Source organism: Bufo bufo, chromosome 3 (assembly GCF_905171765.1).
Source record: "Bufo bufo chromosome 3, aBufBuf1.1, whole genome shotgun sequence".
NCBI classification, from domain to species: domain Eukaryota; kingdom Metazoa; phylum Chordata; class Amphibia; order Anura; family Bufonidae; genus Bufo; species Bufo bufo.
The window spans coordinates 414761806-414905984 of NC_053391.1; the positions used below are offsets into that span (position 1 = coordinate 414761806).

At 43.3% G+C, this 144179-nt stretch overlaps 1 protein-coding gene across 1 annotated transcript; it reads left to right on the forward strand.

Moving 5' to 3' along the window:
* Positions 1–43569: 43569 nt before the first annotated feature.
* LOC120995609 (T-cell receptor-associated transmembrane adapter 1) lies at positions 43570–102721 on the forward strand. Its single transcript, XM_040424916.1, has 7 exons — positions 43570–43583; positions 43659–43689; positions 61413–61511; positions 68150–68186; positions 79367–79428; positions 97475–97548; positions 102246–102721. Exons 2-7 carry the CDS (start codon positions 43674–43676, stop codon positions 102543–102545), a joined length of 588 nt encoding a protein of 195 aa, XP_040280850.1. The 5' UTR covers positions 43570–43583; positions 43659–43673; the 3' UTR covers positions 102546–102721.
* Positions 102722–144179: the final 41458 nt, after the last annotated feature.

Consider the following 144179-nt stretch of genomic DNA (forward strand, 5'->3'; position numbering starts at 1 on the left):
CCCCCCTGTCATTGATCACCCCCCTGTAAAGCTCCATTCAGATGTCCGCATGATTTTTACGGATCCACTGATAGACTGATCGGATCCACAAAACGCATACGGACGTCTGAATGGAGCCTTACAGGGGCGTGATCAATGACTGTGGTGATCACCCCATATAGACTCCCTGATCACCCCCCTGTCATTGATTACCCCCCTGTCATTGATCACCCCCCTATAAAGCTCCATTCAGATGTCCGCATGATTTTTACGGATCCACTGATAGACTGATCGGATCCGCAAAACGGATACGGACGTCTGAATGGAGCCTTACAGTGGCGTGATCAATGACTGTGGTGATCACCCCATATAGACTCCCTGATCACCCCCCTGTCATTGATTACCCCCCTGTAAAGCTCCATTCAGATGTCCGCATGATTTTTACGGATCCACTAATATATGGATCGGATCCGCAAAACGCATACGGACGTCTGAATGGAGCCTTACAGGGGCGTGATCAATGACTGTGGTGATCACCCCATATAGACTCCCTGATCACCCCCCTGTCATTGATCACCCCCCTGTAAAGCTCCATTCAGATGTCCGCATGATTTTTACGGATCCACTGATAGACTGATCGGATCCACAAAACGCATACGGACGTCTGAATGGAGCCTTACAGGGGCGTGATCAATGACTGTGGTGATCACCCCATATAGACTCCCTGATCACCCCCCTGTCATTGATTACCCCCCTGTCATTGATCACCCCCCTATAAAGCTCCATTCAGATGTCCGCATGATTTTTACGGATCCACTGATAGACTGATCGGATCCGCAAAACGGATACGGACGTCTGAATGGAGCCTTACAGTGGCGTGATCAATGACTGTGGTGATCACCCCATATAGACTCCCTGATCACCCCCCTGTCATTGATTACCCCCCTGTAAAGCTCCATTCAGATGTCCGCATGATTTTTACGGATCCACTAATATATGGATCGGATCCGCAAAACGCATACGGACGTCTGAATGGAGCCTTACAGGGGCGTGATCAATGACTGTGGTGATCACCCCATATAGACTCCCTGATCACCCCCCTGTCATTGATCACCCCCCTGTAAAGCTCCATTCAGATGTCCGCATGATTTTTACGGATCCACTGATAGACTGATCGGATCCGCAAAAACGCATACGGACGTCTGAATGGAGCCTTACAGGGGCGTGATCAATGACTGTGGTGGACACCCCATATAGACTCCCTGATCACCCCCCTGTCATTGATCACCCCCCTATAAAGCTCCATTCAGATGTCCGCATGATTTTTACGGATCCACGGATACATGGATCGGATCCGCAAAACACATACGGACATCTGAATGGAGCCTTATAGGGGGGTGATCAATGACTGTGGTGATCACCCCATATAGACTCCCTGATCACCCCCCTGTCATTGATCACCCCCCTGTAAGGCTGCATTCAGACAGTTTTTTGGCCCAAGTTAGCGGAATTTTTTTTTTTTTCTTACAAAGTCTCATATTCCACTAACTTGTGTCAAAAAATAAAATCTCACATGAACTCACCCTACCTCTCACGGAATCCAAATGCGTAAAATTTTTTAGACATTTATATTCCAGACTTCTTCTCACGCTTTAGGGCCCCTAGAAGGCCAGGGCAGTATAAATACCCCACATGTGACCCCATTTTGGAAAGAAGACACCCCAAGGTATTCCGTGAGGGGCATATTGAGTCCATGAAAGATTGAAATTTTTGTCCCAAGTTAGCGGAAAGGGAGACTTTGTGAGAAAAAAATAAATAAAATCAATTTCCGCTAACTTGTGCCAAAAAAAAAATAATTCTATGAACTCGCCATGCCCCTCATTGAATACCTTGGGGTGTCTTCTTTCCAAAATGGGGTCACATGTGGGGTATTTATACTGCCCTGGCATTTTAGGGGCCCTAAAGCGTGAGAAGAAGTCTGGGATCCAAATGTCTAAAAATGCCCTCATAAAAGGAATGTGGGCCCCTTTGCGCATCTAGGCTGCAAAAAAGTGTCACACATCTGGTATCGCCGTATTCAGGAGAAGTTGAGGAATGTGTTTTGGGGTGTCATTTTACATATACCCATGCTGGGTGAGAGAAATATATTGGCAAAAGACAACTTTTCCCATTTTTTTATACAAAGTTGGCATTTGTATAGAAAATAGAATAGGCACTCTTATATCTGGTTCAGTAGGTAGGCAATGCGACTCAAACAATATGATAATGCTGGGTAGATTTATTGATAGCAGTATATGACAATATGCAATTGGTAATGAAAACCTAATACCTCAATTCTCTAAATAAATGGATAAAACACACATAAAATTGATATATAAAATACACATAAAACCATCCACTGGTATAGCTAGTGGAAAGCCAGAGGTCCAGTCCAACTTGGATAGGAGGGACACGATGATAGTCCACTATCTAGAGCAGCGGCTAGCAGCAAGTATACTTCCAGAGAACTATGTGAATAAATATATGTTCAAATAAATGTTCAAATAAATGAAAAATTTCTTTGAAAATATTCAAAAGTGACGTGTTAAAACTGGTGACTAAGTGGCCAATATATAAAGGTGACGAGGTATAGTCAAACATATAGTGCAAACACTAAAAGTGAATTTAAATATATATATAAATGAATATAAATAAATAGGTAGGTATCTCTGGTAAATCAATATGATTGCTGACTCCCGCTTATAATGGTGTTCCACAAGAATATCACTATCAAATAGAAAGCGTGTGGTCTGGATCGCTGTTTGATCCACACAATTGTCCGCAAATAGAATCTATTAGAGCAGGTAGGCTGTATCTATGAACGGCCACGGCAATAGTATGGGTGTATCCAATAGTATGGCAATTCAATAAAGCAATAATGTCAATGTGGCAAACAATGTATCGGAGTGCCTGGACAGCAGTCCGTATGTATCCAGCTATATTGTATCAATCCACATATGTCGGAGCTGCTAGCTTTTACTCACATATATTCCCACCGTGGCGTCCCACGTGGTGTAAGTTCGGGTAAGCTTGCTTCTCTATAGCGCAACTGCGCTTAGACGCTTGTAGTGCTGTCTCTCTCCGGCTGTGAATACAAATGCTGGCTATGTCGCAATATCAGTCCACGTCCGGTTTCCTTAGTTGGAATCAGTGTTCCACCTGTCTAGGTCAATGCTAGTGCCGGAGCATCAGATGCATCAGTCAATTTTAATGGCTCCAAGTAGCTCCGCAGCTCAATTTTCTTTCAGAGCTGCAGTCCTGGCATCCTTAAGAAAGCGCTTTCTCAATATCGTATAAGATTATTGCCGGTGTATTGTCAGGTCCAAATGTCCTTTGCCAGACGCGTTTCAAAGGCTTCCTGCCTTCTTCATCAGTGGCTAATTTGGAACTGACTCGCTGGCCGGCTTTTTATCCTCCATCAGGTTCTTTAGTAAACCTGCAATGGACCCAAATGGATCTGGGTTTCACAGGCGCATTTAATTGGTATTGCGATAATCATGCGGTATATATGCGGTTTCTTGTACAGCCGTGTGTTTTTTTATACAGCATTGCGTTTTTTTGTCTTCTGTGTCCCTATATTCACCTGCATCATTCCACATAACAGATATTTTATTTTTCTAATTATGGTTAGATCTTATATAAGTAAAATCCTATTATATAATACATTCATGTCATTTGACTCACTAAAATACAATATTTATACATCTTTATTATATTAAAACCATATTAAATAATTAAGAGCTTCTGTATTAGGTCTAAAAATGTATATAAAAGAAATAAAAATATAAATAACAATAAAAATAAAATGGTTTCGGCATTATATTCAACAGATGCATATGTAAATCTTCTTTTGCTGTACAGCAGACTATATCTTGTGGGGCTCATCAGCAATGGCTAGGGCAGAGCATATGGGATAGAAAACTTTTCCCATTTTTTTATACAAAGTTGGCATTTGACCAAGATATTTATCTCACCCAGCATGGGTATATGTAAAATGACACCCCAAAACACATTCCCCAACTTCTCCTGAATACGGAGATACCACATGTGTGACACTTTTTTGCAGCCTAGGTGGGCAAAGGGGCCCACATTCCAAAGAGCACCTTTTGGATTTCACTGGCCATTTTTTACAGAATTTGATTTCAAACTCCTTACCACACATTTGGGCCCCTAGAATGCCAGGGCAGTATAACTACCCCACAAGTGACCCCATTTTGGAAAGAAGACACCCCAAGGTATTCCGTGAGGGGCATGGCGAGTTCCTAGAATTTTTTATTTTTTGTCACAAGTTAGTGGAAAATTATGATAATTTTTTTTTTCCTTACAAAGTCTCATATTCCACTAACTTGTGAGAAAAAATAAAAACTTCCATGAACTCACTATGCCCATCAGCGAATACCTTGGGGTGTCTTCTTTCCAAAATGGGGTCACTTGTGGGGTAGTTATATTGCCCTGGCATTCTAGGGGCCCAAATGTGTGGTAAGGAGTTTGAAATCAAATTCTGTAAAAAATGGCTGGTGAAAATCGAAAGGTGCTCTTTGGAATATGGGCCCCTTTGCCCACCTAGGCTGCAAAAAAGTGTTACACATCTGGTATCCCCGTATTCAGGAGAAGTTGGGGAATGTGTTTTGGCGTGTCTTTTTACATATACTCATGCTGGGTGAGAGAAATATCTTGGCAAAAGACAACTTTTCCCATTTTTTTATACAAATTTGGCATTTGACCAAGATATTTATCTCACCCAGCATGGGTATATGTAAAATGACACCCCAAAACACATTCCCCAACTTCTCCTGAATACGGAGATACCACATGTGTGACACTTTTTTGCAGCCTAGGTGGGCAAAGGGGCCCACATTCCAAAGAGCACCTTTTGGATTTCACTGGCCATTTTTTACAGAATTTGATTTCAAACTCCTTACCACACATTTGGGCCCCTAGAATTCCAGGGCAGTATAACTACCCCACAAGTGACCCCATTTTGGAAAGAAGACACCCCAAGGTATTCCGTGAGGGGCATGGCGAGTTCCTAGAATTTTTTATTTTTTGTCACAAGTTAGTGGAAAATTATGTTTTTTTTTTTTTCCTTACAAAGTCTCATATTCCACTAACTTGTGAGAAAAAAATAAAAACTTCCATGAACTCACTATGCCCATCAGCGAATACCTTGGGGTGTCTTCTTTCCAAAATGGGGTCACTTGTGGGGTAGTTATACTGCCCTGGCATTCTAGGGGCCCAAATGTGTGGTAAGGAGTTTGAAATCAAATTCTGTAAAAAATGGCTGGTGAAATCCGAAAGGTGCTCTTTGGAATATGGGCCCCTTTGCCCACCTAGGCTGCAAAAAAGTGTTACACATCTGGTATCCCCGTATTCAGGAGAAGTTGGGGAATGTGTTTTGGGGTGTCATTTTACATATACCCATGCTGGGTGAGAGAAATATCTTGGCAAAAGACAACTTTTCCCATTTTTTTTATACAAAGTTGGCATTTGACCAAGATATTTATCTCACCCAGCATGGGTATATGTAAAATGACACCCCAAAACACATTCCCCAACTTCTCCTGAATACGGAGATACCACATGTGTGACACTTTTTTGCAGCCTAGGTGGGCAAAGGGGCCCACATTCCAAAGAGCACCTTTCGGATTTCACTGGCCATTTTTTACAGAATTTGATTTCAAACTCCTTACCACACATTTGGGCCCCTAGAATGCCAGGGCAGTATAACTACCCCACAAGTGACCCCATTTTGGAAAGAAGACACCCCAAGGTATTCACTGATGGGCATAGTGAGTTCATAGAACTTTTTATTTTTTATCACAAGTTAGTGGAATATGAGACTTTGTAAGAAAAAAAAAAAATCATCATTTTCCGCTAACTTGTGACAAAAAATAAAAAGTTCTATGAACTCACTATGCCCATCAGCGAATACCTTAGGGTGTCTACTTTCCGAAATGGGGTCATTTGTGGGGTGTTTGTACTGTCTGGGCATTGTAGAACCTCAGGAAACATGACAGGTGCTCAGAAAGTCAGAGCTGCTTCAAAAAGCGGAAATTCACATTTTTGTACCATAGTTTGTAAACGCTATAACTTTTACCCAAACCATTTTTTTTTACCCAAACATTTTTTTTTAACAAAGACATGTATAACAATAAATTTAGTGCAAAATTTATATATGGATGTCGTTTTTTTTGCAAAATTTTACAACTGAAAGTGAAAAATGTCATTTTTTTGCAAAAAAATCGTTAAATTTCGATTAATAACAAAAAAAGTAAAAATGTCAGCAGCAATGAAATACCACCAAATGAAAGCTCTATTAGTGAGAAGAAAAGGAGGTAAAATTCATTTTGGGTGGTAAGTTGCATGACCGAGCAATAAACCATAAAAATAGTGTAGGTCAGAAGTGTAAAAAGTGGCCTGGTCTTTCAGGGTGTTTAAGCACTGGGGGCTGAGGTGGTTAAATAACCTTTATTTATCAAGGTCAGATCAATTCTAGACATAGAACTTCCAGATTTACTAACACAGGAAAAAGCTATTTTTGGGACCCCTAGACCGGGAAACACCCATTCCCTTCAGAACAAATCCTATCCACCTCTGGGTTCATCACACAGTTGAAATCCCCATTGACTATCAGCAAACAATCAAGCCACTGATCCACAAAGGCCATCAAACAATTCAGTACCTGCCTAGAAAAAGGAGGAGGGATATAGATAAACGCCAAGATACATAACTTTCCATCAAGCCTACCATGCAGAAAAACATATCTCCCCTGTTTATCCATTGAGGATGCCAAACAAAGAAAATTTATCTGTTTGTGAATTAATACTGTGACTCCTCTGGAATAGGTAGTGTATGTGGAATTGTAAACCTGTGTGGCCCACCTCCCACCAAGTCGGGGTATCCTCTCCTGTGAGAAATGAGTTTCAACCAAACAGACAATAGCTGGCAGATGTCTCCTTATCAAATCTAATACCGCCTGTCTTTTTACATTGTCCCCTAGACCTCGTAAGTATTCTTATAATCATTATTTAATCCTAAAGTGCCCAAATACCACCCTCCTCACGCCTCACTCCGTTCCCCACCTCAACGTTGGACGCATCGCAGCGATCCCTCCCCTCCCACCCTCAAACCCCAAATCTTCCTTGATCCGTAACTAAAGGTAACAGACCTCTTAACTAGGACCATCCCTCCCCCACTCCCTCAACCGGACCTCCCTCAATCAGAAAAAGCAATTTTTAGACATTATTCCTATCTAGCCAGTCAGTGGCCACGTCTGGGTTTTCAAAAAAGAGCACAGATTCATTAAACACAATCCTTAACTTGGCTGGGTACAAAAAAGAATATTTAATATCCTTGCCCTGAAGGCGTTTTTTAACGTCCAGAAAGGTACGCCTCTTATCTTGAACTTCTTTAGAAAAATCAGGGAAGAAAAGGAGTTTACAACCATTATGCAATATTGGAGGAGTATCCCATGCTCGCCTCAAGATCATATCTCTATCACAAGTGGCCAGCATCTTGATAATTACAGTCCTTGGCGGCCTCCCCAGAGTGGATTTACCACTGGGGATTCGATGGGCCCTTTCAATTAGAAACGTTGATGAGAAATGTTCCTTCCCAAAGTTATCAAAAATTATGGATTGTATCGTTCCTGCTAGATCTTTGTCATCTGGGGATTCTATTAAGCCAATAATTCGAACATTGCATCTTCTTGACCGGTCTTCTAAATCCACCATATTTTTTTCAGGTGGTTATAATCTATTTTTAATGTAATATTCTCCTCTTTTAATGTTTTCACTTCTTGATCCAAGTCATTCACTGTGTTTTCTAATTCTTTGATTCTGTCACGGATCTTTACCAATTCGTCTTTTATGATAAGGACGTCTGTCTGTACTGACCCCAATTGAACCGCAATATTTTGTATCGCTTTTCCATTGCTTTTAACAATGGATAAAATCTCCTCTAATGGAGAGGGATTATCCATTGGCATCTCCCCGTCTCCAATATGGGGGTCCCCCTCAGGTGCCTCCTGGGGTCTAAGTTCAGAGGTATTTTTCCTTATATTAATGTCCTGCCTCCCCTTTTGGCCCGACCTGGTAGTCAAATTTGGTGATCTAAAAAATAGAACAATTTTGGAAGACTCTATTTGTTTGTGTCCTGACTTAAACAAAGTCAAATCCGTTGAACGTCTGTTCTGTTTGGGGGCCATCCTTTTACTCTTTCTTATAATTTTTCTTCTTACCTCCCGTTTTTTATCCCCCCCTTTTTTTTTTCTGCCTCTCAGGCTATTAATGATATAGGTTTTATGCTTACTGGTAGAGGGCTTCTACGCTGGTCCCTGTTATCCCAGTGCAGGTTAGTGAGGCTGCCGGAGGCCGGTAAATCCTTCACTTTCAACTCCAAAGGTCCTAAGGTGCATATAGCGATGGTCGTAACCCTTTGGGTCTCTGTTTCTTTAGTGCTTTCTGGATTAATATCCTTTTCTGAAGCTAAACTTCTAGCTGATGTCCACTAACTCTTAGCAGAGTTCTGAGCCAGATGTGGACCATTTAAGCTCAGGGCTAAAGATTCACTACTACTCCCTAAGACTAGGCCTGAGCTGGGCTATATATATGGGATGTGTTGTCTCCCCCTAGTGGTAGGCTCAGTGTAATGGAATATAACAAACCTGTAGGCAGGGATTATGCATAAAGATGCACTGCAGCATAAAACAGGTTATATAAAGCGTACAAAGCATAACACTACGACTTTGCAGTACCCACGTGGCTAGTGGGACACTGCACTATGAATAATCTTTCCCTGAACTGCTCAATCGTTTTTTTTAATAAAGTCTTTCCTAATCACTGTCCCTAGCACCTGTAACATCTCTCCATGCACTAAGTTCACTGCAAAATGGTAGACACCGGGCAGGATGAGGCTTTTTATAGGGTTGTGACATCACAGGGGCTGGCTATCTGCTGATTGGCTGTCTGCATGGAATTATGGGTGATTCCTCATTCCCAGGCTTCTTACTTTCACTTTGAAACATGTGCAGCAGCCATTTTAGAAAAAATGCGATTCGTTAACACGAAGCGCGAGGAAATTCGATTTCGACACAAATCAAATTTTGGTGGCAGATTTTTGTAAGTCTCATTAAGATAAATAGAAAAGTGCCAGAAATTCTTGCAAAAAATCTGTTGTATGTGAATTCACTAAAATAATCAACTGCTACATAGATTGAATTGGCTGCCACTCAAATGTAGTAACATTAGTATCATCACTGGAAGGGGGTACAGTATATGTGTGGCAATTACTCATCACAGCCAATCAGATTAAAACTTTTGTTTTATCACCTGCACTAGAAAACCTTATAATCTAAGGGCATCTTCTGTTTTTCTTCTGTCTGCACTACTTTTTATTCATGAGTCTCATTGTGGTGTGCAGATGAATAATGTTTGCAGTTCAGATGCATTCGAGATATAAAACCTTTATAGATTTCCTGTTTTTGTTCACTCCGGATATCTGAGGTTGAGTCTAAATATAAAAAAACGCTTGTAAAAGGTGATTTGGTTTTTGCCACGGTTTCCTGGTTTAAACTAATTGAAAATGCTGCAAATTGGTGGTCGATTTTTGTGACATTTTCTTTGTGAACATTATTTAAAATCCAGTAATACATTTCTGTATAAATCTTCAGGTAGAAAATTAAGAGATTCTAGGTATTCTAGTAAAATTAACAGTTTGCAAAAGAGAATCTGCTATTAGGATCTATAGAACTAAGGACATCTGATTGGAGTTTCATGGTAAGGCACGTGAACCATCCAAACCAATTAGAAGCTCTGAAAGAATCATGTGATTCAGTCTGAGGCTTCTGTTTCTGAGGAGTCCTGGAATGTCATAGAATCCTTTTCAGAACCGCTAACTAGCTCAGCACAATCTTGTGACCCATGACTTTTAGCTCCCTGTTTGACCTAAGGTTGGTTATCCTGTGGGGATTGTGCTGTGATTTAGAGGTCAATCCTAGGGGCAGGTTTTCATTAAAATTTAAAGAACATATTTTATCTGCAGGATGCTGTAAGAAGTCCCATGGCACATATGCATTCACAAAAGAAGTGGATATTTGAATTGATGTGTGGTATGCTAATTAGGAATATTGGGCCCTCTTGTGCGAATCAGGTTCAATGAGAGGGCTCATGCCTGTATGAGCAAAGTTTTGATTTTCATCGCCATATTCTGATACTTATAACTTTTTTAAAGTTGTGTTTACAAAGCTGTATGGGGGCTCATTTTTTGCAGGATGATGTCCAGTTTTTATTAATACCGTATTGGAGAATGTGTGACTTTTTGATCGCTTTTAATAAAAGAAAATTGATAGGTGAAGTGCTCAAAACTGGCGAATGCATTTTAATTTTTTTCCTGTTATGGCTTTTTCTATACAGAATAAATATTTTTATATTTTAATAGTACAGTCATTTTGGCATGTGGCGTTGCCTATGATGATTACTTTTTAATATTTTATTTTTATTCTTGGGAAAGGGGAATAATTTTATATTTGTAAATCTTTTTTTTTCTACTTTTTTAGGCCCCTAAGAGCCTAACAACATGCAGTCACCAGATTCAGTACATTGTTAAATAGAAGATTCAATTGGATTCCAATATAGTGCTACCACCTGCAGGCCTACATTGGAATATTCCTGTGAAAAGCCTGTTAGTCACCAGCAGCCTCAGGCTTTTCACAGTGAATGACCGGCTCGTCATTCTGTTCATGGGGGAGCCTTCCAGGCCCTGAAGTGCAGCGCCTCCAGGTTTTCGGCTCTCAGATGCCGTGATCCTGTTGGCGGTCTGGCGGTGCACAGCCGTATGTGGCTAGGCCAGATACGGTAGACTACAGAAGGCTGTTCCTCTGCCAGAACAGCCCACCAGATAGCTTTACCACAGCTGTGAATCTAGCCTTAGCAAAATAAATTTAGGTCATTGCTTTTCAGAGCAGGCTGCGGCATGTGAGTGACACATTTAGCTATTGTTGAGATCTAAATATGTCACCAACAATCACTGCTTGTGCTAATAGCACACATAGACACCACTAGCACTTCCACCCTAGGCTGGAGGAAGCAATATAGATGTTGGTTCAACAGTATCTCAGCAGGGGAAGACCTGGCAGTGAACTTCACATAGCCTTGTATCTTATTCTAGGTGTTTTAAGTGCTGACCTATTAATAAACTGTGTCATAAATACATTTTTTAAAACAATTTCTAAATATTTGCATTGTACATTTGCATTTTCAATGTACTGTATTCATTAGGTTGAAGTTTTTCAACGGTTACATTTATTGTTAATTGTAAAACGTGTTTACAGTTAAAGATCTACTCAGTGTAGAAAGATATGCATCTCCGAACCAAATAAGAGTCTTTTTGTAAGTGTGCCACAAAGAGATCCTTAACCGTCATAGCACACACCTGCATATGATAATCACTATATGACATCAACTTTTTCTCACCTGCAGGTTTTTAGATGCAGTTTTTAAAGCCAAAGTAATGAACAGATAAAAAAAAAACCAAGAGAAGATGTAGGAAAGTGTGATGAATACCGCACCTCGCAGCCCCGGCTGACATCAACTACGTCGAGCTCACATGGTGCGGTTTCGTTACTGGTTACCAAGACGGGACATTACGCTCTCCCTGGGAGTACATAAGGTCAGCTTGGCACAGTTTACACAGACTCCTCCTGTCCACACAGGTACAGGGAGACACGAGGAGTGAGAGAGGGTGGTCCACGCTACCTTCGGCGGGACTCCACACTCGATTACATCCCTGACAAGCTGAGAGAGCCTGTTTACTGCCCCAGTGAAACAGCGCCCTGCCAGACTGGTAGACTGCCACCAGTTCCTCGTTAGATATAAGACCGGTCCGCTAGTGGGATTATATCGGGTCAGAAACCAATCCCAGGTAGCTTATAACTATGCTGAAACATGGACGTGGGGATTCGTGATTGAGATGCAAGAACAGCGCAAGATTAAATTATATATTTAATTGCCTTAAGGGTGCACTAGACATAACACTATATACACACAGAATATATACAATGGTCGGGCGTGGAAATACAGATGATGTGGTACAAACAGGGTTAAACAGAGCAAAAGTCAGTTACCAGGTAGATGAGTAATCCTTTGGGTTAGGGCTCATTCAGACGGCCGTATGCTATCCGCAAAAATTCGGATCCGTTTTTTTGTGGATTAGATGCTGACCCATTCACTTCTATGGAGCCCTTTTCTATTCCACGGTTCCGCAAAACAAATGAAACATGTCCTATTCTTGTCTGTGAAAATCAGGACATGGCCCCATTGAAGTCTATGGGTCCGCAAAAATACTGAATGCTATACGTTTTTTTGCGGATCCGCAAAAAAACTGATAGCATTCAGTATTTTTGCAGACAGCATACAGCCGTCTGAATGAGCCCTTATGATGATGAATTCTTGGTTGCTATAGCCCTTAGCTGCAGTCATACCTCTGTAGAACCATCACTCAATTTAGTATGAACATGGTAGCAGGCAGAAGGGTATACACACTTCATTTTAGTGAACAGTTATACACAAAGGTCTCTTATAAACAAAGTTAAATCTCATCTTGTTCTAACCAATACAATAGGAAGAAAACAAAACACTGTATATTAGTGTTCTATGTACATAGAATGGTGGTGTGAACTGTTAAAATAGCCATATTCCCAGAAAGAGTATGAATGCTGATTTTGGGAAGATATCTTAACCACTAATGGGGTTATTTATCAAACTGGTGTAAAGTAGAACTGTAGAACTGGCTTAGTTGCAACCAATCATATTCCACCTTTAATTTTTCACAGCTCCTTTGGAAAATGAAAGGCAGAATCTGATTAGTAGTGAATCAATAGGAGACAAGCAATTGTAGGCAATATTTGTATAGAAGAGGTGAGCCTCACAGTCTGACGGTTTGTGTCCTTTTTGAGCTGCTTGGCAAGAAGTCTCTCGGTATGCCAGACATGGGGCTCCTTCTGGGGCCGTAGAACCTCTGTAATTTAGCCATCATTGTAATATTTTCAATCACAATCATTGTTTCTACTTGCTATTTCTTGTAACCATATTATTCTTGACTTAATAATGTTCTAAGTGACTTAAAGAGCACCTGTCACCATTCCTGACATGCCGGTTTAATAGCTTCATGCATTCCCCATGTAATAACAATTCTGGAGCATCTGTTCTTATGGCTCTATTTTGTGCCATTCCTGTATTATTTCAGCTAGAAGTTAGGAATGAATTGCTAGCAGTCTGCAGTAAGGGTACAGAGGGGTGGTAACCAGTTGGGAGGTGTACCTGCACAGTCTGAAAATGGCAGCACTGATTGAATAGAGTCAGTCTGTGCAGGTACCCCCCCCCCCCCCCAACTGGTTACCTCCCCTCTGTACCCTTACTGCAGACTGCTAGCAATTCTTTCATAACTTCTAGTAAAAATAATAAAGGAATGGCACCACATACAGACATAAGAATAGCTGCTCCATGGGGAATTCATGTAGTTATTAAAACCGGAATGTGAGGAGTGGTGAAAGGTCCTCTTTAAAAGGGTTGTTTCTATGGCAAGATGAGACTAAGCACCGACCCCAGGTGGCTGGGCTCACAGAAACGGCAGAGCGGGCTGGCAGTTTACTGTTCCTTTAACTCCCATTGCAGTGAATTGGAGCTGCACAAACAGGAAGCTATGCTGTTTCTGTAAATCTGGAGTTATGGAAGCAGTATAGCTTGTTTTGCTATGCTGTTTACGTAGCTTCTATTTACTACAATGGAAGATACAATAACAGTGGAGTGCTGGCCCCTTTGGCAGTTTCCAGAAGTCAGGCCACGTGGGGTTAATCTCAGGCAATATAGTACAACCCCTTTAATTCAACTGTATTGCTAAAGAATATACAAATTAAAGGTTTCATTTTGTCTTATCATCTTTCATTATATTAATCTTTGATTCTTAAAAGGGTGTTAATTGTTAGTCTGTGTTTGCTGCATCATCATTTTTAGCATCTTAAAAGAACTTTTAGGTTTCAGGTTAGAATTGGAACTTACTTAAAGAATGGCCCACATTTACTAATGTCGGTGCACCTAGACACTATTGTAAATTGTGCCAAAATTTGACACAAAATGGCAAATTTTGTGCATCTAGATTTTGAGAAATATTCTGCACTTAGTCTGACAAGGTAGTGTGGCTTACCAGAAAATGGTATGTGACCAAATTTATTGTCCCAATTAGACCACAATTCTGGTAAAATTCTCAAGTTGGTACAGCATTAGGCAAAGTATCTATCCCTGCACCACTTGTGATAAATCTGGTGCATGTCTAGAGAGCCTGTGTAAGTTTATGCCATCTACTGGTTTAAAAAATCTGCTCTAATGTTCCATTCTCTATTAGAGATGGCCTTGCGGTTCGCCCAGCGGTCGTTTCGCAGCGAACTTTGCTCGTTCGCTGTTCGCCGAACAGGCGAACATATGGCAATGTCCGCCGGCGCCATATTCTTTGCATTGGCATATTCTTTGCATTTGCATACTTGAAGGGAGGTCGGACCCTCGGACACTCGGGGTACTTAGACACCTGAGCCCATGTTTGGAGATTAACCTATGCAATTGGGACGGGTCTCTCCAGACCCTGGTGATAAGAACTTCAGGGCTAAAAAGAGACTCTGTTTTTTTTGTGGTAAAGAGAGTCATTTTGTTAATGTTTGTCCCTATGTAAAATATCAAGGCGAGAATAAAAATAAAAAGAGTTACCAATAAGTTTTATTCTCTAACTCTTGGCGGAGTAGTTGGGGAATCTGAGAACATGCTTTTGTCTTTTACTGGTAGTACCCATTTTCTCCTGCCTGCCAGGGTGGCGCTAGATTCCCAAAATATTGATGTGGAGGTATTTTTGGACATCAGGGCAGGGGTTAACCTTGTGGATTACCAGTTTGTCCTGATGCATGGTTTTAAATCTGCACTGGACAAAGATATCTCAGTGTTCGCTATTGATTCTGCCCCCCTTTCTCAGAAATCTTTGACTCACATGGTGCAGGATATCCATTTAAGGGTGGGGGATTCTCATGTTGAGGGTATTTCTTGTTTTATAATGAAGGGTCTGCCGGCTCCTCTGGTGCTAGGGTTGCCATGGTTGACCAAACATAACCCTACCATTGATTGGCAAGCGAGACAGATCAAGGGCTGGAGTGATTACTGTATGGACAACTGTCTCGTCACATCTCTTGCTGGGATATCCACTAAGATGTTACCCCCGTTTCTCTCAGATTTTTCTGATGTGTTCACTGAGAGTGTGGATCAGGAGTTTCCCCCTCATAGAGAATATGATTGCCCGGACAATCTAATTCCCGGAGCTAAGTTGCCAAAGTCTCGGTTGTATAACCTCTCTGAACCCGAAAGAGTTGCTATACGAAAGTATATTACTGAGAGTTTGCCAAAGGGACACATTAGACCATCTAAGTCACCTATGGCGGCGGGGTTCTTTTTTGTAAAGAAAAAAGATGGGACATTGAGACAGTGTCTAGATTTCCGAGAGTTGAATCGCATCACTATCCGTGATCCTTATCCCCTTCCCCTGATCCCATATTTGTTCAACCAGATTGTTGGAGCTAAGGTGTTTTCTAAATTAGACCTAAGAGGGGCATATAATCTGGTAAGACTCAGAGAGGGGGATGAATGGAAGACAGCTTTTAATACTCCTGTGGGTCATTTTGAGAAGTTGGTCATGCCTTTTGGTTTGACCAATGCCCCGGCAGTATTTCAACATTTCATCAATTACATTTTTCATCATTTGGTGGGAAGGTTTGTTGTCGTATACCTGGATGAGATATTGATTTAATCGCCCGACATGGAGAGTCATCAGGATCATTTGAGACAAGTCTTGATCCTCCGGGAGAATAAGTTATATGCCAAGTTAGAAAAATGTGTGTTTGCTGTTCAAGAGATTCCTTTTCTGGGTTACCTGCTTTTCGCTTCGGGCTTTCGCATGGATCCCGAAAAAGTCTGTGTGGTCTTGGAATTGGATCTGCCCGAGAATCAGAAAGCGCTTATGAGGTTTTTGGGGTTTACTAATTACTACAGAAAATGTGTCTTGAATTATTCCACTGTTGTAAAACCTCTGACTGACATGACTAAGAAAGAGGTGGATTTCTCTCTCTGGTCTGAAGAGGCGTTACATGCTTTTTCCACTATAAAGAAATGTTTTTCTTCTGCTCCCATTTTGGTGCAGCCTGATGTGTCTCAGCCATTTATTATTGAGGTGGACGCATCAGAAGTGGGAGTTGGTGCAGTTCTGTCGCAGGGTCCTTCTCCTGGCAAATGGCGCCCTTGTGCTTTTTTTCAAAAAAACTCTCTTCTGCCGAGAGAAATTTACATGTTGGCAATAGAGAGTTGCTGGCCATTAAGTTGGCCTTTGAGGAATGGCGTCATTGGTTAGAAGGAACGATTCATCCCATTACTGTATTTACCGATCATAAAAATCTGGCCTACCTGGAGTCGGCTAAACATTTGACCCCAAGGCAGGCCAGATGGTCTTTGTTTTTTACCAGATTTAATTTCATTGTCACTTTTTGCCCTGGGGTCAAGAATGTCAAGGCGGATGCCTTGTCACATAGATTCCCTGGGGGATGTGATTCTGAGGATCCTGGTCTGATTTTGGCTGATTGGGTGATTGTATCCGCCCTCTATCCTGAACTGGAGGCGGAGGTGTTGGAAGTTCAGGGAGAGGCACCTGATTCCTGTCCCTTAGGGAGGTTGTTTGTTCCTTCTGAGCTTTATCACAAGGTGTTTAAGGAACATCATGATACTGTCCTTGCTGGACACGCTTGAAGCAGATCCACTGTTGATCTTATTTCTCAGAGATTCTGGTTGCCGGGTTTTACGTAAGAGTGTTGAGGGCTATGTGACAGCTTGTGAGACCTGTGCTTGTGCCAAGGTGACTTATACTCAGCCCTCAGGATCTCTTCTTCCTCCATCCCATCCCGTCCCTGGACACACTTGTCCATGGACTTTATCACCGATTTGCTCAGTTCTTCGGGGATGATGGTGATTTTGGTGGTGGTCGACCGCTTCAGTAAGATGGCACACTTTATTCCATTTTCTGGTTTACCCAATGCCAAAACTCTGGCTCGGACATTTGTTGATAACATTGTGAAATTACACAGCATTCCCTCTGATGTGGTGTCTGATAGAGGGACTCAATTTGTGTCCAGATTCTGAAAGGCTTTCTGTACTCGCCTGGGGATTCGTTTGTCCTTTTCTTCGGCTTTTCACCCTCAGTCGAACGGACAAACTGAATGCACCAACCAGAATCTGGAGACATATTTGAGGTGTTTTGTTGCTGAGAATCAGGAGGAGTGGTCCTCATTTTTCGGGAGTCCACTGATAAGTCACCATTTTTGTTGTTGACTCTCGTGTCCTTCGGGGTTCCCTTCAATACCTTGTTCATTGTAAGGCCGGAGGAGAGAATGTGGGTCCCGGCGACTGATGTAAAAGCCAGTCGGCTTCTGAGGGCCTTTCACAGAGCTCACCCTGATAAAGTTGGTCCTGGGTACCCAAAGGTCACCCGTAGAAGGGGGGGGGGGGTACTGTCACTGCCGGCCCTGGGAGAGATATTAGAAGTTCAAATAAATGGAAGACTCTGGAGTTTATCTGACAGATCTCTCTTCTTTTCATTGTTGATGACAGGTTTCCACCCCTTCGCAGATGCTGCTCATTATCAGTCAGGTGGCTCTTTATATATTCCGCCTCTCACTTGTTTCTTTGCGGCTGATAGCTCTTCTGTGGAGTTCTCTGCTTGTGTGGTGGTTCTCCTGTTCCAGTTACATCTCATGCTAAGTCCTTTCCCTTTTCTTGTTGTGTCTGTCCTGACTAGGCCTCAGGGAAACACTGGCTCCTTCAGTTTGGAAGGAGCCGGTTGCCTCTTTCCCTGTTCCCTAAGCTGAGGGTTTGGTGCAGTGTTTCAGCAGTCTCAGGTTTCCATGCATGTGCATTTCTACCATTGAGATTTGCACATGTTGTTAGCAGCTTAGCGTAAGTATCAGGGAATGCTAGGAGGTGACCTCTTTACTCCCTAGGTTTGGGGCCTAGTCTGTTATTGTTTAGTTGTGGTTCCCTTTGGTTGTCTTTCCTTCCCCGTACTTCCCGTGACAGTTGTCACCTGCAGCCTGTGCTCTCAAGCATAAGTCACAGTAAGCCCAACACTCACCTAGGGACGAACGCCTTAAGACGGCACATGGCCTCCCATCACCGAGCCCAGTGGGAGAAACGCCTTCAGAACCCACAAAGCCACACTCCTGATGCTCCACGTACTGCCTCTTCTCCTTCTCCTCTCTCCTCCCATTTGTCCTCCACTCAACCTTCAACCGTGCCATCGTCGCGTTCATCTGGCACAAGGCAGGCTTCCGTGGCCAAAATGTTCGAGCGTAAAAAAATTATGACGCCGGATAAACGGCTGACCGCTGGCTTGTCGGAACTGCTAGCCCGCCAACTACTGCCATATAATTTGGTGGACTCGGAGGCCTTTAGAAAATTTGTGGCCATTGGCATACCGCAATTGTGCAGCATACGGGTAGGTTACCCGACACTGCTAGAATGTAATGTGTGTTTCCCTTTAAGCCAGTTAGGCCTGGTGCAGGCAATCTTTATTCCAGCCAGCAGAGGGAGCCCCCCAGTTCAGTATAAATAGGGCTAGCCAGGAAGAGAGTTCAGAAGTTTCTAGAGTCTGAGGAAGCTGAGAGAGAGACAGAGGCAAAGCTCAGAAAAGCAAGAGGTACTCAAGACAACAGAGGAGGTACTTGATAAAGATAAAACCAAGGATATACGCCAGAGCTAGGGTATTGGGCCTTGGAGAAGATTTTCTATGTTCCAGGATCAGTCAGGAATAGAGTGCAAGCTGCCTGTACTGCAAGTCCTGTGTTTAACACTCTGAAGTCACCTTGCTATACATATATTGCCTGCATCAACTGTATTGAAAATCAACTGTCTGCAAAGGAACTGCGTTTCCGTCAATGTCCCTATATGATGACTACTAAAGTTTGAGTTCTGCTTTAACATCACGTGGTTCCTCAGTTATTCCTGCTATCAGCAAACGGCGTGCCACCGTTTAATTGGCACTGGCGTCACGAACATTTCCTATCATCCCCTGCCCTTGCAGAGAGTCAGCCGTCTCAGGTTAGTGTCATGATTGCACTACAACACCCAGGAACACTATTACCCTAACTTGAGTACGCTGCACCTCTCTTTTGGCGTCACGAACAGGATACGCACGCTTTCTAGTGCAAGAAGCGTGAACTTTGTGCCTTATACAGTTGCCCTGTGACCAAAGTGACAAATTGCCTGTTTTTTTAAAGTGGACTTTGTGGACTGAAAAACATACCCAAAGTGTGCCTAAAACCGCTAAAAAGCGCTGTGCAGTGTTGCGCTATCAAGAAGAAGAAAATCGCCACACCGGAGTGTGGTTTTATGGACTTTTCAACAACCCTGCTTGCTGTCAGGGAATGGGGACCAAGATGGCCACCGGCCGCCTGGAGTAAAGTTTCCCGCGCTGCTGAGGACCTTCGTGGGCGGATCCCTGCAAAGACACAGAGAATCCCGCCCCTCGTCATCATCGCACCGCCGCGGCCCTGTTTCTTCTACGTCACCGCGTACTCTGGACGTCCGGAATCTCTCGAGACTTGGCCTGCGCAAGCCCGGCGATACCGGTAAGAACTTGTAACCGGAGGGAAGGGGATTGTTCCGGCCCCTTTAGTCACCAGCGGCCACATCGCAATAAGCTAACATGTCAGAACCGGGAGTTCCCGAGCAGCCGGCCCCGGGAGAGCTTGCGGCTCCTAATCATTCTATAGCCCCCAGCATGATGCCCTTTACCATGCCTTACTATTTCGGGGCCCCATGGTTTCCCCGCTATAAAGGAGAGACCCATACCCTAAGAGACTTTAAAGAAAAGTTGCTGGCATTATTCAAACTGTACCCCATAAATGCCGATCAGCAAATGGAAATCCTGCTAGCGCAACTGGAGGGAGCTGCCCGCAGGGAGGTATTATCCTGGCCTGCTACTGAGCGGAGTACTCTAGAGCAGATATTCACCCGCCTCAGGGCCACTTTTGAAACTAGGACTGCCTCAGAGATAAAGATACACTTCTTTGGCAAGAAACAGAAGTCCGGTGAGTCCCTCCGTGACTATGCCCTATCACTTCAGGAGGCTTTAGGGGCTGTAATTCAGATAGATCCCAAAGAGGCTGATAACCAGGACCAGACCCTGAGGGAACAATTTATCAACGGGGTGTCTAGTGAGCAAATAAGGACCCAATTAAAGATGCTGTCCGCCCAGCACCCTAACAGTGCCTTTCTGGACTTTAAAGAACTGGCTATAAAAATGCTGGGGTCAGCAGTATCTACGGAGTTGAGCACCCCACCTGAGTCATCAGCCTGCAGGCCAAAACCGTTTATCTCTAACCAAGCTCAGGCCGGTCAAGCTGTTCAAGTGTCAGCTACCGATACTATTGCCATGCTGACAGAGCAAGTAAATCACCTCACTAAAAGTCTAGAGAAAGTGTGCAGAAAAATAGAGGAATGGGAAAAGAAGAATTCCTGTCACCTCCTAGGCCGTTCCCACCTCCTTACCAAGAGACTCACCCCAGGGATCCTGGGAGGCGTAATAGAGATCGCAAGCGGCCCGTGTGTACATACTGCAAAAAGCTGGGACACACAGAATCCACGTGCTGGCAGTTAAACGGGCAACCCCTGAGGCTGAGGACCACCCCTCGGGAGGTAGAACACTAGGTCCAGAGGATCCAAATTGGATGCCACGTTATGTAGGATCCCATCCTAAAATCAATATAGAGATCAACGGGGTCCCCTTTGAAGCCCTATTAGATACTGGGTCTCAGGTCACTACTATTCAGCTGCCCGCCTTTGAAAGATTCTGGGACACCAACCAATTGACCCAGCCGCCTGAATCCTGGGTGGAAATTATCGCCAGCAATGGCAAACCAGTAAAGATTCATGGATACTGGGAACCCACCCTGCAGGTGGGAGAAGTAACCTTACCGCAACAGGGGGTGATAGTAGTACAGGCCGACGACAGAGGAGGACATCCTGTCATTCTAGGCACCAATGTCTTCAAAAACTGTTATTCAGAAATACTTGCCGTATTACACCAGACTTTGCCCACTGCTTCCTCTGCATCCAAGAGGGTGATTCAAAAGACTATTACGGTGTTAAGTGCCCAGCAGAGGTTTGCTAATGGGAAAGGAGAAATTTGTACTGCCAGGATTAGTGATATTAAGCCTGTGACTTTGCCTCCTAATTCTCAAACTCTTTTATGGTGTCGTGCTGTCCTGGGAGTCCAAGGCCGAGATTATCCAGCCCTGGTAGAACCAATCCAGATGGAGGATTACCCTTATGTGAGAGCTGCCAAGTGCCTGGTGAACGTCTCCCAAGGTAAAGTACCTGTCCGTCTGATTAACCTGAGTGATCATCCTGTTGCGCTTACTAAGCATTGCCGTGTTGCCCAGCTGTCCCAGGTGTCCTTCCAAGACATCATTCGTCTTCCAGTGACAGAAAAGCCGCCAGCTGCAGGCAGTGGACGCCCGTCAGTGACCCAGCCACAAGTGCCCTGGTGGGAAGAGCTCGATGTAGGGGACGAGACTACCCCCCAACATCAACAAGAAGGGATCCTACAGCTGGTCAAAGAGTACCACCAGGCCTTCAGTAAGCATGCTACTGATTATGGAGAGGTGAGTGCCATACAACACACCATACCTACTGGCTCTCATCCTCCTATCAAGGAGAGATACAGACCCTTACCGCCTACTTCATATCAGACTGTAAAAGAAATGATCCAAGAGATGAAAGACTCTAATGTAATCCGGGACAGCCGTAGTCCGTGGGCTGCACCCCTGGTCCTTGTAAAGAAAAAGGATGGTGGTATCCGTTTCTGTGTGGATTATAGGAAAATTAATCAAATAACCCACAAAGATGCATACCCACTGCCCCGCATTGAGGAGTCACTAACTGCTCTGGGCTCCTCCGCCTATTTCTCCACCTTGGACTTGACCAGTGGCTATTGGCAAGTACCCATGGCCCCTGCAGATAGGGAAAAGACTGCTTTCACTACTCCCATGGGCCTGTTCGAATTCAATTGTATGCCGTTCGGGCTATGTAATGCCCCAGGAACTTTCCAGAGACTAATGGAACGGCGTTTGGGTCACAAAAACTTCGAAACAGTGCTGCTGTATCTAGATGACGTCATTGTGTACTCAAAAACATATGAAGACCATCTGAAACATTTGGCAGAAGTATTTGAAATCCTTATCAAATATGGCTTGAAGGTAAAGCCATCCAAGTGTCACCTGCTCAAACCTGCAGTAAGATACCTGGGGCATGTGGTCAGCGGAGAGGGCGTGCAACCTGACCCTGATAAGCTAGCGGCTGTCCGTAATTGGCCGGTTCCTACTACCGTCAAGGAAGTGAGGGGTTTCCTTGGTTTTGCCGGCTACTATAGACGTTTTATCCCCCATTTTGCTCAAATAGCTGATCCTATCCAGGAGCTCTTGAGGGGGCAACCCAAGAAAAGTCCTAGAACTCCTGTGCCCATTGAGTGGAATGAGGAAAGAGAGATAGCGTTCCAATTGCTAAAAAAGAAACTGACCGAGCCTCCTGTGTTAGGTTATCCAGACTACAGCAAGCCCTTCCATCTGTATACTGATGCTAGCAAGCGAGGCCTGGGAGCTGTGTTAGCCCAGATCCAAGAGGGAAAAGAAAGAGTGATAGCTTATGCAAGCCGCTCCCTGAAAGGAGCTGAGAAAAATGACCAGAATTATAGTTCCTTCAAACTAGAGTTCCTGGCATTAGTGTGGGCAGTGACAGAAAAATTCAAGGATTATCTAGCCGCCACCCCGTTCATTGCATTCACTGACAATAACCCTCTGGCACATCTAAATACAGCTAAATTAGGGGCCTTGGAGCAGAGATGGGCCTCTCGCCTTGCCAACTATGATTTCTCTGTAAAATATCGTGCTGGACGTACTAATGATAATGCTGATGCTTTATCCAGGCTTCCCACAGAGACAGCTCCTGATGATGTGCGAGATGCTTGGGAAGATGTAGAGATGCCGGCCTTCTATAACAAATTTGCTCAACAGGATCAGGCTCGAGCTACCAATGACAGAGCTGCAGTTCCTTCACCCTCCAGTAGGCCTGAACCTAAAGAAGAAAGGTGGGTGAAACTACAGTCTGAAAGTAGAGTGCTGGGTGAGTTGTTGGACTTCATTACTAGTGGCAGAGCCCCTGAGAGGATTCGGCGTAAGAGTGCAGATCCTGAGCTCATCAAACTGTGGAGACAGCGCCATCAACTCTTCATACAAAAGGGCCTATTGCTACGGAAAAGCCTAGACCCAGTGTCCAACGAAAGAGTACACCAGATTCTCATACCCCGACGAGATGCAGGTATGGTGTTGGAGATGTACCACAATCAATCCGGGCACTTTGGGGTCCAAAAGACTGAGGCTACTATCCGCCAGCGGTTTTACTGGGTGGGCATGAGAGAAGACATGGAGAAGTGGTGTTGGGAGTGTGTAGCCTGTGCCTTAAAACGAAGTGAGCACCATGATCAGAGGGCACCACTGAGACCCATTGTAAGTACTCGTCCTCTTGAACTTGTCGCCATCGACCATGTGAAACTGGAGCCTAGTCGCTCAGGGTATGCTTATGCCATGACTATTATTGACCATTTCACTAAGTTTGTTGTAGCGGTGCCTGTGAGAGACCAGACAGCCAAGACTACAGCCGAACTGTTCTGGAAGCACTTCCTCCTGCCCTACGGATGTCCAGAAAAGATCCTCACCGATCAAGGACCTGCTTTTGAGTCCCATCTGTTCCATGAACTGTGCCGCTTACACAACTGTAAGAAGATCCGGACAACGGCCTACCATCCTCAAGGTAATGGATTATGTGAAAAAATGAATCAGACCTTGATAGAGATGCTGAGGGCCGTGCCTCCTGAAACCAGAGGAGATTGGCCTAATCTGTTGCCACAGCTCATGTTCACATACAATCATACCATACATTGTTCCACCGGGTATACCCCTTTTTACTTGATGTTTGGGCGCCAAGGGACATTGCCTGCTGATCATTCATTGGACATACACGTACCTGATTGCATTAACCCATTACCTAACACCGACTGGGTTGCTGAACATCAAAGGCGATTGAATACAGCCAAAGCCATTGTTCAGGAACGTATGGACTATGCTAGGGACCGACAGCAGAGAGACTATGATCAAGCAGCCCATGCAGAACCCTTGACAATAGGGGCCGTGGTATGGTTAAAGAATAACCGCCGTACCAGTAAACTGGACAGTAAATGGGAGCGAAGTCCCTATGTTGTCACTGCAATCCCAAATGTTGGAACTCACACTTATGAGATCACCCGGGAAGGCAAGGGATCCCAAATTGTACACCGAAACCGGTTGAAGCTCTGCCTGACACCAGAACCCAGTGCCGAGAGTTCTGGATCTGAATATCCTGTGTCAGAGTCAGCAATACAGCCCAAGGATCCTATGCAGGCTGTCAGTAATCTAAGGTATGACGCTGATCCCATGCATTGGCTTCTGACACCATGGTTGAACTTGCTGGTGCCTGCTCCGGCACCTACTGTAGCTTCACCTCCCGAAGAGCCGGTTCAAGATGCCCTGGATCCAGTTCCCCCTCTAGTGGATCTAGTTGTTCCTGTTGTTCCAGTTGTTCCTGTTGTTCCAGTTGTTCCTGTTGTTCCTGACCAAGGTCTCACTGATGGAGACCCTCCTGTTTCTCCTCTTTCTTCTACCTCATTGCTAAGGGAAGAGGAGACCCCTGTGTTGAGATGGTCCACCCCGATGACCAGGGGACGTCCGCCAGTCCGTTTAGGAGACTTTGACTATTCTGGTGGTGTCTCCTCCCAAACAGTTGCTACTAGTAATACCTTGCTGGACATTTGTGCGCAAGAATGGACTCCCCCACGTGAGCCCTTGCCTGTGATACATCCACAGGAAACCCCTGGGTAGTTCTGTTATTATACTGCCACCAAAGAAAAATGGACTAACCTGGTTCACCCTAAGTCCGCTGTGCCAGGTCAGCGGCCGTGCCTAAGAAGTAAGAAGACGCCCCTTTCCCTTGTGTCCTTTGTTCATGAAGTTACCAATGTTATGTTTTTTATGTGTGAAATAATTATTTATCATATTATAATGTAATGCCAATGTTATGTATCATGTTATGCCGGTTCAGGAAGGCGAGTGTGAGTACGAGGCCTTACTCACGTTAAAGTCTGGGGGTGTGCAGCATACGGGTAGGTTACCCGACACTGCTAGAATGTAATGTGTGTTTCCCTTTAAGCCAGTTAGGCCTGGTGCAGGCAATCTTTATTCCAGCCAGCAGAGGGAGCCCCCCAGTTCAGTATAAATAGGCTAGGGCCTAGCCAGGAAGAGAGTTCAGAAGTTTCTAGAGTCTGAGGAAGCTGAGAGAGAGACAGAGGCAAAGCTCAGAAAAGCAAGAGGTACTCAAGACAACAGAGGAGGTACTTGATAAAGATAAAACCAAGGATATACGCCAGAGCTAGGGTATTGGGCCTTGGAGAAGATTTTCTATGTTCCAGGATCAGTCAGGAATAGAGTGCAAGCTGCCTGTACTGCAAGTCCTGTGTTTAACACTCTGAAGTCACCTTGCTATACATATATTGCCTGCATCAACTGTATTGAAAATCAACTGTCTGCAAAGGAACTGCGTTTCCGTCAATGTCCCTATATGATGACTACTAAAGTTTGAGTTCTGCTTTAACATCACGTGGTTCCTCAGTTATTCCTGCTATCAGCAAACGGCGTGCCACCGTTTAATTGGCACTGGCGTCACGAACATTTCCTTTCATCCCCTGCCCTTGCAGAGAGTCAGCCGTCTCAGGTTAGTGTCATGATTGCACTACAACACCCAGGAACACTATTACCCTAACTTGAGTACGCTGCAATGGAAGGTCCCCGGAAGAAAATATTTCTCCCAGAAGGGCATCCCTGAACTACTGTATATGGCCACGTTCAGCAGCAAGTTAATATATCTCTGGCACACAGTATCGGTGCCAAGATACATCTGACCACAGACACGTCTAGCAAACATGGGCAGGAAAGGTGCATAACTTTTACTGCCCACTGGGTGAACCTTCTGACGGCCGTCAAGCATGTAACCCGTGGCACCCGTGTGGATTTGGTGTTACCGCCACGGATTGCATGCAGGCCTGCCTCTTCTTCTTCTCCTCCTCCTACTCCAGTCTCCGTCTCCTCCTCGGCTGACTCCTCCTTTTTCACTGCTACCGCTTCTTCCGCTGCACCCCCCAAGCTCCCCAGAACCTATTTGACGTGCCATGTGAGACGTTGCCATGCTGTGCTGCGGCTGTTGTGCCTGGAAGCCAAGGGCCACACCGATCCTGCAATCCTTTCAGCTCTGCGGTCACAGGCCGATCGGTGGCTAACCCAGCTCAATTTGACAGTTGATAAAGTCGTGTGCGACAACGGTGCCAATCTGTTGAGCGCGCTGAAACAGGGCAAAATGACACATGTGCCGTGCATGGCACACTTCCTAAACTTAGTGATGCAGCGATTCGTTGCCAAATACCCGGAGTCCAGGACGTCTTGCGGCAGGCCAGGATAATCTCTGGCTATTTTAGAAGATCTTACGCGGCCATGGCTCGCCTTGCTGACGTTCAGAGGTGACACCACTTGCCCATCAGAAGTCTGATTTGTGACTACCCAACGTGCTGGAACTCCACCTTGTATATGCTTGATAGGCTTCTCTAGCAGAAACATGCCATTAACAGGACTGCGACAGGACAGGTTCTGGGGAGCTTGTTTTTTTTCCACCGCGCCTCTGGCTGCTCATGCGTGATGTATGCAGACTTCTGCAGCCATTTGATGAGATCACCAAACTGGTCAGTCGCAGCTAGGGCGCCATCAGTGACATCATACCTTAGGCCTTCTTTCTGGAGCGTGCATTGCGTCGTGTCATTGATCAAGTCGTCGAGGGTCAGGAGCAGGAAGATGAGGAAGTTGCAATGCTGAATGAATTCCCGGGGGGGCTACTCCATCTGAGACAAGTCAGCAGGATTCTCAAGAGGAGTCAGATGAGGTTGGTGCCTGGGGATAGGAAGAGGAGGAGGAGGAGCAAGAAGAGTAGGCTTTAAACTTTTCTGGGATCCCTGGTGTAGTCCGTGGATGGGGGGAGGGGACTGAGGATGACATTCTCCTGGGCGATGAGCAGGAGCCAGGCCGCTCCACCGCTTCCAATTTAGAGCAAATGGGGGCCTTCATGCTCCAGTGTTTGAAGAGGGACTCCAGTGGCAATGTACTTAGACCCCCGGTACAAATACAAAATGGTGGACATGTTACCAGCATCACAGAGGGCTGTCCAGGCCTTGCTGCGAGAGATGCTTCATTCTGCTGTTGCGGGTGCTGGCAGAGGAATTTACACCCACAGAGAAACAGTTGCGAGTACCAATCCTACAGCGCATGCAAGAAGAGGGTGCTTTGAAGATGTGTTGGTCACTTCGGATATGAGATCATTCTTGCAGCCAACCCATCGACAGCCGCCCTCTGGATCCAGCCTCAGGGAATGCCTAGACCGACAGGTGTCCGACTACATCGTGTTAACGGCCGATGTGGATGCTCTGAGAAGCAAGGAACCCCTTGATTACTGGGTGTGCAGGCTTGACCTGTGGCCAGAGCTAGCACAATTTGCCATGGAACTCTTGGCTTGCCCCCCGTCGAGTGTCCTGTCCGAAAGGACGTTCAGCGCAGCAGGGGGGATCGTGACCGATAAGCGCACTCACCTAGCTCAGGACAGTTTGGACTACCTCACATTTTTAAAAATGAATGAGGCATGGATCTCGGAGGAATTCAACACCTGTGACGACCACGTTTAATTTAATTTCCTCATGATAGCCCACAAATATCCGCCACCACCCAGAACAAATTATGGTCCCTGTCTTAGGTAAATACAGCGGCATAAAAGGCCTTTTCTGTCCGGTGAATGCCTAATGTTTGGGACCTCGGAGGAATTCAACACCTGTGACGACCACATGTTATCGAATTTCAACTATTATCATTTGGGGTTTTTTCAAGGGGGGGGATTTCGTTAGCCATGTTTTTAATCAAATTTTATATTTTTTGTTCTTTTAAACATATGTATTTGACATCTATTTGTACTGGCCTGCAGTAAACTTTATATCCAATAACCGTCTAATATAGCTCCAGCCACATAATTACTTGTTCTTTTCTGTCCGGTGAATGCCTAATGTTTGGGGCCTATACTACACTGGCCTGCAGTAAAATTGATGAATGGCCATCTAATATACCTCCAGCCACATAATCACTTGATCATTTATGTACGGTGAATGCATAATTTTTGTGGCCTGTAATCTAACTAGCCAACAGTAAAATTGTTATACGGTGACCGCCTAATTTACCTCCACCACATTATCAATTGTGCTTTTCTGTACGGTGAATGAATTATTGTTGGGGCCTGTAGTCCACTGACCTGCAGTAAAATTGATATTCAATGACTGTCTAATATACCTCCAGCCACAACATAATTACTTGTTCTTTTCTGTCCGGTGAATGCCTAATGTTTGGGGCCTGTAGTCCACTGGCCTGCAGTAAAATTGATGTCCAATGACCGTCTAATATACCTCCAGCCACATAATTTCTTGTTCTTTTCTGTCCGGTGAATGCCTAATGTTTGGGGCATGTACTCCAGTGACCTACATTAAGTTTTTTATCCATTGACCTCATAATGTACCTCAAGCCACATAATCACAATTTCTTTTATGTCCGGTGAATTCCAAATTTTTAAGGACCGTACTCCCGTGGCCCAAAATAAAAAATTTCTAGGCTGTAAGCAGGGCACATTTCTGAGAATTTTCCTTTAAGACGCATAAAAATGGCCCCTGAATAAAATACATATTTTTGGGGGGAATTTTTGCCATTGATCCTCCTCTGGTATGTCACTTTCCATGTTGTGGGATGATTTGTGCACTTCTTGTAAGTATTTGGTGGCTGCAAATATGACCTGAAGGTTTTTCAGGTTTGCCTGACATTAAAGTGAATGGGGCCCACAGCGAACTTGCGGTTCGCGAATATTTGATCGCTTTCGTAAATCGTCCCGGCCGATGTTCATCCATCACTCTATCTAGTCATCTATCTAATAGAAGTGTTAGAATTTTACATTTTCAACACAATATTGGCATTTAAAAATACCTAAAATACCTATTCCAAAAGTCTTCTGTGCACTAGTCTTTTTTCTGATTATTCATAGAATGGTGGTGGTAGCAATCATATCTTTAATTCTACTCATTCTCTCACTTTCCTTTCTGTGCTGAGAAAAAAAAGACGATTCTTGGAGTTTAGAAGTAAAATCATAGAATTTATTTTAGTTAGATTTCAGTCATCTAATACAGGGAGTGCAGAATTATTAGGCAAATGAGTATTTTGACCACATCATCCTCTTTATGCATGTTGTCTTACTCCAAGCTGTATAGGCTCGAAAGCCTACTACCAATTAAGCATATTAGGTGATGTGCATCTCTGTAATGAGAAGGGGTGTGGTCTAATGACATCAACACCCTATATTAGGTGTGCATAATTATTAGGCAACTTCCTTTCCTTTGGCAAAATGGGTCAAAAGAAGGACTTGACAGGCTCAGAAAAGTCAAAAATAGTGAGATATCTTGCAGAGGGATGCAGCACTCTTAAAATTGCAAAGCTTCTGAAGCGTGATCATCGAACAATCAAGCGTTTCATTCAAAATAGTCAACAGGGTCGCAAGAAGCGTGTGGAAAAACCAAGGCGCAAAATAACTGCCCATGAACTGAGAAAAGTCGAGCGTGCAGCTGCCAAGATGCCACTTGCCACCAGTTTGGCCATATTTCAGAGCTGCAACATCACTGGAGTGCCCAAAAGCACAAGGTGTGCAATACTCAGAGACATGGCCAAGGTAAGAAAGGCTGAAAGACGACCACCACTGAACAAGACACACAAGCTAAAAACGTCAAGACTGGGCCAAGAAATATCTCAAGACTGATTTTTCTAAGGTTTTATGGACTGATGAAATGAGAGTGAGTCTTGATGGGCCAGATGGATGGGCCCGTGGCTGGATTGGTAAAGGGCAGAGAGCTCCAGTCCGACTCGGACGCCAGCAAGGTGGAGGTGGAGTACTGGTTTGGGCTGGTATCATCAAAGATGAGCTTGTGGGGCCTTTTCGGGTTGAGGATGGAGTCAAGCTCAACTCCCAGTCCTACTGCCAGTTTCTGGAAGACACCTTCTTCAAGCAGTGGTACAGGAAGAAGTCTGCATCCTTCAAGAAAAACATGATTTTCATGCAGGACAATGCTCCATCACACGCGTCCAAGTACTCCACAGCGTGGCTGGCAAGAAAGGGTATAAAAGAAGAAAATCTAATGACAGGGCCTCCTTGTTCACCTGATCTGAACCCCATTGAGAACCTGTGGTCCATCATCAAATGTGAGATTTACAAGGAGGGAAAACAGTACACCTCTCTGAACAGTGTCTGGGAGGCTGTGGTTGCTGCTGCACGCAATGTTGATGGTGAACAGATCAAAACACTGACAGAATCCATGGATGGCAGGCTTTTGAGTGTCCTTGCAAAGGAAGGTGGCTATATTGGTCACTTATTTGTTTTTGTTTTGTTTTTGAATGTCAGAAATGTATATTTGTGAATGTTGAGATGTTATATTGGTTTCACTGGTAAAAATAAATAATTGAAATGGGTATATATTTGTTTTTTGTTAAGTTGCCTAATAATTATGCACAGTAATAGTCACCTGCACACACAGATATCCCCCTAAAATAGCTAAAACTAAAAACAAACTAAAAACTACTTCCAAAAATATTCAGCTTTGATATTAATGAGTTTTTTGGGTTCATTGAGAACATGGTTGTTGTTCAATAATAAAATTAATCCTCAAAAATACAACTTGCCTAATAATTCTGCACTCCCTGTACTTTATCATACTAACAAGCTTAGATGGAATTTTGGCCTGCTTTTTTTCAGCTCTTTAATGGATCCATGTTTCCTAAAGGGGTTTTCCAAGAGTTGTTTTTACTGATGACCTATCTGGAAAGGTCATCAGTATCTGATAGGTGGGGGTCCGACACCTGGGACTCTGCCGAACAGCTGTTTGAGATAACAGCAGTATTCCCAGTAGCGCTGTGGCCTTCTCCAGCTTTTAGTAGGCCATGTGACATCATCTTCATCGGTCACACCGCCTGCCATGTACTGACTTCTGCCTGTTTTCTGGATTTGACCCTTTGCTGCCTGACCCCTGGGAGTGATAGCAGGTGGCTGAGTGTGGTTTGAAACAGAGATTCGAGTAATGCCATTGAAAACTTTTTTTTTTTTTTTTTCTCTGCTGTGTACTGCCATTTAAATCAATTTTTTTTCTCTGCTTGATTAAGGGGGGTGGCTTGGGCAGCCAGGTGCTATAAATTGAACCACTGAACTCTCCCAGAGCTTGCTCTTCCTGAGGCTTGCTGTACCAAGTGGCTTCTGATTAAGTGGAGTTAAAGAAAAGGATCAAGAAACTAAGGTTGGATAGAATTTGTTGTTGGCTTGATTCTAGCTAGTCCTTCAACTACAGCAGACAGTGTCTAATTCTAACTCATATTTTCTGTTTTCCTTCTTTACTGTTCATCCCCATTAAACATGTGCTCCATGGACAAAGCCACTGTGTGTGTCCTGTGCAATGTATGCATGAGAAGAGCCGTTCGAGGGTGAATACATTTGCATAGATGCAATCATGTTGCATATTTGGAAGCCCAGATCTTGGATCTTAATAAGCAGCTTGAAAAACTTAGTTGCATTGCAAAACTGGAGAGAGGCTTAGACCTCACTGTGCAGGCACTGGCTGGGGTCAGTGAAATGGAGGTGGGTGGAGGAGGGCAAGATCAGGACTATCAGATCAGCAGTTGGTAGAGGGTAGAGGGAAAAGTACCAGGGAGGCTAGTCCTAAGCTGGAACGCACTAGTAAATATGCCTGTTTGGCTGATATTAGGGATGAAAGCCCAGGGCCAGCAACACTGCAGCAGGGCGTTTCTCCTAGCAACCAGGAGGCTGAATGCTGCAGGAAGGATGGGAAAAGGAGTGCAGCAAAGGTCAGACAGATGCTGGTGGTAGGGGACTCTATTATTAGGAGGACAGACAGGGTCATCTGTCGCCGAGACTGTGAATGCCGAACAGTGTGTTGTCTGCCGGGTGCTCGGGTTCGGCATATTGCGGATCGGATTGACAGATTGCTGGGTGGGGCTGGGGAAGACCCGGCAGTCATGGTACACATTGGCACCAATGACAAAGTCAGTGGGAGATAGAAGGTCCTTAAAAATGATTTTAGGGAGCTAGGTGAGAAGCACAAGTCCAGGACCTCCAAGGTAGTGTTTTCAGAAATACTACCAGTGCCACGAGCGTCACTAGAGAGACAACGGGAGCTTAGGAAGTTAAATAAGTGGATCAGAAGCTGGTGCAGGAAGGAAGGGTTTGGGTTCATGGAGAACTGGGTTGACTTCGTGGTCGGTTACAGGCTCTACAGTAGGGACAGGCTGCACCTTAATGGGGCGGGTGCAACTGCCCTGGGGGGAAAATGGTTAGACGGCTGGAGGAGCTTTTAAACTAGGATCTGGGGGGAGGAGGTGTCATACTAATAAGGGGGTAGATAGTGTAGCTAGAGAATGGGTTATAGAAGGGGACAGTGTGGGATTTAGTGGGGGCTGGGGTTAGCAAGGAAAATAGGGAGAAGACTGGGCATAACTATACATTTATAAAAAATAGAACTGCTGGTAACAAGAACCTGTTACATACAAAATTTGCCCAAGGTAACCAAAAAATCCCGGATAATCACTTTACAGGTAATAGTATTTCAATATGTATTTTCAGAAATGCCAGAAGTCTAGCTAGCAAAATGGGGGAGCTGGAGGCTATGGTACTAAAAGAACACATAGATGTAATTGGTGTGGCTGGGACATGGTTGGACTCTTCGCATGACTGGGCTGTTAATATTGAGGGTTTTACACTATTTAGGAAAGACCGGATCAATAGAAAAGGTGGTGGTGTGTGCCTGTATGTGAGGAGTGATCTGAAGACAAGTGTGAAAGAGGCAATTTTGGGTGAGGATGTGGAAACCTTATGGGTGGAAGTTCAAAGGGATATAAACACTGAAAAAATAATACTTGGTGTAATCTATAGACCTCCAGCATCACAGAAAAGATAGAAAAGCAACTGTATAACCAAATAGAGCGGGCGGCACAGGCTGGTACAGTAGTCATAATGGGAGATTTTAACTTCCCAGACATTGACTGGGGCCATGGTTCTGCCTCAACTGCAAAGGGGAAAAAATTCCTCAACTTGCTGCAGGACCACTTTATAGGTCAGTTTGTAGAAGCTCCCCCTAGGGGCGATGCTCTGTTGGATCTGGTAATTTCTAATGATGCCGAGCTTGTTGGTAATGTTACTGTTCGAGAAACACTAGGTAATAGTGACGACAATATAATTATATTCCCCGTAAACTATAAAAAACAAACTCTGTCAGGCAGAGCAAAGACACTGAATTTCAAAAAGGCTAATTTCCCTGGGTTGAGAGCAGCATTTCAGGGCATAGACTGGGAGCAGCTACTGTCACATATTAATACAGAGGATAAATGGGAGAGCTTCAAATCCACATTGAGTAATTGCACTAGAAAATGCATCCCTTTAGGTAACAAGCATAAACGGTTAAAATTAACCCCCCCCATGGCTTACAGCTACTGTAAAAAGAGCAATAAAAGACAAAAATAGGGCATTTAAAAAATACAAATCTGAGGGGTCAGCTGTAGCGTTTGAAGATTACAAAGGGCTTAACAAAAAAATCTGCAAAAAGGAGATAAAATTAGCAAAGATACAAAACGAACAGCAGGTAGCAAAAGAAAGCAAAACAAATCCCAAAAAGTTTTTTAAATATATAAAATGCCCCAAAAACTTAGGTCTTAGCAGGTAGGTCTCCTAAATAATGGTAAAGGGGGGGTCGTCACTGAAGATAAGGAAAAGGCAGAGTTCCTAAATAGTTATTTTTTAGCTCTGTATATACAAAAGAAGATAAAGGAGCTGATATCTGTGGCGCCGGGGCTGTTAGTACATACAGTGATATACTCAATTGGCTAACTGTAGATATGGTCCAAGAGAAGTTAAATAGGGTAAATGTGAACAAAACTCCGGGTCCAGATGGATTACACCCAAGAGTGCTTAAAGAGCTCAGTTCAGTCATTGCTGTGCCCCTGTTTATAATTTTTAAGGATTCTCTAGGGACTAGTACAGTGCCAAGTGATTGGCGCAAGGCAAACGTGGTGCCATTATTCAAAAAAGGATCAAGGTCCTCCCCAGGTAATTATAGACCAGTTAGTTTAAATTATGTTGTGGGAAAAATGTTTGAAGTAATCTTAAGGGACTATATACAGGAATATGTGACTATAAATAATATTATAAGTGATAACCAGCATGGGTTTACCAAAGACAGAAGTTGTCAGACTAACCTGATTATTTGTTTTTATAAAGAGGTGAGTAGTAGCCTGGACAGAGGAGCGGCTGTGGATGTAGTGTTTCTGGATTTTGCAAAGGCTTTTGATACTGTCTCTCATAGACGCTTAATAAGTAAAGTAAGGTCTATAGGCTTGGAAAGTATAGTTTGTAATTGGATTGAAAACTGGCTGAAGGACCGTGTCCAGAGAGTTGTGGTCAATGATTCCTATTCAGAATGGTCCCAGGTTATAAGTGGTGTACCCCAAGGTTCAGTGCTGGGCTCTTTATTATTATTTTTTTTATTAATGATATTGAGGACGGGATTAATAGCACCATATCTATTTTTGCAGATGACACTAAGCTGTGTAGAAAGGTACGGTCTATGGAAGATGTCCACAAACTACAAGCTGACTTGAACACTCTGAGTGATTGGGCATCAACTTGGCAAATGAGGTTCAATGTGGACAAATGTAAAGTTAAGCATCTTGGTAGTAATAATCTCTGTGCTTCATATGTCCTAGGTGATGTAGCACTGGGAGAGTCACTTATAGACAAGGATTTGATTGTCCTTGTGGATGGTAGATTAAATTACAGCACACAATGTCAATCAGCTGCTTCTAAGGCCACCTGTAATGACCGGCGTCACTCACAGGGAGGGAAAAGGGAAAGCTCTGCCCAAGGGAGAGGGAAAGGTGGTGACCGCTGACTCACCTTGCGGCTGGCACCTGACTGCCCTGACGTCCCTAGACGGGTTCCTCACCCGTGCGGCGATCACATGCCTAAACCCTGGCTTTCCCTAAAATGAGCCCTAGATAGTGAACGGGCCGGTGGGATCGCTAGTCCACACCACTGACACTAAGAGGGAAACACCAGGGAGAGGACAGACAATACAGACAAACACATACACCCAGGTGGGCGACCACAGCAGACCACAAAGGTCCAACAGGGATCCGGAGGGTAGCGTTCTGGACCAACAACCAGAGAACGCAGCAACACAGCTCCAGAGGGTCAGAATAGATGTCCAGGCAGGAAGCTCTATATCTGGCAACCAGAGAAGTGTGAGAGGGGAATATAAGGAGGTTGGGAATGCTGGACAAGGAACAGCTGAGGAGAAGGAGCTATGGATCCCTGAGTGAGCCAAAAGGGTTTGCAAAGCAAACCCAGAAAGCTACCATAAGGAAACAGCCCTATCTTACATAGAGCGCGCAGCCAACCGCTGCGACTTCCTGACCATGGGTATAACGGAGTCAGGCGTGGTTCTTGACACCCTCGTGACACCACCAGGATATTGTCATGCATTAAACGAGGCATGGACTCGCGGCAGGGGCGTAGCTAAAGGCTCACGGGCCCTGGTGCAAGAGTTTAGCTTGGGTCCCCCTTCCCTCAAACCTTCGTGCTGCATGAGGCAAAAATTTAAACTGCACCCCCCCTCCTCCATACCAAATTCTTAACCTAACCCCTTCTGTCCACCCAGGGGTGTAACTTGCATACACTTTCTATAATACCAGTGTCTTCTTATGTGGCACAAGGGTCTTTGGGCCCCTCAGGCTCCTGGGCCCGGTAGTGACTGCTACCTCTGCACCCCCTATAGCTACGCCCCTGACTCGCGGGGCAGGGATGTAATACTACTACTTTATAAAGCACTGGTGCGGCCTCATCTGGAATACGCAGTCCAGTTCTGGGCACCAGTACATAGAAAGGATGCACTGCAGCTGGAAAAAGGGGCATGGAGGGTCTTAGTTAGGAAGAAAGATTAAAATAATTGAATTTATTTAGTCTTGAGAAGAGACTTCTAAGGGGGGACATGATTAACCTATACAAGTATATAAATGGGCCATACAAAAAATACGGCAAAATGTGTAAAATGTGCTCAAAAGACAAGGGGGCACGGACTCTGACTTAAGAAGAAAAAGTTCAGTCTCCAGAAGCGTCAAAGCTTCTTTACTGTAAGAACTGTGAATCTGTGGAATAGACTTCCTCAGGACGTGGTCACAGCAGGAACAGTGGACAGTTTCAAAAAGGGTTTAGATGAATTCTTAAAAGTAAAAAACATAAATGCTTATGAAAACGTGTAGAAATCTGAGTCTTACTTCCTTCTGGGATTTGCGTCCCCACCTATCACTTGGTTGAACTTGATGGACATTTGTCTTTTTTCAACCGTATTAACTATGTAACTATGTAACCTCTGTTCTAACCCTCAGCTGCCTGCCCTGACCTCGTGATATCAGATCGCACAAACTCTGGCTGCCCTGATCTTGGCCTATCCTTGACCTGGGTTTGCCTGATCTCCTGATCCTCGTGGGTCAGATGTCACTTGAACAGAAACTACTCTAAGAGGTAGCAGCCTAGTTTTTCCCCTGCAGCACAGATTCCTGTACAGGGAGTGCAGAATTATTAGGCAAGTTGTATTTTTGAGGATTAATTTTATTATTGAACAACAACCATGTTCTCAATGACCCAAAAAACTCATTAATATCAAAGCTGAATATTTTTGGAAGTAGTTTTTAGTTTGTTTTTAGTTTTAGCTATTTTAGGGGGATATCTGTGTGTGCAGGTGACTATTACTGTGCATAATTATTAGGCAACTTAACAAAAAACAAATATATACCCATTTCAATTATTTATTTTTACCAGTGAAACCAATATAACATCTCAACATTCACAAATATACATTTCTGACATTCAAAAACAAAACAAAAACAAATCAGTGACCAATATAGCCACCTTTCTTTGCAAGGACACTCAAAAGCCTGCCATCCATGGATTCTGTCAGTGTTTTGATCTGTTCACCATCAACATTGCGTGCAGCAGCAACCACAGCCTCCCAGACACTGTTCAGAGAGGTGTACTGTTTTCCCTCCTTGTAAATCTCACATTTGATGATGGACCACAGGTTCTCAATGGGGTTCAGATCAGGTGAACAAGGAGGCCATGTCATTAGATTTTCTTCTTTTATACCCTTTCTTGCCAGCCACGCTGTGAAGTACTTGGACGCGTGTGATGGAGCATTGTCCTGCATGAAAATCATGTTTTTCTTGAAGGATGCAGACTTCTTCCTGTACCACTGCTTGAAGAAGGTGTCTTCCAGAAACTGGCAGTAGGACTGGGAGTTGAGCTTGACTCCATCCTCAACCCGAAAAGGCCCCACAAGCTCATCTTTGATGATACCAGCCCAAACCAGTACTCCACCTCCACCTTGCTGGCGTCTGAGTCGGACTGGAGCTCTCTGCCCTTTACCAATCCAGCCACGGGCCCATCAAGACTCACTCTCATTTCATCAGTCCATAAAACCTTAGAAAAATCAGTCTTGAGATATTTCTTGGCCCAGTCTTGACGTTTCAGCTTGTGTGTCTTGTTCAGTGGTGGTCGTCTTTCAGCCTTTCTTACCTTGGCCATGTCTCTGAGTATTGCACACCTTGTGCTTTTGGGCACTCCAGTGATGTTGCAGCTATGAAATATGGCCAAACTGGTGGCAAGTGGCATCTTGGCAGCTGCACGCTTGACTTTTCTCAGTTCATGGGCAGTTATTTTGCGCCTTGGTTTTTCCACACGCTTCTTGCGACCCTGTTGACTATTTTGAATGAAACGCTTGATTGTTCGATGATCACGCTTCAGAAGCTTTGCAATTTTAAGAGTGCTGCATCCCTCTGCAAGATATCTCACTATTTTTGACTTTTCTGAGCCTGTCAAGTCCTTCTTTTGACCCATTTTGCCAAAGGAAAGGAAGTTGCCTAATAATTATGCACACCTGATATAGGGTGTTGATGTCATTAGACCACACCCCTTCTCATTACAGAGATGCACATCACCTAATATGCTTAATTGGTAGTAGGCTTTCGAGCCTATACAGCTTGGAGTAAGACAACATGCATAAAGAGGATGATGTGGTCAAAATACTCATTTGCCTAATAATTCTGCACGCAGTGTATAGGGCTTAAAGGGTTTCTATCACTTCGTATGCCATAATTAGCTCTCAGACACTAGCGATCCGCTAGTGTCTGCTCTGGCCAACCATCCTAATATAAGAGCTTTTTGGGCAGCCGTTTTGCTAAAAAAATAACTTTTATAAATATGCTAATGAGCCTCTAGGTGCTATGTGGGCGTCATTAGCACCTAGAGGCTCTGTCTACCTTCATACACAGCCACCGCCCAGCGCGTCCCTCCAGCCCGCCCATCTCCTGATGAATGCGATCCTCCGTGTGACGCAACGGACGAATTCACGCGCATGCGCCGTGCGCGGCTGTATTCGGCGCATGCGCAGAGAATGTCTGACCGCTTCCCTGCTCAGACATCTCCACTGCGCCTGCGCCGATGACGTCATAGTGCTCCAAGGAACAGGCGCAGTGGAGATGTCTGAGCAGGGAAGCGGTCAGACATTCTCTGCGCATGCGCCGAATACAGCCGCGCACGGCGCATGCGCGAGAATTCGTCCGTTGCGTCACACGGAGGATCGCATTCATCAGGAGATGGGCGGGCTGGAGGGACGCGCTGGGCGGTGGCTGTGTATGAAGGTAGACGGAGCCTCTAGGTGCTAATGACGCCCACATAGCACCTAGAGGCTCATTAGCATATTTATAAAAGTTATTTTTTTAGCAAAACGGCTGCCCAAAAAGCTCTTATATTAGGATGGTTGGCCAGAGCAGACACTAGCGGATCGCTAGTGTCTGAGAGCTAATTATGGCATACGAAGTGATAGAAACCCTTTAAATTTTGAAAATTAGGGTGCCACTTACATAATGCCCTAGGGAGTAGCCTCAAGTAAATCTATTCAAGTGGCACAGTGGACCCACATCTGCTTTGTAATAAATAGTATATTTGGCTAAACTTGCTAGGCAGGTTGAACACATATCCTTACACCACCTCATGGATGGCATATATAGCAGTAACCAAAAACTGTTCTGCACTTATTTACCGCATTATACTACTCCTCTTACCCATGTCTTTCTCTTTATACTATTGGGAAGAAGGAATGCAAATGAGCTCTTTACAAGATCTGATGCCACCAGATGTAAGGCAGCTATCAATGTTCAAACCTTTAAATAGGCCTTGAGACCATAGGCGTGCGCAGCCTATTGCATTAGGGTGTGCACCCTAAAGCACAAACACAGACGCAGCGCACGCACCTGTGTATGTATGTATGTATATATATATATATATATATATATATATATATATATTATATACACACACATATATATACACAAATACACTCTGTATACATACAGACCTGCACTATCAATATAATGAAGGGAGAAGAAATCATTTTTAAACTTACCGTATTTTTCGCCCTATAAGACGCTCTATTCGCCCTATAAGGTTTTAGAGAGGGACAATAAGAAAAAAAAAAATCATTACACCTCAGGTCAGACCACCAATCAGACCCCCAATGTCAATAAGACCCCAATAAGACCTCAGATCAGACCCCAATGTGAATGACCCCCAATCAGACCTCAGATAAGAGCCCCAGTGCCTCATATCAGCCCCCAGTGCCTCATATCAGCACCCCAAAAAACAAACACTTTCCTGCTCCGGACGCTGCCGCTCCTCAGTGCTCGCGCTCGGTAATCCTCTTGTACAGTCTGTGTGTGGGCACGCACAGTGTGAGGTCACAGCGCGGCCTCACTGTGCGCAGCCTTCACAGTGGAGCGCATGAGGACCAGGAAGAGGTGAATATAGCGCTTCCTGGCCCTCTGGTACTAATAACTTGATTAGTATTCGCCCCATAAGGCGCAGGGGCAATTTCCCCCCACTTTTGGGGGAAAAAATGCATCTTATGGGGTGAAAAAGTGCAGCACGGGGGTGACAGAACCAGTGTTTCCTCTAAGCCTTGGCAGCTGCTGAGCGGGATCGGCTCAGAGCTGGGCACAGCGCCATCAAAGGTGGGCGATAGGAAAACCTAAGATAATTGTCACATCAAAGAGCATACAAACCCCTGCACCATCCCGTACAATATACAGTATAACCCCTGTGCCATCCCGTACAATACAGTATAACCCCTGCACCATCCCGTACAATATACAGTATAACCCCTGCACCATCCCGTACAATATACAGTATAACCCCTGCACCATCCCGTACAATATACAGTATAACCCCTGTGCCATCCCGTACAATACAGTATAACCCCTGCACCATCCCGTACAATATACAGTATTGTCCTCTCTGTTATCACTGGACATTGCTCTCCATATATAAACCATACAGGGGAAAAATCTCATTGATCCAGAGAACTTACATAGAAAAACTAATAACCAAGAGGCTAAACAAAACCCTGTTTCTGACCCTAATGTTAAAACATAACTTTCATTTGATTGCTCTAATACCTAAAGGAAAAAATATTTTTTTTAAAAAGCTGCTGTTTCTCTAGATGACCTTATGTTGATAGTAGTGGTAATAGAGTCTCAAGGGTCTATAAAAGCAGCTACACTATTTTTGCAAACCTTTGAGACTCTATTAACACTACTATCAACATAAGGTCATCTAAAGAAACAGTAGGTTTTTAAAAAAAAAAAATTCCTTTAGGTGTTCAACCATAACTTTCATTAGATTGCTCTAACACCTAAACGGAAAAAAAAAAAAAGAATTAAAAAAACCTGCTTTTTCTCTAGATGACCTTATGTTAATAGTAGTGTTAATAGAGTCTCAAAGGTCTGTAAAAATAGTGTAGCTGCTTTTATAGACCCCTGAGACTCTATTACCACTACTATAAGGTCATCTAGAGAAACAGCAGCTTTTTAAAATGATTTTATTCCATTAGGTATCAGAGCAATCAAATGAAAGTTATGACTGGCCAATCAGCAGCCTCCTCCCTTATAACAGAGCTCTGTAATGTACAGAGCTCTGTTATTGGAGATTTCAGGCATCAGCTGTATTGCTCTGCTGCCTGCAGTGCCGCACATTGTAAACCTCAAGTCGGCTTGATTAGGGTGTGCCTAGGCACACCCGGCACACCCCGTGCGCACGCCTATGCTTGAGACATGACTTGGATAAGCCAGCATCTCATCTGCAGACAGCTGTTTTGGGGTGATTGCTCATCATCAGTGCAGAGAGTACTGGCTTAACTGGGTGAGAGCCCTAAGTCAGGATTTGGAACACATCTGTATGTGAAGCAGCCTGAAAAATTCTAAAGAAAGGTCCTTCACCTGAGGACAAGCCCCACCTCAATGAGGACATAACCTGAAGCAGTAATTATATGCAAGACAATATAGAAGATCTGGGGCACAAAGTAAAAATTTACTTTTATTCTCAATCCATTAAAATTAGATGGTGTATATGCACTCAGCAACAGTTGTTTAGCTCTACTCTTCTTCTTGGTGAGTTCTGCTGATCCTCTACATTGTTGTATGAACTGTGCTGTAAAAATTAAATCTACTGCAAATTCTGTAGTTGTCCTGCTTGGGAAGAAATTAGAGAAGCTGTGAGTGCCAGGGCACTTCCTTTGGAAGTGTTGATTATATGTACAGATATGCATTTAATCACTTTTTTCAGATAGTGCTCCAACTTGTCATTGCTGCTATACCACTTATTCTACCTTTTTTTGTGATTACTACTGTACCATGCCCTGGCATGTTGCGGTAGATTTTCACAATTGTGTTCAATGGGACTTACAGAATCTCAAATACCCTATATAAAAAAAACTGGGTAGATTATTTAACCCCTTCCTGCCCAGTGTTATACATTTACAGCGCAGGGCGGGTCTTTAAAGATGGTGTCCACTTGTGAGCGCAGCTGGCGCCATTGGCGCTGAGTGCCTGCTGTTTTAAACAACAGACATCCAGGGATAATGTATGCGACTTCCACGATAATGTTGATCGCACACATTTAAATTCTCAAGTACCATTAAATGTGGGGATCGGCGGAGCCGAATAGTGTGTGCGGCAGCCTTGGTCCTCCCAAAATATCCAAGGCTGCCGCACATAAGTTCCTATGGAGAAGTCATACACACCCCAAGATGGTATCAATGAAAAGTACATATCATCCCGCAAAAAAATTAGCCCTCACACAGCTCCGGACACATACTGTAACTACAAAAAAATTATAGGGTTCATAATATAGCGACAAAGAGAAAAAATATTTTTTACAAGGCTTTTATTATTTTTTTAAGTATTAAAACTAAAGAAAAACTGCAAAAATGTGGTACTGCCATAATCGTACTGACCTAGAGAATGAAGTTAACAAGTCAGTTTTACGGCATAGGGAAAAATAAAACTGCATTTTTTTCCAATACCACCTCATTTGGATTTTTTTTCCCCACTTCCCACTACATCGTCTGCAATATTAAATTATCCCATTAGTAAGTACAACTTGGCCTGCAAAAAACAAGCCCTTATACGGCTATGTGAACAGAAAAATAAAAAAGTTATGGCCTCGGAAAGGCAGTGAATGAGAAAGAAAATGCAAACACGAAAAACCCTCCCGGGTGAAGGGGTTGACACTTGACAGACTACCTAGTTCTTTTTTATAAATGGTTCAGGTGGTGGTATACTCTTTCCCCAGGGACCTGCCTTATCAAAGTCACTGCAGAGACCCAATAATTAATCATCTTATAGTGTCTTGCTGCTGCCTGTGAGCTGGTAATATTTGTATGTACAGTGGGCCCCTAGACTGAATTTTAGTGGTGGACCCTAAGCACCCCAGCCCGAGACTGCTCTTTGATGTGTAAACTAGTGTGGAACTCTATTGGGCTTTACACAGGATATGTCCTTTTATGACACAGGGCATACTTTCTCATCATGTAGACATATATATACATAAAGTGAAAGCCATGGATTACATTAGGCCCATACTAATAATAAAATGTGCATGTTATTGTACATTTGGTATATAGCAAGAATGATGGCTGCACAAAACAGTTTATAACACATTCCTTTTGTCATGCACCTTCATCATGCCATCACAATGATGAAGTAGACACATTTGCAACATGTTGTATTATATAGTTCACTTACTATCTTTATGCATCTTGCTTCCTGTTTGAGGACGGCACAAAAGGTAGGATGCCCCAAATAAGCATACTTATCAGTGCCAGAACTATACCTCATTGTAGTGTTTCCTTTTACTCAGCAGAAAGCATCTGCAGCAATGCCAGCACTGACAGGTATGTGCTTATTGATAAAGAGATTTACTACATGTATGATTGTTTTACTACATGTGTTTTTTTATTTATTTTTAGTTCTCAATTGTTGTATCGTCCGAATTAAAAAAATATCTACTGTAAAACCCGCACAATGTGATTACGGAGTTTGTTATATATCATTACTAGAAGACAGGTATTACAAAAATCTCTTTGTAGGTTCTACAGTATTCCTGGTTGCCCCTAAAATAGAAAACATTGCAACTGCACTGCAACCCTTCTGTGCTACATAGTTACATAGCAGAGTGCTGGTTATAGGGGGTGCACCGTGCAGAAGTAGCAGTTGCACCTAGGCCCTGGTACCTGAAGGGAGCCTTATGGCCACTCTGCTACATGGCAGGACACCAGTATGGGGCAAGATAGTTGGGGGTCTGATACAGATTTTGCATAGGTGCCTAGGAATTTCTAGTTAAGCCTCTGACTGTAGTCCAACCTGTTATTTCTATGTGGTAGTTACTAGTTACCTTTCCTTTATAGATTTAGGAAACCCAAACCTAATATTCTTTAATTACAAATAAAACTAATATTACAGTATTTTATTTTAACACATGTATTGCTTTGATTTCACCCAATGAACCAAACACACTTTTATGATATTTATAACATTTTACAGCTACTATACAGTATAGTAAGTTTCCTATCTTTCAACATAATTTAAACTAGATTTGGAATCTAATATCTGTAAATGAATACTTCCAGAGATACGAATGTACATACATTTCAAGGCACTGGATCTCCCATAGAAAATTATCTTTATTCAAATCCTCATAAAAATGACAAAAACTGAGACGAGATAAGAATGCTTTCAGACCAAAACTATTTTATCAATGGAACTTGTTTGGCCGACAGCTATTCCTCTTAGGCTACTTTCACTCTCGCGTTTTGTGCAGATCCGTCTTGTATCTGCACAGATGTATCCGCACCAATAATGCAAACACTTGTATCCATTAATAACGGATCCGGTTGCATTATTCATTAAAAAAAAAAGTCTAAGTCAAAACGGATCCGTCTTGACTTACATTGAAAGTCAATGGGGGATGGATCCGTTTTCAATCACACCATATTATGTTAGTGAAAAACGGATCCATCTCCATTGACTTACATTGTAAGTTTAGACTGATCTGTTAGGCTCCGCATAGTCAGACGGACACCAAAACGCTGCAAGCTGCGTTTTAGTGACGTCTAAAAAGCGCAACGGAGACCAAACGCAGCCAAATTGATGCATTCTGAACGGATCCTTATCCATTCAGAATGCACTGGGGCTGAACTGATCCATTTTAGGCCGCTTGTGAGAGCCCTGAAATGGATCTCACAAGTGGACCTAGAAACGCCAGTGTGAAAGTAGCCTGCATGTGTTCTCAATTGGTAGAGGGGAATAAGCCACTGCTGAACAAACTTTGGCCAAACATCTAATATGCACATTAAATGGCCAGCCAAACCTTAGTCTAATGTGTAACTCCTGATTGTAGAAGATAAAAGTAGACGGCACTCGCCACTGTCAGAAGTTTCTTCTTTATTCCTCCATAGAGGTACAAACATACATAGGGCTGGGGCGGACACACATGTCTCAGAACGCTAGACTGTAGCGACGGCCGTTTCGCTCAACTGCGCTTCTTCCAACTACGTCTAATATGTACGGCCTCCAGACAGCTAGTGTGTTATCTGGTAGCTCATGTAAGAAGTACTGTAGGTGGAACGTAGACTGTTGTACATCTCATAATTATTCTATATATTGCATGCTTACTTATAGATGACATTCAGGTTACGACCACATGGAGCGGTCATGTCATAGTTGTGATGTGGCCATGCTGGGTTACAATAAAGTGTGGCCGAAAGGGCTGCAATGGGTTTTAATTAAACTAGTGAAGACTGTTCAGTCTGAATTGTTACTGGAGATGTGTTATTGAAGATGCCATGCTGCCATTAACAACACAGAGCCTCTGAACAGTGCAGTCTTCATTCGTATAATTAGAGCCTGCTGCAGCCCTTTTGGCCTCACTGTACTCGACTGCAGCAGTGACACGATTAGTGTTGAGTGAATCAAAGTCCACGAAGTGCAATTTGATCTGAATTTTAGGGAAAAATTGATTCACCGCAAAGCAAAATTTCTTTGTGCTTTGTTATAACGAATAGATTTTCTCTGAATGGCGGTAAAAATAAATAAATCTTACTTATCTTATCTGTTGGAGTGAGAAGAGCCGGCCACCGCCATCTTGATCGAAGATCCCGCACAAAATCCCGCGTGAGGTGACATATGACGTCATCACGTCAGCTGGCGTGGTGATGTCATATGCCACCGAACACGAGATTTCGCGTGGAACCTTCAATCAAGATGGCAGCGGGCAGCTGTTCGCAATCAAATGGATGACGGTAAGTATGATTTTATTAATTTTGTTTTATTTTACACTGTAATATTGCTGCCAGATGACACTATCGCTAGCAGCCAAGTCAAATTTTTCAATACTTCGCTCATCACTCGACACGACCATACCATGTGGTTGTACCCTTAAGTTTATTGTGTGAAAATCTTACTTGTTCATGCATGACCATACTCTTCAATAGATTTTAAAAAATTACAGCAAACTAAAATATAGAGTACAAACATAATCACCTATTAGCCATATATACTGAGATATTATCCATGTTATTATGTACATAGGACACAGACACTTTCTGGAACCATATAGTAACTTTATCAATTCCATGATCTATCCATGATGTGTAGATATAACATAATGACATAATTTGCAGAGCAAAGGGGGAAAATAGGGACTGCTCAAAAGGCGGACATATGAATAAGATTGTGTTATCCGGCAGCATAATACTATACATATAAATTATGTTAATGTGCCAGTTTTTTTTTATTTTGTTTTAAATCCAACATTATTATGATACATAACAGATTTTATAGAATCCTAGGTCAGAAATATCTGAAGTTCTTCACACACTTGATATAGCTCTCGACTGACAGGTATGCCTTCTGACTCCCCCATAAACATACATGCCTGCAGAGCATGAGATTTTTTTAGTAGTAGAGGGATATAAGCCGCTGTCAGAGCCCTGTAGCAGCAGGTTATCCCCTCCTGTTGGAAAAAAAAGTTGGCATGTTGAAATCCTCATCTATTTCCCCCCCTAACATCTGCCCTCAGGTCAGAGTTGGGAGATCCCCATGCACATTACATTGTGTTGGAGATCCTGGGTGGCAACATCATTGGTTTTGGACAACTGTTATCTAATGTGTATGGGTAGCTTAAGGAAATCTATAAGTTCTATGTGACATATAGGTCATTCAGGACAGTTTTTGAAACTGAAGCTGAGTTTCGTACTGTCAGTATAAGCGGTCACATGGCTATTTATTACATTATGCTGTAACCGATAAATGAGCATAATCTTTACAGACAACTTGTTTGAAGTCAAACTTTTCCTAAACTTATCACTTTACTGGTATTGAGATCTACAGTACATTTAGACTTGTCTTCATTCATTTCTGAAACATATTTTTCACTTCTTAAATTTTTTGTTACGCCCATGTTATATTTTTTTCTACAGCGCCAACCCATAGAAAAAAAACATGATGTAACATCTGTTTTCGGGCATGGTTTTCTTTGATCTATCTGGATCATATGTCATCTGGAACAAGAGAGATTACATGTAACAACAGTGGTTTTTGTAACCTTATTTTATTCTGTTTCCATTGCAGTAGAAAAGGAACAAAGAATTTAGTAGATAGTAAATACCTTAAAACATTTTAAAGAGCATCTATTATCAGGATTTGACGGCATTAGAATAACAATTAGGAAGTGGTAGAAATGGCTGAGGTGATGTAAGGAGATACAAATGTATTCCAGTTATTCAAGATCTGGTGAAAATGATTTATTAATCTGATCTGTCGAGGCCCCTTTACATGGACAGACTTTGCAGGCAATAACCAGGAAAGGACTGTTTGTTCCTGATAATTGCCTTCTTGTCAGAGGAGGTAAAAGCTGCATTTACATACAGCAATCATCTGTTCTGCACTCCTCTCAACTGCGATCACTTGTCCGCATGCAGATGCTTTATATCTGTGCAGCGGATCACTGTTTACACAGGACGATCTGGTGCCAAACAGAGATGATTTTGGTGTCTGCATCAATGATGCTTTCACTTATTGAACAGGCCCATTGGGTGATTAATAACACCTTTAAAAGGGGCCAATTATCAGGAATAAGCGTTTGTATGAACCTTCCAAACAATTAGCATTATAATCAGCCAAAGGGACCTTAGGAAAGAAAGTTCTTCAGTTTGTTTATTTTTTAGGGACCATTAGAGGCATTATACAGGCAGTGAGGGGGAATAAACCAGGCATTGCATAATAGACAGACTATGTGAATGTTACTATTACTCAAATTTTGATCTCTTTGCAAATAACTTCTTATTATATTAACCCTTCCTGATGTGACAATTTTACATTTCCATTTTCCACTCCCTGCATTCCCAGAACCATAACTTTTAATTTTTCCATTCACGTAGCCCTATGAGAGCTCGTTTTCTTTGTGGGACAAGTTGTACTTTCTAATGCACCATTTAATATTGCATAAGATCTAGTGAGAAGCTGGAAAAAAAAATCCAAATGTAGTGCAATTGAAAAAAATGCAATTCAGCCAGTTTTATGGGTTTTTTGAAAAACTGACCTGTTCCCTTCATTCTCTAGGCCAGTACAATTATGGCAATGCCATAGTTATATAGTTTTTCTTGTGTTTTAGTACAGAAATTTTTTTTGGGGGGAATTTTTTTTCTCTTCTTTTCATTGCCATATTCTGACCCCTATATCGTTTTTAATAGTTGTGTCTACAGGGCTTTGTGAGGACTCATTTTTGCGGAACAGTTTTTTTTTTTTATAAACTGTTTTTATTGATTTTATTGATATTATTGTGGGGTGTGTATGACTTTTTATTTTATTTTATTTTTTAAATTAAAAATCAAACAATTAGTTTCCATACAAATCCATATCAAAATCATTATAACTTTTCTCCCTTTTAAACCCACCCCCATAATACCCTCCCTCCCTCCCTTTGCGATGCGACTCCATAAAGAGGAGGAGTTAAGGCCAGGAATAGAAAAATTTCCACACACCCAATATCCTAGTCCATTTTTCCTCTATATTTCTTTGTTTATATAGCACCTTCTCATATCTTTTAGTCTTATTGACCAAGTTTAACCATATAACCAGATTTGGAATATTTTGTAAAAACCAGACCCATGTAGCCAAGAGTCTTGCCAAGAACATTATTTTTATCAGAAGAATCTTTTTATATTTATGGCAATTTATCTTAGAGAGGTCACCCAAAATCCAGTATTCCACCCTAAAAGAAATAGCTACTTTCAATTTTTGGGTAATATAGTTATCAACTGCCCCCCAATATTCTTTTAGTTCTGGACAAAACCAGAACATATGCAAATAATCAGCCCTAGGTGAAGCACACCATGGACAATTAGAAGTATTTATTAACCCACATTTATTGAGCCATACTGGCATGACATAGATTCTATTATGTAGAATGTTAAATTGAACCAAAACGTGATTAAAATAGTGAGAAACTAAACTTAGATTAAACTTAAAATGGTTACTATCTCTTTTTTTGAATCCTGATTCGAGATCACCCTAGCCAACAATTTCCCTGGACAGCCCGATTCAGCAAAATATTTTTGTCCCTTAAAAAAAAGCCTCTGCTGGGCCTTGTCCAATAAGAAAGCGGAATAGTCCTGGCTTGCATTCTGCATGCTTTTCCTATTTTCTTCTTCTTAAATTAGAAATGTTGCTAATAAATAACCCCCTCATAAAGGACTTGAATGCATCCCATACTAATTGAATTTTTGGCAAGTTAAAATTCGAATCCCAAAAATGGACAATCTCCTGTTCCATCATTTTATAATTATCCATTATGGCTATCCAATGGGGATTTAGTCTAAATAGGGGTCTTGCCCTATATTTTTTATCTGTCATAGATACCTCCAGCGAGTATGGTACATCATCCGATGTACATATTTCATCCGCTTTATACAACTAAGATGATTTTTATTTATCAAAGCCAGATTTATCCTAGACATGGAATTTCCAGATTTGCTTACACAAGAAGACGCTCTTTTCCCCTTCCCTAAACACACTTATACATCAGCAAAGGCCATTGATCCATAAATGTTAGCAACCAATTAAGTACATAGAGAGAGAAAGGTGGAGGAATATAAATAAAGGCCAAAATACAAAATCTTCCAACAAGCTTTCAATAAAGGAAAATAATTTCCCCTGATTGTCAATAGACGATGCCTCGCAGACCAAATCAATTCTCTTGTGAATTAAAACTGTCACTCCTCTGGAATAACTGGAAAAAGTGGAATGATAAGTCTGCAGGGCCCATCCTCTACCGAACCGTATAGCTGTCTCCTCAGTGAAATGGGTCTCCACTAGGCAAACAATCGCTGGTAAGTGTCTCTAGACCAAATCAGAAACCACCTGTCTTTTTCAAGTTAAAATTTTAATCGACATCAAATCAACCATTAGATTCCCAAAAAACAACAAATCCCTATCTCCACCCCCCATCCCCTGCTTCTAGGAGACACATCGCAATCCATCCCATTCCCCCCCCAACCTCTTGATCCGCCACATTACTGCACCAGATCTCTCAACTAAGACCACCCCTCCCCCCTCTTTCAACCCCACCACCACCACCACAAGAAAGCATATAAAAAACAACTGCTTAAATATTATTCTGATCCAGCCAATCTGTCACACGGTGTAAAAAAATTTGTTTCTCCATTGAAAATTATCTTTTGCTGGATAAACAAATGAGTACTTAATGTCCCTTTCTTGCAGCCGTTTCCTTTCTTGAATCTCTTTAGAAAAATCAGGAAAAAAGGACAATTTACTCCCATTGAACAAGATAGAGGGGCACTCCCTGGTCCTTCTCCAAATCATATCCCTGTCTCGTGAGACAAGAATCTTCACCAGAAGTACCCATGGCTGCCTTCCATTGGTTTACCCCCTGGAACCTGGTGTTCTCTTTCCACCAAGAACAATGGCAAAAAATGTTCCTTTACAATTTTTTCCAGAATTAAGGTCTGTATCATTTTCGCAGGATTTTTCTTCTTCTTTACCTTCAGGTAAGCCTAGGTAAGCCTAGGATTATCACATTACATCTCCTCCAAATCCACAACTTTTTTTATCATGTTAACATCCATTCTCAGAGTGGAGATTTCAGTTTTAGATATTTTAGCTTCATTTTCCAAGACCCCCACTGATTTTTCTATAGTTGTAACTCTGTCCCGTGTCTTTGATACATTATCCCTTATGAGGATCACATCAGATTGAATTGCCCCAAGCTGCGTTGAGATATCTTGTATTGATTCTCCTTTTTTTTTTTTACCGCAGACGCGATTTCTTTCAATGGGGAGAGTTCAACAGTAGGCAAATCCTCTGCATACTCTCTCTCCGCCCCTTCATCCTGGAAAAAATCAACCACCATTCACTCTAGATCCAGCATTTTCTTTAAGGCCTCTTTCACACGGGCGTTGCGGGAAAATGTGCGGGTGCGTTGCGGGAACACCCGCGATTTTTCCGCGCGAGTGCAAAATATTGTAATGCGTTTTGCACTCGTGTGAGAAAAATCACGCATGTTTGGTACCCAAACCCGAACTTCTTCATAGAAGTTCGGGCTTGGGATCAGTGTTCTGTAGATTGTATTATTGTCCCTTATAACATGGTTATAAGGGAAAATAATAGCATTCTGAATACAGAATGCGTAGTCAAATAGAGCTGGAGGGTTAAAAAAATAAATAAAAAAATTTAACTCACCTTAATCCACTTGACCGCGGAGCCGGCATCTCCTTCTGTCTTCTTTCTTCAGGACCTGGGTAAAGGACCTGTGTTGACGTCACTCCGGTCATCACATGATCCATCACATGATTCATCACCATGGTAAAAGATCATGTGATGGATCATGTCTCCATCCCGATCGTCTCCTAGCAACCGTGCGTGAAAATCGCACCTCATCCGCACTTGCTTGCGGATGCTTGCGATTTTCACGCAACCCCATTCACTTCTATGGGGCCTGCGTTGCGTGAAAAAAGCAGAATATAGAGCATGCTGCGATTTTCACGCAACGCACAAGTGATGCGTGAAAATTACCGCTCATGTGAACAGCCCCATAGAAATGAATGGGTCGGTATTCAGTGCGGGTGCAATGCGTTCAACTCACGCATCGCATCCGCGCGGAATACTCGCCCATGTGAAAGGGGCCTAACACTAGGATCTTGCACCCCTTTTTGACCTGCTCTTGTGATTACATTAGGAGATTTCAAAAACGGATCATTTTTCGACGATTCAAGAGGCTTCTGTCCCATTTTAGAATAGTCTGCTGATCGCCTATTTTGCTTAGGCCCCATTTTTTCTATTTTTTCTTCCTTTCACTCTTTTTATTTTCCCTTTGCCTTTCTATTTTTTATTTCTTTTTTCTTTTCTTCCTTTCTCTCTTCTGTTTTTTTTTCTTTCTTCTCTTTCCCCCTTCCTCTTTTTCCCCCCTTTCTTTCTTCCCTTCTTCTTCTTCTTTTTTTTTTCCATCACTTTTTTCCACTTTAACAAGTCCACAGCGCCAATTTTCCGTCTTAATCAGGGAGAGTTTCTCTTATCTCATTCACTATATCATATTTCTCAGAGAAAAACACGGAAAGAAAGGGGGGAACATGAACACGCAAAAAAAGGAAAAAGCCACAGAAAAAATAAAATAAAATAGGGCCACTATGGGCAGATCTCACCAGTCTTGATTATATTGGTCAATGATACAGCAGAAGTTCATCTAGGGCAGCACCAACACGGGTCCAGTAGCAGAATGAAAAAACACCATAGCAGGGAAGACCATAGAGGAGAGGAGGCAATCAGTAGCTGGTAGCTGGTTATCAACAGAAGGACGGAGGAGGCACATACAGCAAGCGAAGGAGAAGTGGCTTAAACATGGAGACAGGAGTAGGAATGCTTCCAATGCATTCAAACCTTCTTCAAGAGACGGCAGAGAAAGCCAGCGAAAGCCAGAGAGGGACGAGTGCATCGTCCGTCCAGAAGCACCAATCAGGGATCTGTATTTCAGGTCATGACACCCCCGCAGGTACCCATCAAGCTCGGGTGGCGTGCAACTCCTTCAGCAGTTAGGAGCCGCTCCAGCTGGGAAGCAAGACCAAGCGTGGTGTGGCGAGGCAGAGGGAGAGGGTGGAGGACACGACGCAGCCACACCTACGTCATCATGTCAGCCAGGGTGTGTATGACTTTTAGATCACTTTATTGTGGGAGGTGAAATAATTAAAAAACTGCAAATCGGCCATATAGATTTTTTCATCATTACGCAATTTCTTTTTTATATATTTTAATAGTACAGCTGTTTTCAGACATAGCAATTCCTATTATGTTATTTTTTATTATTATTTATAGATTTTTATTTAACTTTTTTGGAGAAGGGGGGGTGACTTAAATTTTTATACTTTTTATATATTTATATGTTTTTAAAAACTTTATAAAACTTTTTTTAGGCCCACAGGTGGACCTCAACATGCAATCATTAGATTGCAATTTGTATAAAGAAATGGAATTTTATCCATTGCAACATCGGTATATACAAAGATCAGTATATTCCCAATTCAGTGCTGCTGCCTGCAGGCCAGTAATAAGCTTAGAAGCCTAGTACAAGTTCCGGCTTATTACTTCAACAGAACGCCTTCCCCGATCTCAGCTCACATTTGACCACGGCATCTGAGGGGTTAAATGTCTATGATCGGCATTACCGCCAATTGAAGACATTAGCCCTGGGTGTCTGCTGTGTGAAACAACAGGCCCCAGCTAGCTATGACACATGTACATGCACAGCGGATGTTGGGAAGGGGTTAATTGAAATAGTTTGTGCTGTCTTGTATTTATATTTTTATTCTTGTTCTGAAGGATTCTGCAGGAAGTGACCTTATTCTACATTTTATTATGTTTTCTTTTAGAATGTTTTCCAACTTGATGAAAATGACCACTAGTTCATATGAAATCACATTTGAGCCTATTTTTGCAATTCTGTTTCACTTTATATGGCAATAACATGCATTTACTTATTCAAGTGATTCTGAGATTTTTTTGTGTGTGACATATCATACTACAAGTTAGTGGTAAATTTGGGTCGATATGTTTTATCTTTATTTATTAAGGAAAATTCTAAATTTGCAGAAATGTGTGCAAAATTTGCAATTTTCTAAAAATGAATTTCTCTGCTTATAGTGGCACTTCACAAAATAGTTATTATTTAACATTTAAAATATGTCTACTTTATGTTGTAATCATTTTTTCAAATGTCATTTTTCGGATGTTAAAAGGCTTAGAATTTTAGAAGCAATATTTAACATTTTCAAGAAAACTTTCAAAATCAACTTTTTTAAAAGACCAGTTCTGAATTCACTTTCAGGGGCTTACATAATAGAAACCAACCATAAATTACCTCATTTCATAAAATGCACCCCTAAAATTATTCAAAACTGATTTCAGAAACTGTGTTTAAAAACCATTTAGGTGTTCCACAGAAATTAAAACAAAATGGAGGTGAAATTATTATATTTTTTTTGCCAAATTTCCATTGTGATCAATTTTCCTGCAACACAGTAAGGGTAAACAGCAAATCAAACCTCAATATTTACTACTCTCATTTTGCAGTTTACAGAAACACCCCATATGTCTGGGGACAGCAGGGCACAGGAAGGAATGGAGCGCCTTATGGTTTTTGAAGGGCACATTTTGCTAGAATGCTTTTTGAGCACCATGTCTCATTTGGCCCTACAATGGAAACCCAAAAGAAGACCCCCATTTTGGAAACTAAAGCCCCCAAGAATTTTATCAAGGGGTGTAGTGAGCACTGTGACCCAACAGGCGTCTTATAGAATTTAAAAACACTAGGCTGTGAAAATTAAAAAAATACAGATTTGTTTTACAATAAAATAGGTTTAGGCCCAAAGTTTTACATTTTTCAAGGGGTAACAGGAGAAAATCACCCCTCAATGTATTACCTATTTTCTGCTGAATATGGAAACACCTCATATATGGTAATAAACTGCTGTTTAGGCACACTGCAGGACTCAAAAGGCAAGGAGCGCCATATGGTTTTTGGAGGGCAGATGTTGCTGGAATGGTTTTTAGTTGCCGTGTTACATTAGAAGGGACCCTGAGGTAACTATACAGTGGAAACTTCTAAGAAACAATCCCATTTTGGAAACTACACTCCTCAAGGAATTTATTGAGGGGTTTAGTGAGTACTTTACCCCGCAGGCTTTTTAAAAATTTTTACAAGCACTTATTTATGAAAATGAAAAAATTCATTTCTTCAAATAAAATGTTGATTTGGAAACAGACTTTTCAGTTTCACAAGTGGCAATAGCAGAAAATGCACCCTAAATTTTGTAACATTTTTCTGCGTACAGCAATAGGACCTATGTGGTCAGTGTTGGGTTCAGAAGGTCTAGTTTGGTGATTTATATAGCACCGGTTGACAACTATAGATGTTCTGCATTGAAGTAAAAAAACAAAAAGGAACCCCAATTAAGTGACCCCAAGTTAAAATGCATACCTGTCACATAATTTGCCAAGATGTGTAGTGAGCAACAATTAATGCACAGCAAATGGTGAAAAGTAAAAATTTAAAATTTTCCACAGATATGCTATTTCTGTGCTTAATATGTTGCGCCCATCATGTGCCAGTGTGAAAAGCAAGCCCTCTTATTATTGTGCTGTGCTTTCTGGTTGTAGAAACATCCGATATGTGTCGCTAATCTTTTGCCTGGACATACAACAGGACTTAGGAGTAAAAGAGCATCATGTGCATTTGAGGCCCAATGTGGTGATTTACGCATCTTGTGCTGACAAATAAATAATAAATAGAACCCCTAAGGCCCCTTTCACACGGGCGAGATTTCTGCACGGGTGCAATGCATGAGGTGAACGCATTGCACCCGCACTGAATCCGGACCCATTCATTTCTATGGGGCTGTGCACATGAGCGGTCATTTTCACACATCCCTTGTGCGTTGCATGAAAATCTCAGCATACTCCTCTTTGTGCGTTTTTCACGTAACGCAGGCCCCATAGAAATGAATGGGGTTGCGTGAAAATCGCAAGCATCCGCAAGCAAGTGCGGATGCAGTGTGATTTTCACGCACGGTTGCTAGGAGACGATCGGGATATTATAAGGGAAAATAATAGCATTCTGAATACAGAATGCATAGTATAATAGGGCTTGAGGGGTTAAAAAAATAAATAAAAATTTAACTCATCTTAATCCACTTGTTCGCGCAGCCGTCATCTCTTCTGTCTTCTTTTGTGAAGAATAGGACCTTTGATGACGTCACTACGTTCATCACATGGTCCGTCACATGATCCATCACCATAGTGATGGATCATGTGACGGACCATGTGATGAGCATAGTGACGTCATTAAAGGTCCTATTCCTCACAGAACAAGACAGAAGAGATGCCGGATGCGTGAACAAGTGGATTAAGGTGAGTTAAATTTATTTTTTTAACCCCTCAAGCCCTATTGTGCTATGCATTCTGTATTCAGAATGTTATTATTTTCCCTTATAACCATGTTATAAGTAGAGATGGCCCGAACTATCCGACGGCGAACAGTTCCCGGCGAACATAGCTTGTTCGCGTTCGCCTCTGCCGGGCGAACACATGCGATGTTCGGTCCGCCCCCTATACATCATCATTGAGCAAACTTTGACCCTGTACCTCACAGTCAGCAGACACATTCCAGCCAATCAGCAGCATACCCTCCCTCCCAGACCCTCCCACCTCCTGCACAGCATCCATTTTAGATTCATTCTGAAGCTGCAGTCTTAGTGAGAGGAGGGAGACTGTAACTGCTGCTGATTTAATTGGGAAATCGATAGCTAGGCTAGTGAATTCAGTGTCCACTCCAGTCCTGAAAGACTCATCTGATCTCTGCTGTAAGGACAGCGTCCTGACAGCACCCCAAAAAGCCCTTTTTAGGGCTGCAACATTAGTCTGCTTTTTTTTTTTCCTTTATATACATATTGCAGTTGCCTGGCCTGCCTGTGTGTGAGGAGCTGCAGGCCCACAGACTGTAGTGTGCCCACTGCCAGTGCTCACCCCTGTCATTCCGTGTGGCACAGGACTTTGCTTAAAAAAAGGCACTTAATTTTTACACTTTAATCTAAGGTTAGTTGCCTGCCAGTGTGTGTCAGGCTGACTTCCACTGACTGTAGTGTGCCCACTGCCAGTGCCCACCACTCATACCGGCTGGCACAGGACTTTGCATAAAAAAGGCATTTAATTTTTACACTTTAGTGTAATTTCAGCTGCTTGCCTGCTGCTAGTGTGTGTCAGGCCGACTTCAACTGACTGTAGTGTGCCCACTGCCAGTGCCAACCACTGATACCGGGTGGCACAGTAGCTTGCCGATAAATAAGGCATTTAATTTTTAGACAGTAGTCTAAATTCAGTTGCTTGCCTGCTGCCAGTGTGTGTCAGGCCCGCTTCCACTGACTGTAGTGTGCCCACTGCCAGTGCCAACCACTGATACCGGGTGGCACAGTAGCTTGCCGATAAATAAGGCATTTAATTTTTAGACAGTAGTCTAAATTCAGTTGCTTGCCTGCTGCCAGTGTGTGTCAGGCCCTCTTCCACTGACTGTAGTGTGCCCACTGCCAGTGCCAACCACTCATACCGGGTGGCACAGTAGCTTGCCGATAAATAAGGCATTTAATTTTTACACTTTAGTGTAATTTCAGTTGCTTGCCTGCTGCCAGTGTGTGTCAGGCCCGCTTCCACTGACTGTAGTGTGCCCACTGCCAGTGCCAACCACTGATACCGGGTGGCACAGTAGCTTGCCGATAAATAAGGCATTTAATTTTTAGACAGTAGTCTAAATTCAGTTGCTTGCCTGCTGCCAGTCAGTGTGTCAGGCCCTCTTCCACTGACTGTAGTGTGCCCACTGCCAGTGCCAACATCATACCTGATCGTATACACACACTGGATGTTTTAAAGCACGTTATTCCAAACAATTTAGGAATGTTAGTTGATTTATGCCCTTTATGGATTAAAACCCGACTCTGCGTCCACTACGTAATTTTCCATGGGAGTTTTGCCATAGATCCCCCTCCGGCATGCCACAGTCCAGGTGTTAGACCCCTTGAAACAACTTTCTCATCACTATTGTGGCCAGAAAGAGTCCCTGTGGGTTTTAAAATTCGCCTGTCTATTGAAGTCTATGGCGGTTCGCCCGGTTCGCCAGTTCGCGAACATTTGCGGAAGCTCGCGTTCGCTGTTCGCGAACTGAAAATTTTATGTTCGCGACATCACTAGTTATAAGGGGAAATAATACAATCTACACTACAACTAACCCAAACCTGAACTTCTGTGAAGAAGTTCGGGTCTGGGTACCACAGTCAGTTTTTTATCACGCGCGTGCAAAACACATTGCACCCGCGCGATTAAAACTGAACATAGGAACGCAATCGCAGTCAAAACTGACTGCAATTCCGTACCTACTCGCACGGGTTTGCCGCAATGCACCGGGACGCATCCGGACCTAATCCGGACATGCTCGTCTGCAAGGAGCCTAAGAAATGACCTCATTTTGTAAACTTCACCCTTCAAGGTATTTATTATGGGGTGTAATGAAGCTTTTGACCCCACAGGTGTTTTGCAAAAATGAATGCACAGCAAATTGTGCAAAGTTAAAATTGCAATTTTTCTACAGATATGACAATTCAGTGCCCAATATTTTGTGCCCATCATGTGCATCAAATGTAAGCCCTCTTATTATTATGCTATATTTCCTACATGTGACCCCAATCTTTTGACTCAACATATGATAGGGCTCAGGAGTAAAAGAGCACCAAGCACATATTGAGGCCCAATGTGGTGATTACTGCAGATTGTGCTGAAAAATTTAGAGGCTCTGGGGTGAAATAATAAATGGAACCTCTGAGAAGTGACTCCATTTTGGAAACTACGGCCTGGAAATTATTTAAGAAGGGTTGTAGCGAGTATTTTGACACCCCAGGTATTTTGTATAAATAAATAAGTAGGGGACGATGCAAAATGAAAATTTAAATTTTTCCACAGATATGGCATTTCAGTTCCCAATATGCTGTGCCCAGCTTGTGGCATTTGCAACACACCACACTGCTTAATTTGTTAGGCTACTTTCACACTCGCGTTTGGTGCGGATTCGTCAACTGTCAGCTTCAGCACGGCCTGTTGCCGTTTCCCCACTGCAGTGCTACACTGCTTCCAGCTACCGACTGATGACTGACTGGTGATGCAAGAGGATAATTGAGAGGTGGAAGTGGAGGCGGAGAAGTGGGGTTTGGAGCCACTAACGTAGGTTCTGGCAGAAATCCTGATCGACGTAGGGTCCACAATCCTTGTGGTCGGTAGCACCTGTGCCATCCCAGGGTACGACTCGCTCCCGGCCTCTACAACATTCACCCAGTGTGCCGTCAGGGAAGTGTAGCATCCCTGGATGAAAGCACATGTTCATGTGTCTGTGGTTAAGTGGACCTTCCCAGTAACTGCGTTGGTCAGGGCACGTGTGAGATGTTACGGGACACATGTTGGTGAGAGGCAGGCACGACACAACTTGAAAAATAGTGGTGGCTGGGGACCGCGTAACGCGGGACGGCAGCCGACATTAGGCTGTGGAAGGCCTCAGTGTCCACAAGCCTAAATGGCAACATTTCCAGGGCCAGTAATTTGGAATGCTGCACATTTAGTGCTATGGCCTGTGGGTGGGTGGCTGGGTATTTTTGCTAGCGTTCAAATGTCTGGGGTAAGGACATTTGGACGCTGCGCTGGGACACGGAAGTGGATGTGGTCGCTGATGGGGCTTGCGATGGTCCAGGTGCAGGGCGAACCTGTGCCTTCGACAGGGGATTGGCTAGCACATAACTCAGGTAAAGAGAAGGCAGTGGTGTGACCCGCAGACAAAGATTGTGGACCCAGGCATTCGTCCCACTTATTACGGTGCTTGGATGCTATGTGGCTGATCATGCTGGTGGTGGTGAGGTTGCTAGTGTTCACGCCCCGGCTCATTTTCGCATGGCACAGGTTGCAAACTACTATTCTTTTGTCATCCGTACTTTCCTCAAAAAAGTTCCATACTACGCGGAACATCTACCCCTTGGCAAGGGAGATTTCCGCAAGGGGGTGCTCCGTAGAACAGTTGCGGACCTGTTTGGTGTGGCCGCCTTCTCCCTTTTGGCACCCCACTGCCTCTTCCAGCTTGTTGCGGTGCTGCAGATCCCTCCCCCTTTGTACTGCTGTCCTCGCTCAGCTTTCAAGAGAATGCCAAGAGTGTGCAAAGCAGTAATCAAAGCAAAAGGTGGCTACTTTGAAGAACCTAGATTATGACATATTTTCAGTTGTTTCACACTTGTTTGTGATGTATATAATTCCACATGTGTTAATTCATAGTTTTGATGCCTTCAGTGTAAATCTACAATTTTCATAGTCATGAAAATAAAGAAAACTCTTTTAATGAGAAGGTGTGTCCAAACTTTTGGTCTGTACTGTATGTCACACGTACAGTAGCGTAAGATTTGGAAGTGTATGCAAAATTTTTTTGCAAAGGTATTTGTGATGAGGAAACGTTATACAGGACAGGTACCACAGGAAATGTCACTGTTCACAGTGTCTACAGAAAAAGTACACTGGAAGTACTAATATTTTAGGGATGCGCACACTTTAAACAGGAGATATGGCGCGAATAATTTAACTGTCTGCAGCGGACATAGTCTACGGAAAAAGTGCACTGGATGTCACTGATATTTTAGGGATGCGCACATTTTACACAGGAGATGTGGCACGAATAATTTAACTGTCCACAGCAGCCTATTACATGGTATTCAGCGCAGGATGCGCTAAAAATATATATTGCTGCTGTCACACACAATAGTCCTTAAAGAGGACTTTTGGGTCTCTGAAAAGTTTTTTGCGTAAAAAACTTCCCATCCCATAAAACATGCCATAATTTCTGTTGGAGAGGCCTCATGGATCTCTATAGAAACAGCTCTCTATAAAATGGAGCCATAATACAAATGTTTGCATGAGCCTATTGTTATAAGTTTATTCATATATAGTCATACTATTGCATCTGCATGCTTTCTTATAGAAATATGGAAGTACAGTAGAGCCCCACAGCGGTATATGGGTGTCCTATTACAGCTCAGAGTATGGTTACCAAATAACTTTGGCTGCAGTTTGTGCAACTTTGGAGTGAAACAACTCAGTAATGAGACTGAGAACTGATAAACATGTCATATATACAGAGTCGGACTGGGATTCCTTGGGACCACCAGAGGAAATTATTCACGGGGCCCAACCCCCATATAATCAATGAAATGTAATAGGTTTAATTTGATAGAAATAGATCATAGTGGTAAGTTATTGGCTTCAAAGGCTCAAATTTTTTTTTTCTCCAGACCTTTGGGGCCCACTATGGTATCAGAGCCTTGGCCACCTGAGGATCCTCTAGTACTCTGGTGGGCCAGTATGATGCTGCATATATACAAGTGTCCATGTAGCCCTGGATAGAGATTAGATTAATAGACTCACTTAGGACAAATAACAACAATGTAAACATAACCAAGTACCATTTTATTTGTATCTTTAGCATGTGTGGAGCTGCTGGTGCCACTGGTGATAATTTCATTGGCTTTCATATTATCGTTAATGATTAATATTGCACAGTGTGCAAAAAAACACAGAAAAGGTAAGTCTTTATTTGACATTTACTTTAGACAATGTATTACACTGTACTTTCTCACAATTTTCCAGATTTTTATTTGCTGTCAGTGCATCTGAAAATATTTATAAACATCCAGAGGCTGAAGAGATGTACAGACCTAATACTTTGTATACAATTGTATCCAGTCTAGATTACTTCTTTAAGATATGTGTAGACTAGATACAAATTATCAGCCATGAGAGTTATTATGTTGATGGGTAGGATCCAGCTGGTTCTCCCTGGTTCTGCCAAACAGGTTGCTAAAATTACAGCTTGTTTGCAGAACTGGGGAGAAGCAGTGCTCCCGATATGGTCCGGCAGTTTTTATTTTATCTGCAGTGCCACAGCTGATTACAGCTGCTCCCAAGTTGCTCCTGCACTTACAATATAACTAGTGCTGTAACGCCTCCTGCTGAAGGTCTGTTCTGAATGAGGAGACAGCTCACAGTTCATCCATGCTGCTTCCTCCTTTTCCCACCTCCTCCTATAGCTGTTCTTGTGAGGAGATCCGCAGTACTGGCACAGCATTTGCCATTACTGCCTCTTGTTCTGTATTTGCGGGCTGTTTACAGTCACATACAGTGGTTCATGAACATTTGTGAGCCCTTTAGAAATTTCTAAATTTTTGCATAAATCTGACCCAAAACAACATCAGTTTTTCAAAGTCCTAAAAGTTGATCAAGATAACCAAATCAAACAAATAAGTCAAAATATTAGACATGATCATTAATTTATTGAGAAGAATTATCCAATATCATACTTCTGTGAGTGGCAAAAGTATGTGAATATTTGCTTTCAGTATCCGTTGTGACCCCTTGCGTGGCAATAACTGCAACAAAACATTTCCGGTAATTGTTGATTAGTCCTGCATATTGGCTTGGAGGAACTTTAGCTCATTCATCCTTAAATACAGTTGCAAGAAAAAGTATGTGAACCCTTTGGAATTATATGAATTTCTGCACAAATTGGTCATAAAATGTGATCTGATCTTAATCTAAGTCACAGCAATAGACAATCACAGTCTGCTTAAACTAATAACACACAAAGAATTAAATGTTACCATGTTTTTATTAAGCACACCATGTAAAAATTCACAGTGCAGGTGGAAAAGGTATGTGAACCCTTGGATTTAATAACTGGTTAAACCTCCTTTGGCAGCAATAACTTTAACCAAACGTTTCCTGTAGTTGCAGATCAGATGTGCACAATGGTCAGGAGTAATTCTTGACTATTCCTCTTTACAGAACTGTTTCAGTTCAGCAATATTCTTGGGATGTCTGGTGCGAATTGCTTTCTTGAGGTCATGCCACAGCATCTCAATCATATTGAGGTCAGGACTCTGACTTGGCTACTCCAGAAGGCGTATTTTCTTCTGTTTAAGCCATTCTGTTGTTGATTTAGTTCTATGCTTTGGGTCGTTGTCCTGTTGCAACACCCATCTTCTGTTGAGCTTCAGCTGGTGAATAGATGGCCTTAAGTTCTCATGCAAAATGTCTTGATAAACTTGGGAATTAATTTTTCCTTTGATGATAGCAATCCGTCCAGGCCCTGATGCAGCAAAGCAGCCCCTAACCATGATGCCCCCACCACCATACTTCACAGTTGGGATGAGGTTTTGATGTTGGTGTGCTGTGCCTCTTTTTCTCCACACATAGTGTTGTGTGTTTCTTCCAAATAACTCAACTTTGGTTTCAACTGTCCACAGAATATTTTGCCAGTACTGCTGTGGAACATCCAGGTGCTCTTGTGCAAACTGTAAACGTGCAGCAATTTTTTTTGGACAGCAGTGGGTTCCTCTGTGGTATCCTCCCATTAAATCCATTCTTGTTGAGTGTTTTATGTATCGTAGAATTACTAACAGGGATGTTAGCATATGCCAGAGACTTTTGTTAGTCTTTAGCTGACACTCTAGGATTCTTCTTCACCTCATTGAGCAGTCTGCGCTGTGCTCTTGCAGTCATCTTTACAGGAGGGCCACTCCTAGGGAGAGTAGCAGCAGTGCTGAACTTTCTTCATTTATAGACAATTTGTCTTAACGTGGACTGATGAGCAGCAAGGCTTTTGGAGATACTTTTATAACCCTTTCCAGCTTTTTGCAAGTCAACAATTCTTAATCGTAGGTCTTCTGAGAGCTCTTTTGTGCGAGGCATCATTCACATCAGGGAATGCTTCTTGGGAAAAGCAAACCCAGAACTGGTGTGTGTTTTTTTTATAGGGCAGGGCAGCTGTAACCAACACCTCCAATCTCATCTCATTGATTGGACTACAGTTGGCTGACACCTCACTCCAATTAGCTCTTGGAGATGTCATTAGTCTAGGGGTTCACATACTTTTTCCACCTGCACTGTGAATGTTTACATGGTGTGTTCAATAAAAACATGGTAACATTTAATTCTTTGTGTGTTATTAGTTTAAGCAGACTGTGATTGTCTATTGTTGTGACTTAGACGAAGATCAGATCACATTTTATGACCAATTTGTGCAGAAATCCATATCATTCCAAAGGGTTCACATACTTTTTCTTGCAACTGTAGTTTCAATTCTGTTAGGGTTTCCTCCCATGAACTGCTCGCTTCACGTCCTTCCACAACATTTCTATTGGATTACAGGTGTATTCAGCTTGTTAAAAGTTATCCCCTATCCAGAAGATAGGCGGTAATAACAATTGCTGGGGCTCCCTCAATGAATAGAGCACCAGGTCAGGCATCCGAACTTCCGCTCCATTTATTTCTATGGGAGTTCCTCAAATAGCTGAGCACCATACTCAGTTGTCTTAAGAACTCCAGTAGAGTTGAATGCAGCGGCAGTTTGCCTGCTCGATCTGATGCTGTGTTTATTTTGGAGGGTACGGAGTACCCGTTTTTGTGATTGGTGAGGGTCCCAGCGGTATAACCCCCACTGATCTAATACTGGATAGGTAATTACTTTTAACAACTGTAATATCCCTTTAAGGTCAAGAGGAATTAAAAGAGTTGGCAACTTTGTTACATGCAGAGCTTACTTACATACTGTATATTCTGGGGCAGCTTCTGTTAGAGTCCATTCACACATCCGTATGTGTTTTGCGGATCCACAGATCCACAGATCTGCAAAACACGGACACCGGCAATGTGCATTCCGCATTTTGTGGTCCGCACATCGCCGGCACTATAATAGAAAATGGCTAATATTAACATGTTCTATTTTTTTCGGGAGCCGCGGACTGGAAGATCGGCGGCGTGCTATGGAAATGCGTATGCGGGCAGCACATAGTGTGCTCTCTGCATCCATTCCGTCCCCATAGAGAATGAATGGGTCCGCACCCGTATGCGGAATGGATGCGGACCCATTATTACGGATGTGTGAATGGAACCTTATCCTGTGGTTTGCATCCCTGTCTTTTTTTGGCCTCTTTTCGGCTGGGGCTACAGCGCTGACCCCTCTTATAGATGTCATTCAAAATGGTTCCTGTCCCAAACCCCCATCTTCACGTCTGTGCGTGCTCCCCCTATCTGCTCTAATGCGCTGCTCCTATCTGCTCTAGTGCTCGCTCCTATTCAGCACCTGTGGGTCTATCCTCTTCTTTATGATGCTGGCCAATGCGGTTGTACTGTGCAGGCAACGATTTCCGGCATCTCCTTTTCCCTGCGCAGTACAATCACATTTGCAAGCAATATAAAGAAGAGGATAATGATCCACAGGTGCTGAATAGGAAAGAGCACTGGAGTACCGAATGCCAGTGCGCACGCTCCAGTCTGAAGCCGGGCGAGATAGATAGTAGGGGGACATCTGCGGCATAAAAAACTTCAACAGTGCAGGCGCAGCACTCTGGACATGGAGTCTGCACATTAGAGCAGATAGGAGGAGCACGCACAGCCGTGAAGATGGGGGTTTGGGAGAGGAACCATTTTGAATGACGTCTATAAGAGGGGCCAGCGCTGCCAACACAATGCACGTACACTTCATACAGGAGCAGCCAAAGGCCCAAAAAAAAAAAGAGACATGGATTCAAACACCACAAGATTACAGAAGCTGGCCATAATATATGTTAATAAGCATAACATGTAACAAAGTCGCCACTGGCCAACCCCGTTAAAGTGGACTTACTGTGGTGTGGTGCCCAAACCACATATCTTCTCTCTTTTGACACAATCTAACTGAATGGTCTATGTCTGCCTATGAATGTACACATATAAATCTATAAGTAGAACTTGTATTTCTTTTATAAATTCTCTTCTTTTATAATCCACTCCTGATTTTGGCTTAAAACAACTGCATCATAAAGCTTGCAAATGTGGCATCACCCTGGATGGTCACATACAATGATACATGTTACTTAATCTTCTTGCACACGACCGTATGCCCTCCGAGACATACGGTCCGTGAGCGGGCCATATGTCCCGGAGCGGCATTGATTGTGCGCACAGGAGTACACAGCATCATAGATTACAATGATGCTGTGCACGTTGGGCCGCCCGCTGGGCTATTGTCCCGCACTCATATGATCTTATGAGTGCGGGACAATAGTCCCACGGGCGGCCCAACGTGCACAGCATCATTGTAATCTATGATGTTGTGTACTCCTGTGCGCACGATCAATGCCGCTCTGAGACATATAGCCCGCTCACGGACCGTATGTCTCGGAGGGCATACGGTCGTGTGCAAGAGGCCTTACAGTGTAGCCAAGAGCAATTGTTAAGCGAACTTTGCTACTTTTGTTCAGATAAGAGTAAAAAGAAATCTTCTATGGAAACACAATCTGCCCAAAAATCTGCAGGGGAAATCTGCATACACTACACTGCTATGTGCATGTATGGCTCCTTCCTATTTAAGTGTATAGGAGCGAGCTGTCCCATAGACGTGAATGGGGCGGCTTGTAATTATGACGGTGAGCAGGTTAAAGGGGTTTTCCGGGTTAAGAGCTGAACTCGGACATATGTCCATTTTCACCCAGGCAGCCCCCCTGACTTGAGCATCAGAGCAGTTCATGCTCCGATGCTTTGCTTTGCCCTGCGCTGAATCGTGCAGGGCAAAGGCATTTTCTGTAAATTCCGGTGACAAACCGGGCTCTCCTTAGGGCTGCCAGCGCAGGGCAAGGGAGCGCATCAGAGCATGAACTGCTCCGATGCTAACATCAGTGGGGCTGATTGGGTGAAATTATGGGTATGTCCAGGTCCAGCTCTGAACCCAGACAACCCCTTTAACGGTGAAGGGAAGGCTGCACTGGCACGGTGCGCAGTCTTCTCTTCAACCAGCTGATTGGCCGGAGCTCCGGGTGTGGGACCCCCGCCAATCTAATATTGATGACCCATTCTGAGGATAGATCATCAATATTAAATTCCCGGAAAACCCCTTTAAGGCTCTATTCATACTGAGTTTGGTGCTTGGAGATTAGTTTTTTTTTCTTTTTCATTCCTCTTAGGCCTCATGCACACGACCGTTGTTCTGGTTTGCATCCGAGACGCAATTTTTGCGGCTCGGGGGCAGACCCATTCACTTCAATGGGGCCGCAAAAGATGCGGACAGCACTCCATGTGCTGTCCGCATCCGTTGCTCCATTCTGTAGCCCCGCAAAAAAAATATAACATGTCCTATTCTTGTCCATTTTGCGCTCAAGAATAGGCATTGCTACAATGGGCCGCCTGTTCCGTTCCGCAAATTTCGGAAGACACACGGGCGGCTTCCGTGTTTTGCGGATCCGCAATTTGCGGACTGCAAAAAACGGAACGGTCGTGTGCATGAGGCCTAAATAGTATGGTCAGCTGTGGGTGAAAAATGTATGGGTAGAATTGTGTGGTAGATCAAGATTTTTAATCTTGTCAAGAAACACGTCCAGATATTAACCTATGAAAGTGGTTGTCCAGGGGAGGAGTGCATGTAAGTGTGTGGATACATTTTTGTTTTAAAAAGACCAAAATTGGTTGAAAATAAAAATATAATATAAAATATAAGTATATAAATATTTGCAACTCACCGATCCCCTACCTCTGTCGTTCTGGGGCTGCTCTGGTTTCCAGGCCCACATCTGCCAGTGACTGCCTGAGTGGGCATTTCCAGCCGGGACTAAAAAGTAGAGCGCAGTAGGGACTAGAGCAGCATTGAAACAGCAGCGGTTGGGGATTGATGAGGTGAGTAATGATTACTTTTTTTTAAACCAATTGGGCCTTTTAAAAAATATCTCCTTGGGCAACCCCTTTAAACTTATGCCAAAAGATACATCTTTTCACATATGTTTTGGCCATGGAAATATCTCAGAATATAAAGTTATCATTTTTTCTATCCAAATCCAACCTACAGACCTAGGCCTTAAATATGGTATGAATAGATGAAGCTTGTGTGCTGACCACTTGCTGTCCTGCTGGAAGCCTCAGCTGATCTGTGGGGTAACTCATCAGCATGTATTCAATTTTTTGCGTAGTGCCATTGAAAAAAATTTATGATGTATTGCAATGCTTGGATCTACCGTATTAGGTTTTCCAGTGCCACACAGGATTTATGTACCTTGTTATTAGAAATGCTGAAAGAGGGCTATTTCTGTATTAACAAAAAATTATCTGACCAATAATTAAAAAATAGCTTAAAAAACAAACAGACAATCCTTTAATATCCACATTTCCCCATTTTTCTATTTTATTTGAAAACAGTAAAAGCTATGAAATATTGCAGCCGGGTCACCTTGAGGTATGTATTGTAATTATGGAATTTCATTGTTTTATTTCATTTTGTTATTTAACAGTCGGGCTTGTGAGGAAGATTTTTTTCTGAATATCTCAGTAAACATTTGCCTCGACACCACAATGTATGGTCTCACTATTCGAATGCTGCACAAGAAGCAATTCTCTAATAAAGTTAATATTAGAATCCCATGCATGTCCAGATTAGGGGCATTCTGATAAAATAAATGTATTAATAAAGTGTAGGTTCAATAATGGTGAAGAAAAATCTTTTTGAATGAGGAAAATACTTTTTATGGATGCATACACCACATGCTCAGTTTTCATAACAGCAGAGCAGAACCGATGAAAGCTGAAGGGGCACAGTCAGTGGCATACCTTCAATGGAGTCTTAAACAGGATACAGCCACACTAGTCCATGGCTACATTCAATGGTGGAAGACCACACAACTTATATAGGGCCCTGGACGGGGGGTGGCATTGTGCAATTTTTTCTCTACTCAACATGAAAACACTACATTTTCGTGCAGCTGGCACTAGGGGAGCTCAATGCAAAGAGATTATTATAGTTTCTATGGTGACTGTATAAATTCTTATGCACTGAGCTCCCCCTAGTGCTGGCTTTTATTGCTCCTAAATTGTGTTCTGGGCTGTATTCACATGGCCATTAGTGATGATCGAGCATGCTCGGCCGAACACCAATTTGGCTCGAGCATCTCGATGCTCGGCACATGGCGGTGTTCGTCTGAATACTGCATGTGCTCGAGCGCGATGCTCGAGTCTCCGCCCCGCACGTTTCTTGGCAGTTATGCAGCCAATAAACGTGCAGATAAGTAATGCCCTCTCTGTAAAGCCGTAGCCATGTTGACTGCTGGCATTACATTGATTGGATGGCCGGAACGCATCATCGGGTGCTATATAGCACCCGATGACGCATGTTTGGCTCATTCTTAGTCAGGGAGAACTGTGCTGAGGAAGGGACAGACAGTGTAGGGAGTGATTTAAGAATATTTTTACCACCAAAACTTTTCAGAGACCTAAAAGTCCTTTTAAGGACTATTGTGTGTGGCAGCAGCAATCTATATTTTTAGCACACCCTGCGCTAAATTGCTCAAACTTTACATACCCAAAAGTCCTTCTAAGGATTATTGTGTGTGGCATCAATATCTATTTTTACCGCATCCTGCTCAAAATAGCATACAATTGTTAGGCTGCAGCAGACAGCGACATTAGCTGCGCCACATCTCCAGTGTAAAGTATGCGCATCCCAAAAAAATCTGTGACATCCAGTGTCCTTTTTCCGTAGACGGCGTCCGCTGCGGAAAGTGACATTAGCTGCGCCACATCTCCAGTGTAAAGTGTGCGCATCCAAAAAATATCTGTGACATACAGTGTAGTTTTTACGTATATGGTGTCCGCTGCGGACAGTGACATTAGCTGGGCCACATCTCCAGCGTAAAGTATGCGCATCCCAAAAATATCTGTGACATACAGTGTCGTTTTTACGTAGATGGTGTCCGCTGCGGACAGTGAGATTAGCCGTGCCACATCTCCAGCGTAAAGTGTGCGCACTCAAAAGATATCTGTGACATTACGTTTTTCAGTAGACGTTGTCTGCTGCGGACAGTGACATTAGCTGTTCCACATCTCCTGTGTAAAGTGTGCGCATCCAAAAAATATCTGTGACATACAGTGTCCTTTTTGACATAACCAGTGCCACATCTGCAGTGTGACGTGTGCACTGAAAAAATTTATCAGTAACATACAGTGTCCTTTTTCCGTAGACGGTGTCCACTGCGGACATTGACATTGGCTGCGCCACATCTCCTGTGTAAAGTGTGCGCATCCCAAAAATATCTGTGACATACAGTGTACTTTGTCAATAGACGGTGTCTGCTTCTGACAGTGACATTACGTGTACGTGTGCGCTTAAAATTTTTATCTGTGACATACAGTGTACTTTTTTGCGTAGACCCTGCGGACAGTGACATTACCAGTGGTACCTCTCCTGTATAATGTTTCCTCATCCCAAATACCTGTGACATTCCCTGTAATTTTTCATTAGCTGCTGGTGATAGCATTGACATTACCTGCGGGATATCTCCTGTGTGATGTTTCCACATCCCAAATACCTTTTTAAATTTGTTTGCAGATACACTTCTAAATCCTACGCTACTGTACGTGTGAAAGACATATAACATTTAATATGAAGAATGCGAGCAGTAAGGAACGTGGCAGTGGCCGTGATGCTAATGGTGCATGCAGAGGCCGTGGCCCTGGGAGCGGTGAAACTGTGCCTGCTGCCAGAGCACAAGAAAAACAATCATCCACAATACCTAGCTTCATGTCCCAGTTTGCAGGGCGGCGCAGGACACCACTCTTGAAGTCAGACCAGTGCGACCAGGTGGTCGGTTGGATTGCAGCAGATAATGCTTCCAGTCAGTTAAGCACCACCCTGTCTTCCACCAAGTCCAGTCTCAGTAGCCAAGAGTCTGCTCAATCCTCACCCTGATCCTCCTTCCTCCCACCATGGATAGTCTGGGAAAACAAGTGATCCCACACTCGGATATTCCGAGAAGCTCTTTTCTGCGCCATTACTTGAATTGGCCCTCTCGCCAAGCACGCTTGAAGAGGGACAGATCTTGTGCCCTGATTCCCAAACTCTTGAGCATCCACAATCACAAGAAGATGACGGTGGGGAACGGCAATTACTGTTTAATGAGGTGGATGATGATGAGACACAGTTGCCAATAACTCAACAGCAATTACTGTTTCAAGAGGTTGATGAAGAGGATGAGACACAGTTGTCAATCACTGAGGTAGTGGTTAGGTCAACAAGTCAGGATGATGATCAGAGTTAGGAAGTGGAAGAGGAGGTGGTGGACGATGAAGTCAATGACCCAACCTGGGAAGGTGGAAAGCCAAGTGAGGACAGCAGTACAGAGGGGGAGGGATCTGCAGCACCGCAACAGGCTGGAAGAGGCAGTGGGGTGTCAAAAGGGAGAAGGCGAGCCACACCAAACAGGCCCACAACTGTTCCACGGAGCACCCCCTTGCGGAAATCTCCCTTGCCAAGGGGTATGTGTTGCTCAGTATGGCGCTTTGTTGAGGAAAGTGCGGACGACAAAAGAATAGTAGTTTGCAACCTGTGCCGTACCAAAATGAGCCGGGGCATGAACACTAGCAACCACACCACCACCAGCATGATCCACCACATGGCATCCAAGCACCGTAATAAGTGGGATGAACGCCTTGGTCCGCAATCTGTTTCTGCAGGTCACGCCACTGCCTTCTCTTCCCCTGTGTTACGTGCTGACCAATGCCCTGTCAAAGGCGCAGGCCCGGATGCCTCCCGCCTTGCACCTGGACCTTCGCAAGCACCATCAGCGACCACATCCACTTCCGTGTCCCAGCGCAGCGTCCAAATGTCCTTACCCCAGGCATTTGAATGCCAAGAAAATACTCAGCCACCCACCCACAGGCCATAGCACTAAAAGCGCAGCTTTCCAAATTACTGGCCCTGGAAATGTTGCCATTTAGGCTTGTGGACACTGAGGCCTTCCACAGGCTGATGTCGGCGGCCGTCCTGCGTTACACAGTCCCCAGCCACCACTATTTTTCAAGGTGTGCTGTGCCTGCCTTACACCAACATGTGTCCCGTAACATCACACGTTCACTGACCAATGCAGTTACTGGGAAGGTCCACTTAACCACGGACACATGGACAAGTGCATTTGGCAAGGGATGCTACATTTCCCTGACGGCACACTGGGTGAATGTTGAGGCCAGGAGTGAGTCGTACCCTGGGATGGCACAGGTGCCAAGGATTGCGGGCCCTAATTCCATCAGGGTTTCCGCCACCACCTACATTAGTGGCTCCAACACCCACCTCTCTTCCTCCGCCTTCTCCTCCACTTCCACCTCTGAATTATTTGCGTGCAGCACCAGTCAGTCATCAGTCGGTAGCTGGAACAGTGTAGCACTGCTGTGGGGAAGCGGCAACAGGCCGTGCTGAAGCTGATATGCTTAGGGGACAAACAGCACACCGCCGCAGAGCTCTGGCAGGGGATAAGAGACCAGACTGAGCTGTGGCTCTCGCTACTCAACCTAGAACCAGGCATGGTTGTGTCTGATAATGGCCATAACTTGGTGGCGGCTTTGGAGCTTGGCAAGCTCACACACATCCCATGCCAAGCCCACGTCTTAAACTTAGTGGCTCAGCTTTTTCTCAAAACCTACCCCAATATGCCTGAGCTACTGGTGAAGGTGCGCCGCGTGTGTGCCCATTTCCGAAAGTAATCTACAGCTGCCACCGGTCTGTCAACGCTGCAGCAGTGCTTGAAATTGCCAGCTCACCGGCTGTTGTGCGACGTGAGCACGTGCTGGAACTCGACGTTTCACATGTTGGCCAGGCTTTGTGAGCAGCAGAGGGCAGTAGTGGAATACCAGCTGCAACATGGTCGTGGCCTTTCCAGTCAGCTTCCGCTCTTCACAAGCGACGAGTGGGCATGGATGTCTGACCTCTGTGAGGTTTTACACAACTTTGAGGAATCAACACAGATGGTGAGCAGCGATGCCACTATTTTCAGCGTAACCATCCCACCTCTGTGTCTACTGAAACGCTCGCTTCTCACAATGAAGGAGGACACTCCGCATGTGGAAGAGGTGGAAACGGGGGAAGACAGTACACAGGGTGATAGCCAGACCACCCTCCGTTCGTATTCTCAGCGCGAATTGGATGATGATGAGGAGGAGGATTAGGAGGAGGAGCAGGAGACGGTTGCCTCCGCTACAGAGGGTAGTACCCACAGTAGGTGTATTCCATCTGTTCAGAATGGATGGGCTGAAGAGAAGTAAGAGGATTAGGAGATTGAGAGTGATCCTTGTGATGAGAACAGCGAAGTCTTGTCTGTTGGGACTCTGGCACACATGGCTGACTTTATGTTATGCTGCCTTTCCCGTGACACTTGAGTTATACGCATTTTGGCCAACACTGATTACTGGTTGTTCACCCTTCTCGACCCCCACTACAAAGAGAACTTATCATCTCTCATTCCTCTGGTGGAGAGGATGAGCAAAACGGTGCAATACCAGAAGATTCTTGTTGAAAAGTTGCTCCAAAAATTTCCATCTGATAACGCTGGCGGCAGAGTCTGTAGTTCTTTGGGCAACCAAGGAGGGGAGACAAGGGAAACACACAGCAGTTCCAACAGAGGCAGGGCAACACTCTCCAAAGCCTGGGACAGTTTCATGACACTCCGCCAGCACCCTCAACCTGATGTGCGGCCTAGTGTCACAAGGAGGGAAACATTTTGGAAGATGGTGAAGGAGTACATAGCAGACCGTGTCAGCGTCCTCAATGATCCCTCAGTGCCTTACAACTACTGGGTGTCCAAGCTGGGCACGAGTCACGAACTGGCGCTCTACACCTTAGAGGGTATTTAGTACTGCCGGTGGCATTATAACAGATAAGCGTATCTGCCTGTCAACTGAAAATGCAGACAGGTTGACTCTTGTGTTGTTTATAATGTACTGAATACACTGTATTCCCATGCACCCCTTCCAACACAAACAACGGTATATGGTTGAATCTTCCTTTTCTCATCCTCCTCCTCCTCTTCCATCATATCAACATGCTTATTCGTTGCATATAATGCCCTCACATATATGCACTTTGCATATAATGTTTTACAGGGTCAGCTCAGCTGCAGGCCCTCGTACATAATGTTTTACAGGGTCAGCTCACCAGCAGGCCCTCGCATAAAAATTTTTAGAGGGTCAGCTCACCAGCAGGCCCTCGCCTACAATGTTTTACAGAGTCAGCTCACCTGAAGGCCCAGGGTCAGCTCACCTGAAGGCCCAGGGTCAGCTCACCTGAAGGAACTAATGTACTGAATACATTGTATTTACATGAACCCCTTCCACCACAAACAACGGTATATGGTTGAATCCTCCTTGCTTATTCGTCGCATATAATGCCCTCGCATATATGCCCTTCACATATAATGTTTTACAGGGTCAGCTCACCAGCAGGACCTCACCTACAATCTTTTACAGGGTCAGCTCACCTGCAGGCCCGCACCTAAAATCTTTTACAGGGTCAGCTCACCTGCAGGCCCTCACCTAATTATGCCTAATAAGTAATTTGCGCGCATGCTGCCATGCTTGGATGTGGTAGACGTAGCTGTTTCTCAGGCTCCCTCTCCGGAATCGAACACTGATTCACCGTTACCCATGGTCACCATGGTTTGAGCTGAAAATAACATTGAAAGTTGATAGGGCAGACAGCCGAATGGATCGTCGACGTCACGGGGACGTGCGATCGGCCCCAGGTTATCTAGAGTCACCAAAGCGGCAGCAGGCCCTCGCCCATAATGTTTTAGATGGTCAGATCAGCAGGCCCTTGCTCCAAATGTTTTTGAGGGTCACCAGCAGGCCATCAATCATAGTTTTTCAAGGCTGCATATGATGCTCTCCTTTATGTGTAACAAAGGGTGTATTGGAGTGCCGGTTCCTTGTATTTTTTGGCAGCCCTTTCACTTAGTGCATAGGCTTTATGAGTGTAGGAGTCCCACTACATGAACAATTCTACCACAATGTGAATGAGGCCCTCCTTTATGTGATATACAGGTTGTATCGGAGTGCCTCTTCCTTGTAATTTTTGGCAGCACTTGCACTGTATATACAAGTAAATATACAGGAAAGAATGTTTCCTAACAATTTTTCCTCTAAAATCGATTTTATTCTTGGTTTTGTGCGTATTATTGTCAGTCAGTAAAAGAGACATACTACTCGGACAACATCGTTCCTAGCAACCTGGGAGTCCAAGATGCGTCCAGACATCCTCCCTATGCTGTTCCCGAACCATTTCAGTGGTGTTTAAATCAATTTCTGACATTTTCCTATGAACCAGGCACCCTCCCCTCTTCAGAGCAGGGGGTCCCTGGTTTAATGCTTGGGTTGTCCCATTGACTTCCATTATACTCGGGTGCTCGGTGGAGCACCCGAGCATCCTGATGTGTTCGGCCAGAGCACCCGAGCACCCGAGCACTTTGGTGCTCGATCAACACTAATGGCCATGTCTATGTAGCTCTTTCTTATTTCTTGTGATGTCAAGTCCATGGGCATGTCAAAGCAGCAACAGGGGCAGTAATAGGGGAGTGTCTACGGTATGTAACTAGCTTGATAGAAGGAGCTATAAACTAGCTGGGCATTTTTAGGGCGGTACTGAAGCTGTGGAAGAGGAAGGAGAAGTGCATCATGGGTTTGAATGGATACAGCATACAGGATGGAAACAAACCTGAGTGACTTGTTTACATAGTAGAGTCCAAATTGAAAAAAAACACGGGGAAGATGTAGGAGATAAGTAACTACATGAGCATAACTGTTAATTACCATAGCAATCCTGGAAGACCCTTTAAATGGGTTCTCCGGGAATGATTTAGGCTACTTTCACACTAGCGTTCGGAGCGGATCCGTCTGATGTTTCATCAGACGGATCCCCTCCGATAATGCAGACGTTCGCATCCGTTCAGAACGGATGCGTCTGCATTAAAACTTAGAAAATTTTCTAAGTGTGAAAGTTGTCTGAGCGGATCCGTTCAGACTTTACATTGAAAGTCAAGGGGGAACGGATCCGCTTGAAGATTGAGCCATATTGTGTCATCTTCAAGCGGATCCGTCCCCATTGACTTACATTGTAAGTCTGGACGGATCCGCTTGCCTCCGCACGGCCAGGCGGACACCCGAACGCTGCAAGCAGCGTTCAGGTGTCCGCTCACTGAGCGGAGCGGAGGCTGAGCGCTGGCAGACGGATACATTCTCAGCGGATCCGCCTCCACTGAGAATGCATTGGGGCCAGACGGATGCGTTCGGGACCGCTCGTGAGCCCCTTCAAACGGAGCGCACGAGCTGACACCCGAACGCTAGTGTGAAAGTGGCCTTAACATTACGGCCAGCAACCTGCCCTAGAATTTGAGAAGGACTTGACTCCACTTGCAGAGCTGACTAGAGGGGTGAGGGGCTGGGGCCTCATTACACACTACACACTGGCACTTGCATATACCACACATTGGTGAGTTTTCTTGTCAGGCTGCATAGCCATGATGACATATCATAGGCAGGTAGCATCATTACTATCTATCGTACAGCAGTGTATTATCCAGTGAGGCCCTGCAAACTTACACCCCTTAGGCAAATCTGCAAGTGGTGGCAACCAGTCTACTGTAGGTCACAGTCTAAGGGTACTTTCACACTAGCGTTTTTCTTTTCCGGTATTGAGTTCCGTCCTAGGGGCTCAATACCGGAAAAAAACTGATCAGTTTTATCCTAATGCATTCTGAATGGAGAGCAATCTGTTCAGTATGCATCAGTTCAGTCCCTCTTACGTTTTTTGGACGGAGAAAATACCGCAGCATACTGCAGTTTTCTCTTCCGAGAAAAATCCTGAACACTTGCCGGAATGCTGGATCCGGCATTAATTTACATTGAAGTGTATTAGTGCCGGATCTGGCATTAAGTGTTCTGGCAAAAGACCAGACCTTTAAAAATGCAAAAAAAGTTAATACCGGATCCGTTTTTCCAGATGACACCGGAGAGAAGGATCCGGTATTTCAATGCATTTGTCAGACGGATCCGCATCCTGATCCATGTATGGTAAGGTCAGGCAGCACTGCGCGTTAGTCGGTGGGTGCTCGGTCTTGCGGATGTAATCCCAAAATCTGCACAACGAAGAAAAACCGTCAATCCAATTTTCTTTGCTCAAAAGGATTTATTGGTCACTCATGTGACGCGCGTTTCGACACTCACAGGTGTCTTTTGCGTCACATGAGTGACCAATAAATCCTTTTGAGCAAAGAAAATTGGAGTGCCGGTTTTTCTTCGTTCCGCACCCTGATTCGTCTGACAAATGCCATCTGTTTGCGTCCGGATTTCTGCAAGTGTGAAAGTACCCTAAGACAGGGTGCTGGCGGCAATTTTAAATCATTCTCAGAGAACACCTTGTAAGGTCTCATACACACAAACATATTTTTTCCATTTCGTTTTTTTTGTGGACTGTATGTGGAACCATTCATTTCAATGGGTCTGCAAAAAAAAAGAAAGTTACTCCATGTACATTCCGTTTCCATATGTCCTTTCCGCAAAAAAAGTAGAACATTTCCTATTATTGTCCGCTTTCTGGACAAGGAGAGGACTGTTCTATTAGGGGCCATCTGTTTCGTTCCGCAAAATACGAAATGCACACGGACATCATCCGTATTTTGCGGACCGCAAAATACATATGGTCATGTACATGAGCCCTAAGTCCCAAATCCTGGAAAACATGGCCTTTTTTCCTCTATTTTAGAGTCACCAGAAAAGCCACATTTGAAAAAACACATTACCAGCTGAAGCATTTTCAACAGCTGAAACTACTATCACCACCTCCTTAGAGCCACCTGACAGAAATGCTCCTATTTGATCTATTTCACACTTGTCAGTTTTTTGTTGTTGTCTTTCATCCAAATTTGTAAGCTGAGACCACGAGGGGCTTTTGCAAACATGAGGTATAATGAAAAATGTTGAGTTTTGGCGTACAAATACTGACCAAAACACTGACCATGAGAACGTGTCCTTTCTAATGTTGCTGTTTCCTAACACTGGACAATTTTTCGTTTCCTTGTATCTGTTCCCTAGAGCTATGTTTTTAGGGGTTAGCACTTGGGGAACTAAATACCAGACATGAGTAAAAGCTCTTTGTACACATGAATCATGTATTCCTTAGGCCTCATGCACACAACCGTTTTTTTGGAGGATCCACGGACATGAAAAAAATGTCGTTTTGGTGTCCGCCTGGCCGTTTGACGTTGACACAATATGGTGCAATTGCAAACGGATCCTTCCCCCATTGACTTTCAATGTAAAGTCAGGAGTCCCTATTATACCATCGGATCGGAGTTTTCTCCAATCCGATGGTATATTTTAACTTGAAGTGTCCCCATCACCATGGGAACGCCTCTATGTTAGAATATACCATCGGATTTGAGTTAGATCGTGAAACTCAGATCCGACAGTATATTCTAACACAGAGGTGTTCCCATGGTGATGGGGACGCTTCATGTTAGAATATACTAAAATAACTGTGTACATGACTGCCCCCTGCTGCCTGGCAGGTGCTGCCAGGCAGCAGGGGGCAGACCCCCCTTCCCCCCCCCCCTGTATTTAACTCATTGGTGGCCAGTGCGGCCGGCCCCCCCTCCCTCCCTTGTATTTAACACATTGGTGGCCAGTGCAGTCCTGGCTGCCATAGTTACTTAGCAATTTTAGATGCATTATACTTACCTGCGATGTCTGTGACCGGCCGGGCGCTCCTCCTACTGGTAAGTGAAAGGTCTGTGCTATAAGCAATGCGCCGCACAGACCTTTCACTTACCAGTAGGAGGAGCGCCTGGCCGGTCACAGACATCGCAGGTAAGTATAATGCTTCTAAAATTGCTAAGTAACCATGGCAGCCAGGACTGCAGTTGCGTCTTGGCTGCCATGGTAACCGATCGGAGCCCCAGCGATTAAACTGGGACTCCGATCGGAACTCTCCGCTGCCACCAATGATGGGGGGTCGGTCATTTTAATTAGGGGGGGAGGGGGGGCGACTGCACTGGCCACCAATGTGTTAAATATAAGGGAGGGAGGGAGGGGGGCCGGCCGCACTGGCCACCAATGTGTTAAATACAAGGGAGGGAGGGGGGGCCGGCCGCACTGGCCACCAATATGTTAAATACAGGGGAGGGTGGGGGGCCGCACTGGCCACCAATGAGTTAAATACAGGGGGGAAGGGAGGGGTCTGCCCCCTGCTGCCTGGCAGCACCTGCCAGGCAGCAGGGGGCAATCTTGTGTGCATCCGTGTTTCCGTGTTTTTTCACGGACCCATTGACTTGAATGGGTCCGTGAACCGTTGTCCGTCCAAAAAATAGGACAGGTCATATTTTTTTGACGGACAGGAAACACGGATCACGGATGCGGCTGCAAAACGGTGCATTTTCCGATTTTTCCACGGACCCATTAAAAGTCAATGGGTCAGCGAAAAAAAACTGAACAGCGGATGCACACAACGGTCGTGTGCATGAGGCCTTATTGGAATGTAACTATCAAATAACTCTCAATGTATTTAACTTTGCAAAGGAAAATTATATGAATCTTCTCTTTCTGCAGTTATGACCAGCAGTATATTGAAAATAACCCAATTTATGGCAATCTCAGTTATCCAATTCTTGGTAAGTGGACATCAATTTTATAAAATTTGTGACTTAATGGATAAATAAAATAGTAACCAGTCACGTAACTGTAAGGGTCTCAGTGGTCGCATTTGTGACCAGGCCCCAAAGCCAGGGGAGCCCATAGGCACACCGTGACCTGGAGACAAGTAGGGGCGGAGGCAGTGCCATGGGAAATAAATGCTTCCTCAGGATGAGATAATGTTGAATGCTATGGCTGGGCATGGGAACGATGCCTCCCTTCCTCGCTGTTACCTCTTATAGGCTTCAGGCCTAGTGACTATAGCCTATCAGAGGCCGGCACAGGCAGCGCAATGATGTAATCATCATTGCGCCGTCTGAGCCGGGCATTGTACAGCTCATGGAACAGGCTGGAAGAGGTCTGCACCACATTGCTGACAGCTACATGGAGGTAAGTATTTGAGTTTATTATATTTTATTTGGCACCATGCTGTTGGGCCACTATGGTGGGGGGGGGGGGGGGGAGTGTGCAGAGAGGACCATTATGGGTGCATTGTTTCCACTTGCGGCACTAAATAGGGGCATTTTTGGGGTCATTTATTAAGACCAGTGTTTTAGACGCAAGTCTTAATACCCCTTGCACTGGCGATCCACCATCAGCCTAAATCTATGCCAGATCCCTTGCTGGAGTAGATTTAGATAATTTTCTATGCCTAAAAAAGGCGTAGAAAATGATAATTGGGATGAGTCGGAACACCCCCTTTTTTAGACTTGGCGTGAGCAGGGAAAAGTTGCAAATTCAACTGCAAATCCTCTTTGCAACCGAGTCTGCGATAGATATACACCAAAAATTGGACTATATCTAATAATGAATGACCCCCTTTGTACTGACACACATAAAGGGGCATATTTTTTTACTGGCATACATTATGGGGAGTACTGTGGGGACAGAGGTTCTACTGAGGCACAAAGAGGGGGAATTTTTTGAACTAAAACACAGAAGGCATTTTTTGCACTGGTGTACATTATAAAGGGATATTTTTTGTACTGGTGCACATTGTAAGGGGGTATTTTTTGTACTGTCAGAAGGTGGGAGGAAGATGAAAAAGTAGAATGTCTTTGTTTCTTCTGGCGGCACTAAATAGTGCTTTTTGAGCTACGTTTTGTAGAGGCGCCTACCTAAATCTACTTGCTGTCGTAGATTTAGATAATTTTCTATGTCTAAGGCTACTTTCACACTAGCGGCAGCCTTCTACAGCCGAGAGGCGGCCGGAATAAAACTACATGTCATAGTTTTATTTCGGCCGCCTCTCGGCATGTTTGCCGTGCTGCCGCCAGAACTCCACCCCGCCCCCATTGTAGTCAATAAGGCCAGAGCGGACCTCCGGCGGCACGCGTGCACTAGCGGCAGCAGGGATCCGGCAGGCAGTTTACCCGCTGGAACAGCCTGCCGGAGAAGGCTGCCGCTAGTGTGAAAGTAGCCTAAAATAGATGCCTGAAGGAAATCGTCATGGCATTCTGGTCTGAATGGAGAAGATGAGGAAACAGAACATCTACATCTACATCAGAGCAGACATCACTGGATGTAAGAGGTATGTGGTGATGCATTACCCTGTATGTTTTGTTGCACTGATGTAATGTTTTCCAACTATGTCTTTAACAGTAAGGCTAGAGGGAAGGAGTTAGGTTGAGAATTTGGCATGGGGGGGGGGGGGCACCATTAAAATTTTCACCTCGGGCAGCAGAAGGCTAGGTGCACCCCTGGCCCTTGCCATAAAGTACTGATGGACTTACTGAAACCAAACTAGTGAACTATTGCTTCTGGCCAGCGTCATCGCTACACTACACATGCAGCGTACGACACAGATTGCCAAGAATGGATGGGGCATGTGACTGTCTTCGTAGCCCAGACGTGGTGAGGAAGACAGCCCAGGCTGAGTGAAAGAGCGACGCCTGCCAGCAGAGTGGCGCGGGGGTGGCATGCAGTGGCACGGGGGTGGCCTGCAGTGGAGCTACAAAGTGTGTTGAGTTATGAAGTTGAGGTTGAAGTTGAGGTGTGAAGTGGAGGTATGAAGAGGTATTGAGGGTAGGGGGGTTCAAGCTGAACTCATGCACCAGGGCCAATGAGCCTTTAGCTACACCTCTGGTAATAACTATTAAAATGAAAAACTAGAATTAGCAACTGGAAGGTATTTGCCTGTCACAATGTGTTACACCTAGTATCTTTAGTTTCAATACATCAGTGCTTCTTAAAGGGGTTCACTGGGAGCTGTTTAAAATGGCAGCCAGCAACCTGTCCTAGAATGTAAGAGCTGTCTAAGGGGGGCGAGAGGGTAGGACCTCACTACACTGCTCTACAATAAATGGTAATCATGGGATCCTGGCTACGATATGTCAACATGGCTGAGTAGCCTGAGTAGGAATGCTCACCAATCTGTAGTATATGGAAGTGTCAGAGCATAGTGTATAATGAAGTCACACCCCCTCATCCCGCTAGCTACCTCTGCAAGTGGAGGAGTCATTTTGCAATGACTATGGGCTTCACTATACAATGGAACAGTACAGGCTAACATGTAAATGAAATAACTGTACCCTGGACACTTAGATGAATACGTCTGAAGTAACTGGATATTATTTAGAATCAGTTATGTCGTTTGCAGCTTGGACTTGTCACTGAAGATTATGCCTATGTAAATCTAATACAATTATGAAATCCAAAATGGGGTAAATCCTAATTGTGCGATACTGGAATGCTAAACAGTTTGGTTAGAAACAAGAACCAGTGGTACCTCTGAAAGAGACGGCCAAAATAGGTGCTATGGAGACTGTATGTTATTAAATGTCCCTTGGCTACAACCACATCTGCTATTACCTTTAACAGGTCGTTTTTTTTTGTGGCAAAATCAAATTTTTTGCTGTGTTGTTCCATAAACTGTGAAAGGAGATTGTGAAGATGAAAAAAAAAAAAATTACCTCATTGAAAATTTGCAACATGATGGGGTTTTGAAAATTCACACGTTGCGGAAAAACCATATGACATTTCTGATTTTCAGCATATGCTACTGTGTTGAAGAAAGATTTTAAATTACATCCTTGCATTTGCAAACTGTAAAAGTGTAAAACGTTTGCTGTCATCTAGGATTTTCTAGTTATGTTCCTGTCAATCCTAAAATGTAGACATAAAGAAAGTCGTAGAGGTGATTGGGCCATCATGACTGTTGTTTCTGATATAATAATATATTAATTTGAGGCACATTAGCACACTATAGGAAAATGAGCCCCAAACTTTAGTGGTCCCACTGGGTGGTGCCAGCTGTACTGCCTTTGTGGTGGCCTTTATGCAAGTACTTATTAGAGAGGAGTACTTTAGGAGATTAGTGTGCAATTTTAACAACCTGCTCTATAAAAATATCACATGATATACCACTTCAGGTAGCCAATGTTTGTCATCTTACATCACAAAAAATGTAATACCAAGCGATCAAAAAGACATACGTACCCCAAAATAGAACCAATCAAACCGTTACCTCTTCCAACAAAAAATGAGCCCCCACTAGTGTTGATCGAGCACCAAAATGCTCGGGTGCTCGAGTAGAACACCTCGGGATGCTCGCGTGCTCTACCGAGCACCCGAGCACAATTGAAGTCAATGGGAGAACCCAAGCATTAAACCAGGCACCCCCTGCTTTAAAGAGGGGAGGGTGTCTGGTTTACATGAAAATGTCAGAAATGTATTGAAACACCACTGAAATGGTTCAGGAACAGCATGGGGAGGATGTCTGGATGCATCTTGGACTCCCAGGTCGCTGCTGGGAAGGATGTTGTCCAAGTAGTACGCCAATTTTACAGACTGACAATAATATGCACAAACCCGAAGATAAAATTGATTTTAGAGGAAAAATTATTAGGAAACATTCTTTCCTGTATATTTACTTTTATATAAAGTGCAAGTGGTGCCAAAAATTACAAGGAAGAGGCACTCCGATACAACCTGTATATCACACAAAGGAGGGCCTCATTCACATTGTGGTACAATTGTTCAGGTAGTGGGACTCCTACACTCATAAAGCCTATGCACTAAGGGAAAGGGCTGCCAAACATTACAAGGAACTGGCACTCCAATACACCCTTTATTACACATAAAGGAGGGCATCATACACACCCTTGAAAAATTATGATTGCTGGCCTGCTGGTGACCCTCAACAAAATTTGGAGCAAGGGCCTGCTGGTGACCCTCTAAAACATTAGGGACGAGAGTCTGCTGCTGATCTTCCCATCTAAAACATTAGGAGTGAGGGTCTGCTGCTGAGCTGACTCTCTGAAACATTAGGGGCGAGTGCCTGCTGCTGAGCTGACCATCGGAAAAATTATGGTTGAGTGCCTGCTGCTGAGCTGACTATTGAAAAAATTATGGTTGAGGGCCTGCTGCTGAGCTGACTCTCTAAAACATTAGGTGCAAGGGCATGCTGCTGATCTGACCATAGAAAAAAACTATGGTTGAGTGCCTGCTGCTGAGCTGACCATCAAAAAAATTATGGTTGAGGGCCTGCTGCTGAGCTGACCATTGAAAAAATTATGATTGAGGGCCTGCTGCTGAGCTGACCCTCTAAAATACTAGGAGCCAGGGCAGCCTAAAAAGCATGTTGATATGATGGAGGAGGAGGAGGTGGACGAGAAAAGGAATATTGAACCATATACCCTTTTTTGTAGTGGAAGGGGTGCATGGGAATACAGTGTATTCAATACACCATAAAAGCCACATTTAAAGTGCCTTGTAGAGAAGTCAGGGGCAATCCAGGCCTTGTTTATCAAGAGTCAACCTGTCAGCATTTTCAGTTGACAGTCGGATGCGCTTATCAGTTATAATGCCCCTAGCAGCACTAAATACTCTGATCAAACGCTGGCGGCAGGGCAGACCAGCACCTCCAAGGTGTAGAGCGCCAGTTCGTGCCACGTGTCCATCTTGGATACCCAATAGTTGTAAGGCACAGAGGGATCATTGAGGACGCTAACACGGTCTTCTACGTACTCCTTCACCATCTTCTAAAACTTTTCTCTCCTTGTGACACTAGGCCGCGCCTCAGGGTGAGGTTGCTGCCGGGGTTTCATGAAACTGTCCAAGGCCTTGAAGAATGTTGCCTTGCCTGTGTTGGAACTGCTGTGTGTTCCCCTCATCTTCCCTCCTCGGTTGCCCAAGGAACTACGTACTCTGCTGCCAGCGTTGTCAGCTGGAAATTTTTGCAGCAATTTTTCCACAAGGACCTTCTGTTATTGATTGCACCATTTTGCTAGTCCTCTCCACCACAGGAATGAGAGATGAGAAGTTCTCTTTGTAGTGGGGGTCAAGAAGGGTGAACAACCAGTAATCGGTGTTGGCCAAAATGCGTATAAAGTGAGGGTCACGGGAAAGGCAGCATAACATGTGTGCCAGAGGCCCAACAGACAAGACTTCGCTGTTCTCATCAGGAGGATGACTCTCAATCTCCTGATCCTCTTCCTCCTCTTCGGCCCATCCATGCGGAACAGATGGAATAAACTTGCTGTGGGTACTACCCTCTGTAGCTGATGCAACCGCCTCCTGCTCCTCCTCATCATCATCATCCAATTCGCGCTGAGAAGACGAACGGAGGGTGGTTTGGCTATCACCCTATGTACTGTCTTCCCCCATTTCCACCTCTTCCACATGCAAAACGTCCTCCTTCATTGTGAGCAGCGAGCGTTTCAGTAGACACAGAAGTGGGATGGTTACGCTGATAATAGCGGCATCGCCGCTCACCATCTGTGTTGATTCATCAAAGTTGCGTAAAACCTCACAGAGGTCAGACATCCATGCCCACTCGTCGCTTGTGAAGAGCGGAAGCTGACTGGAAAGGCGACGACCATGTTGCAGCTGGCAGAGGTGGCTCTTCCATTAGGCCACTTAGGCCTCCGCCTAAGGCCTCGTGCTGGTGGGGGCCTTGCTCTGGCTCCCACCCGACACCGCCGCAAGTACAATTATTGGGTCCAGCGGCTGGCGGGTGGCCTAAGCGGACTAATAGAGGAGCTGCAGCGGAGCCTGCGTCCGCTCTGAGCCCCTCTCTGCCTCTTTAAGAGAGCAGTGGCTGCTAAGGCTCGGAGCGTGCCGCCGCACAGGCACGTCTTCTGAACATTGCCAGCCCCGCCCCCAGAAGGCTGCGCAGCCACACTCGGGAGAAGAAGTAGCCAGGGCCCATTCACCTCAGTCCGTGTCTGGCTGTTGCCCACAGACAGACAGTGGTGCCCGACCAGTGAATATAAGCCCAAGGTGTTTGTGTGTGTCTCACTGCTCCTGCCCTGCCCAGTGCTCACTCCTGGTTGGGCCACAGCAGCAGTCAAAAACAGCGCAGCAGGCAGGCAGCCTGTTGCTTGCTGGCTGCTGTGCCCCCCCCCACACCCATTGCCTGCTGGCTACTTGCTGGCTACTGTAAACCTTAGGGCCTGCAGCTGCCAGCGACAGGCTGTTAGCAGTAAGTAACTCAGAGTCATGATGATAATAACTTACTGGTGCCAGGCAGTGCTTACCGTGGTGCCTGGAGCTACCCTGGGCTATCCCATGCCATACAAGATCACTCTGTACTATGTGTTGCAAGCATGCAGCTGCTTAACCCTGACTGTGACATCACTGTGTATACCCTGTACTGTGATGTCACTCACTGTGCATGTTAACCCTGTACCACAGTACAGGGTTAGTATGCACTGTGCAGTCACATACAGTACAGCCAGGGTCAATATGCAATGTGACATAACAATACAGGGTTAATATGCACTGTGACATCTCAGCATAGCCAGGGTTAATGCAAAGTGTTAATATGCACTGTGAATATAAGCCCTGTACTGTGTTGTCACTGTCCATATTAACCCTTTACTGTGATGTCACTGCATATTAAAGGGGTACTCCGGGATAGGAAAATAAATCCCCTATCCAAAGGATAGGAGATAAGTGTCTGATCGGGGGGTCCGGCCGATGGGATCCCCCACGATCTCCTGTACGGTACTCCAGATCTCCTTGTGCCCGGAGCGGTGGTCAACACTCCCCCTCAATGTATCTATGGGAGAGCCGCAGATACAGCACTTGTGTTTCTCCGACTCTTCCATAGAGATACATGGAGGGAGAGTGTTCACCACACCATTGCTCTGTGTGGTGGCTGACACAGCTTATTTCTTGAGGACTAAGCCGGGGTGCTGTACGGGAGATCACAGGCATCCCAGCAATCACACACTTGTCCCCTATCAGTTCCTATCCTATTCACAATATTTTGGAGTTTTTCACAAAAAATGCAGCATGTGTCAACAAAAATGCACCACTTATATGAAGTACCATATGTCACGAAAAAACAATCTCAGAATCGCTCCGCTCAGAAAAAGTGTTCTAAAGTTAATACCATTAAAAGAGACCCAGTCAAATTTATCATTATAGGATAGAAGAAAAATATGCATAAAAGTGGGAGAGAGCATGACAGGGAATGAAAATTTTAATCAGGTCACAAAAAAAGAAAAAAAGAATATTGCTTTTGAGGAATGCAAAGAAGAATTACATGGCTCTATGCATAAATTGTTTAAGACAGGGAAGATAACTGCAGTTGAAGAGGTACCTGAACATGAACAGGTGGAATCCGGTTTGGCTGAGAAAGATGATTCACAGCCAAGCACTTCTGGTCAGACTGAACATCAAAACATTTTGTGTAGCACTGAGGAAGGAGTTGCAGAAAATCCCCAGGATTCTGGTTCTGACCATTCAGAGTCTAGTCATCAGCCTTTTTGTTATGATCCTGGGGTATGGAATTTCCCAGTGGACGATAAAGACAGAAAATGTTATATCCAGAAAAGACCAATCAGGGAAGAAAATGTAACTTTCCCATTAGAGAGTACAAAAAGACATTTTTCCAACTTTCATTACTTACGTATTCTTAGCAACAAGGAAACCCAAGACAGGCGCTGGCCGGTTTACTCTAAACAGAAGGACTGTGTTTTCTGTTTTCTCTGTCGACTATTCTCAGTATCACGGAAAGCTTTTGTGTCTGATGGCTGCAGTGACTGGAAGAACCTCAGCAGTCGACTGAGTCTTCATGAAAATAGTTCTGACCATTTAGAGAACATTCTTAAATGGATGGAAGGTGGAAAAAGATTTAGATGTGGGAAAACTATTGATGTATCAATACAGAAGCAAATACTGCTTGAAAAACAGCGTTGGCGGAAAATTCTAGAAAGGCTTCTAGCCACAGTGCAGTTTTTGGCATCTCATAACTTATCATTTAGAGATGACAGGGATAATTTAGAAGAAGAGAAAAGTGGAAATTTTATAGATCTAATTAAACATTGTGCAAGATTTGATCCTGTTCTTCGTGAGCACTTACAGAGGATAGACGATAAACCTGTACACAAGCAGTACTTGGGCTAAAACATCCAAAATGAATTAATTGCACTAATGGCCAAACTTGTCAAGCAAACTGTTATTGAAAAGATTCTCCAGGCAAAATATTACTCAATCATTCTTAATTGCACTAGAGACATCAGTCACATTGAACAGATGACGGTGATATTGCACCATGTTAATGCAAAGTCAGGAGACATTGAAGAACATTTCATTGGATTTATACCAGAGGAAAAACTACAGCTGAAGAGTTGACAAAAACCATACTCCTGGAAATTGAACAATCTGGTTTAGACATCAAAAACTGTAGAGGGCAGGGATATGATAATGGTGGTAACATGCGGGGAGAGAAGAGTGGTGTCCAAACCAGGATCATTTAGCCTTTTTTACACCCTGTGGATGTCACAGTTGGAATTTGGTACTTGGAGATGCAGCAGCATCTCGTTCAAAAGCAAAACTATTTTTGGGGGTTTTGCAACGACTGTACATATTATTTTCTGGCTCATCCAATAGGTGGGCTGCTTTGAAAGAGAAAGTTATTATTACCCTCAAGCCATTATCTGACACTAGATGGGAATGCAGAGTTGAGAGTGTAAAGGCTGTTCGTTACCAACTAAAAGAAATCGCTGAGTGTCTGGAAGTGATGGCACAGAAAAACAATGATCCTGCATTCTGCATGTAATTCATACGAGTTTGTACCATCATTAGTTGTGTGGTATGAGATTTTGGTGAAAATTAACATGATCAGCAAGGTATGGCAAAAGTCTAATATGCAGTTAGATACATCATTGAAGCATTTGGAAGAATTCCTTCGCTGGTTGGAAGATTATAGACAAATTGACTTTACTTCTGCAATTCTTGCTGCCAGCGAAATAGCTGAAGAATTGGACATTCCAAAAGAATTTTGACAGAGTCGGATACGCAGGGCCAAAAGAATGTTTGACTATGAGGGCCCAGATGAACCAGTTGTTAAACCCGCAGACAAATTCAGAGCAGAATACTTCAACATTATTGTTGACAAGATTCGCACTAGTGCTGCGCCCCGGTTTGAAGGTTTAAAAGGCTATTTTAACAATTTTGGCTTCTTATATGACATCTCATCTTTATGAATGAAATCTGATGAAGACCTTTTACAAAACTGCAAAGAACTGGAAACACGACTTATTTTACCCAATTCTTCTGATTCTGAAATACTGGGTCTAAAATTGTACGAAGAGCTACAAATGTGTACTCTTACTATACCTCAAAAATTGGATATGTGCGGGTCTTTGAAATACCTCATTGATAATAACTTATCCAAACATTTATGTAGCATTAGGAGTCATCTTAACAATTCCAATTACTGTTCAAAACAAGGAGCCTTTCAAAACAAAAATTAATAAAAACCTACCTCAGATCAACTATGAGCCAAGAAAGATTATCTGCCCTGGCAATTTTGTCCATTGAACATGATCTGGCTTCAAAATTGAATTATTCAGATGTGACAAATGAATTTACATCAGCAAAATGTAGGAGAATGTTTTAAAATTCAGCTTGTGCTGACTCAAAGATGTGGTCCTTTTAAAGTTTACAACTGTTGAGGAGGCTTGTCTATGAGCCCCAACTGTGATTTAGCATATATTTTGTGATAATTTCTTAAAACTCAGTGATTTTCCCCCCTTTTACGTTTTATGTTATTTATTGTTGTATATTGTTATTTAAGTTTGTTACGCTGCTGGAAAATTTGAAACCCAGGGTTTTTTGATGCTTGGTATTTTAAATTATTGATATTCTTTCTTGTTAAAGGAAACCGTGGTACTTTAATTGTTATCCCCTATCCACAGGATAGGATATAAGTGTATGATAGCAGGGGGTCCGACCGCTGGGACCCCCCGCGATCTCCTGCCTGGTGCCCAGGTAATCCTCTGCCGGATTACTGTTGACTACAGCCTGAAGCTGTGGTCAACAAGCCCCCTCCATGTATCTCTTTGGGAGAGTCGGAGAAACACGAACGCTGTATCTGTCTCTCCCATAGAGATGAATGGAGGGGGCGTGCCACTCTGAACCGTGGCAGAGCCGGCGTTCTGGGCGCTGGACAGCACATATGTTGTAAGAGTATTTAATTTCCCTTAAAACAATGCTGACAAATGTGTTGCACATTTAATAGACAGACTAAGGATACTATACCAAGTGTTTTGTTTGTAGTTGATCTTTATTATCGATTGCATATCTTGTGTTCGTGGGGGCCTCATGTTCGAGTTTCGCTTAAGGCCTCACAAAGTCTAGAGCCGCCTCTGGCATCTGGTATTCCACTACTGCCCTCTGCTGCTCACAAAGCCTTGCAAACATGTGGAACATGGAGTTCCAGAGCGTGCTCACGTCGCACAACAGTTGGTGAGCTGTCAATCGCAAGCGCTGCTGCAGCGTTGCCAGACCGGTGTCAGCTGTAGATTACTTTCGGAAATGGGCACACACACGGCGCACCTTCACCAGTAGCTTAGGCAAATTGGGGTAGGTTTTGAGAAACCGCTGAACCACTAAGTTGAACACGTGGGCTAGGCATGGTATGTGTGTGAGCTTGCCGAGCTCCAAAGCCGCCACCAAGTTACGGCCATTATCAGACACAACTATGCCTGGTTCTAGGTGGAGTGGCGAGAGCCACAACTCAGTCTCGTCCCTTATACCTTGCCATAGCTCTGCGGTGGTGTGCTGTTTGTCACCTAAGCAGACCAGCTTCAGCACGGCCTGTTGACGCTTCCCCACTGCAGTGCTACACTGCTTACAGCTACCGACTGATGGCTGACTGGTGCTGCAAGAGGATAATTCTGAGGTGGAAGTGGAGGAGGAGGTGGAGGAGGAGAAGTGGGGGTTGGAGCCACTAACGTAGGTGGTGTCAGTAGCACTTGTGCCATCCCAGGGTACGACTCGCTCCCGGCCTCCACAATGTTCACCTAGCCTGGCCGAATGCACTTGTCCCTGTGTCCGTGGTTAAGTGAACCTTCCCAGTAACTGCGTTGGTCAGGGCACATGTGATGTTACGGGACACATGTTGGTATAAGGTGGGCATGGCACACCTTGAAAAATAATGGCTGCTGGGGACTGGGTAACGCGGGACAGCCGCCGACATCAGGCTGCGGAAGTGTCCACAAGCCTAAATGGCAACATTTCCGGGGCCAGTAATTTGGAAAGTTGCACATTTAGTGTTATGGCCTGTGGATGGGTGGCTGGGTAGTTGCACTTGCGTTCAAATGCCTGGGGTAAGGAAATTTGTACGCTGCACTGGGACATGGAAGTGGATGTGGTCGCTGATGGTGCTTGCAAAGGTCCAGGTGCAGGGCGGGAGGCATCCGGGCCTGCGCCTTCGACAGGGGATTGGCCAGCACGTAACACAGGGAAGTGGAGGCAGTGGTGTAACTCGCAGACACAGACTGTGAACCCAGGCGTTTGGCCCACTTATTACAGTGGCCTGTTGCCACTTCCCCACTGCTTCCAGCTACTGACTGATGGCTGACTGCTACTGCAAGATGCTAATTCAGAGGTGGAAGTGGAAGAGGAGGAGGTAGAGGAGGAGAAGGGGAGGTTCCAGCCACTAATGTAGGTGGTGGCGGAAATCCTGATGGAAGTAGGGCCCGCAATCCTTGGCATCAGTAGCACTTGTGCCATCCTAGGGAATGACTCTCTCCCGGCCTCCACAATGTTCACCCAGTGTGCCGTCAGGGAAATGTAGCGTCCCTGGCCACAAGCACTTGTCCATGTGTCAGTCGTTAAGTGGACCTTCCCAATAACTGCGTTGGTCAGGGCACGGGTAATGTTACGGGACACATGCTGGTGTAAGGTGGGGACGGCACACAGGGAAAAATTGTGGCGGCTGGGGACTGTTTAATGAGGGACCGCTGCCACCATCAGGCTGCGGAAAACCTCAGTGTCCACTGGCCAGCACGTAACATAGGGGAAGAGGAGGCAGTGGTGTGACCCGCAGACACTGATTGTGGACCCATGCGTTCGGCCCACCTATTAGGGTGCTTAGATGCCATGTGGCGGATCATGATGGTGGTGGTGAGGTTGCTAGTGTTCACGCCCCTGCTCATTTTGGTACGGCAAAGATTGCAAATGACAATTCTTTTATCGTCCGCACTTTCCTCAAAAAAGCCCCAGACTGCGGAACACCTACCCCTTGGCAAGGGATATTGCTGCAAGTGGGTGCTCCGGGGAACAGTTGCGGGCCTGTTTGCCGTGGCTCGCCTCTCCATTTTGCCACCCCACTGCCTCTTCCAGCCTGTTGTGGTGCTGCGGATCCCTCCCCCTCTGTACTGCTGTCCTCGCTCGGCTTGCCACCTACCCAGGTTGGGTCAGTGATTTCATCGTCCACCACCTCCTCTTCCACTTCCTCACTCTGGTCATCCTCCTGACTTGTTGACCTAACAACCTCACTTATTGACAACTGTGTCTCATCCTCATCATCAACCTCTTGAGACACTAATTGCCTTTGACTTATTGGCAACTGTGTCTCATCATCATCATCCACCTCGTGAAACACTCATTGCCATTCCCCACCGTCATCTTCTTGTGACTGTGGATGCTCCAGAGTTTAGGCATCGGTGCCCATGATCTCCTCAAGTCCCTCTTCAGGCGGGCTTGGCGAGAGGCCCAAATCAAGTAATGGTGATGAATAGAGCTCCTTGGAAAATCCAAGTGTGGGATCACTTGTTTGGCAAGACTCTCCATGGTGGGAGGAAGGAGGATCAGGGTGAGGATTCTGTTGACTAGACTCTTGGCTACTGAGACTGGACTTTGTGGAAGACAGGGTGGTGCTTAACCGACTGGAAGCATTATCTTCTGCAATCCAACCGACCACCTGGTCGCACTGGTCTGACTTCGAGAGTGGTGTCCTGCGCAGCCCTGCAAACTAGGACATGAAGCTAGGTATCGTGGATGAGTGTGTTTCTTGTGCTCTGGCAGCAGGCACAGTTTCAGCAGCACGGCCACTTCCCCGTCCCTTACTGCTCGCCTTCTGCATATTAAATGGTATATATGCTTGCAAGTTTGTCACACGTACACTAGCGCAGGTTTTGTAAGTGTATGCGCAAATAAATGAAACTGAATGTCACTGATATTTATGATGCGCAAACGCAGGTAATGTAACTGTCCGCAGCGGACACCGTCTACCGAAAAAGTACATTGGATGTCACAGATATTTTTAGTATGCGCACACGTTAAACAGGAGATGTAGCGCAGATAATGTCGCTGTCCGCAGCGTCTACGGAAAAAGTACACTGGATGTCACAGATATTTTTAGTATGTGCACACGTTAAACAGGAGATATAGCGCAGATAATGTTGCTGTGTGCAGCGTCCTCGGAAAAAATATCTTCTGCATATTAAATGGTATATATGCTTGCAAGTTTGTCACACGTACACTAGCGCAGGTTTTGTAAGTGTATGCGCAAATAAATGAAACTGAATGTCACTGATATTTATGATGCGCAAACGCAGGTAATGTAACTGTCCTCAGCGGACACCGTCTACCGAAAAAGTACATTGGATGTCACAGATATTTTTAGTATGCGCACACGTTAAACAGGAGATGTAGCGCAGATAATGTCGCTTTCCGCAGCGTCTACTTAAAAAGTACACTGGATGTCACAGATATTTTTAGTATGTGCACACGTTAAACAGGAGATATAGCGCAGATAATGTTGCTGTGTGCAGCGTCCTCGGAAAAAGTACACTGGATGTCACAGATATTTTTAGGATGCGCAAACGTTATACAGGAGATGTAGCGCAGGTAATGTCACTGTCCGCAGCGGACACCGTCTACCGAAAAAGTACATTGGATGTCACAGATATTTTTAGTATGCGCACACGTTAAACAGGAGATGTAGCGCAGATAATGTCGCTGTCCGCAGCGTCTACGGAAAAAGTACACTGGATGTCACAGATATTTTTAGTATGTGCACACGTTAAACAGGAGATATAGCGCAGATAATGTTGCTGTGTGCAGCGTCCTCGGAAAAAATATCTTCTGCATATTAAATGGTATATATGCTTGCAAGTTTGTCACACGTACACTAGCGCAGGTTTTGTAAGTGTATGCGCAAATAAATGAAACTGAATGTCACTGATATTTATGATGCGCAAACGCAGGTAATGTAACTGTCCTCAGCGGACACCGTCTACCGAAAAAGTACATTGGATGTCACAGATATTTTTAGTATGCGCACACGTTAAACAGGAGATGTAGCGCAGATAATGTCGCTTTCCGCAGCGTCTACTTAAAAAGTACACTGGATGTCACAGATATTTTTAGTATGTGCACACGTTAAACAGGAGATATAGCGCAGATAATGTTGCTGTGTGCAGCGTCCTCGGAAAAAGTACACTGGATGTCACAGATATTTTTAGGATGCGCAAACGTTATACAGGAGATGTAGCGCAGGTAATGTCACTGTCCGCAGCGGACACCGTCTACGGAAAAAGTACACTGGATGTCAGTTATTTTTTGGCTGCGCACACGTTACAAAGGAGATGTAGCACAGATAATGTCGCTGTCTGCAGCAGCCAAACAATTGCAAGCTATTTAGTGCAGGTTGACCTAAAAATATATATTGCTGCCAGATACAACAATAGTCCTTAAAAGGACTTTTGGGTCTCTAACAATTGCATGCAATTTAGCGCAGGTTGCGCTAATAATATATATTGCTGCCAGATACAACAATAGTCCTTAAAATTACTTTTGGTTCTCTAACACCAACCCTCCCTAACAAAAAAATTAAATTCAATTCCCTACACTATCTACTGTTCTACAGCACAGCTCTCCCTGAGTAAGACGTCTTGCACACGACTGTATGTATTTTGCGGTACGCCCAAAAAAAAAAAAAATACGGATGACATCCGTGTACATTCCGTATTTTGCTGAACAGAACAGCTGGCCCTTCATAGAACAGTACTATCCTTGTCCGTAATGCAGACAGTAATAGGACATGTTCTATTTTTTTACGGAAACAGAATGCACACGGAGTACCTTCCATTTTTATTGCAGACCCATTGAAGTGAATGGTTCCGCATACGGTCCGCAAAAAATGGAACAAACACGGAAAGAAAATACGTTCGTGTGCAAGAACCCTGAAAAGATTATCAAAATTAGGGTTATTCACTTTAGAAAAAAGACGACTGAGGGGAGATCTAATTACTATGTCTAAATATATCAGGGGTCAGTACATAGATCTATCCCATCATCTATTTATCCCCAGGACTGTAACTGTGATGAGGGGACATCCTCTGCGTCTGGAGGAAAGAAGGTTTGTACACAAACATAGAAAAGGATTCTTTACGGTAAGAGCAGTGAGACTATGGAACTTTCTGCCTGAGGAGGTGGTGATGGTGAGTACAATAAAGGAATTCAAGAGGGGCCTGGATGTATTTCTGGAGTGTAATAATATTACAGGCTATAGCTACTAGAGAGCGGTTGTTGATCCAGGGAGTTATTCTGATTGCCTGATTGGAGTCGGGAAGGAATTTTTTATTCCCCTAAAGTGGTGAAAATTGGCTTCTACCTCACAGTTTTTTTTTTTTTTTTTGCCTTCCTCTGGATCAACTTGCAGGATGACAGGCCGAACTGGATGGACAAATGTCTTTTTTCGGCCTTATGTACTATGTTACTATGTTAAGAAGCCTAAGATTGGCCGAACCATGTGTCACGGGTTCCGGCCAGCCAATCACTGTAATGCCAGTATCCAACATGGCTACGGCATTACAGTGAGGGGCAGTACTTACCTTCACGTTTATTGACTGCGTAGCAACCAACAAACGTGTGGGGAGGAGACTTGAGCATCGCGCTCGAGCACACGCGGTATTCGGCCGAACACCACGATGTGCCGAGCATCGCGATGCTCGAGCCAAACTGGTGTTCGGCCAAGCATGCTCGATCAACACTAGCCCCTACATGACAATCGTCCAAAAAATAAAAAAAATATGGCTTTCAGAAAATGGAAACACGATTTTTTGTGTCAAAATGCTTTTATTGTGTAAAACTGAAATAAATGTAAAAAAAACATATTAGGTATCGCCGCATCCGTAACAAACTGCTCTATAAAAATATCACTTGATCTACCTCTAGGGTGAATGCTGTAAAATAGTAAAATAAAAACTGTGCCAAAACAACAATTTATTTGATCACTTTGCCCCATAAATTGTAATATTGAGTGATCAAAAAATCATATGGACCCAAAAATGGTACCAAGACGATCAGCAGAGAAAAAATATAGTTTTATAAATGGAGACACAGAAAACATGATTTTTTATTACAAAAATGCTTTTATTATATAAAACTGAAAAAAAAAGACATTAGTATTTCTACATCCGCAATGACCTGCTCTATAAAAATATCGAATGATCTACACCCTCAGGTGAATGCTGTTAAAAAATAAATAAATGCTTTATAATGTAAAACTGAAACAAAAACAAAATACATACGTCCGTATCAACCCGATCTATAAAAACAACACATGATCTATCCTGCCAGGAGAACTCCGTAAAAACTGAAAATAAAAACGATGCCACAACAGCTATTTTGTGGTAACCTTGCCTCACAAAAAGCTAATATTGAGCTATCAAAAATCATGGGGTCTAGGGGACTTTTTACTCTAGGGGTGCATTAGGGGGTCTTTAAAAGCTACATGGCAACTTAAATTTATCCCAGTGAAATCTGCCCTCCAAACACCATATGGCGCTTCTTTCCTTCTGAGCCCTGCCTTGTGCCCATACAGCAGTTTAGGACCATATAAGTGGTGTTTTTGTAAACTGCAGAATCAAGGTAATACATATTGAGTTTTGTTTGGCTGTTAACCTTTTCTGTGTTACAGGAAAAATGGATACAACTGGAAAATATGCAAAAAAAGTTAAATTTTTAAATTTCACCTCTATTTTCCTTTAATTCTTATGGGACATCTAAAGGGTTCAAAAAGGTTTTAATCAGCTTTGAATAATTTGAGAGGAGTAGGTTCTAAAATGGAGGAACTTATGGGTGATTTCTACTATGTAAGCCCTGCAAAATGAGTTCATAACTGAATTAGTACTTAAATTACTCAAATTTACCACTAATTGGAAGTACAATGTGTCACCAGAAAACAATCTCAGAATCGCTTAGATAGGTAAAAGCATTCCAGAGTTATTACCACATAAAGTGAAACATGTCAGATTTGCAAAATGTGGCATGGTCCTTTTGGTGAAAACTGTCTTGGTCTTCAAGGGGTTAAAATAAACTGCACTGCAGGATTTATGTTTTTTTTTTTTTAGGTGGTAGACCTTTTGGATTGAAAGACATTTGCTTTTTTTTGGCAAAGGCCTGCTAGTGTGAATTTACATACCGCCTGGGGTAATGTGATGCTCCTTCTTCATCTTACCTGCCTTCTGATCTGAGAAATGGTGATGCCATTTTGAAAAATTTCCTAAATTGAATTGCGAGAGATTAGAATTTGACCCAAATATTTGGAAAATTCAGGTTAAAATTCAATTAGTTTAGGATAGATTTACTCATCTCTCTTCACGAACACTAAATCCAACCAAATCAGTTGTAGATTATACAACATAACACTATCATTAAAAATTTCATCAAATGGAAGTGATAACATTAGGAAGCATTGTACAGAATTTAAAGAAATTTTGGAAATACTATGGAATGATACTTTATTATTTTCTGACATTTTTCTCAAAAACATAGATCACAATAATGATGAATGCTGTTATGAACCAATGTCCACTCCTCATGAACGAAACACGGAAGGCGATCATCAGGTATTCTTCATCTATTTATTTATCTATCTATCTATCTATCTATCTATCTATCTATCTATCTATCCATTGCTCTGTAAGGATTTCACCTCTGTACAAACCTACTCAGCTCTCAGTGAAAAATAGGTGTGCCAATATAATAGGGCCCTAATGGATATATTCTGTCTATGAGCTTTCCTGTACGCTGAATGTATTCAAATGTGAATTACATTAAAAAACTGCTATTTCCTGGCTGCTGAGAGCCTTTATAGTGATGTAGAACACTGTGCCTTGTAGTAACATGCATAGGGAGTCTGCTTTGGTAGTGAAATAATACTGTGAGTCCATATGACATGCAGATGACAGGCATCGCTCTTAGAATCATTGCACACTTCAATTATTTGGGCAGTTACAGGGCCAAAACGGACCAAATAACTCAAGTATCAATTCAGCCTTACAGGTCAATGTTAGCGTCAAGAAGAAGCGCAGTCCTTTTACACCCTCGTCAGCTGTTTACACATAGATGTCTACAGAACCTGTTCTATTAAACGCTTATACAAGTAGAGCCCCCCTACAGAGTGGACAGGGTGTCTGCAGTAAGTTTGCGTTGACGTCACTGATTAATTTTCCCCATTCTCTGATCCATCAGAACAATAACCCAGAAAAAACGGATCCTGTCTGTGGAGAATACGCCTTTACTCGGTCAGCATTTGCTCAATAATCCATCAGTATTGCTAAAGGCAAAAAAAACTGAGTGGATCTAAAACAGAGATGACACGTGAATGGAATATTTGCATGTCTTCTGTGTTTTGTACCCACTCCTGCTTTTGGCTTCCAAATCATAAGCCAATTCTGATTGGACCATACAGGCCTTAAAGCTGCTACACAGGCAGGATACGTTGTGTGTCTCGTTTTTCCTTCCTTCTGACCGATCAGAAGTGTCAAATAAATGATGATGTCAGCCAAGCCAAAAGCCAAAATAGTGAACCAGTCATGAAGTGGGGAGGGTAGGAACAGCATGAGAAGTCCACAGAGTGGACCTATGACATAGTGGTGAGGTGAAAGCAGCATGAGAAGACCACAGAGTAGCCCAATGACAGGGTCTGGAGGTGGCAACAGCATGAGGAGACCACAGAGCGGCACAATGACAGAGTCTGGAGGTGGCGGCAGCAGCAGCATCAGGAGGAGGCCAAAGAGCGGCACAATGACAGTCTGGAGGTGGCGGCAGCATCAGGAGGCCAAAGAGTGGCAAGGTGACATACTGTGGAGGTGGGTTGCAATACCAGTACCCGCTGAGATGGTGGATGAAAGAAGGAGCACTTGGCATCAGATGTGTGGCATCAGGCGGGTAACAGCATCAGAATAGTAGCTGAGGCAGGTAGCCAGAAGAAACTGGGCCCTTCGTCAATTTGTTGGCGTGGCACCATGGATGATCTAGTCTAATGCATCAGGCGTTGGCGTGTGGAAATCCTGGCTGATCCACGCCTGATTCATCTTGATGCAGTGTTCCACTATGTGCTATATGTGGCCACTTTAAACTCTTGCTAAATGTCATATCAAATATATTGTGGTATCATGCTGTAATTCCCTTTAACAGGCTGGCAGTGTCATTTACCTTTATTCGCCCCTAGGTGGTGCTTGCACCACTTATATATACAGCTGGGGGGGGGGGGTGTAAAGTTAGTGTGTCCGATTCTAATGGAGAGATGAGGAAGTTAATGGAGGAGGTGGAAATTTGTATAATATTTGTATAATAATTCAAAAAAGATTTTACCGCATATAAGTGCAGCGCTTAATGCTGAATACAAGATTTGTTGTCCACCAAAATAATTCTAAATTTTTTTTACCACATAAAAGTGCAGCGCTTAATGCTGAATACAAGATTTTTTGTCCACCCAAATAATTAAAAAAAGATTTTACCGCATATAAGTGCAGTGCTTAATGCTGAATACAAGATTTGTTTTCCACCAAAATAATTCAATTTTTTTTTACCGCATATAAGTGCAGCGCTTAATGCTGAATACAAGATTTTTTGTCCACCGAAATAATTCAAAAAGGATTTTACCTCATATAAGTGCAGCGCTTAAAGCTGAATACAAGATTTTTTGTCCACCGAAATAATTTTAAAAAGATTTTACCACATATAACTGCAGTGCTGAACGCTGAATGAAATTTGCTTTTCCACCTAAATAATTCACAAAAGATTTTAACGCATATAAGTGCAGCGCTGAACGCTGAATAAAATGTATTTTTCCACCAAAATACTTTAATAAAGTTTTTACCACATATAACGGAGCACGGAGATGGAAAGGGTCTTCGGATTCCCCCCCCTGCACTATACGGACGTCTCAGAAATGAACCGCTGTTCCCGACAGCAGCTCCTGGGAAGGTCATGGAGCATCCCGGTCATCCGGCATTTATTCGCTCTGCTAAAGGCCCCCATGCTGCAGATTTATCATGGAGACATCATGGAGATTTAACTGCATATAACCGCAGCGCTGACCGCTGAATAAATTTTGTTTTTCGACCTAAATATTTCAATAAAGATTTTACCACATATAACCGCCGCATTGACTGACTGCTACCGCCACTACTTTCATGAACCCCTGCTACTTCCCGGGTAGGTAGGCTGCTGTGAAGCAGGTGCTCTACCCTGGGCACATTTGGCTCCCAACCTCCCAATGCTGCCACCCTGCTAAATCCCAGCCATGTTTTCAACACATCTAATCGCCAATGTGAACTGAGAATGTATTTTTCTGTTTGTACTGAAATAGGCCACTAAATGCTTTCAGCACATATAACGGCCACCGACGTGAACTGAGAATGCATTTTTCTGTTTGTACTGAAATAGGCCACTAAATGCTTTCACCAGAAAGTGCATATATATTTTTCTTATTTTACTGAAATACACCCCTATAAGCTATTACCATAATTAACTGCAGAAATGCACTGAGAATATATTTTTCTTTTTTTTACTGTAATACGCCCCTATATGCTTTCACCAGAAATAACTGCAGAAGTTAAATGTGTATATAATTTTCTTGTAGTACTGAATAAGATACTAAGATCTAAAGGCGACTAAAGGCTTTCCAACATAACACTTGCAGCCCAATAACAAAAAGCTGGCATGACAGAGCTGTCTAATGACTATTTGGATCCCCAAATAATTGTTTCCTACACTTGTAAATCACTTTCCTATCAATGTCCCTAGTGCCTTCTGATGTCTCTCCCTACACTAAGATGCTGTGAAATGATTCTTCCATATCCTTTCCCTGCACTTATAAATCCTTTTTTCATAGAGGTTTTTCCAATAGCTGTCCCTAGCGCCTTCACACGTCTGTCCCTGCACTCTGAACGCTGGAAAATGGCAGAATCTAAAATGGCTGCCGTATTTATAGGGCTGTGACATCACAGGGCTGGCTGACTGCCGATTGGCTGCATGCAGGCATGTCAATCTGTGTGATCCTGCCTTCCCAGAGTTCCTTGCTCCATGTCCTCAGTCCTCACACGTGTAGCAGCCATTTTTGGAAAATTGCGATTCGTTACCATGAAGCGCGAGGAAATTCGCATTCGTTGTGAATCAAAGTTTCGATTCGCTCATCTCTAATAATAATTCACTGCACTTAAAATATAATCCTACCTGTGCCAATGTAACATAAATATTATATTGCTATAAATGTCCCCAAATGATTAACACTATACTGTGCCAATAAAATAATTATACACCTTGCCAAAATAATAATGGGACCCAGCTTACTGTGCAGGTGTGTTCTGTGTGGCCCCATCCTCACTGTGTAGTAGGGACAAATAAACACAGCCATAAGTCAGACGGGCAAGAACATGCTACAGGTGCATTTTTCCATCCGTACCATGGGCACACATCTTGTGTGTCACTGATACATGCTGTTAGTTTAGGTTATGAGATGTGTGCCCATATTACACTCTTGTTACCGTACTGACCATGAGCACTGATTTGAAGAGCAACTATCAGTCAAAAATGCTGACTGGTCCTTCTTATTTAAAAAGGTTGAGTTCACTCCTAGTGATTTGACCATGCATTCAAGAAAGCTGTGATATGAGCAGAAGGCAGACACAACGCTACTTGCAGAAGCACAGTCTCTGGCTGCACTCCTGTAGGTCACAGATAACCGATCCCTACGATGGTGCACAGGTTACAAATTGTCAACTAAGGACGGCATGATTGCATCTATATGCTCTTGTGGAGAAATGTTCTTGTTGCTCTTATTGAATTCATAAGGGCTAATAATACTTCTAGTCCAGGTTGTCAAAGATTGGATTTGCACGAGACTCTGCTTGTCCCCACTCAGTGATTTACAGATCTGTAGACGTTCTCTTTCCTTTTTTCTCAGTCCTGCACAGATCACTATGATGATGTCTCCTGACCACAACTTCTTGCATAATTTGACACACAGAACACAACTATTTAGTAATAAGGCCTCCTTTTTTGCCCCCAATCATTAAGCATCCCATCTAGGCCTCAGTTCCACTCTGTAGTGCCCTCTGTACATGCCCCAGTAGTTCCTTCTGTACATATAATGCCCCCAATAGTGTCTTCTGCACATATAATGCCCGCCAATAATGCCCTCTTTTACACTACAACACTTCTAGTCCAGGCTGCCCAAGATCAGAATAGCAAGAGACTTTGCTTGCCCATATAATAATCTCTATGAGATTTATTGTTTTACATATTATTTTAACAGATGGATCCAGAGGAACAGATGTGCTATGCTGATCTTGATCTAACACCAAAGAGACCTGATAAAAATCGAAAGAAAAAAGCAAAAATGAAAAGTAAACGACGTTTTGAGGAGATGGACAGGACAAATGTTAATATCTTATCTAGATCTAGTATTTACTTGAACAGTGAGCAGCTTACAGCCGAATGTAGAGCTGAAGAAGAGCTGATTCATGATGACCCAGTGAAGATTTACCAATTAATGAAGAAGACAAGAAATAATCTGGATAATGAAGAAGAAAATCAATCTCATTGGTCAAATTAGGAGATATTGAGTGGTTTGAGTGGTTTGCACACCCATGCTGATATGCACAATGGAAAAGGAGTGAAATGAGGAGTTCAGCTATATGGGTGGGCTATATGTTGAAAATTTCAATATTATATGAATAAAAGCAATGTGTACATGCATTATTTATACAGGACACTTTAACTGAAGGAACCAACGGCTGTTAACTGCAGATAATGTTGTATATTGTCGAAGAACCTAAGGCCTCTTTCACACTGGCGTGTGCGGCCCGTTGCCGTATTGCGGCCCGCAAAATGCGGGCCACAATACACGGGTGCCGTTCCGTGGGCATTCCGCATCACGGATGCGGACCTATTCACTTGAATGGGTCCGCAAATCCGGAGATGCGGAATGGATGCACGGAACGGAACCTTACAGAAGCACTACGGAGTGCTTCCGTGGGGTTTCATCCCGTACTTCCATTCCGCAAAAAGATAGAACATGTCCTATCTTTTTGCGGAACAGGCGGATCGCAGACTCATTAAAGTGAATGGGTCCGCGATCTGCTGCGGCTGCCCCACGGACTGTGCTCGTGCATTGCGGCCTGCATTTCGCGGGCCGCAGCACGACCACGGGCCGCACACGCCAGTGTGAAAGAAGCCTTAAGGGCATATTACACCAGTCTAATATTGCTGCCGATTGCCCGATGAACCAGCAAACGTTCGTTCATCAGGCAACCCAAATCTTTTGACAGGTTAAAAAGTCATTGTTTGCAGGCGGCAGATCGTGGTGTTTAATCACGATCTGCTGCTGGCAGCCTGCCAGTGGCAGGTAGTGATTCAGTATAGGGAAGAGCAATGGTATAATGATCACTCCTCCCTATACTGAGGAGAAGATCGCTGCATGTAATAGCAGCAGTCTCCTCTGATAGGGAGCGGAAGATTGCTGGGAAGGAATGCTTCCTTCCGGACAATCGCCTGTTAAATCAGGCTGTCTAATACACCCTTAAAGGTCCTTCTCCTGGCCATGTTTAAAGAGGACTTTTCACTAGTTTAAAAACTAAAAACTAACTATATCAGTGAGCAGAGCGGCGCCCAGGGGTCCCCCTGCATTTACTAGTATATCTGGGCGCCGCTCCGTTCGCCCGGTATAGGCTCCAGTGTCTGCAGCTCCCTCTGTTGTACTGGGCAGAGTTTTTGTATTAGGGTTGTCCCTTGCTGCAGCGCTGGCCAATCGTAGCGCACAGCTCATAGCCTGGGAGCCCCAGTACAACAGAGGGAGCTGCGGACACCGGAGCCTATACCGGGCGAACGGAGCGGCGCCCAGACATACTAGTAAGTGCAGGGGGTCCCCTGGGCACCGCTCTGCCCACTGATATAGTTAGTTTTTAGTTTTTAAACTAGTGAAAGGTCCTTTTTAAGTATTCAATTTCAAACCAGTGTACACTTCAATTTACACAGCAATAAGTTTATCTGGGCACAACTGTTGACCACATGTTATGTTTGTTGAATACATAGAGGCAAGCAACTAGAGATGAGCGAATTTCATATTTTGAAATTCGTTCACGCTTCGTTTACTGGTAAAAGGTGAATTGCGTTATGAATTCCGTTACCACGGACCATAATGCAATTCTATGACGGAATGCATAACGGAATGGCTTTAGAGGCATTCCGTTATTCATTCCATCATAATAGAAGTCTATGGGCTGCAAAACGCATCCGTTCCATTTCTGTTATGCAGTTAATAACCAGTTAATAACTGGTTATTAGAAACATAATATGAGATAGATCTTATATGTAGCGCAGGGACAGAGAAGGAGTGAGTTTGTAGTGAAGCACGGACACGGCTCACAATATCCCTGCAGTTGCTACATCACACTGTGAAGGCGACAGTGTTACAAATATCTCTTACTGATTAAGGGAGAGACTCCCGAAACGCGTTTAAGGAGCAGAGGATTGTAAGAATACCAATTACAGAGCAAGAGAATCATCCAGAACAGGCCGGGAACATTCAGAACGAGCTGGGAGAGGATCGCAATCACGTGACAACATACGTCACACCCCAGACGCGCGAACCACGCCCCCCCCCGGCGTCCTTGGCAACGTGAGACACGCCGCCGACTCCGGACCTGGATTCAAGAAAGCCGCCCAGGGAGAGCTGATCACCGCGAGAAGACTGAACACAGCAGTGCCGGGTGAAGGGTAAGTGACCTCTGTAGCCAAAGACAGTGCGGGACGCCGCACCTAGGCACAGAGCATCCCTTCTTCCCACAGCCCAGTACAAAACTATATTGCTATATATACTGTATAATCACAAATGTATGTGGCTCTAAGGAAATCAACTGAGAGCGGGATATAACAATAAGGCACTTCGTTTTTTTCTTCTTATAGTGGTGACTATACAATAAGGCGCATTTTCCATTTTTTTATTCATTTACCTCCTTCCTAGAGGACATTACCTCACTAAAAGACTACCTTATACATAGGGGGATAAGGATAAAAGACGCATTACCTTATTTTATCCACCAGATCACTCCACCTTGAGACTACTATTTCTATGACAACTCTATGAGAAGACTGTTCTATACAAAACTACAAGAATAAGAACAATCACCTTCTCCTCCTCTATTAGCGCATCATCTTGCATTTTTATATATTTTTAATTAGCGCATCACTTTTATTGGTATCTATATACCTCATCAGCTGACAACCCTTCAGTGATGATCAACCTACCTTCACATTCAAATACTACTATCTATTAAAGGACATTTAGCAGAATATACTATATGCTACAGTTTTTTTCCTCATTTTTACTGTAACATTATTTTAATATATTTTACACTCCATATTTACCCTAGAAATAAATGATTAGACTGACCCAAATCAGAGTGTGCCTGCTTACTTATATACCAGTGTTACAAATATATTCAAACATAAATAACCAAGTGACACAGCTGATATTTTTAGATACTTTTATTTAGTCAGTAGATGTTTTAAGACAAATCTATGTTTTAGAATGTAGAAAATAGCACATGTAATTGAAAGGCCTCTTTGGTCTGAATGACCATTTGAAAATAATATGAGCAGAGAATGCTGGCTTAACTGGGTGAGAGGCCTAAGAATCCCTTTCTTCCCCGTTTACAGGCTAGGGCAGCGCTAAAGCCCGCCCATTAGTGCTGGTGACATCACCGGGCTCACTGTTAGGTGGAAGCCTCCGCTTAGCTTTATCCATGAAGACCCCGGTATGTCACCGGATCTCCAACAAAAACCTTTTCCCTGTAGGCCACTGATTTCCCACGCCACATTTCTATGCATATTTTTTGAACCCCTGGTATCAAGTCCAACACAGGAAGCAACAGATAGTATTTTGGACTGGTGAACACTTGGGCTCAATAGGGCCAGCACTGCAGGCATTTTATTTTCAGGATGGATACTCTGGTAAGGGAGACTATAGATTTCCAATAGGGCAGGTGACACACAATTCCTATGCTATTTATTAAAGCTACTGTGGACTAAACCATATAATTCTTTGATTATATTTGCCTATTGATTTTACCACTGATAGATTTGTCGCATGAACAGACACAGATCTGGTTGTGAGTGACCATCTGATGTGATAGGGTGGCATGCTATGTTCGTATGTACAGTCTTGTGAAAAAATTAGGACACCCTTTGAAAGCATGTGGTTTTTTGTAACATTTTTAATAAATGGTTATTTCATCTCCGTTTCAACAATACAGAGAGATTAAAGTAATCCGACTAAACAAAGAAAACTGAAGAAAAGTCTTTTCAAGATCTTCTGTAAATGTCATTCTACAAAAATGCCTATTCTAACTGAGGAAAAAGATAGGACACCCTTGCCCCTAATAGCGAGTGTTACCTCCTTTGGCTGAAATAACTGCAGTGAGACGGTTCTTGGTTTTTGGATACCTCTTTTAGCATCTTGCGGTCTGCTCTTGGGGTGAACTTGCTGGGGCGACCAGTCCTGGGCATGTTGGCAGTTGTTTTGAAAGCCCTCCACTTGTAGACTATCTTCCGGACAGTGGAATGGCTGATTTCAAAATCTTTTGAGATCTTTTTAAATCCCTTCCCAGACTCATAGGCTGCTACAATCTTTTTTCTGAAGTCCTCTGACAGCTCTTTTGCTCTCACCATGGTGCTCACTCTCACTTCAACAGTCAGGAGCACACCAAACTAAATGTCTGAGGTTTAAATAGGGCAAGCCTCATTCAACATGCAGAGTAACGATCTACTAATTATGTGCACCTGGTGTGATATACCTGTGTGAGATCTGAGCCAATTTAAGAGGGAATACATGTGAGGGTGTCCTATCTTTTTCCTCAGTTAGAATAGGCATTTTTGTAGAATGACATTTACAGAAGATCTTGAAAAGACTTTTCTTCAGTTTTCTTTGTTTAGTTGGATTACTTTAATCTCTCTGTATTGTTGAAACGGAGATGAAATAACCATTTATTAAAAATGTTACAAAAAACCACATGCTTTCAAAGGGTGTCCTAATTTTTTCACATGACTGTATGTGTGTGCAATCACATCTGTGTCCTTATTCTCTACTGACTGCTGACCTTCCTTGGCTACATGTCGTCGTGTGTACACTACTAGTAACGCTCATTAGCAATAATCTGTACAATTGTCGTCTCTTTAGGCTTTCTCCTACCCGCAGTCAGTCACTAGAGCCAGTGGACATGTCCCTCTGTAACTGACTGGGGGGTGAGAGAAGCACTCAGGGCCGCGCACATCTCACCTTAAGTTTTTTCCGTCTTCTTTTTTATTTATTTTTTGCTGGGCACAGGCTACTGGGAGAGGAACGTGGCTTAGTGGGTTTGAGGCATGGCCTAAAATGTCCACCTTTTTGGTGTGAAGAAAGTGGCCACTATATATGCCACAATTTTTGTGCATGCACAGTATATCTGTTTCATCTGAACAGATGCTTACTGCGCATGTGCTGAAATTGTAGCACATGGTTCAGATGCACTATTATAGGGACCAGTTGAGCGGAAGCTGATGCCTGGCCTGGGAAAGGGAGGGGGGGGCGTGGAAAGCAGAGGTGATGAGGTGCTAGTGTCCGCTTCTCGGTGCACTGAAGTACAGTACTGTGCAAAAGTTTTATGAAAAAATGTGGAAAAAATGCTGCAAAGTAAGAATACTTTCAAAAATAGAAGTGTTCATGCCAGTATTTTATTATAGTTTATTTTTATCCACTAACAAAATGCAAAGTGGATGAACAAAAGAGAAATCGAATCAATAGTTGGCATGACCACCCTTTGCCTTCAAAACAGCATTGAACTTACAATGGCAGGTTCGCTGTGTCTACTCTTCCTGTTATTATAAACTTCTCCAGATTGCTAGAATAGATTAGTCGCTTTTGACAAGGGCATCTAATGGGTTAAATGGCTGTCAATCACTACCATGCTCCTGCAGTGATCACAAGTGCAAAGCTTTTGAGTCCATGTGATAGTCATGTACATCAACTGCATGGTGCCTCAAGTTAAGGCAGGGGTTAAATATACAAAAATATATTTCCATTTAGCCATCTGGCTATTAAATGCTACTTTTCCCATTTACCAAAATTTTATTTTAAAACTCAACTTTTATTTCAGTATTCAAAAATAAAAATAAAGGGAATGAGTATAAAAGTATCTGAGCACTTAGCGCTAGACTGTTACTGATCATATAACCTACCTAGCTTCAATGAGGTGAAGAGGTGTGCACTCCCACTTTCAACTATTACTTCGCTATTTGATTACAAATTTTTAAAGATTTTTCTTGCGCTATTACTCACTTAACAACATGCACACAATCACTTTCTGCCCCCCTGACATGTTTTGCTAACTCTCTGGAGTCTTAGGGATATGGGCAGTAAATGCTAACTAGCAATTGATTTTGTTTATATAACCTTCTCTGTGACTTGTTATTATTTCACTACCTATCTTGTGATACTATGTACTTACAATGTCCTCCTTACCATATTCTATTGGTGATTCGGGTGTTGAGATCTTCCTAGGTCTGCCTTTCTAATCTTAATATTCCATAAGAGGAACTCAATCGCATGTTGCGGGCCTCAATACTTAGCTGAGCATTTCGTGGGACTTTGTTCCTCGTAGTTCAGATACCACACTGCGCATGTCACAGGACTTTATTTCTGAGAGCTCATAGAAGCACTTCTGCGCATGTATTCAAATGAGTTGTCTGGCCGAATCCCAACATATTTGCCGGTTAGCAGCCAAATCTCATTATAGTAAATGGGGCTGGTTGACATTTTGGTAATATCTGGCGATGCTGGATCCATTGTGTATTTTTCTTCAGTACATGACATCAGAAGTGTGTTTCTCTCCAGTCAGGTGCGATGAAATCACAAGTGTCTTTCTATCCAGTAAAGTGATATGTCATCACATGTGTTTCACTGAGGTAAAGTGCTAGGACATCACAAGTGTGTTTCTCTCAGGTAAAGTTCTATGACATCACAAGTGTGCTTCTCTCCAGTAAAGATCTATGACATCACTAGTGTATTTCTCTCCAGTCAAGTGTTAAGACATCACAAGTGTATTTCTCTCTAGCAAACTGCTATGCCATCACGTGTGTTTCTCTAAGGTAAAGCTCTATGACATCACAAGTGTGTTTCTCTCCAGTAAAGTTCTATGACATCACAAGTGTGTTTGTCTCCAGTAAAGTGGTCTGACATCGCAAGTATATTTCTCTCCAGTAAAGTGCTATGTCATCACAAGAGTATTTCTAGCCAGTAAAGTTCTATGACATCACAATTGTGTTTCTCTCCTGTAAAGTATTATAACATCACAAGTGTGTTTCTCTTCATTAAAGTGCTATGACATCACAAGTGTGTCTCTCTCCAGTAAAGTCCTATGACATCACAAGTATGTTTCTCTCTAGTAAAGTGCTATGACATCCTAAAGTCATATGACATCACAAGTGTATTTCTCTCCAGTAAAGTTCTATGACATCACAAGTGTGTTTCTCTCCAGTAAAATTCTATTACATCACAAGTGTGTTTCTCTCCAGCAAAGTGCTATGACATGACCAGTATACTTCTCTCGAGTAAAGTGCTATGACATCACCAATGTGTTTCTCTCCAGTAAAGTTCTATGACATCACAAGTAAATTTCTCTCCAATCAAGTGCTATGACATCATAAGTGTATTTCTCTCTAGCAAAGTGCTATGCCATCACATGTGTTTCTTTCAGGTAAAGTTCTATGACATCACACGTGCCTTTCTCTCCAGAAAAGTTCTATGATATCACAAGTGTGTTTATCTCCAGTAAAATGCTATGAGATCGTAAAGTCCTATGACATCACAAGTGTATTTCTCTCCAGTAAAGTTCTATGACATCACAAGTGCATTTCTCTCTAGCAAAGTGGTATGCCATCATGTGTGTATCTTTCAGGTAAAGTTCTATGACATCACATCTGTGTTTCTTTCCAATAAAGTTCTATGACAGCACAAGTATATTTCTCTCCAATAAAGTGCTATGACATCCCAAGTGTATTTCTCTCAGGTAAAGTTATATGACATAGCAAGTGTGTTTCTCTCAAGGAAAGTTCTATGACATCACAAGTGTATTTCTCTAAGGTAAAGTTATATGACATCCTAAGTGTGTTTCTCTCCAGTAAAGTGCTATGACATCACAAGTGTGTTTCTCGCCAGTTAAATTCTATGACATCACAAGTGTATTTCTCTCCATTAAAGTTCTATGACATCACAAGTGTGTTTATCTCCAGTAAAGTGCTATGACATCACAAGTGTATTTCTCTCCAGTAAAGTTCTATGACATCACAAGTGCATTTCTCTCTAGCAAAGTGCTATGCCATCATGTGTGTATCTTTTAGGTAAAGTTCTATGACATCACATCTGTGTTTCTTTCCAATAAAGTTCTATGACAGCACAAGTATATTTCCCTCCAATAAAGTGCTATGACATCCCAAGTGTATTTCTCTCAGGTAAAGTTATATGACATAACAAGTGTGTTTCTCTCCAGTAAAGTTCTATGACATCACAAGTGTGTTTCTCGCCAGTTAAATTCTATGACATCACAAGTGTATTTCTCTCCATTAAAGTTCTATGACATCACAAGTGTGTTTATCTCCAGTAAAGTGCTATGACATAATAAGTGTATTTCTCTTCAGTAAAGTTCTATGACATCACAAGTGTGTTTCTCTCCAGTAAAGTGCTATGACATCACAAGTGAGCTTCTCTACAGTTAAATTCTATGACATCACAAGTGAATTTCTCTCCAATAAAGTGCTATGACATCACAAGTGTATTTCTCTCTAGTAAAGTGCTAAGACGTGTGTGTCTCTTAGGTAAATTTCTATGAGATTACAAGTTTGTTTCTCTCCAGTAAAGTTCTATAACATCACAAGTGTATTTTTCTCCAGTAAAGTTTTATGACACCACAAGGGTGTTTCTCTCTAGTAAAGTTCTATGAGATTACAAGTTTGTTTCTCTCCAGTAAAGTTCTATGACTTCACAAGTGTATGTCTCGCCAGCAAAGTTCTATAACATCACAAGTGTATTTTTCTCCAGTAAAGTTTTATGACACCACAAGGGTGTTTCTCTCTATTAAAGTTCTATGAGATTACAAGTTTGTTTCTCTCCAGTTAAGTGTTATGACTTCACAAGTGTATGTCTCTCCAGCAAAGTAATATAACATCACAAGTGTATTTTTCTCCAGTAAAATTTTATGACAACACAAGTGTGTTTCTCTCTAGTAAAGTTCTATGACATCACAAGGGCATTTCTCTCAGTTAAAGTTCTATGACATCACAAGGGCGTTTCTCTCAGTTAAAGTTCTATGACATCACAAGTGTGTTCTCTCAGGTAAAGTTCTATGACACCACAAGAGTTTCTCTAGAGTAAAGTGCTATAACATCACAAGGGTGTTTCTCTCCCGTTAAAGTGCTATGACATCACAAGTGTATTTCTCTCCAGTAAAGTTTTATGACATCACGAGTGTGTTTCTCCCCAGTAAAGTTCTATGACATCACAAAGGTGTTTCTCTCCAGTAAAATTCTATGACATCACAAGTGTATTTCTTTCCAGTAAAGTTCTGTGACATCATAAGTGTGTTTGCCTACAGTAAAGTTCTATGACATCACAATTGTGTATTGTGTATTTTTTCCCCAGTAAAGTGCTATGACATTACAAGTGCATTTCTCTCAGGTAAAGTTCTATGACATCACAAGTGTGTTTCTCTTCAGTAAATTTCTAGGACATCTGAAGTGTGTTTCTCTCCAGTAAAGTTATATGACATCCCAAGTAGTGATGAACGAACATTGGCCAGGACGATTCGCAAACGCAAATGCGTGTTCGCGATAAAATGTTCATGAACCGCATTAGGCCCCAATTGACTTTAATGTCAGGCGAACCTGAAAAACCTTCAGATCATATTTTCAGCCACCAAAAACTTACTAGAAGTGCACAAATAGTTCCACAACATGGACAGTGACATACCAGAGGGAGATCATTGGCAAAAATTCCCTAAAAAAATATGTATTTTAATCAGGGGCCATTTTTATGCGTCTTAAAGGGAAACTCTCAAAAATGTGCCCTGCTGCAGCCTAGAAAAAAATTATTTTAGGCCACCAGAGTACAGGCCCCAAAAAAAGAACTTGTTATTATGTGGCTGGAGGTACATTAGGGGGTCACCAGATAAAATTTTTACTGTAGGCCAGTATAGGCCCCAAAAATTAGGCATTAACCTGACAGAAAAGAACTTGTGATTATGTGGCTGGAGGTAACGTACATTAGGCGGTCACTGGATAAAAATTTTACTATAGGCCAGTACAGGCCCCAAAAATTCGGCATCCACCTGACAGAAAAGTTCTTGTGATTATGTGGCTGGAGGTACATTAGATGGTCACCGGATAAAAATTTTACTGTAGGCCAGTACAGGCCCCAAAAATTAGACATTCACCTGACAGAAAAAACTTGTGATTATGTGGCTGGAGGTACATTAGGCGGTCACTGGATAAAATTTTTACTGTAGGCCAATAGAGTAAAGGCCCCAAAAATTAGGCATTCACCTGAAAGAAAAGGCCTTTTATGCCGCTGTATATACATAAGACAAGGACCTTTCTTTGTTCTGGGTGGTGGCGGATATGTGTGGGCTGGCATGAGGAAATTCAATTACACGTGGTCGTCACAGGTGTTGAATTCCTCAGAGATCCATGCCTCATTCATTTTTAGAAATGTGAGGTAGTCCACACTGTTAGTCCACACTGAGCTAGGCGAGTGCACTTATCGGTCACGATCCTCCCTGCTGCGCTGAACGTCCTTTCAGACAGGAAACTCGACGAGGGGCAAGCCAAGAGTTCCATTGCAAATTCTACCAGCTCTAGCCACAGGTCAAGCCTGCACACCCAGTAGTCCAGGGGTTCCTCGCTTCTTACAGCGTCCACATCATCCGTTAACCCAATGTAGTCAGACACCTGTCGGTCTAGGCGTTTCCTGGTACTGGATCTGAAGGGCGGCTGTCAATGTGGTATAGGTGTGCTATCGATACTTGTGACTTACTGAGGGGTGTGATATACTTATAATATACTTTCTAACATAGAAAGTATATTATAGTGCATTTGTATTGTGCAGCCTTTGTGTGCGTTTCTGCTGCGATACTGTAGCTATACAGAGGGGAAAACGCTCTTGGAACAAATAATTTCAACTGGTGTGATATACCAGTTGCCCGCCAAAAAAACTGATTGAGGAAGTGGTGTGATATACCAATAATATACTTTTTATATAGTGCATTTGTATTGTGCAGCAGTTGTGTGCGGTTCTGCTGAGATACCACAGCTATAGAGAGGGACAAACGCTATTGGAACAACTAATTGCAACTGGTGTGATATACCAGTTGCCCCCCAAAAAAACTGATTGAGGCAGAGGTGTAATATACCTATAATATACTTTCTATATAGTGCATTTGTATTGTGCAGCAGTTGTGTGCGGTTTTGCTGTGATACCGCAGATATACAGAGGGACAAACGCTATTGGAACAACTAATTGCAACTGGTGTGAAATACCTGTTGCCCCCAAAAAAACAGATTAAGGGATTTGATATACCTGCTTCCAGCAAATAATCATTAAGGGGTTCTTTATACCTGCTTCCACAAATACTGCTCTTCTATAGTGACTTTATCATAGAGTCATTTTGAAAATGACAAACAGAGGAAGGCCATTCTGCAGGGGTGGTAGGGGTCGGGCAGGTGCACCAGGTTGGAGCCTAAGTGGGAAATTGGAGAAGGTGGTTGCGATTACGTCAACGGAAGCACAACAGTTGGTTGAGTGGCTTACTCAGCCATCCGCTTCTGCACCCTCCTCATCCTCTGTATCTGCACCCTCCTAACTCTCTGCTATGTGCACCCCCAAAGACACCACCACCACCATAGCCCCTCCACTCGAGTCAGAGGAATTATTTTCTCATCCATTCCCAGACCTTACCGATGCGCATCCATTCTTGACATTGGATGAGGAAGAGGAGGTAGCAACGGCCGCCACCCAGCGGTCTGACGACAGTACCTAGATCAGCCCAAGGAGTGAGGTCCCCGCTGTTGTTGCCTACTCCGAGATCTCAAATGTCAGTGGTCGTGAAGGTGACTATGATGTCGTTTCGATGGACGCCATGTGGGTGCCCACAAGAGAGGATGAGGAAGGGAGTTCAAAGGGAGAGACGAGAAGGAGGAGAAGCAGGCAGAGCTCGCAGGGCACAGGAGGCAGAAGGCAGACTGCAAATGTATCTGGAGCGAGCCATCCACCATGTACGGTCACTTCTGGCGTTCCCAGGATGCTGGCACATGGCTCCGCAGTGTGGGATTTTTTTTAACGTGTCAGCTGCTGACAATAGTGTTGCCATCTGCTGCCTGTGCTGTCAATGCATTAGTCGCGGTAAGCCCAACACTCACCTAGGGACGACCGCCTTAAGAAGGCACCTGGCCTCCCATCACCGAGCCCAGTGGGAGCAACACCATCAGAACCCACAAAGCCACACTCCCGGCGCTCCCCATCCTGCCTCTTTTCCTTCTCTCTCCTCCCATTTGTCCTCCACTCCACCGTGCCGTTGCCACGTTCATATGGCAGAAGGCAGGCTTCCGTGGCCCAAATGTTCGAGTATAAAAAGTTGATGATGCCGGATAACCCTCTTACCCAACGGATGACCGCTAGCTTGTCGGAACTGCTAGCGCACCAACTACTGCCATATAAATTGGTGGACTCGGAGGCCTTTAGAAAATGTGTGGCCATTGGCACACCGCAATGGAAGGTCCCCAGAAGGAAATAGTTCTCCCAGAAGGGCATCCCAGAGCTATATGACCATGTTCAGCGGCAAGTGAATATATCTCTGGCACACAGTGTCGGTGCCAAGATACATCTGACCACAGACACGAGGTCTAGCAAACACGGTCAGGGAAGCTACATAACTTACTGCCCACTGGGTGAACCTTCTGATGGCCGTCAAGCATGTAACCCGTGGCTTCCGTGTGGATTTGGTGTTACCGCCAAGGATTGCATGCAGGCCTCCTCCTACTCCATCTTCCGTCTCCTCCTCGGCTGACTTCTCCTTTTCCACTGCTACCGCCTCTTCTGCTGTGCTCGCCAGAAGCTATTCGACGTCCCAAGTGAGACGATGCCATGCTGTGCTGCGGTTGTTGTTTCTGGAAGCCAAGAGCCACACCGGTCCTACACTGCTTTCAGCTCTGCGGTCACAGGCCGATCAGTGGCTAACCCTGCTCAATTTGACAGTTGGTAAAGCGGTGTGTGACAACGGTGCCAATCTGCTAAGCACGCTGAAACAGGGCAAAATGACACATGTACCGTGCATGGAACACGTCCTGAACTTAGTCGTGCAGCGATTCGTTGCCAAGTACCCCGGGGTCCAGGACGTCTTGCGGCAGGCCAGGAAAATCTCTGGCCATTTTAGAAGATCTTACACGGCCACGGCTTGCCTTGCGGACGTTCAGCAGCGACACCACTTGCCCGTCAGACGTCTGATTTGTGACTGCCCGACGTGCTGGAACTCCACCTTTTATATGCTTGATAGGCTGCTTCAGCAGAAACGTGCCGTTAACGCCTACCTGTACGAACTCTGCAACAGGACAGGTTCTGGGGAGCTTGGTTTTTTTTCACCGCGCCAGTGACTGCTCATGCGCGAAGCAATTGTGTTTCTCTCAGAAAAAAGTTATATGACATCACAAGTGTGTTTATTTAGAGTAAAGTGCTATCACATTACTAGAGTGTTTCTCTCATGTAAAGTTCTATGACATCACAAGTGTATTTCTCTCCAGTAAAGTGCTAAGATATCAAGGTTTTATGAGATCACAAGTATGTTTCTCTCCATTAAAGTGCTATAATATCACAAGTATATTTCTCTCCAGTAAAGTGCTATGAGATAACAAGTGTTTCTCTCCAGTAAATCTCTATGACATCACAAATGTGTTTCTCTCCAATATAGTTCTTTGACATCACAAGGGTGTTTCTCTCCAGGAAAATTCTACATCACAAGGGTCTTTCTCTCCAGCAAATCGGTATGACATCACAATTGTGTTTCTCTCAAGTAAAGTACTATAACATCACAAGTGTGTTTCTCTCAGGTAAAGTTCTATGACGTCACAAAAGTGTTTCTCTCCAATTAAGTGCTATCACATCACAAGTGTAATTCTCTAAAGTAAAGTGCTATGACATCACAAGTGTTTTTCTCTCCAGCAAAGTTCTATGACATCACAAGTATTTTTCTCTCCAGCAAAGTTCTATGACATCACAAGTGTGTTTCTCTCCAGTAAAGTTTTATGACATCCTACGAGTATTTCTCTCCAGTCAAATGCTATATCATAAGTGTGTTTCTCTCCAGTAAAGTTCTATGACATCACAAGTGTGTTTCTCTCCTATAAAGTTTTATGACATCACAAGTGTGTTTTTCTTCAGAAAAGTGCTATGACATCATAAGTATATCTCTCTCTAGTAAAATGCTATGAAATAACGGGTGTTTCTCTCAGGTAAAGTTCTATGACATCACAAGTTTGTTTCTCTCCAGTAAAGTACTATGACACCACAAGTGTGTTTATTTCCAGTAAAGTACTGTGACATCAGAAGTGTGTTTCTCTCCATTAAAGTGCTGTGCAATGTGCAAGTGTATTTCTCTTCAGTTACGTGCTATTAGATTATAAGTGAAAAAAAAAAAGAATAGTGGGGAGCTCCTTCAACAGTAAAATAACGGTCTCCAGTATATGAAGCTCCTTTTTGGAGTAAGTTTTGCACCCTAAGCACCAGATATTGCAGAAACACTTCTTGATGGAGAGACCAGGTTGCTGCATCTTCGGAAAAATCAGAAGAGGTAAGTATAAAAAACAGAAGACTCTGGCTGCTGCATTGGTGTCTATTAATAAAATGGTATTTATTAGTTTTTTGTTTTTTTTTACATTTTTACCATTATACATAGTATATACAAATATACTTAATAACAGCTTTTTATACTTACCTCTTATGACATCACATGTGTATTTTTCTCAGGTAAATATGACATCACAAATGTGTTTCTCTCAAGTATCCTGCTATTACATCAGGTATGACATCACAAGTAGGTCTCAATCGGGTAAGCTGCTATAATATCTCAAGTGTATTTTAGAAAGTTAAGTTCTAGGGCACACTTTCTGTATGTACCTGCAAATTAGCAAAATAAATTGGAAATCAAGGAGCCCATATAGTATAATTTATGTAGAGGGACCTCTGGTGTTGACTTTTGCCCAGGTTTTATATGTAGCCCTGAGGCCACAGATGAAGACAACATTACTTATGGCTCTGAACGAGTACCCTGTTGCACTGGACAGCATATTATAGGCTTAGTAGTATATGGTTTGATCACTTCAATTATTTCAAACTTGCACAAACATAGATATATCATAAAATTTTTGCTGAGAAGTAGGCAATAAGAAATTTGTCTAAATTCAAACATTTTGTGCAGGAAACTGCATTTACATTCTCAGGGACACCATAGTAAACTCAGATCTAGGATTGAAACACTAGATGTCAGTACAAGACTATGGAATTAATACACATGGTTTTCCCAATGCAGGCAAAATCAAGCAATGTTTTATGTTTAGTGAGGATGTTTGTGTGTTTCTGTCAGTGAAATACGTAGATTGAAAAGTTTAAATGAAGGCCATCCTTCATATAAGATAAGGGCCGGGGGCTATCCATAGTATTCAGTATATTGGGCAGACTAGATGGGCCAAATGGTTCTTATCTGCCGACACATTCTATGTTTCTATGTTTCTCAAAAAAAAAATATGTTTTTGTTTTAAATATGTTTTAAAGAATTTATTGTGCTGTATTTTCCCATGTCACAATATATGACCACATGTGCCAAGTTATATTGTGTGCTATTAAAATTCCTTAGTTTTGCAGGGGCCTTTAAAATCTTAATGCTGTATTTGCATTGTCAGTGGCAGGCACGATAGGCTGGCAGTAGTCTCTGGTCATGTGTGCAAATACAGGAGTATTCGGGTGGAGATGGAGTATACAGTGAAGTGTTTTGGTGTGTCTCATGATCTTGGGTATTAGTGAGACAATAGTGTGTGTAGAATGTTGCACTGCGCACAGGACTGACAATATATTAAAGAACCAGAGTGGATCTATGAAAAACAGATGAGCACCACTAGTGTATGTCCCTGAAGAGGTTGAGGGTCTGAGAATCCTGCTGAGTGTTTGTGGACCACTTTCAGTACCATGATCCTACCGGACTGTTGCTGTTTTTTGGATTGAAAGGAAGAGACCCATGAAACCAATAAACAGAAGGCTTTGTTTATCATGCAAGTGGTTGTGGATCATTGCTTGTACAGAGTGTTCTTGTACAGAGATGGGTGGTCTGTTGCACCAGCCTAAAAGTGTGTCCAGAGATGTAGGCAGTGCAAGGTGGAGAAAGCTCTACATGTACTTGTTCCATTAGGTGCCAGATTTTTTTTGTAACCACCAAACAGAGTGCCAATTAAAGACCCACCACCTGTGTCATTATTTGTAACTGCCAAGCTATCTGCCAATCCTTGTAACCACCAAGTTGTGTGTCTAAGACTGTGACTGCCATGCTATGTGAAAGTCCATGTAATCGCCTACCTGTGTGCCCAGCTGTGACTGTAAATGGCATGCTCTGTACCACTGTAATAACCATTATTCCTGTTGCCCGAGCTTGATCAATGTTCAATTGATTTGAACTCTGCTGTGCCCAGCTCAAATGCTTTACCATCCTCAAGATAGGTAAAAATTTAGGATCAAGGGCCACGCATCGGAACTGACACTCATACACTTATGTGTTAGGTAAGAAATTGGAGGCCACAATATTCATGGTTTCACACACAGCATTTTTTGGGAAAAATGCCACTGCAGTTTTTGATACAGTTTTTAGATCGAAGTGAGAAGTAGATCCAGCAGAAAGAAGCACAAATCCTTCATTTATTTTTACCATTCCCTTTGAATTCACTTTTGATTTTGGCTCAAAAAGCTGTATCAAAAACTGCCACAAAATCTACTATATTTCTTTTTATGAAAAACATGTAAAACTACCCTGCCACCTCTTCTTGTTCTAGAAGTACATTTTTAAAGAGGATAACATTTTACATTTCCCACAGTTCTCAATTCTTAGAACTTTGTGTTATGCCATTCCTTTGTTATTCCTGGAATGACAAGTGGATGTTACTATTCTGGTGTTTCCTCACACACTCTGACATTGTAATCAGTGCTAACAGGATTAGATTGTATAGGGGCATACCCTGTTTTTCAGGGGAATGATAAACCCAATTGTTTATTTTCAGCAGGAATAGCAGAGGAATGCAGAGTGTATCTCTATTATATGAGTGTCATGTCATAGAGATGTAGTGGTCAGAGGAGGGAGAGACCGCAAAGCAGGATTCAAGTACAGTACAGCGGACAAGGAGACTGAAGCAAAAGCCGGCTTTATTAAGGAGCAAAATGAAACTATACAGTACCACCGCACCAGAGGCACAATGGGACAAAGACAGGAATGGTATTAACAGGTGAACATAAATCAACAACAATAGCAATGGAGTTTTGCATATACACAGAATGAGCTAAACAGTAAGCAGTCAGCTTGCAAGCTACTCTCACTACCAATTTCCTATCTAGCCCTGCTACCCAGGGGACGCTTCTACAGCGCACTGACTAAGTCCCTGACTCTATAACTTATCACAGGAAAGCACCGGTGCCATTCACAATTCTGCAGATTCTCCTGGGTACAATATTATGCAGTCTGGATCCAGGTCCGGTCGCTTGCTTGGCTGTCTTTCTCTCTCTGGTCACAACAGATGCAGATCTCCACCTAGTTTCAGCTCTGGCAGGAAGGATCAGGCTTGTACTGGTCTCTACACACGGTCCCACTCCTCTGGAACACACAGTGAAGTCCTCTGTATGCAGCTCCACAGCTGTCAGGAATATCTCAGCTAATATAGCCTCCTGCTGCTACAGTCTTTTACTGTTATCTCTCAGCAGTCCATCTCTCCCTGTTATCTCAGCAAGGCCCCCAGAAACTTCTCGAACAGCCTGGGAAAAACTTCTTAACTCTTTCTTAGCCTCTGGCCAGCACAACTCAGGTTCCTGTTTAGTCACAGTGGCCTCTGGTGGGCGGAGGGAAACATGACAGTCTGCATAGATATAAGTGCTGGAAATGCTGCTGGTTGATTCAGGGCTGCTTCTTACAGAGACATGTCAAAAGTTTTGACCACTGCTCAAGTGCTGAGACCCTCACTGATCACTTGGGCTTGGAGAAAGAAATGCTCACACAGAGTGCTGTTTCTCCTTGCTATGAAAATGGGTTCAAGAGAAAGTCTATGAGCCCATCTTCAGTCCATCCCCTGCATCAATAAGAGAGTGCTTCCCCAGTCCGTCCCCTGCAGCGAGAAGAGACAGCACTCATTCTTCTCATTTTAGCAAACGGTGTACTTTCTTAAAATGCAGGAACACATTAAAGAGAACCTGTCGCCTCTCTTGACGTGTCTGTTTTAGTAACTATTTGCATTCCCCATGTAATAACAATTCTGGGGCAATTCATTCATAACTTCTAGTATAAATAACAAAGGAAATGCAGAACATAGAGACATAAGAATAGATGATCCAGAATTGTTATTACATGGGGAATGCATGTAGTTACTACAACAGACATGCCAGGAGAGGTGACCGGTTCTCTTTAAGGACCCTTCAGACAGTGACCAAGATATCGGTTTTACTTGACTCCTGCAAGTATGACAGAAGGGAGCAATTAAATATTGGCTAAAAAAGAATTTTGAGATTTTTTTTGGAATTAGATTTTAACTGACTACAAACAGTGGTCAGCCTGATTCTTTTAGCCATGCTCCCTGTAACGCTCTGCTATGCATGCCCTGGTGTTCATAATCAGGATTCTGGATTCTGTTAGTAATGAATCTCTCTGAAAATAAGACATAAAAATGGGTGAAATTCACAGGCTACCACCCTTAAAACTTAGCTTTTAATGTTATCTAAAATATACACAAAAGACCCTCCAACATAGAACAAAATGATAAACAAACACAAAAAAATGGATACTTGGTTAGAACTTGATGTTAGGGTTAGTACATGGCAGGGGTGGGGCCTAGTAATAGGCTATGGGCTCTCTCCCTATAGATGACCCTCTCGCTATTTATGCCCTGCCTATAAACGGAATAGCAGCCCCGATAGGGGCGATCCCGTATCAGGAACCTCCTGGGTGCCCTTGGATGGCCCTTATTAGGGATGTCCCTGATGGCTAATGTATGCTATCCTATTAATAAACCATTATTATGATACCTAGCGACTATAATTGCAAAAAACAAAAAACAGATATACTATGAAAAAAATATTTATTCTAAAACAGAGATTCAGATATAGGTTATGTGATAATCAATCTATCTTCTAATTGTAATTATAGATGCTCATTGTCAATTGTCAAATAGCACAAAATCCCATCCTCTAATATAGCAGAGTTTTTGGCGTCAACCAAAATTGGTGACATCAATATCCCTTTAATACAAGAACATTAGGATGCCATCTAGATTGATATCCTCCTCGTTCCAACGCATTTCACCCTTATTGTCTTTGGGTTCTTCAGGGGACAAATTACGTACAGAATGATAGGGGTATAAATAGTGCATTTATATTTAGATTATATTTAGATTGGTAGTATATGACATTGATAGAAAATTGGCTACTTGCGTATCAAAGACGTGGGTAGTACACCCAATATCTTCCTACAGTAACAGCCACCTGGTTACGGCTGGCCTCAGATTGTGACATGCAAAGAGACGTGTCTGTAGTGTATGCATCCAATACAGATTATGTTGCCGAGGTCCGGTACTCAGAGAGACTTAATAGTGCTTCACATGCATCTCAGCCGACTTATAGTTGATACATAAATATATATATATGGGCCCAATAGGTATAAGTAGACTGCCGATATATTATGATGCAATCTGTAGAGTAGTCTTTCCATATGCATGCGGCGTCCGATAGCCTCACGGCGTCTGCAAAAATGGATGAATGCAAATACAATGGATTTTATAAAGAGCCTTCCTACAGGTGACTCAGGGGATGACTTGATCTTTACACAAAATTTACTAAAAAAAGCAAGATCAGCTCCATGTAAAGCCTCCTCCCTCGCATTATGTAACATATTCCCTACACAGTGCATCAAATCTATTCAACGTTTTACCTCTATATCTTCTCACACCTTCCTATAATCTTAGGAGAGTTTATTTCTGCAAAAGAACACCATCTGCTTGCGAGAATTGTTAAACTTTAACAATCCTCCTGCAGTTTTTAATCATTTTACATTATGCAAGAAGTCCCAGCTAAACTCCGTTGTGTACTCAGCTTTTAAAATATGAGGTTCCATCCTGTCTTTCTGCTATATATTATATTTCCCATTATGTTTATTGGCCAAAAGAACAAATGTGTCAAGAGGATTTGGAAATTTTAGATGCTGCTTTTTGAACCAAAGTTAGGAATAGATTAAAAAGCAATATGAAATATAAAGGAAAGACTTGGCTCAAAAACATACATAAAAACGACATATGTGTTTTAAGCCAAAAGTAGATAAATAATGTATGTATAGGAAATCTTCATTAATAACCAAATAGACAATAAAGGACAATATTCCTTGTCATGGGTAAGCGTCACTATAACTCAATTGCACAAAATAGTGATAATTAGTTGTATTAAAACATAATTTTTACTAATGTAATTAAAAGATAGGCCCTAAATGTAAGAATCATACACAATGGTAAGATCAAAGAGCGGCGGTAGTGCAAACCAATGTGCACGGCGGCACCCAAACAATTAATTGTACAGTAAAGGTGCACCTGTGATTGATAACCATACTCCTACCGCTCTGTTGTCAACGTCTTCATTCTCCACTTATTTGAAGTATCTAGTATACAGCTATCTCTCCCAGCTCCCCCACACACATATATGTTTGCTTTCAGCTAAATGTGTATGTACAGTCGTGGCCAAAAGTTTTGAGAATGACACAAATATTAGTTTTCACAAAGTTTGCTGCTAAACTGCTTTTAGATCTTTGTTTCAGTTGTTTCTGTGATGTAGTGAAATATAATTACACGCACTTCATACGTTTCAAAGGCTTTTATCGACAATTACATTACATTTATGCAAAGAGTCAGTATTTGCAGTGTTGGCCCTTCTTTTTCAGGACTTCTGCAATTCGACTGGGCATGCTCTCAATCAACTTCTGGGCCAATTCCTGACTTATAGCAACCCATTCTTTCATAATCACTTCTTGGAGTTTGTTAGAATTAGTGGGTTTTTGTTTGTCCACCCGCCTCTTGAGGATTGACCACAAGTTCTCAATGGGATTAAGATCTGGGGAGTTTCCAGGCCATGGACCCAAAATGTCAACGTTTTGGTACCCGAGCCACTTAGTTATCACTTTTGCCTTATGGCACGGTGCTCCATCGTGCTGGAAAATGCATTGTTCTTCACCAAACTGTTGTTGGATTTTTGGAAGAAGTTGCTGTTGGAGGGTGTTTTGGTACCATTCTTTATTCATGGCTGTGTTTTTGGGCAAAATTGTGAGTGAGCCCACTCCCTTGGATGAGAAGCAACCCCACACATGAATGGTCTCAGGATGCTTTACACAGGACTGATGGTAGCGCTCACTTTTTCTTCTCCGGACAAGCCTTTTTCCAGATGCCCCAAACAATCGGAAAGAGGCTTCATCGGAGAATATGACTTTGCCCCAGTCCTCAGCAGTCCATTCACCAAACTTTCTGCAGAAGATCAATGTGTCTCTGATGTTTTTTTTGGAGAGAAGTGGCTTCTTTGCTGCCCTTCTTGACACCAGGCCATCTTCCAAAAGTCTTCGCCTCACTGTGCGTGCAGATACGCTCACACCTGCCTGCTGCCATTCCTGAGCAAGCTCTGCACTGGTGGCACTCCGATCCCGCAGCTGAATCCTCTTTAGAAGAGGATCCTGGCGCTTGCTGGACTTTCTTGGATGCCCTGAAGCCTTCTTAACAAGAATTGAACCTCTTTCCTTGAAGTTCTTGATGATCCTATAAATTGTTGATTGAGGTGCAATCTTAGTAGCCACAATATCCTTGCCTGTGAAGGCATTTTTATGCAACGCAATGATGGCTATACCCCGCATCCCCTGACGAAGCCACATCCAGTGGCGAAACATGTCGGGAGTGGTGGTATAGAGCGGCATATCTTTTAGCCAGTGAACAGCGTTAGTAGCATGCGGCGGCATTTAGCCGAGCAGACAATGAGAGTGTGACAGCATAGGTATTCGATTACAGTGAATATTGAAGCCTCTATGACACAGCAATAGAGGAAGGAGCGCAGTTTGAAATCAGTGCTAGAAAGGAGTCAAACAGTGGCTAATGAGCCTGGTGACATTGTGTATACCCTGCGGCTGAGAGAAACAGCCACCCAATATAGGGGACTAGCAATCATGCTAGCTGCTCGGTAACCCTGATCTAGGGACCAGACAGCAGTGAACAGTGACAGGAGAGACACACTCACCAGTGCCCCTGCAGTTGACCCACCATCAGTGAATTTAATCAGTAACTGCCAGTAGCAATACTATCCTATACCTCTAGGGGGGAGGAGATATACCCTATCTAGGGATTCCATCCTATATACTGTATATGCTGTCACACCTTGCAAGTGCAATCACACAACCCCGTGTATACGCTGACACACTGATAATTTTAAAGTGTATTGTTTTTTTCCTTATAGTGTGTTTTGTCCATGAAATAATAAAGACAAAAATTTTAACATTTGTTAGTGACCCCTACAGGGATTGTAGGTCTCCAATAGACCATTGCTATAAGTATATAAATATCCCGAGGGTCACTAAAAGGGACTGTGATTGAGCAATGATGGCTGCACGCGTTTCTTTGCAGGTCACCATGGTTAACAATGGGAGAACAATGATTTCAAGCATCACCCTCCTTTTAACATGTCAAGTCTGCCATTTTAACCCAATCAGCCTGACAATGATCTCCAGCCTTGTGCTCGTCAACATTCTCACCTGAGTTAACAAGACGATTACTGAAATGATCTCAGCAGGTCCTTTAATCACAGCAATGAAATGCAGTGGAAAGGTTTTTTGGGATTAAGTTAATTTTCATGGCAAAGGAGGACTATGCAATTCATCTGATCACTCTTCATACCATTCTGGAGTATATGCAAATTGCTATTATAAAAACTTAAGCAGCAACTTTTCCAATTTCCAATATTTATGTAATTCTCAAAACTTTTGGCCACGACTGTATATTCAAAGGGGAGAGAGGAGAAATTCACTGCCAGACACTTCATGCGATAGCTTATCTCATGGCAGAACAAAAAGATCAAGCAAAAATATTCACTGTGCAGATCCTTCTCTCTGGCTTTGGGAGATAGTTGGGAGCCTCCATGCACATTACACTGTCACCTGGACCTGCTATTCTTGATGGGTTTGGCCAACAATACAATAATACATATTGGAGCCTTAACCTGATAGTGCCTGCTAATGTGCCTTTTTACGATTGTCACTAACCAGCCTTAGGCTAGGCCTTTGCCTTTTTATGGCAACCTAGTCTAATTGCTGCACGAGTCTCCTGTGCAGTAGAGAGCGGTGGCTTGTCTCTCACATGAGAGGCGCTGATCTGGACTGTTTAGCCCCTTAGATGCTACAGTCAATAACAACATGGTTTAGATGAAGGGGGCATCTTCTGTCTCCCATCATGAATGAGATTTTAGGGTGCTGATGTGTTTGCATGGCAGCCTAGAACCTAATGAAGGCCCCAGGCCTGCCTGCAGTATGTCTGTATCAGGCTGGCCTCTCTGGTGCAGTACAGCACTGACAGTATAATACACTGTACTGCATAAGCTGTACAGTGAATTATAGAAGTGATGAAAAGATTGCCTGTTAAAGTCCCCCTGTGGGATAAGTAAATGGTTAAAAAGTTAAACTTTTATTAAAAATTAGGGCTGCAGCTAACGATTATTTGAATAATCGATTAGTTGTCGATAATTTAATCGATTAATCGGAAAAAAACACCAAAATGACAATAAAAAGGGGTTTATATGATTTTACTTGAAAAATTTGGTTCAAAGGCCATATTAAAACAATATGTGGGTGGCACTGTTATGGAGGATCTGTGGATGGCACTGTTATGGGGGTATCTGTGGATGGCACTGTTATGGGGGGATCTGTGGATGGTGCTTTTATGGGGGGGATCTGTGGATGGCACTTATGGGGAATCTGTGGATGGCACTGTTATGGAGGGGATCTGTGGATGGCACTGTTATGGGGGATCTTTGGATGACACTGTTATGGGGAGGGGGACCTGTGGATGACCATGCTATGGGGGGGATCTATGGATGACACTATATAGCATCTTATGCTATATGTCTCATCTACAGATCTCCCCCATAGCAGTGTCATCCACAGATCCTCTTACCATCACAGTGTCATCCACAGATCCCCCTCCCATAACAGCCTTGGCCCCGCCACTCACAGCAGTATTCCTTAACCAGCAGTAACTTTTAATTTAAATCACAGCATCTTTATTACCTGGGTGGCGGCGTAACGTCACTTACTCACGTGACGCGCCTGCTCTGCCCACTTTATGAATCAAACAGGCGGAGCATGCGCGTCACGTGAGTAAGTGACGTTACGCCGCCGCCCGCTCTGCCTGTTACTGGAGCTTCATTGTAAGGTAATAAAGATGCAGTGATTTAAAGTTCAAGGACTCGTAGGCATAGTGCCTGACCGCCCGCTCCCGCCCGCATAGCAACGAATCGGCCGATTATTCGATAATGTCGATTAATTGTTGCAGCCCTATTAAAAATACACCATTGTCAATGGAAAAAAAGCAAAAATAAAATCCCCACCACATATTTGGTATCACCGTGTCCACAAGGGCCTGCACTACACAATTATCATGTAATTCATCCCATTAAGTGAACACCATTAAAAGGAAAAAAAAAAATCAATTGCTGTTTTATGCTTGTTTGCCGCAAAAAAACTGAATAAAAAGTCATCAAAACGTTTTTTGTACCCCAAAATGATACTAATGAAAACTACAAATCGTCCCACCAAAATCAAGCCCTCATATAACTCCATAGAATGAAAAATAAAAATGTTATAGATCTTCTAATGCGGCGATGCAAAACATTATTTTTTTTTAGAATGGGTTTTTTAATGTGCAAATTGGTAAAATGTAAAGAAGAATTATATATTTGGTATCGCTGTAATCGTACTGACCTACAGAAAAAAGTTATAATGTTGGGAGTATAAAAAAATATATAAAACCTACCCGCGTTGACAATAAACAAATAAATAAAAAATAGAAATAACCTGATACTTGCCGTGGTATAGAAAGGAAAATAGGGAGCGACAAGCTCGGACTGGCTCACCGGGAGGCGGGGGATTCCTCGGTAGGCCTCCAGTCTCCTACGCCCGGAGATTAGACGGAGGAGTAATTATTTCTCTTGTTTCTTAGGAGAGATAATTATTGTAGCCACTAGGCGGCAGTATCGCACAGTGATGCAGCCTCCTACTGGTGTAAATTTTACAGGAGGCCCCGCAGTATCTTCTAAACTTCCCGGCCTGCTGGCAATGAAGGAGGAGAGAACATGTCTGGCCATTCTCCTGCCCTCCCTGCTGTCAGAAAAGTGTGGACTCCTCTCCGGTGCTGGGCTAATTTCTCAGGTGTGTGACAGTAGTGAGCTGTAGAAGACTGTAAGGGGGAAATAGGGGATTTGTTTATAGTAGACTCAGATCTATGAATGTGTGCTGCTCTCTGCAGAGTTCAGAGTGGCATGGGGGGTGGGGGGCTCTCCCCAATGCCTCTGTGTCATGGTGGGGAGTATAATTAGAGCTGTTACTAAGCCCGAAAACAGGGATAGGGAGCAGGTCACCTCCTACAGCTGCCCTAATCCTGACCCTGATCTCCTGGCCGTATGAGCGCCCCCTAAAGGTGGGAGGGCTCATACACTCAAACCTGGATCCTACTGACCCTAATGGTCCCTTGCATAGAGGTTAGGGATAGGAGACAACCGGTTCCTCAAGGGAACAGACAAACCGGAGTCTCCAGCGGCCTAGTAACAGAAGAGAAAAGATAGAATCAGCAGCAACTGAACGGCAGGTAAGCACCTGGAGAAACAACAGCACACTAGAATATCAAACACTTACCTGCCGCAGCAAAGATGGAAAAACACCAAAACAACCTGGACCCCCATGCAAGATGGCTCCAGGCAAGGCTGCAAATATCTTTTAAGTTCACCCCCCCGGGAAACCAATGGGACCCCCTTTCGGAGGTAACAACTGACAGGGGAAAATATCAATCATCCATGCAGATCACAACACCAAAGCGACATGACATGGAACACCAGACATGACATAAACAACTAAACCCCAACATAAACCACACCAAACAACATAACAGGTGAGGAGGGGAAAGGAGACAAAGGGAGACAAACGATGTCCAACTAGGATGCCCTCACACAGGTAAGATGACACATCCAGAAAGGAGCAGAGCTCCTACACATATACAGGCAAACAACCAACTTACCTTCAGGCTCACAACACTGTATAAGAAGAGCCAGAGGCCACACCCAGCTCCACCAAGCACACATCTTAACCTCGAACACACCAGGATGGGAAGGGACACACAACTTAAAGGGGAAGTGTCAAAACATGCAAAACAATATGTTGCCACCAGCAACAAGCATGCACAGCAAAAGTGTCATGGTCCACTACACCAGACCATGACACAGCCGTGACACTCTGCTTTAGATGCACCCCCATAAATGCCCCAGCTCCAGATGCCCCCACTCTAAATGCACCGCTAATATTGCCTCTTCTCCAGTTACCCCTGCTTCAGGATCCCCACTATTACCCTGCCTCAGGTGACCCTAATGCCTCTGTTTCAGTTATGACCCTCCGTTTGTGCCCTTTGCTCTCTTTGCTCCTCTAGCATCTTTGCTTGGACTTTGTTAAAGGTTATGACCTGCAAAGGGTGTTTGGACTTATGACTGAAAAATTCTGCTCAGTGCGTCACATTCTCCAGTATTGACACATATGGTTTACATGGCGGTAGTAATGATATTCCGTATTTACAGGCATCACTACTGCCATGTAAAGAGATACTGGTGGTGGAGTGGTGGAGGATTTAAAGGGATTGTCTAGGTTTTCAAGTTATCCTTTCCACACCATAGGGCATAACGTTACGATTTGTGGGGTCCGATTCTGCGACCACCACTGATTCCTGTTCCCCCTTTTTGATGGTGTGGCAGGCCACACATACACCCTGCTGATCCATTTATTCTCTTTGGGACCACTGGAAATAGCCAGCGCTGTACTCTGCCATCTCCAGCAACCCCATAGAGAATGGATAGAGAGGCAAGGCATATGCTCGACCTGCCCCTCAATCAAGAAGGGGGATCAGTGGGGGCTCCAGCGTTTAGACCCCCACGGATCACTTAGTTATTCCCGATCCTGTGGATACAGGATAACTAGAAAAGTGGACACAGGTCCTTTAACAGGCAAGCATTTTTTACACCCAAAGAGAACCTTTAAGGATAGGGAATGTGAAAAGGTCCAACAGCTATGACACGACAGGTGATAACTAAGTGTCTGTTTAATGGGGGTCTGCCTGCTGAGACCTCCATGATCAAGGGAACGTGGTCTTAAGACTCTTATGTACATAGATTGGTGGTAATGTAATTGAATGTCTCAGGACCCCTTTTTTCATGATCAGTGGGTGTTCCAGCAATCACATATTTATCACTTATCCTGTAGATAAGTAATAGGTCATTATGGTAGGACAACCCTTTTAATTATAAAGTAGATTATGTACAATATGAGGAGGTTAAGAGTTGGTAAGTTTCAAGCCAGACATTTATGCTTAAAGGGGTTAAAGGGTTTGTCTCACTTCAGTAAATGGCATTTATCATGCAGTTAATACAAGGCACTTACTACAATGTATTGTGATACTCCATATTGCCTCTTTTCCATCACATTACACAGTATCCGTAGTTATTACCACCGTGTAATCCAGCAGTGGTGGCCGTGCTTACACACTATAGGGAAAGGCTAGAAATGCTCATAGGCCAACACCTTTACCTATAGTGTGCAAGAACGGCCACCGCTGCTGGATTGCAGAGTGGTCAAAACCATGGATACGTGCTGTGTATAATGTGATGGAAAAGAGTCAATATGGACAATCGCAATACATTAGTAAGTGCCTTGTATTAACTTTCTCTACATGATAAATGCCAATTGCTGATGTGAGACAACCCCTTTAACCCCTTAAAGTGTGCTACACTTAATTTTGTAAGGCATAAATATCTTGGTGTGTGCATTGCTTGTTTCATATGTGTGATTGGTGTCTACTATACAGTATATGATCTATGTATCAGTGGTGTATGTGCAGCAAGTGACATATGCATTAGTAGCATTTGACCCATGTATAAGTGTCTTGTGTCCCACATCTGTCCAATGAGTGATTGATGTGCGCTGTATGTGTCTTGTTTCTGACTGACTTAAGTGCAGGATATCTATATACAGTTGCAAGAAAAAGTATATGAACCCTTTGGAATGATATGGCTTGCTGCACAAATTGGTCATAAAATGTGATCTGATCTTCATCTAAGTCACAACAATAGACAATCACAGTCTGCTTAACCTAATAACAAACAAAGAATTAAATGTTACCATGTTTTTATTGAACACACCATGTAAAAATTCACAGTGCAGGTGGAAAAAGTATGTGAACCCCTAGACTAATGACATCTCCAAGAGCTAATTGGAGTGAGGTGTCAGCCAACTGGAGTCCAATCAATGAGATGAGATTGGAGGTGTTGGTTACAGCTGCCCTGCCCTATAAAAAACACACACCAGTTCTGGGTTTGCTTTTCACAAGAAGCATTGCCTGATGTGAATGATGCCTCGCACAAAAGAGCTCTCAGAAGACCTACGATTAAGAATTGTTGACTTGCATAAAGCTGGAAAGGGTTATAAAAGTATCTCCAAAAGCCTTGCTGTTCATCAGTCCATGGTAACACCAATAAGACCTGGACGATCCAAAGCATAGAAGTAAATCAACAACAGAATGGCTTAAACAGAAGAAAATACGCCTTCTGGAGTGGCCCAGTCAGAGTTCTAACCTCAACCCGATTGAGATGCTGTGGCATGACCTCAAGAAAGCGATTCACACCAGACATCCCAAGAATATTGCTGAAATGAAACAGTTCTGTAAAGAGGAATGGTCAAGAATTACTCCTGACCGTTGTGCACGTCTGATCTGCAACTACAGGAAATGTTTTGCTGAAGTTATTGCTTCCAAAGGAGGTAACATTTAATTCTTTGTGTGTTATTAGTTTAAGCAGACTGTGATTGTCTTTTGTTGTGACTTAGATGAAGATCAGATCACATTTTATGACCAATTTGTGCAGAAATTCATATCATTCCAAAGGGTTCACATACTTTTTCTTGCAACTGTATGTGTATATTCTGCCACATGTATGTTTGTGCATTTTGCTGTGACTGTCTGCCATCATTCTTCATCTTTAATATTTCTGTTATCACTGTAAGTGCTCATGAACACGACCGTTGGATGTTTTGCAGTCTGCATATTGCAGATCCGCAAAACATGGATACCTGGTGTGTGCATTCCACATTATGTGGAACAGAACAGCCAGCCTCTAAAAGAACGGTCCTGTCCTTGTCTGTATATGCCGACAATAATAGGACATGTTCTATCATTTTGCAGTACGGCCATGTGGACATACAGACACGCAATGCACACGGAGCCATTATTTTTTTGCGGCCTCATTGAAGTGAAGTGAATGGTACACACATGGAAAAAAATAAGTTTGCGTGCAGGAGCCCAAAGATGTTCCCCGAGAATCAGTTGCACTGGTGGGCCCTAAGTTCCCCAGTCCGACACTGGAGAGCGACAATGAGTAGGCTTGTATTAGAGTGATATAAGCTTTTGATTTAAAAAGGCCAGTTACTATGGAGACGGACCCCTTTAAAAATCCCCAATAGAAGGAATCACGTGTATTCTGAAACACGTTAGAAGGAATTGTAAATCCAGGAGACATCCGTAGGAGCGAGTGATGTCACACTGAAGGTCCGTTCCCCTGTGACTATTTGCCGGGCTTCCCCTCGTGTGTGCGAGCTACCGACTGGAGCCGCACGCTGCTGAGGGCGGGAGCTAAAGATCTTGCTGTATCTTATTCTACTCTGCAAACATATTGAAAGTCTTATTTGGAAGTCAGAGTGGGTCTCAAACTATACCACCAATGGCAACTATCAGGTTATTTCTATTTTTTAGTTTATTGTCAGTGTGGGTATTTTTTATATATATTTTTTATACTCCCAGTATCTACAATTAAGGGCAGTGGCAGTAACCCTTGAAAACACAAGCCCAGCAGTGACTAATAGTAATTATATGCGATACTTTATTTACTGAAGCGGCAGCGCTGGTATCAGCTTTTATTTATTTTATTACGTTAAAGTTATAATGTTATTTATACCAAAAATTGAATTCCGCAAAATTTATAGCGTAAAAACTCAGCGTTGATGCTTTTTTCCTATCACCCTCCAAAAAGTTAATCAGTAAGTTATGTGTACCCAAAAATGGTGCCATTAAAAACTACAACTTGTCCCACAAAAAACAAGTCCCTATAAGTTATAACTCTTCTAATGCGACCATGAAAAAAATTACTTGATCATTGACGCTCAAAACAGGATGCTTTCTTTTGCTATGAGCTAGACATATTACAAATCACTGGTAAAGGGTACAAAAATGGTTTTCATAAATCATCTAGCTTTCGCTGAATTTATCACGTACTGGATATATTGAAAGACAAGTCCCCTTGTCACCACTTATTAGAAATAGTTCATTCAATTTCTTTCTGTTATTCTCTTTGTAAACAAGCGGATTTATTCTTTAATAAATCAGTGCGACTATCTTTGTTCACCATTATGCATTCCCTTGGGTAAATTCCAGTTCAAATATCATTATTCATTAAAGTAGTGAAATCTTAAGAGCCTACAGGTTTTGCTTTGAATGTATTCAATAAATATGTCCATGTATTTATTATAATTTATTGCACTTAAACAATAAAATCACAAGTTTGATATAGGAGCTTATTTTTTGATTACCGTAGCACTATTCATCATATCAAATGGAATAGTAAAACCAGGGTAGTACAGCTCTGGATTTGACTGATAGATTATTCATATAAAAGCAAGAAATACGTGATTCTGTGTAGAACATATTACAATGGGAAAAGCTCCAGAGAATGTCAATGATTTTTTCATTGGAATCATATTTTAAGCAAGAATACATTCACAGAGAATATAATTCCCTGCTGCATATTGTTCCGGTGATGCGTTTTTCTATAATAGAGGCTGTATAAAACAGAGGTGATATTTTTTTATCTTAATTTATCGAGATTGACGTATTCATCTACATTCCACCGTGCCCCATTCAGAGGGGTAACTTGTTACAATGAAAAGTCATACAATGGCGGTTCAATAAATTTTCACAGACTGTAATTTTCAGACTAAGCTACACGATGACAGAAAATACATTTTGCTATAGAAAAGAGCACATAATATAACAAAATTGCAGATTAGATGGACCAATTGCTTTTTTTCAATGTGTTTATGTGACTGTAAACGTCCAAACAGCAGGAGCATCCCAAGAGATCACATCCGTGCATTACTGCCTTGTACTTATCACTTGTAAAGCTGTGGTGAGGGTCAGGTTTCCTTGGTTACAATGTATGACATTATCGTGGATAATTGTGCACATTAGTCATTTTTTGTGGAATATTCTCATGATTTAAGTCACATTGGAAGACACAAGTACATGCTCAATAGATGTGAACTGTAGTTTAGGAACTTTTAGGTGTCAGGGATTAAAATCATAGAAAGATAATTAGACAACCCTCTGAAGAGATTGAAAGGAGATAAAGAGAGGCAGCATGCTGCCAGTGAAAGTTAAAGGACTACATCAAAATATCAGAGAAAGTCTAAGGTCTAGAGAGGGCTAACTGCCATGGACGTACCGAGACATACGAACGTTCCCTCGACAGTGAGTGGCAGGAGATCTTTGAGACTGGAAACACGTGGTTTGATTTAACATGTTTATCTTGTGGATCAATAGGCATCTGTGTTGTTTCTGGTACTAGCCACACCCTTAACCTCCAGGTGTTGCTAATGTGGTCATTTAACTTTCCCTATTTATAGTTGTTTCTCCCACAATGCTGTGTGGTTTATAGCTTCAGTTGGACCTGTGGATAGCTGGTGTTTGGATCTCGGCTGAGTTACTGGTGCTGCCATAGCTTCTTGGAAGTTAAGTGTTACCTTTCCCTTTGTATTTTGGCTTTTCTACGTGTTGCATTTATTTGTTGTTTTGTATTACGCCTTAGGGAGACTCTCATTCATCCTTCCTTTTAGAGGAACAGGATGTCTCATTACTGTCATTAGTACCAGGGTCCTTTAGGGTTAGATAGGATTTAAGGTATTCCTGTGTATGAACTCACCTACCTATGGGATCTTTTCATACTGGTAGTCAGTCAGAGTTTTCACTAGGAGGTGTCCATCCTCATTCCCTAGTTTTCAGGCCTTATTTCCTTTCCCCTTTCCCTCCTATGTTTGGTGTGGGGTTTCCCTCCCACACTACAGTGTGGCACTGACAGGGGGGGGGGGGGGGATTCCATTAGTTCACAAATGTTTCCATTTTCCTTATATCTGTAGGAAGGCATTGTCAGCCATACAAAATACAGACATTCCATCTAGAAATCCATGATCCAGTGTCAGATTCTGGCCTCCATCTTCCTCTCCCTGCCAACCATGGCCAGAATTGCAGATAGAATTGCAGATAGCAAGTAGTAAGTGCCATTACTAAAATATCCACAAGAATGTAGACATCTGGAGATGTCACCATCAGGGCACCTACTAGTGACCTAATATATTTAGCAAACCCTATGGAGAATTTAAAGATAGCTGCCATGATATTTGTTGGTGTACATCTTTTATTCCTAACTTTTTAGAATAAAATAAAGGGTTTTTGTATTTCAGTAGCATTTAAAACACTTATGCCATGTTTGATGCAAAAAATTAAAATCAGGGGGGCCGTGGCCTGCACACAATGCCGCCGGCCGCTTGATCTGCTTGCTCTGCTCATAGCACCAACAGCTCGTCACATATTGGCCACCCCAGAACCCCACAGTGAGGAATCCAGTGTCTCATCAGGGCTACACACAATGGGGAAGCTAAGGAAGAGTGCAGCTCCTGCAAAGCTGACGGAATTCTTCAACAAGGCGACTCCGCCAACATCAGGACTAGCAGCAGACCAGACACCCACGCACTCCTTGGTGCACTCATCACCTGCCGCACACTCGGAGCCTAGAGAAGAGCTATATGTGTCGCCCACATCTCAACTGCTCTTGGAATATACTATGCGGCACTTGCTGGACTCCCTGAGAACCTTGATATGAGACGACATGCAAGGTATGATAAGAGAGATTAAGAGAGACTTGCAAAGCACTGGATGACCGCACCACTCACGTTTAGGGAGTTTGCCACCTCACATAATTCCCTTATTAACGCGCATGAAGCTCTGGAAGAAGAATGTGCGAGAATGGCCACTAAAATCTAAGACATGGAAGACCATAATAGACAGAATAATGTCCGTCTCCAGGGAGTCCCGGAGTCGGTGGCCACGGAAGCCCTTGAGGCCCTCTTGAAAGAACTTATAAAAGCTGCTGTTCCCACAGCAACTAAGCTTGACCTTACCGTGGATCGAATCCATAGAATCCCGAAGCCATCTGGCCTTGACCCTGGTACTCCAAGAGATGTGTTGGCCAGAATTCAATTTTATCACATAAAATATGACTTTCTCCTCAAACTCCTTGAGAACGCCACACCCTCTGAATTGTTTGCTGGAATTTTGGTCTATCCCGACTTGTCGGCAAGCACATTGGCTAAACGCAAGGAATTCGCACCCGCTACCAAGGTTCAGAAGAAGAACATCGTTAGGTACAGGTGGGGGTTCCCAGTGAAACTTTTACCATAAAAGCGTACTTCACACATGCAGATCACCACAAGCAGCCCAGTCTATGCTGCACTCCTGGGGCCTCATATCCACTTTACCTCAGTCCCCCACCGATACCTCTACCAGACAGGATAAAGTGGCTCCTAAATGGCAAAAGGTCTAAAATGATCCAAACCCTCTACTCCTTCTGTTTGGATCTCTGGGATATCTCACCAGGTGCCTGAACCCTGTTGGGAAGGTAACCCCATTGGTCCCAGGACTTCATAGTTGGTTTCACCTCCTGGCGACAGATGAAGTTTTCACAGTTTATTACAGATTATCGGTTCTTTTTAAATTTTTTACTTTTATGTTTACCTTTGTCACTCGCTCAACTGTATGCCGCCTCTAGATGAGTCAGCTCTTATCCCCACAATCTTGATAATAGGATTCCTCTGCATGGGACACGCCTGTCTCGGGGAATAGGATTTTGGATATTCCAGCATCCTCTCTTCTCTTATTTATTATGGGTTTGATAATTATTTCTCTTAATGTAAAGGGATTAAACTCCCCCTTCAAGAGATCATTGCTTTGGAGGGAAGTCCAGTCCTCGCATTGTGATGTCTTCATGGCACAGGAGACGCACTTAAATGAGTGACTCCCGCAGATGCTCACATCGCATGTTTCCTCATATGTTCTACTCCCCATCTATTAGGAAGGGGAAAGCGGGGGTAGCTGTGGGGGTCACATCATCTGTGACTTTCTGGCTGCTTGATTGTATTTCTGATATAGCAGGAAGATATATCATTCTTAAATGCTATCTGGACAATGTACTGTACACCATTACAGCCTTGTATACTCCCAATTCCAATCAGATCTCTTATCTCCGTAGATTTTTCAAGAAATTACAGAAGATATCTGTAAGGGTGGTAATTATAGGGGGTGACTTAAACATTCCAGTCAACTCTGATATTGATTGCTCCAGAGTAGCCAGCTCCCCAAGGCCAGACATCTGTCAGTTGCTCAGAGAAACGAGCTACCATGATATCTGGAGATATCAGCATGCTGGGAGAGGGATTTTACATTCATGTCATCAGCACGTCTATCTCAATCACACCTAGATTACTTTTTTGGTTTCTAAAGACCTATTGTTTAGGGTATCTGAGACGGAAATTGGGAGCATTACATTGTCGGATCTTGCACCTGTTAGTTTAACAGTCGACACTGGTCTCCCCAGTCCTCCTCTCCCTGCATGGAGGCTTAATCCATTCTTGCTGCATAGTAAGAAGCGGTTGGATGCGCTTTTACATGATTTGAATTTTTTTTCTTTTTTAATGACACCACCGAAGTCTCTGTATCGACTCTATGGTGCTCTCACAAGGCCTATATGAGAAGCATGCTGTTAAAAGAGGCCTCTAGACTTAAAAAAGGGAGAGAGCAACAACTGACCCAGATCACAAGCAAACTCTCAGTTCTAGAAGGAGATCATAAGGCACACCCGACTGCTTCACTGCAACAGCAGATGTTGCTGCTCCGCACTCAACTATGGACACTACTATTATATAAGCATGAATATGCCATGCGAAAATTGAGAGCTAACCATTATCAATTAAGGGTCAGGGCCGTTGTTCTTCTAGCTAGATGCCTTAAAGGGGTTGTCTGAGTTATGAAAAAAAAAAATATAGCACTGAAAATCTGATGGGCAGCAATATATAACTAAGCTAAGCAACTTTTATGCAAAAATAATATATATATTTCCTCATTTCCCTGGTTCTTTTCTGGCCCTTTGTTTACATGCAATAAAAACAACCTCTGCCCCTCCCCCTGCTCTGCTAAGGGAGTGGCTACAAGAGCTGCCCTGAGTGACATGTCTGCCTGCTGGGAGAATCAGCAGCATGTTGTATGTGTAGGACTACAAGTCCCAGCTGTATAATGACACTGCTAAGGGAGTGGCTACAAGAGCTGCCCTGAGTGACATGTCTGCCTGCTGGGAGAATCAGCAGCATGTTGTATGTGTAGGACTACAAGTCCCAGCTGTATAATGACACTGCTAAGGGAGTGGATACAAGAGCTGCCCTGAGTGACATGTCTGCCTGCTGGGAGACTCTGCAGCTTGTTGTATGTGTAGGACTAGAAGTCCCACCTGTATAATGACACTGCTAATACACACAGGATCTTCCCCCTACCTTCTTGTGCAATGCTCTCTCTAGTCTGTCAACACCTGTGCCCAGAATTGTCACTGCTGCAGCTACCGAGTCTGTGGAGCTGAAGGTATTAAGAATCCTAGGAGAGAGCAGACAGCCAGTGAAGGGGGCGTGGCCAGCACAGTGATGTCTCGTTTACAGGCTTGTAAAACGAACTTTATCAGAGCAGGGAGAGAAGCTGACATCAAAGGTCATGTGACCCTAAGTGAAATCTGAGAAATCAGCCACTGGAGATAAAGTGAGTTAATTGGAAAGCTGTTATATTTGCCCAGTTAGGAACATAGAAAGAACAAAAAAATAACTCGGATAACCCCTTTAACCACAGAATGGCTGCCACTAAGATTGAATCGCTAAATCTGGCCGATAAGTCTACTGTCACTCATCCAAAGCAGATAGCTGACGTCTTTGCGTCCTATTATTCCTTCTTATATAATATAAGGGAAGACTGCAACCCACAGATGCCTCCATTGCAGTCTTCCTACAGGATATCTCCTTACCCTCTCTCTCACCTTCAGAGGTTGAGGCCCTCAATAGGCCTATTTCCCCTGAAGAAGTCCAAAAAGCTATATTGTCATCTAAGGCACACAAGGCCTTAGGCCCTGATGGGTTCACGGCTGATTATTATAAAGCCTTCCACCTGGAACTGATTCGTTATCTGACCCGGCTCTGGCCCTGACCCTCCAGAGATGCTTGAAGCCACAGCGGTCACGTTGCCGAAGCCTGGAAACACCTCAGCAAAAGTGCACAGGAATGCTACTCCCAGGATAAAATAGGAGTGCATTCACACTTGAAGGTGCCACTCCCTCAAGCAAATACTACAAAATAAACAAAAATCACAGAAAAGAGATAAAAAAACAAAGATAAATACATCCTGCATGATATGATAAATAAATATGCGGATGTCCCTGGCTACATTTATGAGAAAAAAAAACACAGAAAAAAATAATAATGCACTGTGCACATTTGCCCTTCCTTGAGTTGCTGTACGCACATAGAGGTGACTAGGGGCAGCACACTATATATGCAGAATCTGCGCTCCTGAACATAGATGCCCAATGGCATAGGTAGGTTTAGCGTAGGACCTGCCTGACGTGAGACCACCTTGGCGGGGGTAGGTGGGCACAGATGTGTTTTGATCAAAATATATTGGCTAAGAGTCTCAGATTTTATTTCATCAGAATGCTTGCATCTATTTTGTTAGTGCATTATTATTTCTGTGATTTTTTTCATAAATGTAGCCAGGGACATCCGCATATATTTTTTTTATCATATGCAGGATGTTTTTATCTTAGTTTTTTTTATCTCTTTTCTGTGATTTGTGTTTAATTAATAGTGTTTTGCCCTCAGGTGGGCTTTGAAGCCCGTCGACAGTGTAGGGACGGAACCAGGAGAATGTTGAACCTACTCCAGGTAGCTGAAATATCCAGGACTAGTTTTGAGCGCGAATATTCGAATTACGAATATTTAGCGCGAATATCGCAACTTCGAGAATTCGCAAATAATTAGAATATAGTGCTATATATTTGTTTTTCGAATATTCGGCATTTTTATTCATCCGAAGTTATGATTCCTCCCTGCATAAGTTGCTTATCAAAAACGAATATATAGCACTATAGAATATAGTGCTATATATTCGATTTTTTAGAATATTTGTCATTTTTTTTCATCTGAAGTTATGATTCCTCCCTGCTTAAGTTGATTGTCTGTTTGTCGAGGAGTCCGAACAAGGAGGTTTCAACTGCCCTGAACTCGGGCTTCTCCCTGTCTCCTGAATTGATTCGCTACTCCTCTGTGTGCCATGTCTGCTTCATCATCCGTTTACCTATTGATAAATTCCCCTCTGGTTGACCACTTGATGTTATAGCCTGCTTTGCCGTGGATTTTTCACTCTTCTACCTTGCCTTGGATGATCCGCTGTCATACCCATGTTTAACCCTCTCCTCTTGTGTGTTTGGTATTAGCCCCAAGCATTGTGCTGATATCAAGTTACTGGTGGCTCCTGGTTTCGTATATATTCTCCTTGTGATGGTGTCCTGCTTATGTCTTATGTATTATGAGATGAAAATCTAAACTCTGGCAGCGTTGGTTGAATGAACTGTGGCACTAATTCCATTATTATATGAAGACTGGTGAGATCTGCCCAGTTTAAAAATATTTTTAGTTTGATTTTCTCTTCCTTTTTGTTGTTTTTCTGGTCTGAGAGAAAGGGAAAGAAGGAAAGGGGGAAGAAAAAGAAAAAAAGAGGAGAGAGGGAGAAAGCAAAGAGAAAAGAGTAAAAAAAAACAAAAACAAACACAGAGTGAAAGAGAAGAAGAAAAATAATGGGTCCAAAGCAAAACAGGGGATCATTGGGATCATTGGACTACTCTAAAACAGGACAGAAGCCTACTGAAACAGTAAAAATAGACCAGTTTTTGAAATTTCCTAATGTAATTACTAGAGCAGGAGCAAGTCAAAGAGGGAGCTATGATGCTAATGTTAAAAAAAATGTTGGATCCAGAATGGTTGAATGGATGACTATACCCACGAGGACGGGGGGGGGGGGAGGGGGGGGGGAGGATATTTCTGACTCGCCTATTGCTGAATCCTCCCCAATAAAAGAAATTCTGGAGGCTGTTAAAAAAAATGGAGAATTAATAACAAGACATTTCAATGCTTTTTTTTGATACCCTTGCTCTTATGTCAGACTGGTTTGATCGGAATAATATTTAAGTATTGGTTTCCTATATCTGTATTTTTTCCTCATGATTCTGGTGGGGTTGGAGGAGAGGGGAGGAGTGGTCTTAGTTAAGAGATCTGGTGCAGTAATGTGGCAGATCAAGAGGATTGGGGGGGGTGTTTGGGGAAGGTTTGCGATGCTTCTTTCGGGAGGGACTTTCAGGAGGAGGTGGGAGACTTTTTTTTTTGGGTCCTTACTGGCTTAGTTGATGTCGAAGTATTAACCAGGAATGTTTGGGGCTTGGGTGTCACGGCCTTTGGTATTGTCCGTATGGTGGGTGTTGTCTTGTCTAGTGTTGTTAAATATCTGGTCTTTTGGTGTCTGTAGTCCAGCATGTTACTAGACATTTTCCCTGAGTGTGGTGCCTTCGGAAGAGGGCTCAGCATGAGTCACCTGCGCATGCTTATCCTCCGGAGGGAGGGTGAAAGGAGAGATTCTGTTAATGGTGCAGTTCTCGGTGACTGGTGTCGCCGTTGTTGTGTGAACCGTTACCTGTGTTGGAATCTCTCCTCGTCCACTCTTAGTGGTTCAGTCGCTTGTGTTGTGGTGGCTGGCTGCATTCCTTGTTGTACTGGCTCTGGTGTTTGTTGGTTTGGGATGCATGCTGGCAGTGACCTGGTGTGAACAGTGTCTGAGGTGGATGCAGCGTCAGTGCGGTCTCTCCAACCTGTTTGTTGGCTGGCTGGCTTGCCGGTTCCTAGTTGGTGGTTCTGGCGCGCTGACGGCAGTCTTGGGGAGACTTGCTTGCATTGACGCTGATTCTGTCCCCCCTGTTGTTGTGGGTGCCCCACTAGCTTCCCCTTTTTGGTTTGGGAGGGCTTTGAGGGGTGGGAGTGTCACAGCCTTTGGTGTGCGCCGTGACACGGTTGCCGTGCATGCTGTTGCCAGCGGCAATGTATTGTGGTTGCAGCATGTAGGTGCCTCCTCCTTTCTCCTGGAGCCTTCCCTGTATGGTCCTGGAGGGGTTACTTATCTAGCTAGTGGGGATTTAGGTGTGTCCTAGGTGTGCACACGAGGTTTATATTGCCTGTGGCCTGTTGGCTGGGGTCAGTGTTCCTCCAGACTTGTTGTATGCTGGATCTGTGCTACTGCCTGGCCTATACCATCTGCCCAATGCTTGAGGGCCACCTTGTGGAATATACTGTCACGATGGGGAGTAGGGGAAACTCCTCGCCATACAATGTGGACCTGGTGGAAAGCAACTAGGCTAGCGGCTGGGATAAGGGAGCAGGTTACCTCCTAAAGCATCCCTAATCCTCGCCCTAACTCCTCACCGTATGAGCGGACCTGGATGGTAGGATGGCTCATACCCAGGGAACCTAGGACCCTGAGTCGCCCTGATAATCCCTCAAATAAAGAAAGGCACGGATGAACAGGAGTCTCCACCGGCCTAGCTGCAAGGAAAAAGAGGAGACCGTACACAGCAACTGGATCGGCAGGTAAGCACACCATACAACACACTTACCTGCCGCAGCAACCCCTAGAGTTAATGCCTCTACCTTATACCCTCCTTTGAAAAAAGGTGGACTGGGATCCCAAACCTTTATAAATACTATATCGCTAGCCTAGGGGATCAAGTCAGAGAATGGTGGCTGCCTGCTAGTGTACCTGCTGTGTTTTTTTCAGAAAAAAATTTAACAGCAGTATTAAACGCTTGTATTGGACTGTCGGAAATGCAGCAAAGGCCGCAAATGTGGCATCTAGCACAAAATGGGTGTTTTTTTTCTAAAGAAAATGTAACAGCAGTATTTAACGCTTTTATTGGACTGTCAGAAATGCAGCAAAGACCCCACATGTAGTATCTTGCACAAAATGGGTGTTTTTTTAAAACCAGAATATAACAGCAGTATTTAACGCTTGTATTGGACTGTCAGAAATGCAGCAAAGGCCGCAAATGTAGTATCTAGCACAAAATGGGTGTTTTTTTAGAACCAGAATATAACAGCAGTATTTAACGCTTGTATTGGACTGTCGGAAATGCAGCAAAGGCTGCAAATGTAGTATCTAACACAAAATGGGTGTTTTTTTTAAAACCACAATATAACAGCAGTATTTAACGCTTGTATTGATCTGTCAGAAGTGCAGCAAAGGTACTTTATGGAAAAAAAAATATTATTTTTTCACCCACAATTAAACAGATGGATTTAACGGATTTTTTTTCACTATCACAAATGGCAGGGCACAAATGTACTTTTAGCAAAAAAATAATAATTTGTCCCCACAGAATCTAACAGATGGATTTACTTGTATTGTACTTTACAGATTAGTTTTTTTAAATATGTCACCCCTTGGGTCCCTGAACTCACAGACGGATTACCTATATTATTTTCCCTTCCACTGGCACATATGCAGTGCAGGTGCACTTAAAAAATGGGTAAAAAATGTGTTGTTGCCAACTGAACTAAAAGAATAGGATTACATTTTTGTCCCTGGCACATATGCAGTGCTGGTGCACTGAACTTGCACAAAATGGCCGTCGACGCCCACCTAACTAAAAAACGGATAAAATTTATTTTTCTGTGTCACTGGGCTTAGGGCAGGGTACAAAAATGTTGCATTACACCCACACAAAAAAAAATCACTGTAGATCGCAGAGTTAACAACAAGTTCTGATATCAGATAGATTCTTTCCTATTCTCTCCCTCACAGCAGCAGCTTCCTATCCCTACACTAGTAAGAGCAGAGTGACATGCGGCGCTACGTGACTCCAGCTTATATAGAGGCTGGGTCACATGCTGCACTGGCCAATCACAGCCATGCCATTAGTAGGCATGGCTGTGATGACTTCTAGGGACATACGAGTTAAACGCTTGTTGATTGGCTGCCCTGCAGTCTTTCAAAAAGTGTCATTAAATCGCCGAACACCGAACTCAAACCCAAACTTTTCCACCGTATAGTACATGGCCAGCTCTTTCTAACGAGGCTAAAACCAGCCCTATAGCTCACATAGATCCAGGGATCTCCTCATTCATTATTCCAATTGTTCGGCTAGATTTATTTTCGGTTGGCATCTCAGGGTGTGTGTCCTTTCATATAGTGTGCATACATAGCTTTGCCATATGCCTGAGAACTTGAGAATGGGTTTTATTAGTTAGCTGTTGGTATATTTACATTTATAAAATGGCATAAAATGGTACAATCTGAAACCATTGTATTGGATACATATAACATTTTC

Bases quoted from the DNA above. Each gene is read 5' to 3' on its own strand.
- LOC120995609 (XM_040424916.1), top strand. The intron at 61,512-68,149 runs GTAAGTCTTTAT...ATTTGAAAACAG, and splicing joins TGCAAAAAAACACAGAAAAG to TAAAAGCTATGAAATATTGC. The intron at 79,429-97,474 runs GTAAGTGGACAT...TCAAAAACATAG, and splicing joins TCTCAGTTATCCAATTCTTG to ATCACAATAATGATGAATGC.